This window comes from Rhamphochromis sp. 'chilingali', assembly GCF_963969265.1.
Source record: "Rhamphochromis sp. 'chilingali' genome assembly, chromosome: 14".
NCBI classification, from domain to species: Eukaryota; Metazoa; Chordata; class Actinopteri; order Cichliformes; family Cichlidae; genus Rhamphochromis; species Rhamphochromis sp. 'chilingali'.
Window position 1 is genome coordinate 35,587,547 of NC_137941.1, and position 143,017 is coordinate 35,730,563.

Consider the following 143,017-nt stretch of genomic DNA (forward strand, 5'->3'; position numbering starts at 1 on the left):
ATCCTAGATAACACGGTGAGGAAGTCCTGCAGTTCATCTAAACAAAGAGCACTTAGACTAGAACAGACGCAACTACGTTAATCCTACCATAAAATAATAAGACACGGTATGACCTCTCATGCTCCCAAAGTGCTGTCTAATACACACAAAGTTTGCAGACTATCAAGGATCAAAACCTCTACCAATCTACAACTAATTACAAAACTCTAAGCATATATAAGTAAATATTTCTAAGCATAAATGACAATCAACAATACAAATCTAACATTTCCCCCCTTTTTGACCTTTATGCCTGAAAAGTTCCCAGGTATGAATACGTCATGTCTGACAGTTTCAATGCAAACCTTTTTATACTCAGCATATGTCAAATCACCCTAAATTACTGAAAGGTACACAGTTTAATAAATGTATTAGCAGTTACCCCATTCATTGAGCTCATCTCATGGCAAACTGCATCTTACGAGCAAACAAAGAAATTGTTAATTTAATAGTGAAAATAAAAAAGTAACATTTTCAAAAACATCTCAGCTTGGTAATGCTTCCTCCAGGTGTGCACATCACATGTCTCTCTGCAGAGTGGTTTGAGTTCTGCAGGGCGTCATGAATGTCTCTTCCAGTTGTTTCCATCGTTGTCCATTGGACCAGAGTCCAAATGTATGTAGAATAGACATTCAAACATACCAGTTGGTTTTGTTGTTTGTCAACATGGTTCTCAGCTATTTCCAAAGCTGCAGACCTCTCAGCACTCTAGTTTTATGGCCTCCCATTACCTCACTTCAGGCCTTCGTCCTGTGAGGGGGATATTTATGACTCCTTCATTGTCCATACTCTGCAGAAAACACCTCTGTGGAAAGGGTGCAGGGTTGTCTTACTGCTATTATGATCCCAGCAGCCTTCAGAGTGTCATCGTATGCACAGTACAGTGGCACAGCGTTAGGTGATGTTCATAGGAAACTGCTGTTATCACCACCATAGCTTCTGGTTCCTGTGCTTTTCACAGAATCATGATGTCATCCTCGAACTCCTTCTACGCTGTCGATGGAGCTTGGCACGCTCCTCATCCCCTGAGTGTTTATGTTCCAACGCTGCTGAAGGTTTAAGGCAGAGCACGTCGTACACCTTAGTCGTCTTCCTCAGCGTCAATATTGAATCTTTCATTGTATTTAAAATCTTGCTGTGGGAAGTCTCCTCTTGATTTCCTGGAAGCTTAGTAGCACAGCTCTCTGTGTGATGTCTGCTGTGCTGAAGATGATCTCTGATCCTCCTGAAGCCTCTCTCCCATCTTGTGGACGATCCTCTCCTCTATTTTGCAGGCAGTTTCATGGTCCTTGCTGTGGCTCCAAGGTCTGATTTCATGATGGGCCCCAATCAGCTTGATCTTTGACCTCAACCACTGCCTGGTCCTGTCAGCTATGCGCTTCTCACTGGGCCTCTGAAGATTTCTCAGGAGATTACTGCTGCACCTGTATTTCCTTGCTAGGAAGACAAACTATTTGGAGAGTATGTCAACAATCATCAAACCACATTCTTTAGTTCAGTGAACTTCACTTATAGGCCATCAAAGCCTCATCTGAACATGGGTGCACCACTTGCATAGGTTTAATATTTGTAAATAAAACGGCTAATCACACAAATCACTGCAACAATAATAAAAAACATTGTTTAATGTTAATCCTTGGACCCCTCCTCTTGACGCATGGACACACCCATGCGTCAACTCACCAAACCTGGATTCCAGTCTTAAAGAAAAAGATTAGCTAGATCATATCCCAGGCAACATCAGGGCATCTCCTCCCCTGGAGCAGCACCACCCTGGACCTATAATCCTGCAATGAAAATGTTAGTGTGCTTTGCATATTAAGTTTGCTTAACACCTGGCTCTCCCAGGAGCCTGCATACACACCATCATGGCCTGGAAAACAAAATCTGGAAGTAAAATCAAACTCCATACCTGTAAACAATTGTATCATAAGGACAAGAAGCATTCAACATCAGCAAGACAAGTGTCATGTGCAGGTTTTCTCAAATCAGTAAACTACAATTATTTTCATAAGTCGCCTCAGACATGGATCATCCCATGTACTCAGGCAACATTAATGTAATCGGTGACTGCTCTCAAGCAAAGTCACTCCACTTATATATTACTATGGGCTCAAAAGTGGCCAGCTAATGAGCCCATATCAAACTATCCCAGAAACACTGTATCTCTTATTTGTTTTACTCATGTCACTTGTCCGTTTCAGCTGAATCTTCCACAGCATTCTCAAAGAAACTAACATTAGCAATACACATTGACTGTAGTCAGACAGAGGTCAGACACAGGTCAACAGGTCCCAGAGGTGCCATAAAAAGACCATAAAGTTAGCCATCTATAGCTGTGGAAAGAAGTAACACCAGTTCTCAACACAGGAAATTTCACACAGGTTATTCACATTATCAAAGTAACCTTCACATTTTCCCATCAACACAACGCAACAGCATCACCACTCATAACCTGTAAACACAGTTTTCCTCACACATAAACCCAGAAATCCTGTAGTAGGAAAAAACATCAACCAGTTGTCCTGGTATAAATCGCATCATCAATTCACATGAAGAACTGGCATGCTGTAAGAAAAGAAAATGCAAATATTAGCGCTTGCGCAGGCGTATGCATACTTTGTCACAGATATCTCTGTGAACAACTCAAGCCTATGAATAACACACCTGATAAATGCACAGACACAGAAAATGGCATTTAAAAGGTTAAATCATCATGCAACCTCGAGTGTTGCTGTCATCTTTCTGCTCCTGTAAAAGGAAACACATGGGTTCATCTGCACCTTTGTCAGGTGGGGGTTAGCTTCACACAATCATGTTCAGTCAGTCAGTCAGATATTTTAAAATTCTTACTCATTCACTCAGTGGTTCCTTCTTTTGCTAATTGTGGAAATTATCATCGCATTCGTTTCCACGCTCAGCAAAACGACGTTATTTCAAAAAGAAAAATAATTTAGACTGGATTTCCTCGTTGAATCCTTTTTGGGGGGGACTCTCATTTCCTAATTGTCCCAAATAAGTGGCTTTCTCCTGAACCCATTTTAAATGTGGAGAAACTCACTTGCAACAATTTTCTTGACGACGTGTAACGCTTTCAATTCCCGACTTGCAGATCTGCTCAAAGAAAAGAAAATTCACAAGCAAAAATCAGTGCTTGTTCAAAAATGAAAAATAAAAAAATAACAGAGATTATCAAACCAAACTCTCAGTGCACTGTGAAAGTATCAAAATAAAAAGGCCTTGTTAAGTCATGACACAAACTCCTCATCATCTTCACAACAGGAGAAGAATCATCAGCTAGATTCACTCCAAACCAACCATCAACTGCACAACACACAACATAACCCTAATGTCATATTAGCTATGAGTTTAATTACCAGGTCTGTGCTCTTCACTCATTTAGGCCACAGATCTATTTTATTCAATTTCCCTTTTCCCTTCATCATAAAACATGTGACATGCTGTCATGCACTTCACAAAACAGTCTGTTCTGACGTATTCAGAGTTGTGTATCTAAATACAGGATTCACTCGCACATCAAAACAGGAAACTCAGTGTTTTAGAGTCTCCACTCAACACACAACAACTCCAACACATCTCATTCACTCGTACTAGAATTCAGTCACCTTTCATTAATCTAAAACTGATCAACTAATTTGCATATCAGCTATTAACCCACCAAGTTGACAGGACGACAGAAAAGCATGTTCAAAATAGTATCACAAAAGACAATTTCCCTCATACAGTAAATTACATGTGCTGCCTCAATCAAGCAGGAAGCTTCTCCCAATTTACCATTTTAACAACTAAATTTATTGTCTGATCACTGGTTGGTCAAACCAGGATCTTTTTTCCCACAAAAGTTAAACTGTTGTCCTGCAACTTGGAGAGTCAATTTTTTTCTTTAGGATAAATTCAGTATTTAATAACAAGTGTCTGCTAAATTGACACTATTTTAACACTGATGAAAGATAACAAGCTAATTTTCATTGCATGGGTTTGTGTTATTAGGCTGGTCTAATGCATGTCTGTGGAGCTGCATCTCCAGCAGAGCATGTTCTTAAAGCTGCCTTTCCTACACACTTCTCTGCTATTATTTAATCATTTCTTAACTAATGTGCTATGAGTCTTCATGAGTCATTTTGTGTTTGGAATTGTTAGTAGGGTTAATGCATGTTCTGCTTGTGTGTGTGTGATTTTGTATATGTTTCTATTTTCGCAATGTTTCAGACTCCGTCTCAATTTTCCAACTTAAGCAGTCAGTTTTCTTTTCCCCAGGTTTGCTAACCCAAATTTTGATTTCCCACATTAAATAATTCCTATGTGTTCTCACCTAGTCTTCTCACTCTGTTGTCCTCTCACTCTTTTGTCCTCTCCCACTTCAACAGTCCCGGCAGTTCTCCTTCAGCTTTGTCCTGTCTAGTAGCTGAAGTGCTGCTGCTGCCTTCTTGGGCGACTTCTTAGCAGCTGCTGCCGGTTTCTTGGCTTTGGCCGCGGCGGGCTTCTTGGCTTTGCTCTCAGTAGCCTTGTTCATCTTGAAGGATCCGGAGGTCCTGGTGCCCTTCGCCACCAGGCTCTTGATGGCGGTCTTGACACGGGCCTTGTTCTTGTCCACATCGTAGCCTCCGGCAGCCAGAGCCTTCTTGAGAGCGGCCACAGACAGGCCGTTGCGCTCCTTGGAAGCGGCCACGGCTTTCACAATCAGCTCGCCCACGCTGAGGCCGACCTTCTTGGGCTTGGAAGTCATCATCTTCTTCTTCTTGGCCTGAACCTCGGCGCAGGGCGCAGGGCGTGTTTATGATGGAGCCTTTCCCACCACAGCGCTGGCACGTTGAACGCATCATGAAGGGTCCATTTCTTTCATGTCGCTAGCCGCATGTGGCTTGCCCGAGTCACTCAGTCCTTTTTGAGCATTTCAACATGCTGCCGCCGCAGACCCTGGACTCAGATCCAGCAAGTTTAGCGCGCTGATCTCCAAAAAAGTCCCGAAGGCCAGAAAGACGTCAAATAAGTGTCTCGTGCTGAGAACTCAAACAAAAACTCCTCTTCACGCTGCCATCTTGCTCGCCCCTCCGTGAAATTCAACCAATCAGACAGGAAGATGGGTTTGCTTTCTTCTTCTGCTGCTGTTTATCCACATTGCTGCTGCTTTGCTGGGACTTTTTGTGCTCAGGACTTGCTGCTGTCTCTTTATCATGTTATTGCTTTGGAGCTGCATTCCTTATCTTCAGGGAGGAGTGAGCTCGCTTGTGAGGTTGAGAAACACATGGCACTGTAAATAAGTCAGCCAGAAACTTGGCCTGCATGTTTCCAATGATGTTAAACTATAACTTTCTTCCGATCCGCTGCATGTGGAAAATTGATTCAGGTCTGCTTTTCACCTGAAAGTGACAAACTAAGACATTTCATTATTATCATCACTGCTTAATCAACACACATCTCTCTCTCTCTGTTTTTGTGAACAGTCTTTTCTTAAAAGCAGAAAATGAAATTGTAGTTGTTTTTGGCTGATCAACACAAAACCTTTTTCCTATGATTTTTCTTTTTCACTCTTTTTTTTTTTTTTCCGTTACAATAGCTGGTGACCTGCAGAATCACCGCTCTCACTCACAATCAAAGGCAATTACTTTTACACAGCGCACAAAAACACTGTGATGTCAGACACATTCACACTCACTTTTTCATCTGCATAAATAAACCATATGGCTGGAGATATGTGCCATGGTGATCCATAAGCATGATCACCAGTTTATTTAATTATTTTTAATCCAACAAAACAAATAAACAAAAACATGATGCTGATGCTACACACACACACACGAGTCAAGGTGCAGAAAAACTGCTCATGGAAACGCTGCACACTCTCTGTTTCCCTCTCTTTGAGTAGTTCTCAGACAGCTCTTGATCTGATAATGTGTAGCTTGCTCATCAGCTCAAAAAACAAAAACAAAACTGCAACGCGACATCACACAGTAGTTGCATGCTCTGCCCACAGTGGCAAAGTCTTACACTTACATATTCAACACAGCTTCTCCATCATGTATTTTTAGATGTTTCATACAGGGTTGAGCACATTAGTTGTTTTCACAGATGTGCTCTATATCTCAACAATGGCTCATAACAAGACGACCGTCTTCCACACAGGTCAAGTGCCTCTATGCACTTCATTAGTTTAAATATTTACCTATATCACTTCACCTCACATGTCATTGTACTGAATTTAAGCAACCACAAGTTTAATGTAGGTTACTTTTAACAACTATCCACCTCAATGGTTTGGCACACAGGCTGTTAACATTTTGTGTCAGGAAGGGGTGGGGGGAAAGCCACCCACCAGAGCACAGCTGCTGATGTGGGCTGGCCTTTTCCACACACTCTTCAAGGCTGGTGTGTTTTCTGAAAACTTCTAACATTTGAATCTCTTCCATTTATAAGCCTGCGATTAACCGCACGGCTCAGGTCCGCGTGAAACCCGCGCGACCGCATTCGCGTGCACCCGCGCAGCTGTGGAGCCTTCGCTCTCTCTCTTTTATACATAAATACTTTGTGCTGCCAGGAGCAAAGTCCAGCACAAACGTCTTTCTCCCTCTAACTCACTCTTGGTTGCTTAGAAACCCATGATAACAACAACAGTCGGTGTTACAGACCACGTGTTCTGCTCCGCACACACTCACACAACAACAACAACAAAAACGACGACGACGACAACAATGACAACAACACAAAATAGGCCTACTCCGGACTCACACCGGACCGCTCGGGACCCTGACCCAGTTGTGGGACGCTCACCCACTCGCGCGACAAAACCCAATGAAGGGACGCTCGGGACACACACCCAGGGCGATTTCAAAACCGGACACTCACCGGACGCTTGGGACCCTTGGGCGATTTAACCAAAACTTCTTTTTCGGGACACTAACCCAGTTATCGCTCCACAAAGCAGCGAACTTCTCAACGCCTCACAAAATGGCGGAGACTGCACAACGACACGGTTATAGAGTCGGCCTCTTTAAACTTACTTGGCGTTGCTTAGCGTGTAATATCAGCCTGAATCCCGCCGATCGCCATTCATCGAGGAGAAAGACAGACAGCGAATCCACAGGAACTTCCTGGCTGACGTCAGTCTTTCAGCGTGCCTCCCCCCCCTCGGTGAATGCGATCCCAGGGAGCCGGCATCGAAGGACCAATTAATGTTAGGTTTGTAGCTTGAACCTATTCGCTGGAACGTTAAGACAATATAATTACACTGCTAAGCAAGACACAAGTAGGCAAACTTCTTCATGTTACTCGTGCACGGGAGAGAACCGGACAACCGCTTGACTCCAGTTGGTCTCGTCCGTTCTCCCGTATCACTGTCCTTTTATTGAGGTTACATGAATATGCATAGGTTCATTAACATACGACGTCTACATACAAACAAAGAGTACCTTGCCTGTGTGTGTGTGTGTGTGTGTGTGTGTGTGTGTGTGTGTGTGTGTGTGTGTGTGTGTGTGGGGACTGCTGATCAAAGGGTCAAACATTCTTGGTCAGGAAGAGGGTAGCCTCCCCCTCACCCTAGATGGTTCATCCTAGATAACACGGTGAGGAAGTCCTGCAGTTCATCTAAACAAAGAGCACTTAGACTAGAACAGACGCAACTACGTTAATCCTACCATAAAATAATAAGACACGGTATGACCTCTCATGCTCCCAAAGTGCTGTCTAATACACACAAAGTTTGCAGACTATCAAGGATCAAAACCTCTACCAATCTACAACTAATTACAAAACTCTAAGCATATATAAGTAAATATTTCTAAGCATAAATGACAATCAACAATACAAATCTAACACTAACTAAAAAGTAAGTGAGATTGTGAGTGGTGTACAGGTGAAAAGAAGGTGTAATCCCAGAGAGTGGGGGGATGTGAACGCCAAGCATCACAAAGACCAAAATCACTCATGTATTGTTTAAGACTGTGTGTTGAATACCAGTTCCTTTGACTCACTGCTGTACTGATCCTGTCAATTTTTGGATTAAATACAAATTTGAAATCTGCTCCTACTACCAGCGTGGTATCAAAGAGATCGAAATGTGAAGAAAAGAAGGTATTAATGCAAGTATAATTCCTGTAAAATGAAATAAAGTAATAAATAAAGTAAAATAAATAAAGTCACCTCTTCATCTGAGCCACCAGTCTGTTCAGAGGACACTGTGTGAATCAGGTGAAGGATGGTCTCTACATGCATGGTTCCACCACCACTGTGAAGCATCGAGGAGGAGGTGTGATGGTGTGGGGGGGCTTTGATGGTGACACTGTTGGGGAATTATTCAAAACTGAAGGGACACTGAACCAGCATGGCTACCACAGCCTCCTGCAGCGACATGCCATCCCATCCAGATTGCATTTAGTTGGATTCATTTGTTTTTCAACAGCACAATGACCCCAAACACCTCCAGGCTGTGTGAGGGCTCTGTGACCAAGAAGGAGAGTGATGGAGTGCTGCGCCAGATGGCGCAAATACAGTTGGAAAGTTAATTGACATCCTCTCTGTAAAATTTCTCACCACTCCTCCCCTGCAGCCGAGCCAGAGACCACACCTCTGCCACACACCCCCACCGCCCGACTGAGGTTGGGGAGCCATCCGGCCGAACCTACTCCCCCCCGCCCAGAGCGAGAGAGGAAATCGGCCACAGCTATCTGCGCCCCCAGCCTATGGACCACCTTGAATTTAAAGGGCTGCAAAGCCAGATAACACCAGGTGATCCTGGCATTGGTATCCTTCATGCGGTGGAGCCACTGTAGCGGGGCATGGTCCGAGCAGAGGGTGAAGGAGCACCCCAGGAGGTAATGGCGAAGGGAGTCGACCGCCTACCGGATAGCCAGGCATTCCTTCTCTATGGTGCTGTACCACCTTTCACACTCCGTCGGCTTCCGGCTGATGTAAAGAATGGGCCGGTCGACCCCCCTTACCAGCTGCGACAAAACGGCCCTCTGTTCAAGGCGTCAGTCTGCAGAACAAAAGGGAGGGCAAAGTTAGGAGTCTGGAGCAGCGGCTCCGCACAGAGAGCTTTTTTTACCTGCACAAACAACATCTGGCACGGCCCCCGTCCACTGGACCAGATCTGGAGCACCCTTCCGGGTGAGCTTGGTCAAGGGGCTGGTCAGCTCCGCAAACCCGGGCACAAAACGGCGGTAGTAACCTGCCAACCCCATGAACCATCTCACCTCCTTTTTAGTCTTGGGGCGGGCGGGGGCAGGATGCGATAGCTGCCATCTTCTCCACCTGTGGATGCACCTGCCCGAACAAACAGGCCATGCCCAACCGGTCCAGGAGCTCGTCGACCCGGGCCATGGGATAAGCATCAAAGCGTGACACTTCATTCACCTTGCGATAGTCGACACAGTCACCACAAGAACTACGGGGCTACACTAGACGCTGTGCGACTCTTCTATCACTCCCATTTTCAGCATTTTGGCCAATTTACTGAAATGCTGAGCACAAACAATTTGCGGTTTTTGCTCAGGAAGCCTGTAGGGCCGTGAACGCACCGTCATGCCAGGCTGCATTTCAAAATGATGCTCAATGAGAGACGTTCGGCCTGGAGCAAATTCTCCCGTGACAACCTCCTCAAACTGTGGAGTTTTGCTCTCAGGTCCAACACGTACTGAATCTCATTCTTTTTTTTTTAAACAACGTCTTTTTTATTAAGAGGTTTCCTTTTGTACACATAAGCATCAACATATATATTATACATATAGACAGAAAGAAAAGAGAAGGATTACAGATGATCTGTACATTGAGGTTAAGTAGTACATTTAAGCTGTGAAATGAGTCCAAAAATGTATCTTCGGCTGTGAAATAAAAGAAAGAAAAAAAAAAAGGAAAAAGGGAAAGAAAGAGAAAAAAAAATAATATAAACAAATGTATAATATATCCCAAAGTAACATAATCCCTGCAAAACAATCCCATTCATTCCCACCCAGGTCACTGCCTGCACCCGCACACTGTATTTCCACACCTGACTTAAGAGTTCGCTGAAAAATTCTTATAGATTTTGAAAAGCATCAAGAAAGGGTCCCCACATGTCTTGAAATTTCCCAGTGGAGTTCTGAAGTGAGTGTCTTATCTTTTCCAGTTTTAGACAGGCCATGAGGTCATATAACCACTGTTTGTGAGTGGGAGGGGCAGCGTCCCGCCACCTCAGTAGGATTGCCCTTCTGGCCAACAGGGAACAGAATGATAATGCCTGTTTTTTAGAGGCCGGTAGAAGCACCTCATTCCCACTGATGCCAAACAGAGCAAGAAGGGGGCCGGGGGCCAGCGTCACACTGAGAATTCCGGACAGGGTACGAAAAACCTCTGACCAGAACTGAGTGAGATTGGGACAAGGCCAGTACATGTGGACCAGTGAGGCTTCAGCAGTTTTGCATCTGTCACAGTATGGAGTGATTTCAGGGTAGATACGGGATAATCTGGATTTTGAGAAATGGGCTCTATGCACCACTTTGAACTGGATTAAACAATGGCGGGCACATAGTGATGTAGTGTTGACATGTTTGAGTATAGAGGCCCATGTTTCATCAGAGATTGTCATGTTTAAGTCCTCTTCCCACAGTGTCTTGAGCTTGGATGAAGAGGTATGTGTCAAATTTAACATTTTATTGTAAAGCAAGGAAATCAGCCCTCTATTGGTTGGATTGAGTTGTAGAATAGTTTCTAGTAGTGTAGGCTCTGGTGGAGGGCTTGAGCCTGAAATCTGGGAACAAATAAAGTGCCTGACTTGCAAGTATCTGAAAAAGTGTGATGGTGGAAGAATATATTTATTAGCAAGTTGTTCAAATGATGCTAGTTTGTTGGCTATGAATAGGTCCTTAAAGCAAGTTATTCCACTTCTGTGCCATTCCGCAAACCCACTGTCCTGGGTAGAAGGTTTAAAGAAATGGTTAGATGCAATGGGGCTGAGGAGGGAGAAGTCACAAAGTTTAAAATATTTCCTAAACTGGCCCCATATTTTTAATGAGTGCACCACTACAGGGTTGGGAATGAAGTTGAATGAAGAGGATGGGAGTGGAGAACAAAGTGCAGCTGGTAAGGATATACTGTTGTCACTATGCAATTCCATAGTGACCCAGTCAGGACAACCACTTCGATTATGGTAAAAATACCAAAACACCAAACATCGTATGTTAGCAGCCCAATAATAAAAACGAAAGTTGGGAAGTGCAAACCCACCCTCAATTTTAGATTTTTGAAGATGCATCTTATTGAGCCTTGGGCGTTTACCCTGCCATAGATAAGATGAGATGACAGAGTCCAGCTTATTGAAAAAAGTGTTGGGAATGAAAATGGGTATGGCCTGGAAAAGGTATAGAAATTTGGGTAGAATGGTCATTTTAATTGAATTGATACGTCCTACCAGAGACATAGAGAGTGGTGTCCAGTGGGTAAGGGACCGCTTCACTTGGTTCAGCAAAGCACTCACATTTTCTGTGAAAAGGTTTTTATGTTTTTTTGTCACTGTGATTCCCAAATATGTAATTTTTGTCATTTCAACTCTGAAGGGCAAGCAGGTGAAGTCTAACATACTGGCTTTGCTACTCAGCGGGAAGAGCTCACTTTTATTAAGGTTCAGTTTATACCCTGAAATCTGACCAAATTGACTAAGCAGATTCAATGCAGATGGTAGTGAGGCTAAGGGCTTAGAAATAAAGAGCAGGAGATCATCTGCATAGAGCGAGACCTTATGTTCTGTATTGTTTCTCCAAATGCCGTGTACCTCTTTGCAACTGCGGAACGCAATGGCAAGGGGTTCTATGGCCAGATCAAAAAGCAGGGGGCTGAGAGGACATCCCTGGCGTGTGCCTCTGTGAAGTTTGAAGGGTTTTGACAATTGGAGGTTAGTTCGTATTGTAGCAGATGGTTGAGAATAGAGTAATTTGATCCATGAAGTAAATTTCGCTCCAAAGCCAAATCTATCAAGGACTGCAAAGAGATAATCAAACTCAACTCGATCAAAGGCCTTTTCAGCGTCAAGCGAGACCACACATTCATCAGAGTCTGTAGAGCTGGAGTAGACTATGTTAAATAGCCTCCTTATGTTAAAATATGAATGACGACCTTTAATGAAGCCTGTCTGGTCTTTCGAAATAATTTTTGGAAGAACTATTTCTAGTCTACGGGCAAGTATCTTGGCTAATATTTTAGCGTCTGTGTTCAGTAGAGAAATGGGTCTATAGGAGGCACATTCCAACGGATCTTTTCCTTTCTTTTTAATAAGTGTAATACAGGCTTCATAGAATGATCGAGGAAGAGATCCTTGTTCCTTGCAGTCCGTGAGGGTTGCACTAAGCTGCGTGGACAGTAATGAAGAGAAGTGTTTGAAAAATTCTGGCGGAAAGCCATCTGGACCTGGACACTTACCAGAAGGAAACTTCTAACTGGGAGATGGGTTCATCCAGCCTTGTTTTAAGTTCTGGTGGAATTTCAGGACTGTCAAGTTTAGCTAAAAACTCATTAATTGCATTACAGTCAGTTTGGGACTCTGAGGTGTAAAGCTGTGAGTAAAAATCCCTGAACACTTCATTGATTTTTTCATGATCTGTGACTATGTTGCCATCTTGTTGTCGAATTTTAAGAATACTTTGCCTTGCCCGAGAACCTTTTAGAAGGCTCGCCAGTAATTTATCAGGTTTGTCACCATGCATATAAAATTTGGATTTGTCATGTAAGAGTAAACGTTCAGTCGAGTACGTTGTGAGTAGGTCAAGTCTTGTTTTAAGTTCTACACGCTTTTTAAATATTTCATGACTCTGTTTGAGAGCATACTGTTCATCAGTCTCCTTAATTTGTTGCATTAACTTGTTCCTTTCAAGGGTGGACTGTTTTTTGATTCTTGCCGAATAAGCAATAATCTGGCCTCTGATATACGCCTTAAAGGCATCCCATACGACAAGGCTGGAAGTCTCTGGGGAAGAGTTGGTGGCAAAGTAAAAGCGTATCTCATCCTGGATAAACTTTACAAAATTTTCATCCGACAAGAGGGTCGAGTTGAAACGCCATTGTGCAGCTTTAACAGGAGGATGTGGAAGAGACAGAGACAAAGTAAGAGGGGCGTGATCTGAAATAACTATGCTATGGTAGGCACAGGAGTGGACCTGCTGCAGACAATTAGTGTCAATGATAAAGTAATCAATTCTTGAATATGTATGGTGCACATGTGAAAAATAGGAGTAATCTCTTTTATGAGGATTTAGAGTACGCCAAACATCACACACTCCATATTCTGATAGAAAGGCATGAATGACAGATGCAGATTTGCTTAAAACATTGCTCTTAGTGGATGAGCGATCCAGGGCTGGGTCTAACCAGCAGTTAAAGTCACCCCCCAGAAAAAGAGAGTAGACATTTAAGTCAGGCAAAGAGGAGAATAGTTGTTTAAAGAAATTCTCGTCATCTGTATTAGGAGCATACACATTTACTAGAGCAACAAGACTGTTATACAGTTTCCCACTGACTATGACATATCTACCATATTTGTCTGCTATGACATTGTGGGCCTCAAAGGGAATGTTCTGCCTGACCAATATAGAGACCCCACGTGCCCTAGCTTGGAAAAGTGAGTGAAAACACTGGCCCCTCCAACGGGAGAAGAGACGGACATTATCAGAGGCCCTGACGTGGGTCTCCTGCAGGAAAGCCACGTCAGTGTTATGGTGTTTAACATGTGACCAAACCCTCCTTCTCTTGACTGGATGATTTAGACCTTTAACATTCCAGCTTAGAAAGTTCAATTGCAGACTCATCTGATTTGTAGAGCAAAGAAACTATGCACACTGGCCTTAGATGATAAGAACAGAATAACTTTACAGTGGGTGGAAATTAGTTCAGAACAGGTTAAAAAAAAGAACAGTGTATGAGGTTCAAAGCAGTGACTCTTACCCTCCCCAAGCCCTCCCCACAACAGAAAATGGCTGCTAAAAAAAAGAACAAGAACAAGCAGCGAGCTCTTCAAACTTAACATATTTAGAGTGTTACTCCTCCTGTCTATGATACCAATAACCTAGGTATTGAAGCAGTTGAACCACTGCTCCGGTGGCCATAGCATAGTAAGCTGAAACCCCGTATAATACTGTTAAGTTTCGAAACTGTATCAGCCACCAAGTCCAAATGTAATTGCTGGAGTGTTTCAAAGCAGAGTCCAAGTATGTAAACAAACAACCAAACACAAAAAGATGATGTAGTTCAATAAGTACTACCGGTATAACTGAATTATTGAATAAGAACAGACAGAAGGCTACGAGTAGATAACAAAACTCCCCGTCTCCGTGCAACAGGTATTACGTCATTAGCCAACGGGTAGAAGTCAATGAGGTTGTCTCCTTATTTAACAAAGAAAACAAAATAAGATTATCGAGTTAAATTAAAGTAATAATCAGCATTTCAGTGCTATAGCACTCAGACTACATCGCTACACTCGGAGGGGAGAAGCAACGTCTTACGTGGATCCCGACTGCGCCTCCATACCTATATGGAATGTTTGGTACCTGCATTTGGTGCCATTGTTTTATCAGTAATAATTCTTCACGGGGCTTCCGGAGCCTTTGGGAGCCTCTCAATGTACTGTTGAGCCTGGTCCACGGAGCTGAAAAACTTTCTGGCGCCGCTGGCCTGCGTTATGCGAAGCCGTGCTGGGAAGAGGAGAGCTGGCCTCAGGCCTCGCCCGTAGAGCTCCGACATAATGTCCTTGTACTGCGCCCGCTGATTGAGGACCTCGGGGCTGTAGTCTTCCACAATTCGGATAGGCACGCCTCGGTAGTCGAATTTCCCTCTCCTCCTAGCTTCTCGGATGATGAGGTCCTTGATCTGGTATCGGTGCAGGCGGATGATCACCGGGCGAGGTGGGCGTCCCACGGGCGGCTTCGCTGCGAGGGAGCGGTGCGCTCTATCGAGCTCCGGTGGAGACTGAAGTATTTCTTTGCCCAATAACTCACAGAGAAGGTTGGAAAAGAAGTGAGTGGGGCGCCCACTTTCAGTGTCTTCAGGCAGTCCAAGGACGCGGATGTTCTGACGCCTGCTACGGCTCTCCAGGTCAGTGACTTTGTTCTTTAGCTGGTTGTTGTCTTCGCGAAGAGCGGCACACGTGTTTTCAAGGTCAGCGACACGTTGGCTCAGGTCTTCAGTTGCAAGCTCCAAGGATGAAACTCTCTCGGCCTGTTCCTCTTGGGCTTGTCGTACCTGGTCCAGTTTCGAATCGAGGGCGTTAAATGAGGTCTTAAATTCAGATGCCAACTCATCTCGGTGCTGCTGGAGCAGCGTGGTGATAGCCTCCAGTGTTAAGCTAGCGTCCTCCTTTTTGTTCGCTTTTGCACTCTTAGCAGCCATTGGAAAGGGTCAAAAGTGTTCAAAACACTAGAAAAGCAGTTACGAGTGTAAGCGACTTAAAGGTGGCAGTTGAAGGGGTGAAACTGGTCAAAGCGGAGTTAAGTTCACCGGAGCAGCTTGTTCCTGCGTCTATTCGGGTCACATGCTGACCGGAAGACCCTGAATCTCATTCTTGGCGGGGCTCGGACCTTCCTCCCAGCTTTCTTTAATCAGGTCGAGCACCCCACGCGGCTTCCTGCCGAACAGTAGTTCAAAGGAAGAAATTCCCGTGGAGGCCTGGGGCACCTCCCGCACTGCAAATAACAGAGGGTCTAACCAGCAATCCCAATTGCGTTCATCCTTGTGAATTAACTTACGAATCATGGACTTTAAAGTCTTGTTCAGACGCTCCACTAGAGGGCGCTGGTCCAAATAGATTTAATGCCCAGTAATTCGTACAGTTCCTGCAGTGTGCGAGACATGAATGAAGTGCCCTGGTCAGTCAGTATCTCTTTCGGGATTCTAACTCAGGAGATGACCTGAAACAGTGCCTGCGCCACACTCTTAGCAGAGATGGTGCGCAGCGGGACTGCTTCCGTGTATCGCGTTGCATAATCCACCAGAACTAATACAAAGTGATAGCCACGTGCACTCCGGTGAAACGGCCCGATGAGGTCCATGCCAATGTGCTCAAACGGGATCTCCATGAGTGGGAGCGGGTGCAAAGGCGCTCTAAGTATGGCCGGCTGATTAACAAGTTGGCAGTCAGGGCAGGACGCACACCAGCGGTGCACATCTGCTTGGATGCTCAGCCAATAAAATCTGGCCGTTATTCCCTTCAGAGTTTTTTCATATCTCATATGCTCTGCCATGGGGTTATAATGAGCCGCCTGAAAAATCATTTCCCGGTGGCTCTGCGGCACCAACAACTGGGTGTGTGTCTCCTCTGTGCAAGTGTCATGACTCACTCGATATAACCTATCTTTCAATAACATGAAGCGCGGCTTCAGGGATCACCATGTGACCATCAATCTCAATCACCTGGTCGAAGGCTGAGCGTAGGGTGTCATCACGAGACTGCTCCAGTGGGAAATCTCCCGTGGGGGGAATTTCCGGAGCCGGCAGGGCCTCCCATGAAGGACCAGCAGTGCCCCAGGACGAACCAAGCTTCGGTGCACGAGGGTCTGCGCACAGCCCCTGCCCACCAAAGCATGGCGTATACCCCCTCGAGTCCTTATGCTATATGTCCCTCCTGGACTGGGAAAGGGTGCTGGGGCACGGGTGACGCGGAACACCTGCCTTACTTCCATCCGAGGACAGTTCCTCTTCAGGCGTCCCGGTTGGCTGCACTTCCAGCATTCCTGCCCCGGCGTCTGTGCCACTCTCCGTGGCTCAGGGGCAGCACTGGTTACCTCCAATCCCTGGGAAGGCACAAAGGAAGTGAATGGGTTAGTGGGGCTCAACACCGGTGCCCACTCTCCCTGTGCAGGCGGAGGTGCCTTGGTGCCGGCACTGGGGCTTGTTTGCTCGGTGTCTGGCTGCCTCCTCCGGGCTCCTCTGCTTTGGCGACGAGATGGTCCTCCACCAGTGTGACCGCGATCTCCAGACTCGCGGGTCGGTGGCACCGGACCCATCTTGTCTTCTCCGCTGGCAGCCACTCCATGAACTGCTCCAGCACCACCTTGTCCACCAGCCGGGGGTCCCTGTCGCCCATCCGGTGCATTGCCACAAATAGTGAAGGGGCCTTCAGCGGCACAGTGGCCCCGAACAGCCGCTCCAGAACCTGAGTCTGCCGGTCCGCTTGCTCCTGCAGCTTTGCCAGGTAGACCCGCTGGGCAGCCGCCTGGTCTTGGCTCATCTTTGCCATCTCCGCCAGGAACGGCAAAGGCTGGGTAGGTGGCGCAGCATGTGGGTCTGACATCCCCACGTTTCCTGGGTTTCGGCACCACTTGTAGAATGCAGTCAACACACACACAGTTTGATGCACAGAGATGTGACGTTTATTTGTGACTTTTTGTGCGACAGTTCACAGTCTGGTCAGCGCCAGTCTCAGCTTTTTCAAGCACCCTTCGCTTGTCTTCTGCCTCAATAAAAAATGGAAAATAAAACTGTCATCAGTCCAAACGCCACCAGCTGTGTTCTCATCTGCCTCCCCTGCACCGCCCCGTTGAGCTCACTGCACCACTCCTCCCCTGCAGCCAAGCCAGGGACCACACCACCACAACATGTCATCTCCATTCATATAAATTATATGATTGCCTGGAATAAAGACCTATCCAACCAATTCTTCAGCCAGACACAGGTGGGAATAGTACAACATTGGAATTCACAATGTCATCGCATCACTAATATTAATGACCAAGTATACTTCTTTATCTGAAGTCATGTAAGAGCTATGTAACGTCAGCGCCAGTTAAAAGTTCAGACACAAATACTGATTTAAGAATTGTTATTTATTTTCAACAGTGTACAACAAAACTAAAGACATCAGAAATATGAAATAAGACATATTAAATTATATGATTAATACAAAAGTATGAAACATTATTTCACAGTAGCCTGGAACTTTTCCAACAGTATTTAAGGCATTCTTAGAAAAATTAGGGAAGCCTCATAAAATGAATAGATGCAAGTTTCTGACTGATACTGTAGCCTTAGACAGCACATTCTTTTGCATTGTTCATGGAAACAATACAAAACAGATCTGAATTACATCTTAATCGTAAGATGTCCAAACTCCTTTAAAAAAAGTATAACTTTTGATAAATTAACAGAAGAATCACAACAGCGTGTACTCACATGTGCTAAGTTTAGGCTTATGGCATGCTGATGCTGATGGCATAGTGGATTCAGAGGAAGAATTACACAGTGAAGCTGCTTGTGGAGTATTAATGTCAGATTTGTCAAACTAAGAGTTTGAAGAAGAGCTAATAAGTGAATAGAGTTCAGAAGATTTGCTTGACTGTTTGGTGAAATAACAACAAATTGGCAGAGATACAGAATTTGTCAGTATTTGACAGCTGAAGCAAAAGATTTAAGGAGACCATTCAAATCATGTAACTGTTTTAGAATAAATTGTTCTTGAAGAAAGTAGTTCCCAATGAGACAGTTAAGTGAATAAGCACAATTATTCTTGTTAGGAGTCAGAAAAGGAAAACTGAAAGAATTAGGAGGAGATATTATGAAGGAGGACTATAGCAGGGTTAGAACACTGATGCCAGAAAGAAAAAATCTCCATTGCCTTCAGAAGGAAGGCAAGAACACCAGAAAGAGCAGGAAACCTTTAAGGATTTCAAGGCAAATAGGTCGATGGGTGGCTCCTCAAAGGAGAGCATGGGTTGGACTTAGGAGCCATGTTCCCTCTAAGCTGCGTGTGCAATCGCACACTGCTGGCATGGTCTCCAATCTGTGTTGCACACACAAAAAAAAATCTAACCTGAATTGAAATTAAAATAAATACGTTAACAATTCTGTTTTGCAGTGTGCGTCAGTAAGTGACCCGTGACTGGCTGCTCCAGCCAATGATGCGATTCACATTCGTATATACGCAGCTAATCAACGTGGTTGACAGGCTCTAACAGCGTCCTTATGTCCCGACGCCGGTGTTTTAGCGAGCAAAGTGGCGTGGCTGATGTGGAGTGAAGCCACGTTAATGACAACGTGTACAACCATTGGAGATGTGAGCAGGACAGACGGAACAACTGACGGACAAAGTGTGGACTTTGTACCAGTTTTTAAATTGTGTTGATCGGCCACGTAAAACCAGAGTTATGATAAAATATCTGCAATGTTTGGTTTTCTTCCTGAATACTGTCGTTGTTTATACTTTATATAGAAACTGCGTTTTATAAGGAAAACACTCAAAAGCCTGTGAGCTAAAACAACACCAAAAAAAATAGCCTTTCCTATTGGTGGAAAAATGTACCTCGTGGACCAATCAAAAAATGATATGGCAACATGGCATTTAGATGTTTAGGGAGGGGGAAGTTTTAGGAGTGACGGCGTGTTTGAGATGTGACAGATTTGCCACGTTTAGCCTGTTTGGAGTCTAAAGTTAGTGTGTTGTCTTGTGTAGTTAGTGTGTAGTTAGTGTGTAGTTAGTGTGTAGTTAGTGTGTAGTGTAGTCAACAGTTTTGTTGTGTGTCAGAACAATGAGGCGACTGCTGAGTGTTACAGGTGTTACAGCAGTGATACATCTGCTGCTGTCAGGCCTGCAGGTATCAGGCTGTTGTTCTCCTTCATCTCATAGTGGACAGAAATTATTTTTGGAGCGGCACAAATAATTTGTGTGGCATCAGATTTGATGCAGAACAGCTGATTGTTCTGTAAATAGTTTGAAATGTTTGTTTAAAAACGCCTTGGCTGCATTTTTAGGTAAACAGCTGCAAAAAACTTTGTTGTTTGCATAACTCAGTTACTTTTTTGAAGAAGTAACTATATAATTAATTACCCAACACTGGTCATTATATATTATATTTTGCAGACAGAGTTACAGACTCTCTCCCAGACCACAGACTCAGACTCATAATACAAGCCAGAGCTTTTAAAAAATAAAAAAAAAAGTTGTGTTTTCAAAATTGGAGTTCAAGTTATTTTTACTTCCAATAGTGTTAACATGCTACACAGGTGATGAACAAGATTTTTTAAATTTTCATTGTAAGTGGGCTAAAGCAGTTAATTAAAAGTAGTCTAACATAAATGCTGTAATTTGATTATTTTAATAAACATGTAACTTGGATGATTCGATGCTGGCGTGACTACAGTGCACACGTCTGCTGTTGCTCAGGGAGTTTGTGTGTTCGCTCAGACACATGAAACATTACAGGGAACATTGCTTAGGAGTACAGTGCATCAATGCCTGCAGGAGAGAGAACGAGGGCTTGGAGAAGGTCAGATAAAGACACAATCCCTCTGACCACATCATCACTGTCAACCAACACCAACCGATGTACCTGGTGAAACAAAAGATAACATTTTTCAGCTCCACTCTGCTGGATACATCAGTACACCCTGACACATTAAGTATCGAAGCTGTATTTTAAGTACTTATGTTGTGCATCTACCTAATGTACCTGAGCCTAATGGACTAACTTTGATTACACAGTCAAGAGCTCTCACGTCTGACTCATATTGCCACCAAAAGTATCCCAGCAGTTTGTGTATAAGTATTATTTTTGCAGCACTGCAGGCTGCACTGTATTACCTCAGCCTGTGCAATGCGATCGATGATGGTCTCCAGTGTTTCATGAGGGTAGCACTTAAGGACCCCCTCAACACAGCAGAATCTGGATGCAATGACTTCCCGCATTGTCATATTTAAGTTGTTATAGTTTTTCTGGGCTGCAAGGTTCTTAGGGACAGAAGAAAACCCAACAATGTTGTTAGCAGCTACTGATTTTACTTTCATAAGATAATAACATTTCTGGATTAACTGCTTATATATAAAGTATTTAACTGTTTCTATTTTTTCTTTAATAAATTTATGGTATTTTAATCAGAAATTGTGTGTGAAGATATACAGTGTAACACATGTGGGTCCTATGTACCATACATAATACATGGGGGAAAAAAACAGCAACTTACAATAACATCAAATCTGGAGTACAGCGCCACCACTTTACCTACAGAGGATATACACAGAAAGGCCATGAGGTAAGTTTTTGTTGTTTTACCTTTTTCCAAAGTATGCATCCAAACTGAAGAAGAACAATAAAAAAATTTTAATTAAATTATGTAGCAAACAAACCAAAAACCTTCATATTATGACTCTTCGTAATATGAAGGTTTTTGGTCTAATGTGGCTATTGTTTGTCTTGATAACAGCTTTACAAACTGTTGTCATTATTGTCAGCCTTGTCAAAAATCAATTGGTAGAATTTTATTCTTAACTCCTTTGCATCCACCAGGTCTCTGATTAGGGTTAGTGGCAGGGCTAGGCTCACCTCTGCTGCTTTGTATGGAATTTACATCTATATAGCATATGCACATGAAAATGTTATAACAGAAGGCCTTGAAGCGTTGAAGCCTTTAATTGTCAAATAGCAAAAAAAAAAAAGCTGATCGTCTTTAGTAATCTGTATTATGACAAGACCAAGGACTGAAAGCTTTACATGCTGGTAAGAGAATAAAGACTACCATGAGCGGTAATGTAAACGTATCAAGCTTTTTCATATATTACAAAATTCAGTTAGTTGCATGTGATTACCTGCTGATGACTCATGATCATGCAAACTTCAAATTTTCCAGGTGAATAACAACATTAACTTAGCATGACAATTCAGAGCACCCAGCCTTCTTGGAGTCCCTGGGTGGTGTGCTGTAGGCTGCTCAACCTGGGGACTTTGTTGTCCTACTGTGAGACTTTCAATTCAATTCAATTCAATTTTATTTATGTAGCGCCAAATCACAACAAAAGTCGCCTCAAGGCGCTTCATAGGTACAGAGAAAACCCCAACAATCATATGACCCCTTATGAGCAAGCACTTTGGCGACAGTGGGAAAGAAAAACTCCCTTTTAACAGGAAGAAACCTCCGGCAGAACCAGGCTCAGGGAGGGGCGGGGCCATCTGCTGTGACTGGCTGGGGTGAGAGAAGGAAGACAGGATAAAGACATGCTGTGGGCAACAACAGTGATACCTGGAGGGACGTGATTGGGAGGAACGGCCTCCCAGATCTGAACCTAAGTGGTGTTTTGTTCTTGGACTTCTGTGCCAACCACAGTTTGTCCATAACAAACACTAAGTTCAAACATAAGAGTGTCCGTAAGTGCGCGTAGCACCAGGACGCTCTAGGCCACAGGTTGATAATCGATTTTGTAATCGTATCACCAGACCTGCCGCCATATGTTCTAGACACTCGGGTAAAGAGAGGGGCTGGTGGTGAGTTGGATCAGGTAGTGGGGGAGGATGCTGGACAGACCTGGCGCTGGGAGTGCCTGGCAGAGGCCCCAGTCTACGAGATCTTCAACGCATACCTCCCACAGAGCTTCAGTAACATTCTGAGGGAGATGGTCAATTCACTGAGTCTGAATTCACCGTGTTCAGGACCTCCATTGCCGAGGCTGCACTGAGCTGCAGCCACAAGGTGGCCACAACCCCTGAACCAAATGGTGGACACAGAGGTGAAGGGAGCCACCAGGCTGAAGGAGGAGTCCTCTCTGGCTTGGTTAGCCTGTGGAACTTTGAAGGCAGCTGAAAGGTACCAACAGGCCAAGAGGAACGTGGCTCAGGCAGTGGCTGAAGCTCAAACTCAAGTGTGGGAGGAGTTGTCCGGTGGTGGAAGGAATACTTTGAGGATCTCCTTAATCCCACTGACACATTTTCCGTGGAGGAAGCAGAGTCTGATACTGATGCGGGGGACAACTCACCTATCTTCAGGAGCAAGGTCATTGAGGCAGTTAAACAACTCCTGGGGTGGATGAGGTTCGCCCTGAGTTCCTGAAGTGGAGATCAGGGGCGGTACCTCTGGACTGGCAGACTGGGGTGGTGGTTCCCATTTTTAAGAAGGGAGACTGGAGGGTGTGTTCCAACTATTGAAGGATCACACTCCATAGCCTCCCTGGGAAAGTCTATGTTAGGGTGCTGGAAAGGGGAGTCTGTCCATTAGTAGAACCTCAGATACAGGAGGAAGAATGCAGTTTTCAGCTTAAGTCTATCAATAGGAACAGTTAGCATGATATCAAACTACCTCGTTCATTGACCACAGGCAGAGCTGACACTCTTCTCTCCACAAAAAGGCTCAGAGCATCATAGACGGAAGCCGATTCCTGGATTGTTGCAATATGTTTAAAGGTACCAATCGGCACTTCACGGATTTGCCTTTGAAGAAACCTGGGTCTGGGAATCATAGATCCCTTAAGGGAAAAGACATAATAAAAGATAATATATTGTGATTTTGAGATTTTGCATTTCACTATTATTATTCTTAATATATAAAGTCTCAATATCATGAAAAAATATAATGCATCAATTAAAATGGAAAAGTAGACATCTTCAAACAGTGATGACAGCCCTTTTTGTGAGCATATAGAGGGCATGCAGATGTATCCAGGCTCCGATTTGTATCATACGTTACACAAAGGAGCTACATGTTTCTACCTCTGTCTACTATGTGCCATGAGAAATCACTGCATCTCAAGACCAATGCTGTTCAAGAAAAACAAACATTATCAAGCACAGCAGTGGTCCAGAGTAATTTACCATGATTTTTTTTTAACCATATCTGATGTATTTCTGGGCACCTGTAGCCCCTCAAAATTACAATTCATTTGGGAAAAAAAGATAATGAAAAGAAGTCTTTCAAATACCAACATACAGGAGAATAAAGATTTCTTTTCTTTGAGCCAGGTCTTTTAACTGCAATTAAATTATGGGATTAAGTTAACGGTGTGCTGCACAAGAAGTGTCTCCTTACAAAAATGTGGAGAAACTTGAGTATGCGTTTGTGAGTGAGGATGTGGAGGACGTTTCCTGATGCTGGGTCAATAACTGGCAGGCGGTGGATCTTATTCTTTAACAGGGAGTATATGGCATCAAACAAACTGAAAAGACAAACACGATTTGTGATTAGGATTTTAAGAATTTCAGAATAAACAGGCTATCCATGGTAAATTTCCTACATCTGCTTATTATTTTATATGGCTTTCAAACAGCCCAGTTAAGCTCTTTTAACAAGCAGACCACAGCTCAGATTAGTTAGCTCCAGCAATGAACACTGGTCGGAAGTCAATAGATACCAAATTCCCTAAATGTTGATATTTTGTACTTTGTTTGAAATTGTAGTTGTAAATCTGGTGTAATTTAAGCAAAAGAACTGTAGCCTTTAAAATGATAAAGTGTGACTACATTATGACTAAATTAAATAAATCTATTTTAGGGCTGGCCTTACCTGGACTCTGGTGTAATGCTGATTAGTCTGTTAAATGAGTACTGGAGATAGATTTCTGCAAACAGAAAAAAAACAAACAAACCACAAACTACTTGGAAACACAGCCTAAAGCTCATTTAAATGTTTAAAAAACAGCCATTCCCAAACTAAAGACCATTGTAGCCTATGAACATCATTTGTGGTGCAGCCAAACCTTTGATCAGAACCTGATCATTACACACGCCGAAGATCAAGTGTTTGCTTCTTGTGCTTCAGTTTTTTTATGCAACTAATTATTGTAAATAATGTCTCACTGCTCTTCCACACTACCTTCAGATCCCACCAGTGGGCCACAATGCAAGTTTTGGGAATAGTTGGTTTAAAAGAATTAGAATCCCATTTCCAAAAATGTTGGGATGCTGTCAGTAATGTGAATAAAAACAGAATGTAGTGATTAGCAAGTTATTTGAACTGTATATTTAACTTAAAATATAACAACTCAGAAACTGAACAGCAGGCTTACTTGTAGTTCCTAGGATTTAAAAGTAGAACGGGAGGCAAAGCCTTCAGGTTTAGAATAGAATAGAATAGCCCTTTATTGTCATTCTACATGTACAATGGAGTTATGGCTGCTCCATGCACAGTGTTTGTAACACTGTGCATGGAGCAGCAACATTATGAGGGACAGTGCTTGTTAACAGTAGAATGGCCGAGGGGAAAAGGCTGTTTGTGAGACTGACCACAGGCGCAGAACAGAGGGCAGTGCATCAAACAGGTGGTGGGCCGGATGAAAGGGATCACCTGTGATGGCCGTGGTTTTTCTGAGACAGGATGATCTGTCGATGGCCTACGGGTGGCAGAGTTCAGCCAGTGATTTTCTGCGCTGTTTTAATTACCCTCTGTGCAGCCTTCCTGTTCTCAGTAGTGGCCCCCATGTGCTGAACACCCAGGCAGTAGGAGAGCACGCTCTCCACTGAGGAGCGGTAGAAGGCCAGCACCAGCTTCCAGTCCAGGTTATTCTTCCTCAGGACACAGAGGAAGTGCAGCCATTGGTGAGCCTTCTTTAAAAGGGCAGAGACGCCCAGAAACCTGAATGTGGAGACTGATTCCACCCATTGCAATGAACTGGTCTGCATTGGTGCATCATATCTTTATTCTCTTCCCCCTCCTGCCCCCCCCCCCCCCCCCCCCTCTTTCTTAAATAGATAACTATCATATCTGATATCATATCTCACAGTACAATAATATTGAATGGGTTGCATTGTTGTATTTCTGTCATGTTTCTCAGGTCTTTGTCTGAATTTCTACGAACATTATTGCTAAGGATTGTCTTATTGCATTGGAGTCACACTGGGTTAAATATGTACACTTGGGTTTTAAGGGGTATTTATTATTTTCTTCTTTTTTTGGGTTGTATGGAAGCCCCAAACGCAATTTCATTGTTCTTGACAATGACAATAAATAAATACTACTACACAGTGGCGGCTGGCCCATAGGGGGCGCTCGGGCTCCGCCCCCCCAAATGTGGAGGAGTAAAAATATATATTTTTAAAAAATTCATCAATGATAGTTTTACTATGTGTGTGCCCATATACAGCCAGGCGTATTTTAACATTTTCACCAGCTGACTCATTAAAGTTCAACCAACAAACGGTGTTTTTCTTCTTCTGGGGCGCTCGTCAAAGCGCCCTTGATATGCAGCGAAATAGCCTATCATTAAATGGTTGCCAGGGGAAAATAATAAATATTTGACCTATCAGCGTCGCTGAATTAAATGGTTTGGGGGCGCTTAAAATTGCGCCCCTGCAGAAAACGCGCGAAGATTTGCTGTTCTAGAATTTTACCTCAGTCAGTAGCCTAAGTGAGCTATAAGGTCAGAGAGAGACGATGGCAGCGGTATTGTTAACGGTTGAGGCACAGCCTCCCCCAAATTCGGTTAGATCGCTTCTAACCTACCCTTTTGCCAGAAGGACAATGGCAGAAAAACTGCAAGTTAAAGAGTTGGGACCTGACAAGCCCGAAATTCAACTAACCCAGGCAACGAAGGAGAAGTCAAAAGCATACAACAGGACTTTTTGTCGGAGTTGGTTCCAGCGCAAGTCGTGGCTGACAGGCTGTGGAACAGCTAATGCACTTTTTTGTTTCCCGTGCATACTGTTCAAAAGTGACAAGTGTGATTTGACGTGGACACAATCTGGACAAACCGACTTAAAGCACCTCTCCGAACGAATCAAGAAACATGAAAGCTCACGAGTTCATATGGACAACAGTGTAAAGCTAGCTGTGCTAGGGAAAACTAGCATAGCGGCGCAGCTAGATGATGGACATCGGATTGCTTTAAGAAGGCACAACGAAGAGGTAGATAAAAACCGTCATATTTTATCTAAAATCATCGATTGTATTAAGTTTTGTGGTGCTTTTGAGCTAGCAATGCGGGGACATGATGAAAGTGATTCCTCAGACAATCCAGGGATTTTTAGAGGTTTAGTCGACTTGATGGCATCAATTGATCACGACTTGAGGCAACACCTTGAAAATGCTACTGTATTTAAAGGCACCTCGAAAACAGTCCAGAACGAGATCCTGGATTGCATGTTGGCAGTTCTGAGAGAAAGGATCGTGGAAGAAGTAAAGGCAGCGAAGTTTTTAGCCATTCAAGCTGATGAAACCACTGACATTTCTACACACTGTCAGTTAGTCATGGTGCTAAGATACATTGACCAACGAAACCGTATTCAAGAGCGTTTTTTTGAATTCATCAAGCTACCCAATGCTTGTGCAGATGCAATAGCCAGTGCCTTATCGGAGAGGCTGCGCTTCATCCTCCCCCAGGGACAAGAGAGAAAGTTGATCGCCCAGGCCTACGATGGGGCCGCTGTAATGAGGGGTACCACTGGAGGAGTGCAGCGTAAGATACAGGACATTTATGCTAACGCTCACTACGTACATTGTTATGCCCATCAGTTAAACCTGGTAATGCAACAAGCAACCTCCCACATCCCTCAAATCAGTCACTTTTTTTCCGACATAGCAGGATTCGCTTCTTTTTTTACTAAATCGAGCAAGAGGACTGCAGTGCTTGACGAGGTGGTGGCGCACCGACTTCCAAGTGCATCGGCAACCCGTTGGAACTTCAACAGTCGTGCTGTGAATACAGTGTATGAACATAAAGACGATCTGGTGAGGTGTTTTCAGACCATCCGTAACAGTGAAGGATTTGATGCCCCTACAAAGAGAGATGCCGGTGGTTTCGTGAGAATGCTGGAAGACGAAGCTTTCTGTTTTTTCCTGGCCTTGTTTCACAAGATAATGCCACATGTAGACATGCTGTATAACCACCTACAGAAGAGAAACATCGATTCTGTCACCATCGCAGGGATCACCCAGACATTCATCAGCCGCATGCAGGCTATCAGGTAGGCATAAAAGCATAAATATGTAACCTAGAATAAATGTTAATTATCTATGCATAGATTCTATCAAATTCTCTGCATATATTCTGTGTTCTGTGACTTAAATGTTTAATGGAATTCAGATAATTTTGATTTATATCAGCCTTTGAAGTAATTTTATGAAAAATATTTGATTAAGTATATTTGATGAAGTATATTCCCAGTAATGATTTGATGTAGCCTATACCATAGGCTATTTCCTGAAATTATGGCCAGGGCCTTTATTTACTTGCACTGGTTTTCCCCCAGCCATTAAACCAGGTCCGGTTATTAATTAAATCCGGTAATTCCCGGTAATTAGAACACAACCTTTGTTTGGTTTGTGTTTGGTTAATATATCCCTATTCAGTTTTCAGAAGCCATTAATGAAACTTATGTATTGGATCAGGGAGGCACTTCCTAATCTGGTTGTGGATGAGGAGTACAGGGGACCTGTTCAAGACCCACCCACAAAGAGACGGAGAACATTGGGGGAAGACAGGCAACACCATTTGGCACTGGAGGTAAGCACTAGCTGCTTGGTCTGATTTAAATCGGATCATCAGATAAAATCTAATGACGATGCTGTCAGATGTCATTTGATATAGTGGTCATGACTGTTTTGTTTTGTTATGGACAGATTTTTTTTTCAGAATAATGATTAACATGAGACATGTGCCAAAGTCTTACCACTGAATCTAACTCTTACCAATTATATATTATTGGATAGGTGTGCGACACCATTATGAGCCATGCCAAGGAGAGGTTTTCTTTCACCAAGCACCTTGTCAGCGCCACTCTGTTGCAAGGAGACTTGTTCCAACAACACAGCAAAAATTTTCCAGATGCAGCACTACAAACCACAGTGGAAGCCTATCCCTCATTGGACAAAGCCAGACTTAAAACAGAACTGTCCCTGATCTACGACAACGAGGAGTTTCAGAGTTGTAGTGGTGCGCTGGCGCTCTATCAGGTTCTGATGGAAAACAACCTTCAAGACACATTCACCGAAACTGTAAGTCTTCTTAACATCCTCATCACCACACCAATGACAACATCAGAATCGGAGAGGTGTTTCTCTACTTTAAAGAGGATAAAAACTTTCCTGAGAAACAATATGGCTCAGGATCGGCTCAACGCTCTGGCTATGCTGTCCATAGAGAAAAAACTCACACAAGAACTTCCTGATTTCAACACCAGGGTCATCGAGAAATTTGCCACTCAGAAAGACAGACGAGCAAAGTTCTTGTACAAATAAGAACCCTTAACCATATTTACTCTCTTTCTCCATCCCTCTCTCTTTCTCTCTTTAGCCCACCCCCCCAATCAGTTTACAGTTGTTGTTTTCAATAGTTATTTTTCATTCATTCAAAAAAAAAAAAAAAATCTGTTCATGTTCATTTTTACAAATCTATACAAATGGCCAGAATATGGTTGTTCATTTTAAATTTAAATTAAAATTGTGTTGTTTGATGTACTCATTAAATGGGTCATTTTAGTCGATATCATAAAAATTGCCCCCCCTGAGATTTTTTTCAGGAGCCGCCACTGCTACTACATTCTCCATTTATAATGAGAAGAGAGTGGACCTGTCTGTGCCCCCTGAAGTGCATTATGAGTTCTTTTGTTTTAAGGATGCCTGTGGACAAGGCTGGCACTGGTGGTCAGGAAAAGCTGCAGACAGCTCAAGCTGTGCCGGGTGGGGGGCACTCCTACAGGAAAAACCAAAGTCTGTCAGCCCGGTGGTAGGCGGACAGCTGCAGAAGAGGGCCTGGGCCGGCACCACTTGATCATGCAGGACATGTGCAGGCTTAAGTCTATCAATAGGAACAACCTCCTGCCGACTTCCAAAGTCCAAAAAGGAAAGGCTTTCGGCCTGGTTGAATAACCCTGAACGGGCCGTCAAACAGAACAATAGGGTCGGGCAGGCAGTGGTGCACCAGGAATGGAAAACGAGTCTCTGGTGGAACGGAGAGACAGCATAGAGGTATTGAAACACGAAGGGGGGGGGGCTCGCAGGCATGAATTCCCCAGGATCCCGGAGCGGCTGGCCAAGGACCAGTTCAGCTGGAGAATCCCAGAGGTCTTCCCTAACCGCGCAGCGCAAACCTGTAAGAGAACCCCAGAGAGCGGCCTTGAGTGACTCGTGAAGCTGCTTGCACATCCCGTTGGTTTGCGGGTGGTATGCTGTGGTTTGGTGGACCTTGACCCCCAGGCTGTCAGCCATGGCAGACCAAAGCTCCAAAACGAACTGGGGGGGGGGAATGAAACGCGAAATCAACAAAAATTCCCTGGCCACCACCGCCGCTGTCATGGATGCCATCCCTGTAAGGTCTATGTCAGGGCGTTTGAAAGGAGAGTTCATACATTAGTCAAACTTCAGATCCAGGAGGAACAATGCTGTTTTGTCCTGTTCACAGAACACTAGACCAGCAGGAATCCTCTTGAGGATATTCGAGTGTGTGTGTGAGCTTATCAATCCAGTCTACATCCAGGCAGGAGCACCCAAACTCCTACTTCAGTGCTATGCTGTTGGAATACTATGTAATGAGGTTACTGTCTTGTTAAAATAAGCAAGAACATCTAAGGGGGAGGAAAAACCAAAAACATCATCTGGATGGCAACATGAGCATGTTGCTCCATGAGCTGTACTGTTGAGGATCAATCAATAATGTCTCTAATACGCATAGATGACCTCTAAATGTTTGTGGAAGCAGTGATAAACAGTATAATGGGCACATTTCCAAGCCAATAAGAAAAGATTGATTCATTTAAAAAAAAAAAACATATTTAAAATATTTATAAACCACAGCATTCTGTTTTTATTTACATCCTGTTGAATGTCACAACTTTTTTGGAAAGCTGTTCTAAATTCTTATTCTTTCATGCTTGCGGACAGCATCGTTGAACAGACCTCTCCATGTCTCTATCTTGTGATCCTCAAGCTCATATATCTGAACCTGCAGACAAACCAAACATTTCAGATCCAATGATTATGGCAACATCCGACATGATGGAGGATTTTTACTTATTTTTTTAATCAGTATGGTTTTTGTATTATAACATGATTTGAAAGCACAGTGTGAATGCATTTGACAAAAGCATCCATCCATTTTCTTCTGCTAAAACACAAAGCAGCTAAATATATACAATAAATTTATAGTACTCAGAAACTCAGCTCACCAGAGGAGACTTATAGTATCGATGTAGTATGTTAATGAAGTCAGTGATGGTCAGCATACCTGGACAGAAACATATAGATCATGTTTAGCCTGAGTGACACTGGACGTACTGAACATGGATTCATCATGTTATGATGCTAACTGACACATATCTGGAAGTTTCTTATTTAGGACAAGTGAGCATGAAATGCTGTCTACTTTCCTTACTAACTAAATCAACACCATCAGAGCTTAATAACTATTGACCGCACCTCACGTCTCATGTAGTCAAGGTACTGGAAGACTAGTCTTGGATCTACTTGGATCTGACCTTTGATTTCAAGTGAATTTAATACCATCCAGCTGATGTTACTGATGCTGATGGAAGTGTCAGTAAGCCATCATGGATGACTGACTATGTGACTAGATATAAGACAGCGAGATGGTCTCTCTGGTCTTACACATAAAATAGAAGGGAAAAGCTACATAACCTGTGTCTCTTATGGAATAGGATGTAGATGTAATAGTGGTATACAGGCACTACAGTGACCAGGTCAACAACGGGCTGAATGGGAAGACCAATAGAGAGGCTTTATAGAAGACGGAGGTGAGCAGGCTCTATTTTCTTGGAAAGCTGTGGTCCTTAAATCCTAAAATGTTGAATATCTTTAATCACCCATTTGTGGCCAACACAGTGTACCTCACGATGGTCTTCTGGAGGAGCAGCATCCGAGCTGGTGACACCAACCATAAAATGATCATGGAGGCTGGCTCTGTGGCTAGAAACTGGACACTTTTAAAGATATGTATTATATACAGTGGGGCAAAAAAGTATTTAGTCAGCCACCGATTGTGCAAGTTCCCCCACTTAAAATGATGACAGAGGTCAGTAATTTGCACCAGAGGTACACTTCAACTGTGAGAGACAGAATGTGAAAAAAAAATCCATGAATCCACATGGTAGGATTTGTAAAGAAGTTATTCGTAAATCAGGGTGGAAAATAAGTATTTGGTCACCTCAAACAAGGAAAATCTCTGGCTCTCACAGACCTGTAACGTCTTCTGTAAGAAGCTTTTCTGTCCCCCACTCGTTACCTGTATGAATGGCACCTGTTTGAACTCATCATCTGTATAAAAGACACCTGTCCACAGCCTCAAACAGTCAGACTCCAAACTCCGCCATGGCCAAGACCAAAGAGCTTTCGAAGGACACCAGGAAAAGTATTGTAGACCTGCACCAGACTGGGAAGAGTGAATCTACAATAGGCAAGCAGCTTGGTGTGAAAAAATCAACTGTGGGAGCAATCATCAGAAAATGGAAGACATACAAGACCACTGATAATCTCCCTCGATCTGGGGCTCCACGCAAGATCTCATCCCGTGGGGTCAAAATGATCATGAGAACGGTGAGCAAAGATCCCAGAACCACACGGGGGGACCTGGTGAATGACCTGCAGAGAGCTGGGACCAAAGTAACAAAGGTCACCATCAGTAACACACTACAACGGCAGGGAATCAAATCCCGCAGTGCCAGACGTGTTCCGCTGCTGAAGCCAGTGCATGTCCAGGCCCGTCTGAAGTTTGCCAGAGAGCACATGGATGATACAGCAGAGGATTGGGAGAATGTCATGTGGTCAGATGAAACCAAAGTAGAACTTTTTGGTATAAACTCAACTCGTCGTGTTTGGAGGAAGAAGAATACTGAGTTGCATCCCAAGAACACCATACCTACTGTGAAGCATGGGGGTGGAAACATCATGCTATGGGGCTGTTTTTCTGCCAAGGGGACAGGACGACTGATCCGTGTTAAGGACAGAATGAATGGGGCCATGTATCGTGAGATTTTGAGCCAAAACCTCCTTCCATCAGTGAGAACTTTGAAGATGAAACGAGGCTGGGTCTTCCAACATGACAATGATCCAAAACACACCGCCCGGGCAACAAAGGAGTGGCTCCGTAAGAAGCATTTGAAAGTCCTGGAGTGGCCTAGCCAGTCTCCAGACCTCAACCCCATAGAAAATCTGTGGCGGGAGTTGAAAGTCCGTGTTGCTCGGCGACAGCCCCAAAACATCACTGCTCTCGAGAAGATCTGCATGGAGGAATGGGCCAAAATACCAGCTACTGTGTGTGCAAACCTGGTAAAGACCTATAGTAAACGTTTGACCTCTGTTATTGCCAACAAAGGTTATGTTACAAAGTATTGAGTTGTATTTTTGTTATTGACCAAATACTTATTTTCCACCCTGATTTACGAATAAATTCTTTAAAAATCCTACCATGTGGATTCATGGATTTTTTTTTTCACATTCTGTCTCTCACAGTTGAAGTGTACCTCTGGTGCAAATTACTGACCTCTGTCATCAATTTAAGTGGGGGAACTTGCACAATCGGTGGCTGACTAAATACTTTTTTGCCCCACTGTATCCACGTTCCTAGATGCTTTGCATATAATCTGCACCTGGCTGAACTGGCATAGTAACATACAATTATGAAATTATTTTTCTGTCGAGTCGTGTGCAAGGAAAACATAATCCAAGCAGATAATTTCATTTCACGACCGCAAGTATTCAGTGCCGCTCAATACAATTTGTTAAACAAAGTTTGCCAAATTAATTATCAACAGTTATTGTTTACTGTGTAGCTGTGGAAACCCTGACACCTGTCACTGGTTATGCTGAAGAAACCAGTAAAAAGGCTTTTGACTCAAGCCAGCAGGATTTCACTGCGAGCACAAAGAGCTACCTGTGGGAGTGACACTGTAGCAGCGTGTGCAACGCAAACGCTCAGTGTGCGCGATGGTTTCTTTGTGCGCTAAGTTCTACCCCTGCAGGCTCTTGAATTTATGCCTGAGGAATTTAAATGAGTGGGTGGCACCTGTGCCCGGGAAATGAAATTATTTAGTGATGTTTTTTCCCATGAAACGTATAACAGAAAAAGTTTTTAGTCCTTGTCCTTGATTGTTGCAGCGGTCCACTTGTTATTAGCATTTCTTGGTTTCCCTGATGCAGACCTTGTTCAGTCCAATGGCAAGGTGTTCTGATCTGAGCAATCATTTACTTTACTGGTGCTCTGCATGGGCTTCAACCCCTTAACCCAGCTCATCATTAATAATAGATATTGATATAGAGTTAGGAGTGGAGTGACCATCAGCCGCCTCCTGCACACAGAAACAGGTCCTAAGCACCATATTCATAAAGGGGGGACCACAGCCAACAGCACTCAAGTAGCAGATTGTGCACAGCTACCCCAGACACCATCTAACACACAGGGGCAGAATGTAAGATGCAAGCTGGAAAAGCATTTGCAGAGCGGCTTGGATTATAAAGAATTAATAAACCACTGAAGGTTGTATCGGGGGAGCTCAAGCTTCAATCGAGATTCATGTTACTCATGCTCAGTGCTACAGACAGATGATGTACAGGGAGTGCAGAATTATTAGACAAATGAGTATTTTGTCCACATCATCCTCTTCATGCATGTTGTCTTACTCCAAGCTGTATAGGCTCGAAAGCCTACTACCAATTAAGCATATTAGGTGATGTGCATCTCTGTAATGAGAAGGGGTGTGGTCTAATGACATCAACACCCTATATCAGGTGTGCATAATTATTAGGTAACGTCCTTTCCTTTAGCAAAATGGGTCAAAAGAAGGAGTTGACAGGCTCAGAAAAGTCAAAAATAGTGAGATATCTTGCAGAGGGATGCAGCAGTCTCAAAATTGCAAAGCTTCTGAAGCGTGATCATCGAACAATCAAGCGTTTCATTCAAAATAGTCAACAGGGTCGCAAGAAGCGTGTGGAAAAACCAAGGCGCAAAATAACTGCCCATGAACTGAGAAAAGTCAAGCGTGCAGCTGCCAAGATGCCACTTGCCACCAGTTTGGCCATATTTCAGAGCTGCAACATCACTGGAGTGCCCAAAAGCACAAGGTGTGCAATACTCAGAGACATGGCCAAGGTAAGAAAGGCTGAAAGACGACCACCACTGAATAAGACACACAAGCTGAAACGTCAAGACTGGGCCAAGAAATATCTCAAGACTGGTTTTTCTAAGGTTCTATGGACTGATGCCCGGGCGGTGTGTTTTGGATCATTGTCATGTTGGGAGACCCAGCCTCGTTTCATCTTCAAAGTTCTCACTGATGGAAGGAGGTTTTGGCTCAAAATCTCACGATACATGGCCGCATTCATTCTGTCCTTAACACGGATCAGTCGTCCTGTCCCCTTGGCAGAAAAACAGCCCCATAGCATGATGTTTCCACCCCCATGCTTCACAGTAGGTATGGTGTTCTTGGGATGCAACTCAGTATTCTTCTTCCTCCAAACACGACGAGTTGAGTTTATACCAAAAAGTTCTACTTTGGTTTCATCTGACCACATGACATTCTCCCAATCCTCTGCTGTATCATCCATGTGCTCTCTGGCAAACTTCAGACGGGCCTGGACATGCACTGGCTTCAGCAGCGGAACACGTCTGGCACTGCGGGATTTGATTCCCTGCCGTTGTAGTGTGTTACTGATGGTGACCTTTGTTACTTTGGTCCCAGCTCTCTGCAGGTCATTCACCAGGTCCCCCCGTGTGGTTCTGGGATCTTTGCTCACCGTTCTCATGATCATTTTGACCCCACGGGATGAGATCTTGCGTGGAGCCCCAGATCGAGGGAGATTATCAGTGGTCTTGTATGTCTTCCATTTTCTGATGATTGCTCCCACAGTTGATTTTTTCACACCAAGCTGCTTGCCTATTGTAGATTCACTCTTCCCAGTCTGGTGCAGGTCTACAATACTTTTCCTGGTGTCCTTCGAAAGCTCTTTGGTCTTGGCCATGGCGGAGTTTGGAGTCTGACTGTTTGAGGCTGTGGACAGGTGTCTTTTATACAGATGATGAGTTCAAACAGGTGCCATTCATACAGGTAACGAGTGGGGGACAGAAAAGCTTCTTACAGAAGACGTTACAGGTCTGTGAGAGCCAGAGATTTTCCTTGTTTGAGGTGACCAAATACTTATTTTCCACCCTGATTTACGAATAAATTCTTTACAAATCCTACCATGTGGATTCATGGATTTTTTTTTCACATTCTGTCTCTCACAGTTGAAGTGTACCTTTGGTGCAAATTACTGACCTCTGTCATCATTTTAAGTGGGGGAACTTGCACAATCGGTGGCTGACTAAATACTTTTTTGCCCCACTGTAGTTGCCTAATAATTATGCACAGTAATAGTCACCTGCACACACAGATATCCCCCTAAAATAGCTCAAACTAAAAACAAACTAAAAACTACTTCCAAAAACATTCAGCTTTGATATTAATGAGTTTTTTGGGTTCATTGAGAACATGGTTGTTGATCAATAATAAAATTATTCCTCAAAAATACAACTTGCCTAATAATTCTGCACTCCCTGTATGGCTCACCTACAAAACACTGAAGCTTGCTGTCCCACAGCGGCGCTGCCCTCACACCATTAGCCACCAGAGCAAAGAAAGCCTTCTTCACCTGCCAAACAGACACCCAGTCACTGAAACCATGAACATGTTTTGTAACTGTGGCTTGTTTTACTGGCAGAATAAGAGGATGTGTTGTGAACATTCGACCTGCAGTGTTGTGTCAAAGATGACCAGTTTGGAGCTGGTTGGGATGGCATCGTAGCAGGAGTGACTCTTCATGAAGTTCATGTAAATGAATGTGTCAGTCTGGACCTGTGGAGAAGAGCAGGTGTTGCTTATGCCACAGACAAATAAGAAATATAATATACACTGCTGTTAAAAATGTTGGTTTCATGTTGGGTATTTATATGAGGGTTTTTATTTTTTTATAAGGGCATCATAATGTTTTCACAAAAAAAGATTATATGTTCTTCAAGCTTGGGTCTAACAGTGTTTTGAGAGTTTGAGGATGCTGACAGCATCTGCAGTCTCCTGGACAGAGACGTCTGATGTGATGATGTGATGTTTGGACCACCTTTTACATTTACTCTGGTTATTTCTTTGGCCCCTGGTAAGTTTTGATTTGCTCGTGCTCCATCTTTCCTTGATCTTACCGGTAGCTGGGACAGCTCCATCTACAATCCCAATTTAAAAAAAAAAATACAAAAAAAAATAAAAATACAAAAGAAAAAAAAAAGGGCAACAGGGCAAATTTACCACCGTGTAGCAATATTTGAAAATAGCAACTGCAGTTTCAATACTTCTAAAGTGACCAGAAACAGTGGATCAAGTATGCAGCAGAATAAATATTATGGGGAATTCAGCAAACACAAGCCACATCTCCCGTCGGATTTCTTTCCCGTTTTCAGGACATATGTGTGTTACAGTTACCAGGCAACCTGGTGAACCCTAAAGCTTCAAGTCATCGCTATTTCAGTTAGGTGTCTGTACCCGACTGTCCACTGCTTCAGATTACACCTGGAATTTAGTTGGGTAAACAAGGTTGCACATTATTTTATAAAGTAATTATCAGAATCAGAATACGTTATTAATCCCTAAGGAAACTGTGTGGTTACAGTAACAATCTGAACTAATTAAATAATACAGTACGTTACAAAGTTACAAAACATAAGAAATAGCTCTAATATATACAAATGGCTATCCAGAATACTACAGAGGTTCAATATATTGACATTTGACTCTAAACCTCAAACTGTAAAACTCACTGTAAAGGACAGCCACAGGCAGGAATGATTTCCTGTGTCGTTCAGTGGTGCATTATGGGTAGTATGTCAGTGAAGGCGCTCCTGTGACTGGCTGGCACATCGTGGAGTGGGTGGGAGGTATTGTCCAGCATTGTCCTTATCACCGTATCCTTAACATCTGCCTCTCAGACACCACCTTAAGGAAGTCCAGCTCCATCCCCACATTGCTGGCCTTACGGTGTGTTAACACCGAACGCGATGGACGCGAATAGAGCGTCAGGTTTACATGTAAAGTCAATGGAAAGGCGCGATGACGCGCGATTGCGGGTCCCGCGAAAATTCGGAAGCAGATTTGCGTCGCGAAAACGCCAAAACGCGTGAAACGCGCGTCAGTGCAGCGCGTCTGGCGCGTTTGACTCGCGAATAAAACCACGCGCGTGAGTTTTTGTGTTGCATTTTGTGCATACGCGTCTACCGCTCGAGTTGGAAAAATCTGAACTCCAGCGTCAAATCGCGCCGCGACAACCAATCAGGAGCCTGGTGACGTGGCTGTTACCTAGGTCAAAGGGGCAGATCCAGCCAAAGCCCTTCATACTTCAATGGAGGGGAAGGCTAATCAATGCGGTAGCAAACAACTCGGAGCTGTACAACACCAGCTGCTTTCAGTACCGAGACAGGAATAAAAAGGACCGAGCTTGGAGGAAGATATGTGAAGAGATCGGGCAACCTGGTAAGTTCATTCATTTCTCTTTTGAAAGTTTTCACTGACCCGGGGAAGCCGCACAAAAGCTAGCAAGCCACCGCTATTTTCCCACTGACGTACAAATACCGTTCTGCTTTTATGCATGTTATCATTTAGGAATATATTTTATTGTTTATTAATAAACAGCACACAGTGGTCCCGCTGTTCATCCGTCACTGCTTTGCTTTTTCGCTGATTTTTTATTGCACAGTACAGCATTGCATTCTGCAGCCTGATTGACAAATCTCCTGCGCTTGCCAAATTTATCACGTTTGGTTTTGATAACCATCGCGTCCAATAGAAAAAACAGCACAAAAACACCCATAACTATGAGCCTCATTCGGAAATAGACACCTGCACCGCGAGGGAAAAAGGCGCACGAAAGTGGCGGGCAGATGAAGACAAACCGCGGCATAATAATACTTTTACGTTTTGCAATCTACAAAGGTTTGCACTTTGAGAATCAATTGTGAGAACTGTGACCAGGGGCTAGTTATTCTGAGAACCCCTGCAATAAATGAGGGACCACTGTCTACTCTACGATTATTATATCCAACCTGTTAACATTTAATACTGTATTGATAGAACCAACTGATTCTGCAGCAGAGCATCCCCAGTCCCTGAGCTCCTGCTGCTGCACCCACAGATATGTACAGCAAGCACTGATACCTTTTTAGTCGGTGGGATTCCCTTGTGATCACCTTTACTAAATATCTACAACCAATCTGATTATATCCTGTTATTGTTTTTTTTTTTTTCAATGTTGAAATTAAAATCTAGTAGCAGCCTTCTCATTTCTTTGTGTTTTGTGCTGTGTTTTACAGGCCCACAGAGGAGGACGGCTCCGAGGCAGATGAGGGACGGGTCCCAGGACGGTCCATCGGCGGTGGAGCTGGCCATCCTGGAGTCCCTGAAGAGTCCACACCAGTCTCCAATGGAGCATTTCCTCCTCAGCCTTGTTCCTGCTCTGGAGAGCAGCTGGTCCTTTTTATTCCTGTCTCTCTGTAAATTCTTATATTTTATATATTTATGTTTAATGTTTTTCTGTTTGAGACTTTTAATATTATTTTAAATAAATGTTTATAATGACTAATGTCTCAGTTCTACTACACAGCAAATGTTGGCACACGACTTGACACATGTAGAATTTATTTCATATTATACTAATGACAAAATATACTGATACAGTGGGATGCAGAAGTTTGGGCAACCTTGTTAATAGACATTATTTTCCTGTATAAATCGTTGGTTGTTACAATAAAAAATGTCAGTTAAATATCATACAGGAGACACACACAGTGATATTTGAGAAGTGAAAAGAAGTTCACTGGATTTACAGAAAGTGTGCAATAATTGTTTAAACAAAATCAAGCAGGTGCATCAATTTGGGCACCACAAAAAAGAAATGAAATGAATATTTAGTGTATATCAATGTGTGTGTCTCCTATATGATATATGGGGTGCCTTTGTCTGGATGTGCTTCCCATCCAGAGCTGCACAGCACAGAGGAAAGTTCCAGCGCTCCTGGAATCCCTCTGTGATGGAGCGCCAGTCTCCAGGTGAAGGCACAGCCATGAAGTCGTCCACTAGACAGTCCCAGATGGACGTCGCTGCCTGGGGGGTGATCTGACACACCGTGGACACACCGACTCTGAAACTGAACGCGATGGTCCTGAAGGAGTCCCCGGTGACAAGGAACCTGGACAAAATTGTTCAAAATCAGTATTATGTGTGCTGCAGTTACAAAATACATTATTCAAATTCCAAAATACTTTTGTGATGTCAGATATAAATCACAAAACTTAAATCTTACATAAAACCTTTTGTAATTATAAGGATAATTACAAAATGTATATTAGATAATATCTAAAACAGTTGTTTTGTTTTAACTTTAACATATCATAATTTGATTGGTAGCAACTTTCACAACTACAGTGAGCCAATCACTCATAATTCCTAAACATGTCAATCAGGTAGGAATGAAGTAAGACATTAATAGAAATAAAGAGTTGTGTGTTGACATGTAGCCCTTTCCTTGCTTAAATCATTAATATTTTTGAAAAATTAATCTGTGATAAGACATAGCTTATCAAGATAGAACCATGTAACTAGAGATGAACCAAACTGTTCAGTTTTATCTAACTCTGTTTTAATAAAGGCTGTGACCCCTGCTATAGAGTCTGACAGCTGCAGGGATTATATACAAATATTCAACTATCCCAGAATTAAACCAGGTCTAAATAAAAAGGAGTGAGTATCACTACAAAGGTTAACTCAGTGGTGCTAATGCTACAGTTTGATATCAGCAAACACCGAGCGCATACATTGATGTGACACCACAGCCATGCTATCATTCAAACACTGATAACAGCATAAATCGAATTAAATCGGGACTTGATGAGACCTTCTGAGTATCACTAGAAATATTATAAAGAGTCGTCTCTGTACCACAGTTTGCTTTCAGTAAACACCGACAGCATTCACTGTTAGCATAGCACATCCATGTTAGCAGTGTATAACTGGATGGATTAGCATATTAGCACAGATATCAATAAAGGACTACCGTATTAAATAGTTTTACTAACCTCAGGCAGACGGACAGGCGCTCTGCAGGTGGGATTGAGCGTCTGTAGTTGGTGTCTAGGCGGGCGATGCTGGGACCGACGAGGGAAAGCAGGTCCTCAAACTGGCCGACGGTGATAGCGCTGGAATCGGCCGTCATCCAGGCGCAGCTCCTGGAGCAAGTGGTGAAACTCACCAAACTGCTCATGCCTCTGGAGGACCTGATGGACCCAGGTACGGCGAGGATGTCCTTTACGCCGCTACTCTGCTCTCCACAGTACATAGAGAAGGGAGACTCTCTCTTCAAGTGCTAGCTCGATAGCTGCCATCTTGCAAAGATACCGGTCTGGCACAACTCCCTCCCACATTCCTCCCACATTTCCGGTTCACGCGCGTCAAAATATCATATTTTGACGCGCGATGGATTTTTCTTGGACACGCGTTGAGACGCGAATGTACACGCGTCAAATTAGGGGCGTTTGGGGCGTTTTATTCGCGTCCATCGCGTTCGGTGTGAACACAGTTTTATTGAGTCTGCTGGCATCTGCGGCCCTCAACCTGCTGCCCCAGCATGCAACAGCAGAGGATCGCACTGGCCACAACAGACAGACAATCCTGAGTGTTGTCTGACAGATGTTAAAAGACCTCAGTTGACGACTCTGACCCTTCCTGTAGACTGCAGTAGTGTTTTTAACCCAGTCCAGTTCATTATCTATGTGTAATCTGAGGTAATATAAAAGTAGGTCCAGTGTTTTTTCTTAGCAACTTTTCAAAGTCACGTAGAACAAACAGCAGCACACGAGGTGCGAGGTGGAGGGTGAGGACAGTGTCTTACCTCTGCCAGAGGTTCCATAGCCTGCAGACAACAGCAATAAGAGGTCTGCACACGTAGAATCACACTGACCCACAAAACCCTGGGCATCAAAATGACAGACAGCAGCACTGTGACGGACTGTCTACCTGGAGGAGCTGTGAGACTTTGCTGCCAAGTCAGATAAAGAGGTGTTGAAAGAGTCCAGACATGGTGAGAAGGACGGAAAACTGGACAAATTGAGAGGGAGACAAATTGCTCTGTGAAGCTTGAGACAGCTGGGACAGAATGTCTGGGAAAGACTGAAGTCTAAATCTGGACTGAAGTGTGAGAGTGGCATTTAGAGGGACAGAGGAAGAGTGGGTGGAGACGGGGGGGGTATTGCCTTATTAACATTTGTAGCAGAGCAGAGGACGCTCATCCCGGTCACTTCATCTTCTGAAAGTGGAAACTAAACACAGATTTAATAAGCAGTTTGTATGTACGAGATGTCTGCATATCCAATAATCCATCCTCTCCTCCACCTCTGGCTCCATGAAAACAGCCAAAGTGCCAACATTTATACTGGTTCTTGAGTGCAGACTCGAGAACCAGTGGGTGATACAGCAATGACAACATCCAGCTACGGTAGCAACCAGCGCACTTCAGCACATTCGTTAGCTTCAATGTCATGAACTATTTGTGTGTTTTTAAGATTAGCTATCAGATCATCAGACATGTTTTAACAGTAGACATAACTTCTCTGTCCAAAGTGTCATTTTTACTCTTAAAGAATTTTACATTACTTTTAGTTTTGTTTCCAATTCTTGTGAAACAGCTGCTAGTGATATTAGCTAATATGTGTCTTGATGCTCAATCATCCAGGTAAGTAAATCCCAGAGGCTGATTCTGCTAATCTTGACTTGGATGAGCAGAATCAACCTTCATTAGCTAATATTACTTTGATTTTAAGTGTGGAAATGTTCATATTTTAGCTTACATTTTTAATAACCAACTTTGATGTAGGGCTTTTAATGAGGTGCATTTAACTTCTCCCAGGATAGCTGAACTTTATACTTCTGTGTTACAGGAAGAAAGAAGTGCTCAGTACAGCTTTAAGACTTTGCTGGTACTACTGTGGGAGACATTCAAAGTTTACTGGGCCAGTAACTATTTATAAATCTAGTAAACCATCTCCTACTTTGCACCGTAGTCAGTTTACATGCAGCCTCTAACATCACTAAACACATAGTCAACATTCACATTTTTACAGAAAAGATTTAAACTTTGCCAAAAAACCCTTTGAAACCTGAAACCATGTGTTCTCTCTTAATTTCCAACAAAACATAACAAAATAAACTCTGCAGTTTGTTGACTAAAAATGAAGAAACTGTTGGCAAACGCACACAGATTCAGCACTTCTTCTCAGGTGTTAACACAGCTCAAACATGTAGATCATTCTCTGAATCCAGTTTACATTGTAATTCAGATTCACAGCCAGCTTGTACAACGTCGTGCTAATAATAACTGCAGGTGTCCAAACAGGCTGTGCTGCTGGTTACAGGAGACCTCACATATTAATAGTTTACAGCTATTTACAGAGTCCTTTTAAAATGTTGTTGGAGTATCACAGTTGCAAAGAAAAGTTGTCAGCGCCCTGAAAACGCATAGAAGCTGCAGTGATTGGACAGAAGAACAAACACAATGTGATTAAACTAAAAAACAGCAAATCTGTAAAATCTATGTCTGCAAAAAGTGAATAAAGGTGAGCATCAGAACACATCTGTGGAGAGATGCTCAAACTTAACCACGTTAAATGAGATGAGCCATTTCTTTTTAAATGCCAGAATCCCACTGTTGGTAATTTATGTTTGAATAGAGTTGATCTGAAGTGGGTCAAAACTCGTGACAACCCAGAAGGTGAGCTGCAATAATTTCACTGGGTGGTGGCATAATCCATTCTCATAAACCACTTAGAAAAATACATAGCATAGCATTGGAGTGCTATGACTTCTTAGAGCAGAACGAACGAAAAAATTTATATATAATATAAAAATCATCATTGCAGATCAGTCAATGCCAGTAACAGTAACACTGATTCTTATTCATATTTATGTAGTTTTCCTTGTTTTTTCATTATTAGTTCTTTTACGCAGTGACTAAAAAAGACACTTCCACTTGATGTGCTAGTATAATATAGTGAAGTCAGGGCACTTGCAGTGCAGTAGTTCTCCTGTAGAAGGGCGCAGTCCGAGGAACAGCAAAGATACTGCACAGGCCTCTGGTAGAGAGGCCTGAAGGATAAAGATCACCCCAGGGTGAGAAGGGAATTATATACATGTCTATGTTTGATCCTGAAATCCTGACAGATTTTTTTATTACGAATGTCTCAGTGCATTTTCCTATTCACCTTTTCTTGAGTTACATGAAGCGTGACAGTTCCATATGCTGAACGACAGCCCACAAGCATTGACTGACTGATTGTCACTAGTAATGAAACACGTACATGCATCTACTGTTCACTACAAAGCGTCTTAAGGCGACTGCTGTTGTGATTTGGCGCTATATAAATAAAATTGAATTGAATGCAGTGAAACAGGCCCCCTTCCGACCGTAAATACAGGCACAAACATGACGTTGGTAAGACAGGTCGGAGAGGTAGGAGGGTAAGAAAAACAATGAAATACACAATACATGAGGGGAGAGGAGGGAAAAAAACTCCACCCAGACTGAGCTCCTCAGGGGAGAGCAGTTTGGGAACAAAACCCTCAATGAAGCACATGAGTCTTCACACCTTACAACATAAAAAACACGGGACTTGCGATGGGTGGGGTTTGGGAGAGAGGCGACGTAGACAACAGCCATCCGGTCCTGCAGCCGGACCCTGGCCCTGGACACAGACTCGCCTGACTGCATTGGGTGGAAGTTCGAAGCCGTTGGAGGGGGGAGGTTATTGTATATCTGTCTGAGTACATGTGTATGCGTGCGTGTATCCTGTATCCAACTCGAGAGAGTTCCCTTTCACCTAGTTTTAAGCAAAAGTCAACAATCCCCCAGCCAACACAGGTGACCTTGAGGAAGTAGGAGGATAGGGCAGAGTCACACACCGTCTTTAATCTGGAAGGATTTGTTGTTCCAGCTTCGGCTCTGGAGCTTCCAGCTGGTGAGGGGAGGCCGTGTGAAGATGCATCCCAATTTTGCAGTTGATCTACTGTCCATCACTGGTCCCAGGTCTATTGATTTCCCATTGCAGAGTCGTGAGCTTCTCCATGATTTTATCTATAGTGCGTTCAATAAGCACAGTCTGAGTACTCACTGCATCAGTCATGCCGGTCAACCTTTTTGGGCAGCTGTAACCGCTTTCATTAGTCGTAGATAAGCCAGGGCTATGCCAGCTCCAATCAGCAGGAACCCCGTTATCATGGTTCCAAATAGGTAGATGTCTTCAACGTCCTCCATCGAGTGTTGCCAGGCACAAGACCCGCCAACCCCCAGCCGTCCATTGTGTATGCAGCAGCCAACATTCCTGCAGGACATTCAGGCTCCCCCGGTCTTCTCGGTGAGAAGAAGATGTCAGTCGCGTTAAGAGACTAGTTGATCAAATCCAGAATTTCTTGATTTTAGAGAACAAGACGGAGCGAGTCGCTGAGTTAGAGCAGACGAGACAAAAGAAGCCAAACAGGAAAGATAAGGGAGGGAGAGAGGAAGATGTGACCGCCTCCGTCGAGAGCCAAGCCTTTATTGTTAGTATGGTATATTGAGATGATATGCAGTGCCCTTTGACCTCCAAACATGGTGTGTATAATGGCTTCCAGAGTTCAGTTTTGGTCTCAGGCTATATTCTCCCAGTATTTCACAGGCGTCTATTGTTATTCAGCAAACTTTTAATGCTCAACATACTTTTTCTTTAGCAATGGAGTCTTGCATGGCGAGCGTGCATACAGGCCATGGTGTGCATCTCTTATTGTTTTCTTTGAAACCATTGCACCTGATGATTCCAGCTCCTTTTGTAGTTTTGGTCCTCAGCACTTGGACAACTCTTCTGAGAATTTTCACTTCTCTGTCTGAAATCTTGTGGGGAGCAACTGGTCATGGCTGGTTTATGGTGAAATTATGTTCTTTCTTGTTCCAGATTATGGCTCCCATAGTACTCACAGGAACCTTATTTGATCCACTGTATAGTGACTGGAACATGTAGTTAATCTGTATAAATTCATATCTAAAACTACGTTTTTTCCCACCCCCACTAATGGAGGCGCCCTCACTCATTTCCTCCAATAAAAGAGTAGCACCACAAAACTGCTAGTTCCAAACTACCGAAATTATGTCCCCGTTAATTTCCATGGAGAAACAAACACCAGAAAACATTTGTTTGTTAGATCTGCTGAATGCAGGCTGCTTCTCAAAAGGCACCAAGTGAAAAAGAAGCTACTATTTATAAGCAGCCCAACTCTCTTTAATTTAATATTCATCAAATCAGAGTAAGTGACAAAAAAAAGGGAAAGACCCAAACCAACACCTCTTACCTGTACTGACCGATTTTACACAAAGCCTGGTTGGGGCAAAGAAAAACCCCAAACTTCATGACTTTTCTTTCAGATTTGTTGCTATTGTCATTGTCACACTGTGCTCAGGAGTTAGAGCATGTCGTATACTAATCTGGAAGGTCGATGGTTCGATCCTTCCAGTATGCACACCATCCTTGGACAGGATACCGAACCACAAGTTGCTCCTGATGTGTCCAGAGTGTCAGTCTTAGAAAGCCCTTAGGAATAGAAACAACTATTTGCATGAATGTAGGTGTAAGTGCTTTGAGTGTTCAAGCAGAGTAGAAAAGCACTATATAGGAACCAGTCAGTTCATTCTGTGTTTGTCAGACATTCATATTGTGGTTTCAAATAATGCAGTAAAGTGCTCCCTTTGAGCCAAAACTCTTTAAACTGCTTCAAAGGCTAGATTCATTGTTACCTGTAAGACGGATTTGTCATAATTAGCATCACATATTTGTGTTTTGTCTTTTACTGCCCACACTGTACCGTGGAGAAGGTTTATCACACATAATAAAAAACATGAACCGTCTGGCTGTGGGGCTTTTGTTCGTTTGGATCTCCCGAGGCAGCAAAGAGACACGGCAGCCGTTTTTGGACTTGAACCTTCAACTGCTTCTTAAATGTAAGAAAATGCACTTTGGGCATATTCGTCTTCTCTCTCCTGCCAACATCAATTTGTTCATCTGCCACCCAGCAGAGGATGTCTCCCAAGTACAGTTCAAGAATCAAACACGTCTCCTTTAAAGTTCCTGCTATGACGAAGAGAACTGAAAATAATTATGCAGTAGTGACAAACATCTGGCAGCTACAACACTGTTGCAATAGCGTTGCTTGTGATATTTTTCAGTTTTAACAGAAGATGTACCAAAACATTTTTATCAGTTTATTCTTGAATCAAAATCACCTTAAAAGAACATCAGCAGCTTTTTTTTCTCCTGAAAATGAGGAACTTCCTACCAACAACAACTCAGCTCTGTCCAGTTTACCCCATTCATGTTTACTGTGGCTCTTTGGCTCAGTCTAACACTGCACTCGCCGTGTTTGGGGGAACAAACAGTCTTTGAATCTAACAGAGAGCAATGCAAGTGTAACTCATAGAAACACAAAGTATTGGGAGATGCACTGTGTTCAAAGAAGCTATGGTTACCTATTACTACGGATGGGTACCGGTGGTTCTGACATAAACGGTAGTAACCAGACCGAAAAGCAGCGCACATTTCGGTGCTTTTTTTCCCTGAGATGTCACACACTTTGGATTCCAGCCAATCATTTTACCTTTCCGAGGATAGTAGGCGGGCCCAGGTACGTACGTTGTTTTAGAGCAGAGCTACAGAGTAAAAATGCCCAAGGCGAAGCGGTCAAAGTCTGGCTGTACTTCACAGCAAAAGATGCAAACTCAGCAGCCTGCAACAAGTGCTTTAAGCTGATACTGTGATACTGTCAAAGGAGGTAACACCTCGAATCCGATGAAACACCTGGTGACGCATAGCGTTTTGTTAAAAGCCGAGAAATGCACCATATTTGACAGCTTGCTGCGAGACCTCACACCGAGCACATCTACTGCGGGTGTGGTAAATCTCCATTAGTGAGTTAGCGCGGATCGCCCCGTGTGTGGGGCTGGACGGTCCTTATCATTTTGCAGAAAAAAAGAGACTGCTAAAAATGAAAACATGAGAGGTTTTTAGACAAAGTTTGTGTTCTCCATTGTTTAAGCACCGGTTCGAGCACCGTTTAAGCACCGGCACCATTTCAAAAGTACCGATTTGGCACCGGTATCGGATAAAACCTAAACAATACCCATCTCTACCTGTTACCTAGATTCTGGTGCTTTACTTGCACTTGGCAGCCTCCATGAAACACTGTGTGTAAAGGACAGTCCGTTTTGCAAGTTCAAGTCAAACTGCTCAAATTTTAATACCATCAATTTGCACATCATAGGCCATTTAGTAAATATTTGATCATCAAGCACCCTGTAAGTCACTATCATCAGAACAAGATTCTGTCAAACACCAAGTAACACCTTCACCCAGAGAAACCCCCAAAGTTAGCAGTGACACACAAACAGCTCCCACACAGATGTTTGTGACTCTTTTTAAAAACCAACAGTCATTTTTAAAGACACAAGAATTACAGTGCTGTGCCATTACTCATCACCTCACCTTCGAGATGCTTAACAAATGATATATTATTAATCTTTAGTTTAAAACGAGACAAAATAGGGGGTTAAACCCTAAAAATCCACTCCCTCCCTCCAACAGTTTGTTTGCTGTTTCTGGTGATTGGTGAGGGCTAAATGACAGCACTGGTTAGAGGATGGGAAGAAACAGACCCTGAGCTTTCAGTGTATTCTGGGTTAGGAAATCAGATCATCAGAGTTAGGCCGACTGCTGGGACAGCAGGCTGTGGGTGAGGCCGGGCCGAGGCACTGCTGGTGATCCAGGCACTGCTGGTGATCCTCGTCAATACTGCTGTTGCGTTGAGACCAGAGCTGATGGCTGACCACCACCCTGAAGGACAACACAGGAGAGGGCAGCAGAGTTCACTTAGAGACCGGTGTGCAATAAACCCACATCCTTTATTACTCTAACTTCCATATGATAGGTGTATTACTGGAATAAACCCTGTACCTGGCTCTGGAAGGGCTAACCACGTCCTGTCTGTTGTGTTCAAACCTGGAGCTGTAGCTGTACTTACACCACTACAAAGACAGACTGATTTCAGCATTTTAAAGGAGCCACTTTCTCTTCTAGTTTTATGTTTTCCTTTCATTGTTCTGCAGTTTCTCACCATGTGAGCAGGGTCACTGGTTCCCAGATGGACTCCTTGCTGGCAGAGAGGTCTCAGTAGGCTGATACCTGCACGTAAGACAAAGCAAACCTGAGCTGCAGTTTCACTGTTTTCCCTTCCCTCTGTGGCTACACGCCAAAGTCACAGCAGTCCAGCTGAATACATAACAGTGAAGTTGCACATGGACCAGCAGGAGATGAACAAACCATACTACAAGGTTAGTGCCCCCCAGCCCACTGGAGTACCGACAGCTTAAAATAAATAAATCAGAAATAACAGATAACAATCATGAGTCGCATGAGCTGCAATACTTTTTCTATGTTTGTTTGATGTTATTATTAGTTCATTTTGCCAGAATGGTTTTTACCACCATACACACGAGGGATGGGTGATATGTAAAAATTCATCAGTCCAATAACCGACGATAGGCGATATATGCACAGACCATTTGATGGGCGGAGCAATGCAATCATGCACGGACTGATTTGCGTGTTTAGGTCCAGCAGGACAAGCACAGAGGTGAGTCCACTGTCAGAGGCCATAAGAAGATCATCTGTAACCTTCACTAAAGCTGTTTCTGTGCTGTGATGGTACAGCGCATTGAAGAGGATAACAGTGGGTGAATTATATCCTTAAACTTAGTTACAGCACTTTAGAAAGACAAATACTGTGGGATATAGATTCATGTAATCCGACATAATCATCCTGCTATCACCAGGTTTCTGTGAGGTTCATCAATTATTAGCTCATGACCTGATGTTTAACAATCCACATTTCACTGATTTACTCTTTGGTGCAGATGTGGAAGATGCTGAAATAGTTACTGATTTATGGTTGTTTCTTCGGTGGTCTGGAAGCAGACGCAGGCTCTAAGGGGGTGGGCGTTTTCTCCCAAATATCTATACTGCCTGCTTCATTTTTGGACATCACTCAGACAGACAGCTAAACATATCAATCCTGTTCCAAATGGGGAAAGGGATCAGAGAAAACTACAGAATCTGACAGTGTTTTGATAAAGTTACAGTTATCAAGAACTGCAAAACCTAAAAGAAAAGTTAACATCAGTCAGGTGACCGTTATCTTATTTCAAAGCAGCAGTGCACATACATTTCGCCCTGTTGTTCCAGTACTTCTGCTCCCACTCATCCAGTAAGATGTTGAGGTATCTTGGACACTCAAAGAAGCGAAGGTAGCGAGATGATGATGGTGATGGGAAAACGCGCTCGAACTCTCCTCGACGGTTCAGCTCATCTTCACTCTCTGCCAGAACCCGGATTTCCTCTGGAGTCAAAACATCCAACACCGTGTGCATCAAGTCCTGAGAGAGAGAAAATGAAGGGCACAAGGTCATAACTGCTTCTTTGTGTTATTGCTAACAATGAAATCAGTGCTTGTTTCCACCACAAGCAACCAATTAATAAATAATAATAACCAAAAAACCTGTAGCTGTATGCACTTACGCTTCCTGTTAAACTATTAAAGTCACTGTGTAAACCTGTGTGTGTGTGTGTGTGTGTGTACCCGGTTAGCTTCACCCTGTTTCAGATAAAAGGCTCTTTTGACCTTCTCATCAGCAGACAGATCCACTTTGGGCCTCTCTCCATTCCCTGCGCACAAACTACAAACAAACAAGTGCACGCATGTTCATGACGAGGTCATTTCTGAGGCTGCAGCTAAAAACCCAGAGGGGTAGTGTCTTATTGTTACCTGCTGGTGGAGCTGGATGCACTGCTGCAGGGGGTAACCACATCTTCTCTTGAAGGAATACGAAAGCCAGCCAAGTTCAGGAGATCTTTGATCATCTGACCCTTTATGGAAACATCGAGCCCCGTGTTGGAGTGAAGGCTGGATCAGAGTTACAGATGTAGTTAAAGGTAACTTTTTTTTTTTAAAGAAATGTGTTATTTTAATGTGGGCATTTGTTACCTAGGCGATATGTTCACTTCTAGAATCCAGGGTTTGAGATTCTCGTCCAGCAGGATGTCGAAGCCAAACAGCTCGTGGCAGCTGTAAGGTGTCCGAACGTGCAGCTTCATCAGGCTGTTAACATACGGCTCTGACCTGGCCACGACACGGGAGGGAGGAAGCTGATTTCAGCATCTTAATCCTTGTCCTAATGCACAGTTTAATCTTCAGAAATACATACAGGGGTCTTTTCTTTTAACAACCTTTTTAGCTTTAAAGGTGCAGCATGTTTGTGAGGTTAGCACCTTTTAGAGCATTTTTAAGGACATGTTCCTCAGTGGAAAGATATCACAATTTCTGCATTGAAATACACATCTAAAGAAATATCACAGGCTATAAAAATAAAAACAAAGATTCAAATCAAATACCAATATTTACTCTAGATAGGGACTCAGCTGTGAAGCAATCAAAACTGGGAAAAGAACCTTTGAGCTCGAACAGTTAAACAATGGGTGGGAATCTGTCTGCGAGTCTGTCTGTTGCACGAGTAGTTTACGGATGCAGATGGTTTTAGCTAAAAGATATAATACAAACAAACTGATCTCTGCAGCCAGTCACTGAGCAGGCAAACTTACGCTATGATAGTTTTGATCACGATGTCTTTAATCTTCTCCCATATCAGGGTGGTATTGACTCCCTTTGACCCGAGGTACTGCCACAAGGCCTTCAGAGCCCTGAAAACACAAAGTAATATCCTCCCAAGTCATACATACAGAAACAGCAAAGACATTCTACACTACACTGTTGCATTTCCTTATCAGGTTATACTAAAAGCCCCTTGATAAGCTGTCCACTGGTCCAAAACGCTACAGCCAGAGAACGGACGAGGAGTAGAAACGGGCTCATTCAAAAAAGCTTAACAACACGGCGTATGCTGTGCAGCGAGGAGAGCTCAGACAAAAAAGCCTGGCACAGCATTGAAAAGCCGCCTACATCTGTGTCCAAAGGTCAAAAGGTCACATTCTCTACAATTCACACTTCAGCTCGATTCTCTGTGTTACCATTTGTGCCCCTGGCAGGCCTTGTAATCACTGTTGGTCTGGTACTCAGAGTTCTTCTTGTTGACACTGTAGTTGGTCAGGTGCATGAACTTATTACTCAGAGTCTTCATGGAAGACGAATACCTAGAGGCATGGAGGGGTGATAACTGAATCTCATTCATATGCATCCCATGTGAAATTAAGTGGCACGATCAACGTGGTGGAAAACTCACTTGCAGCTAGCAAATCGAACCAGTCCGTCTGAGAACATGTAGACTCTGAGTGGGTTGTAAGATGTCACATAGACGTAGAGCCGCAAGTCAAACTTGTTCCCACTGATGAGGTAGGGCTTATCTAGATACCTGCAAACATCCAGTTAGAGCATGTTAATGCAGCAACACTGAGTTACTTAGGCTGCTGAGCTCTAAACTATTAAAGGATTACTCACTTCTGAACAAGTAGAGGTCTTTTACGAGGCATCTGACTCCACTTGTGAATAACCTGAATGCCTATTCCTCTGGCTGATGCGGGCTATGGAAGAAAAAAAAGAGAGGAAACAAGTAATAACAATAAACTAAAACATAAATAAAACACATTTTACTCGATTCATATACAAATCATGTGTAATATGTGCAGGTGGATCCACACAGTGGTTTTACTCAGACTACAGGAAGCCTCTGTGTGTTAACAGTGCCAACACACAGAGCTGTACAATGACACTTTGTTTTTTCCATAGTTCAACCTGTCTCTAGTTTCTAATCTATAACATAACATATTTAATTATCTTAAGGAAATAAAGCTAATGTGCGTCAGACAGTTGTATTGTTGCACATGTTTGTTGCCCCGTAGGTGTTTGTGACTTTAATAAACCAGCTGCTTCCACCTCCACAACAACAAACCATCTCAGCTGTAATGGGAAGTTCATCTGAACTGTTGTTTCCACAAAGACAGTGAAATTTCTGTTATTAGATTACTCGCTCCATCTGAGCAGCTAGTTTCCTTTAGTCGATGAAATGAACTGGAAGCTCCTGCATGAATGTGTGCTGTGTATGTTTTTTATGCTACTATCCCTGCTAAGTAAATCTGGCAGATAGTGTGCTGTCTATTACAATCACAGACGTGCCTGCAGATTTTCAGTACATAAAATTCAAAGGTGGAAAGTAAAGAATTACATTTACTTGCGTTACTGTAATTGAGTAGTTTTTTTGTGTATTTGTACTTTTTAAAGTCATTTTTCAAGTCGGTAATTTTACTTTTACTTAAGTATATTTTTTAAAAAGTATTGTACTTCGCTACATTTTCAATCACACCCGTTACTGAGTAAATTAAAAGAACAAACAAAAAAAACAACAACATTGCGCTTCGGAAATACTGCAGGGAATGATGGGTAGTAGAACAAATTAGCGTTGGGTCAGGATAAAGATGGAGTCTGACATCGGCAGTATGGATCCAGCGAAAAAAGAAACCCCGTCGAATTCTGCTGACCCTGAACTCGAAGAAACGGATGTGAACCCCTGGCCGTATTTAAGGGACCATTTTGGCTTCAAGTGCAAGAAAGGCAGCAGCTTTATTATGCAGTGTAAGCTGTGTTTGCCCAGAGAGACCGACTTAGCAGCTTTTAAAAATTTCACATCAAACCTGCGCAAGCATGTAGAGGTAAGTTTACTTACATTTTTCCTGTTTGTTAATAATAATAATTTCTTTTTAAAAAAAATAGTTAAATTAGACAGAAGACAGAAGCGGCTACTTTCTTACTTAACCCACATTTGTTCACACATGTGCAGAGGTGATTTTTTTGTTCTCAAACTGATCTCCCTGTTGGAGCTCAGTCTGGGGGGAGTTATTTTTTTCTCCTTATCTTTCCTCGTGTGGTGCATTTTCCATTGTTATACCTCTCTGACTCGTCTTCCCCATGTGATGTTTGTGTAATGTATGTATGGTCGGAGGGTAAGTCGGCGCTGGCAAAGGTCGGCATCCTTAACCCAATTTCCTTCGGGGTCAACCTTCAGGATCAATAAAGTTTTATTGAATTGAATTGCTCCTCAAAATTAACAGAGCAGGGCCAAGTATAAAAAATGAAAACACATTTTTATAGCAGCTGCCGTACAGCTCAATTCAGTACTTGTTCTCTTATTTGACATTAGAACACATTCTCATGTAAAAGAATTGGTTGGTTTGGTGACCATTATCCATTTTGATGTGTAGACTTGCAGTTTAACTGCCACTGCGCTTTAATTTGTAAAGTTTTTCTTTTAATTAAAAAACAACTACTTTGAGATTTATCCCATTGTCTGTTTCGCACTACTCAGAAGAGGCTGTCCTCCTGCTGACAAAAAAGTAACTATGTAACTTTTACTCTGAGTAAATTTTAAATGAGCTACTTTTTACTTTTACTTGAGTACATTTTTAGACAGGTAATTTTACTTGTACTTGAGTAAAATTTCAGCAAAGTAATAGTACTTTTACTTGAGTAAAATATTTTAGTACTCTTTCCACCTCTGATAAAGTTACACTCTATGACCTGAACGTACAGGTTTGATGATCCATTTTTGTTTGGTGCCCCCTTCCTCCCAGGCTTTGCGGAGCAGCTTGATGTCTTGAGGAAGAACAAAGGTCTGGGGGAAAAAACTGAACTCTTGTTTGCCGAAGCGGACTTGCATCTTGGATAGGTTCCTCCACAGCCGGTCCTTTCTCCCAATCTGAAATGTTCCTGGAAAATGGTTCAGCTGGGACACACAAATACACAAAAGTACAGTCAAAATCTGGACTTTCTCAGCGTACTATCAAGAGTAGTCCATGTGCAGGTGCTGACCTTCTGGTGTTCTCCAAGAGCTTTGAAGCCAGGTGACTTCATGTGGTGTCCCCAGCAGCCCAGCCAGTCATGGCTTTCTATGTGACAACACGTGTTTATCAGCCAGGGTCAGGAGTTACCTTTTTATCTTAGCCTTTAAATATTAGACTGAAATTCTTCACCATCTAATGTTTTTGTTGCCCCCATAGATATACACTAACCTCAACAATCATATGACCCCTATGAGCAAGCACTCAGCGACAGTGGGAAGGAAAAACTGCTTTTTAACTGTACACAAATCGTTTTAGAAAAAAGCAATCTTGTCACAGCTAATCCCAGAGACTTTCAAAGAACCAGTTTCAGCAATATCTGTGTGTGACATGTAGCGACATGTAACAACTTACTCTTTGTGACTCTGAAGTGTGATCTGCCGATGGTTTGCTTGACAATATTAGGAGTTACGGTGCTCATCTTCCATTTTAACAGTCGCCTTTGCTCTGCAGGAAGCAGTTCCACTGCAAAGAACACCGATTCATTCTTTTAACAGGTAACACATGCTGTAAAATACAGTATCCAGAGGTGTATACAGTGAAGAAGTGAAAATATTAACATAATAATCAACACGTTCAGGCAGCTGCTCTGCTCTGTGTTGGTACAGGGCATTGAAGATAATAACAGTGGGTGGATTATATTCTTAAACTTAGTTACAGCGCTTTCAGAAAGACATCTACTGTGATAAAGTCCACTCCCCACTGCTGTGTAATCAATTATTGTAAATGTTATCAGGAAATGATCAGACAGGAAATAGTTTTCTCTGTTAAGAGGGTACAGAGGCAGGAGAGTGTGCTCTGTTTGTTCTGAGAGGAACAGGAAGTGCTACTCTACTGCAGAGAGAGCTCAAACTAAGTGAGAGCGCCCCCCAGAGGATTGTTCTCTGCCTGGGTTATCCTCATTATCTGAGGGTGGGCTCTACAGATGTATGCTGGAGTTTTCTGGGCACATACAATGGTCTACATACTGTGATAGACCAGAAATCTACAGATCACTGAATATTACTCTTGTAACAATGCACCACGTTTGATTGATGAGTAAACCTCTGTCATGGGTTTTATCTTACCCAGCAGCATTAATGTAGGCTCTGAAGTAGCCACGACTATTTTAACAGTCGACGCGTCGTTTGAAGCTTTGTAAGATCCTGCAGTAGGATTTAAGAGTGTAGTAAGGGACTGAAACAGAAGGTGGCAGCACTGCATCTAAGAAGGATGCCAGCTGCCGTTAAACGCCTTCTGTCCAAATTCAGGGGCCGCATCGTCCTGAGGCCGCATTTGAAGGCCGATTACAGTGACGCGACGAAGCCTGTCCAAATTCGGCTGTCAAATGCGTCCTCCTTTTCCCCAGATCTGGAGGATGGGTCGGGTGTATCCTTCGTGACCCACCATATCCCAGAATTCATAGCGCGGCCCTGCCAATTCCAGTTTCCAACAATGGCAGCAGCTGCTTAGTTTTAATATCACTCTTATTAATCTTTCTGGGTCACAAAATAAACGTTTAAGATATTTTCAGGTGAGACTGTAGCTGTGTAAACTTCAAATATCTGCTCGGTTCATCAAGTAATCACATTTTTCCAAAAGTGCTCCAACGTTTTCAGAGACATCCGTTACCCACCAGCTCGATAGCAGACAGGGAGGTCAAGGGTCACTAGAGCCGGCGAGAGCAGCGAACTCCTGGAACATCATTTTCAAACCCCTGTGGTCTTTGGCTACTCAGGTTAAACATGATACATAAGTCACTCAGATAACTTAAACATTTGATTGTTTGGCTTTTTCCAGTGTTTTATTTGTTCCTGAGTAAATCTGTTTGGCTGAGATTAAAGTTCTAGTTTTTACACAGCTGAATAAACGTCAAGCAGACAGCTGATCATCAGAAGTGTGAGATGGTTGGGAGTTTACTCCAGTGTCCTGTTATATTTTACATATGAAGGAGCAGACGGCCGAGTTTATTAAACTCCACCGAGACAATCTGCAAATCTGCAAACTATCATCTTGTCTTTATTGTTAGTTAGCACATACCTTAAACACATCGAGCTGTAAGCTAATGATCGTTATATAAGAGCAGATGCTGCTGGTGCAAGCAGCTGTACGTTTTACGTCCAATGGATGATGATCTGATTAGTCGACTATCAAAATAATCGTTTGTGGCAGCCCTACTTTGGAGACTGCTGGTATTATGCACTTGTCTGGAGTGCTCTGTTACAACCACACCATAAAGACTTGTGGTATCGGTCACACTAACCAGCAACCTACAAGTATGGAGAAACTAATGCAGATCTTTCAAAGTTTCTTTCTTGGCAATACTGGTTGGTTTCTGGTGGTGTTGCATGGCTGTAGGTATGAATGACAGACAGCATAGTTCAGGTGGTGTGTGGATTTGGGTGGCTTGTCTGTGTCCCTCTTACTGAAGTTGTAAAAAAGCTTGATGGACTGTAAAGGCTGGAGCATGGTTGGTCCTCCAGCACACAGCCAGCTTTGCAGACCGATCTTCACGTGTTGTAGCAGTTTACGGTCACCAGGGGACAGAGTCACTAACAACATGTCTGTGGGCTTCTCCTGCTCGTGCTGATGTTGGGACTTCAGACACGTGTTATGACAAACAAAGCGCTGAACAGTGCAGCCACTCTTTCCTTCTCATCCTGTTTTCTAAGCTCCTTTTCTGTTCCAGGCCTGAATTCACCCATCAGCATCTGACCTATGCACAGTGCCATCCAAAGCTATGTGCTGCTGGTTTTTATGAGAGCTGCATGCAAGTACGACTGCGTAGGTGTCCCTCACTCTGTGCTGGAAAATAGTTATGCAAATGGACACAAACCTAGTAACATAACTAACAGGTGACAGCTGCTCAAACCACTGATGTTCCCGGTTTGTCAGCTGACACAGAAGGTCAGCATCTGTCGAGCGGTCAGGTGTGCATTCTGTACAGGTGTGTGGATGTTAACATGACAGAAAAGCTCTCACTGCTAACATGACTTCAGAGGCTGATCTGATGTTGTGTGTATATCATGTTAAACACAGCATAAAGTGCCACAAATTTGATTATTGAAAAAAAAATGTGATTACAGTCTTCAAATAGGTCTTTAAAAAAAAAAAAAAAAAAAAAAAAAAAAAAAAAAAAAAAAAAAAAAAAATTATATATATATATATATATATATATATATATATATATATATATATATATATATATATATATATATATATATATATATATATATATATATATAAATAAATAAATATTCATCTGGGTTAAACTTTTTCGACTACTTTTTGATTAGCTAACAAGTCACAAATTAGACCGATTCAGTGCAAATTCAGTGGTAAATTAACCAGAAGTGCAATCTTCCAGCTAAGAGCAAACATTTTTTAGACAAACAAGCATTGTAAATATCTGCAACGCAGTAACAGTGGAGTCTAAAAATACTTCTTAAACATATCTAAACGATTCAGCTATTTTCCATGCTGTTTTAGCCCCGGCAGCGACTGAGGCTGTGGAACCAAACGTTTGGTGACCCCAAAATGAAAAAAGCCATAAATGAGATCATGTGGACGTGTTGTAAAGATATAAATCAAGAAGTTACAGGGTGTTGCAGAGACACATAAATAACTGAAGATCATTGATCTGTGATAGTAAACTTCTTATATTACAGTTACAACTCTGACCTTTCTCATTGGCGGTGCTGAAGTAGAGGGTCGGAGGGATACGGGGAAACAGACTGGGAACTAGTGCTGGTTGCTCCTCTTGACTGTCTCCTGGTTCCAACGACATTGGCTCCTCGATGCTGACAGAAAGACAAAGTAATGAACATCATCCCTATGCCCACATCTCATGGTTAGAGTTACGTTTGCCAACTTCTAACTACGAGACGCTGGCATCTGGTTCACAGTTGTAATGTCAAGTCTCCTCTGCTCATAGAGAGCAAGCAAATACACCATCTCATAGGACAGTATTTCAAAGGCGGTTCAAAATAGGGCTGTGCGATATGACCAAAATCTCATATCCCGATATAAGACATCTATCGTCCGATAACGATATAAATCACACAAATGTAACATTTTCTGTAAAGTCTGTGAATCTCGGGCAGGTGAAGTGTTTCCTGCTGGGCGTCGTGTAGGTGAGTCGAGTGTTTTAACGATGCATGAAACGATAGATTTTTAGACATAAGTTGTAACGGCGCCGTTTCCTTTGTGAGTATTTCTTACACGGCGTGCTGCGGGGAGAAGCCTGTTCTAACGTTTTAGTCTAAGGTTTATTTTTTAGCACCTGGCGGCTCTTTTTTGCTTCTCATCCGTAAATAATCTGCATCTTTCACGTGATTCAGTTTATTTTGAAAAGTCTCAACAGGATCTTGAGCTTTATTGTGAAAGGTTTATGTGAAAAATAAACAAGCGGACACGCCGTGGTGTTACCGCCGTTGTTGCTAACGACAACGCATAAAAACAGGCGCTTGTCCGTCCGTAGTGTGGTTATATTAAATATAAGAGAAAGAGAGAACTTTAAGAAATTAATAATAACTACAGTGACATCAGAACATGAAAAATATTGCTGTAAACAGTTTATTTTGCGACACCACGAAACAAACGATAGCGTAAAATGAAACGATGTTTTTATATCGTCATCCGATATATATCGTTGTATCGAACAGCCCTACTTCAAAATGACAAGTTAAATGATAAACAGTCAACCTGATCAGACAAACATGCCAGAACACTCACATGACAGTCATAGGAAGCAGAGATCTTCTTCCAGTGATGACAGGTAAGCTTGACGGGAGCTTTAGCTTTCAGGGAGGGGTGTTATTTTATTTAGAGTGCCAGTCTATTTAGATCAACACAAACCAATCAGCTGGATGGGTTAAAAGGAACAAATGTGACAATAGCAGTCCTGATCCAGAGTGGTTTTACAGAGAATCAGTTCCTAGTCTTTGGTAGGCAGTTCTACTGTTCACGCCATAACAGAGGATAACAATATGATGCACAATGCTGCAGACCTTTCCACCACTCTCCAGCTGTCTGCCCCTTTGAACTGAAAGAGTTCACAAGCTCTGATGGACAGAGGGACATTTGACACTACTTTAGGAGAACAATCAGAAAGCACCAGGCCCTGAAAGGAACGTTCAAATCTTTAAAGGTTTCTGATGGAAATTAAAGTGGGTAAAGTGCTTTATAAATAAAGCTGGTATGGTATGGAAAATGGTAAAAAAGCTAGCTGAAGGTCAGAGTAAAAGCACAGGTTACTGAAGTACTGGAACTGCTGTAATTGTGGTGGTATACAGTCTCATATGTGTCCCAAATAACTGCTGTGGCGGAGCAGCATAACATGGGAAGCAGGTGCTGGAGCTACAGCCACTAATGTTGCGACTCTTAATAAATCAGTAACAGCCAGCTGCAGGAAAAAGTTGAAATACTTCGGAATTAACAGGATTTCTGCAACAACCCGTCTGGAATCTGCTCTCGTCTCCTCTACTTCAGGTATTCCAGTTAGGAGAGGAGGCTGGAGTTTGGACAGTTTCTTTAGACTAGGTGGTGAAGGACGGCTTTAAGCAGAAGAGGAATCATTTCTACCGGGGATTCTTCTAATTCAGTTTCATTTTATAAATGACAAAATTGTGTCAGCAGATGAGATAAAAGCAATCATTACTGTTGATAAACTAGTATTAAATAAATTATTACTTAAAGTTTCTCAGGAAAAACTTGCATAGACTGTTTTGGTGCTTACATTTTATTTATGTCATCAGTTTTCCTTTTATTTTTTTGCATCCTTGTCACACTTGCATGTTTCAGATCATCAAACAAATTGTAATATTAGACAAAGATAACCCAAGTAAATAAAAAGTGCTAATTGGATTTAAGAACACACTTTGACTGCAAAACCATTATTGTGATGCATTTATTTATTTTCTTCAGTGATTCAGAGAGCTGGTGTTTTGGATCTTTATCCTCCTACGTAACTACACTGGATGCCAGTGTCACGGCTGGCTCACAAGGAGGATTACAACACCTGTTTACTCTGATAAATGCTGATAAACACGCTACCAAAAAGTGCAGAGATCAAGCACAAAGGCTGGCTAGCAAAAGTGGGCAGAATTCATGGTTTCATCAGTTACTGCAAGACCTCCAGGTCCTGAAGCAGCAGAGCAGCAACACACCATCACATGACCACCACTATATCTGACTGTTGGTATGATGGTGTTCTTATGAGATGGGTGTAATGAGGAATGCAAACTTGTCAGTTCACAGAATATTTTCCCAAAACTCAAGATGTGCTTTGGCAAACATGAGACGAGCCTTCGTTCTGACACCACTGCTACGTCTACAGTGTTGTACCACAATGCTGCTGCCACGCTTGTGGCAACAGGTTCACATTTTAAGTGAGCGCACTGATAAAAAGGATGTGCTGAAGAATGTGTTTATGTTAGGTTTTAAATATCGCTTAAGTAAATGTGCCTGTGCAGCATGTTTGCGTGTTTTTTGTTGTTTTTTTACTTTTACTTCCCTTTCAATTGACAAAGAACCATATTTGGAATTGGAAGAATTTTTGTTCTATGAAGGTCACAGTAAATAAACCAGTGATGGTGTGTGTATGGTTACTGCATGTCTTACCAGGAGGGGAGAGTGATGCACCCTCCGGATGAAGTGCCAGTGATGGAGGAGCTGTCTGACTCAACAACAAATAACAATGTTCTCATCAGTACTATATTATTACATAATTATACAACATGTCATAATATCATCAACAAAAAACTGACCAGCTGATTAACTACAGCACAAGTATGATAGAGTTTACTTAAACGTCTCACCGTCATCACTGCAGGCAAGCTCATCAGCCAGCTCCTCTTCTTCTACATCCGCCTGTGCAGCATGCTCTGGGCTGAGCAAAATCAAGTGTAATCACTAAAGGAAAGATGTGAAGGAGGGAAACCTGAAATGTGATGTAGCTGATTCTCACCCAGGCGGAGGGGGAGTCTCTTCAAGCAGGGATTCCTGTGTCGGTGAAGGAGAGGAAAGGGATGGAAAGAAATCTGATGTGGAGGCTGGCTGTCCCTGTCTTGTGAGGCGAATGGCTGAAATCTGATTGGTCATTGAGCCCACCATGGCTCCTGCAGGACAGGAGGAAACATCTGCATGTGAACTACAGGATTGTGCTACATAACTACACAGTACTGTAAATACAAAACTGGGGCCCATTAAAAATCTTTAAATTAAAAGAAAAACATACAAACAAATGAATAAATAAATAAAAAGGCCTCCTTTGTTTCAATAAGGATATTCAATTATTGAGAATGAAAATATATCTAAAGACTCATAATGCTGGGTACGGTTGACCGAGTATGTGTTTTTAAAAATTTGTGACTTTTTTTTTTGCAACATTTGAAACAAAGAACAGTGGGTGGAAACATATTAACCCAGTGGTTCCCAAACTTTTTTTGCTAGGCCCCCCTTTGTTTTAGAAGAAAACCCCCCCCCCAAACATCTCCAACATGTCAGGAGTAGTTAGTCTTTATAAGAAGTGTTTGTGAACTAAAAATCAAGAATGTGGGATTCTGTTTGCCCGTGATTTGAACAGCCCAGCGCTGCTCCCGACGCAGGGAAACCCAATCCTGCAGGGAGACCTACCTCCACACTTGTGCAGGTGAAGCCAAAGGGAAGGTCTGCCTCACCATATTTTCTAGTGTTTGGCTCAAAATGAAGTTGGTTTGGAAACATATTCAGTGATGCTTCATCTCCTGCTTTGCGTTTGTGTGGGAGCTCCGTCAAAAGCCTGTCCGTTATGCTAGCAGTGTCAACCCTAACCCTTTGTATTAACCAAAGACAGCCTGTGTAAAACACGACCTATGCTGCTGTGTTGACTTGTATAAGGATCCCAGACACAGAGTTAAAAGTCCAACATTTTGCTTGGGCTTCCCAAAGGTTGATTCTGTTCATCTGGGCGTAGCATCAGTGGGAGAAACGAGTTGTCATCATCCAGGTGACTGTCTCAGCTGACTGCAGGTTTCCAACCTTATAAACAGGACATCTGCACAATGACTAAAACTAGCCCACTGATGAACAATGGGCTGGGAGGTCAGCTCCTTGGCTTGTCTGTATTGAGCAGCAACTCAAACCAGTTTAGAATTATAAATGCTTATTTAGACACTGAGCCATGGCTCTGTACTATACGCACACATTTCTGCATCTTTGCCATTCAAAGACACTTTGTTTCGCAGCTTTGTTTGCTAGTTTAACTTTTCCATTACGGGAGAAAAGATGTTCCTACAGCCTATTGCATGGCCGGCTCAGACTGCTTCCATCTTTTTTGCCCGGCCTCCAGACCTTTAGTTTATTTTACTTGCTCTTTCTGCCAGAATAAAACCATTTTAACAAACAAACTCACAACAACCTTTGATGGAAAAATGTCCTTTCAAGGAAACTTTCAGAATCAGCTTCTCGACAACCATAGCTAGCTGATTTAACTGCACTTCACTGCCAGGCCCATCTGCACTGCTGTGCTGCAATATGTGCACTGAAATCCTAACATACGGAGAAACATTATGTTCAGATTGGGTCTAGTGCAGTTAGATCATAGAGTTCATTGTGCAGAGAAGACGTGGAGAACGCTAAGCTGATTGCTGCATCAACAGGGTAACAACAGCCTTAGCAGCGTGACGGTGTGGAGTGACATCTACCTCACTGGAAAAAATAAGGCTTGTCACCACTGGGGAAAAATCTCAATGCACAGAGATTTTGCAACCAATGCCAACTCCATATCTCCACAGTCTGAGGTCCAAACCATCCTCCATCTCCCACAAACCGGTGCCTGCTCATATGAGTGTTCAATGGATTAATTAAAGTTTATGAAAATCAGTCAATTAGCTGGAAGATGCAGTTGATCTTACCATTTATGAGTACAATAGTCTTTGCTGTTCTATTAATAAAACTCAAAAAACAACTGTACCTTTAAATTAGTTTGTTATCTCATATTCATATCTATACCCAGACAATCTCCACGTCCTGGGTTCCATTAATATGGGTGTAGCACAAGCAAACAAAAAGTTCTGATTACCTGCAGCAGCGTCTGGTGGAGGTGGCTTTTCTGAGTCACTGGCACATTTCAAAGGTGGCGTGGGACTGTTTGGAAAGGAACTGATACGTTTGCATGTGGGCTGGGTTCTTCCCAGCACACTACATGGGATCTGCTTGGTTAGATCTAGTGATGCTCTTTTTTGGGACTTGGTGATTGCAGTTGCTCCTAAAACTGTGAGAGGAACACCTTTCACAAGGAGCTGACAGTCAAAAGAAATGTCAAACAAAGTTGTGCTGCTGTTGTGTGTCTGACCGTATTTTGCTGCTGGTGGGATTGAATAACTCCTCTGTGTAGGTTTTGCTTCTCCTCCTGTGCTTCTCATCTCAGCGTTTGTGCTGTCGAGGCTGGAAGCATCCTTCTCCACAGCTGGCCCCTGATGTTGACAAAGACTAAGGCACATGTCAGGCACGGGTGGCAAAGAGAAACAGTCTGCAGCCTCACACTGCGGAGAAAACAAAACAATATCAGACAGACTTGCATAAACCTAAAATTATAGGTATATTTCTGAAGGTGGCTAAATTACGGTTTTGCCTATAATGAACTATTTGCTTTTACTGATCCCTAATACAGCCCTACACAATGATTGGTTTAAATCACTAGACTTGAACATGTCAAACATATTTATGGAAAAACAAACCATGATGGTTGTTGTGGCTGCACCTACAACAAGCACTGTGTGGAAAAGTAGAAATAAAAGTTGGCTTTCGTGAGTTCGAGCATTAAGCATCATAACAACTTTAAACGTCTAAAATCTGGAACATATTATTCACAACAGGAATCTTGTTTTAGTGCAAGAACATATCAAATAATGGAATTATTGATTCCTTGAATTACATTAGTTGAAGTGTGCCACATATTAAATCCCAGTCAAGTGAGCTTAGACGTGGCTAAAATGATTTTTAAATCATGGTAATTATTATTACACCTGCATTTAATTATTATCTACAGTGTACAAGTTATTGCTCACTACTGATAACTCAACTTCACTTCCAGCTGCAAAATGAGTTCTTTCCATCAGCCCACTCAAAAATACTTTTGTATACAAAATATATTTAAATACCTTCAAAATTATTAAAAGACCCAACATACAACTTGTACAACACACAACTCTCCACAGAATACAATGTACAGGACAAAGCGTGTTCCAAATGGGCTTTACCCACAAACATGCAGCCATTGCACAGGAAACTCTGCTGATAACCATATCCATGTTTTACAGTGCTATACAGCTGTTCAGAGGTTCTGTCAGAGGACATGCTAAAATATAAAGGCAGCTGTAGACTACACAGTCGTTTAAACAATGGCCTGAGCAATTGGTTGCAACCCAAAACATTCCTAGAAATGATCAGTGCTGGAAAAGCACTCACCGTCAGCTTCTTGGTGTGCTGGGAAGCCTGCTTCCCTATAATCAGCAGATCTTGATGAGACACTGCCCCCAGTCCCATAAGTGCATCGCCTGTGGCAGCCTGATGACTCTCCACTGCTGAAATGTTTGCAGACTGAGAGCTCTCAGACGATGTAGATTTTGGCATGGTATCTGGCAGCTGGACATTAAGGCCAACCTGGTTTTCCATCTTGTTACTGGCCTGTGTTAGGCTGCAGCCAGTCTGCTTCAGCCCTGGTACCAGCAGTTTGTTTGGGGTTAGAATTCCATCTGACACAGCGGTGAAGGTGCCATCGCCTTTTTCACAAACAGCAACCACCGGTGACTTGGCTTGGTCATTCTTCCTGGATAGCTCAAAGGAGACATAACTATAAGGCACTTTTGTGACTCTAACTGTCTTGGCTTGTGCACTTACAGGGGTTGTGGTGTTGGGATGATCTGCACTAGAACAAGCCACAAGCTTCCCTCCACCCCAGGGGGAGGACTGGTTGGTTGGCATGGTAAAAACCAGCGATGTCGTCCTTATTTCTAAAGGCTGGTTTTGTGGCAGAGTTTTGGGTGATCACAGTAAACAATTTGACAGTTGAGAAAACTAATAAATGAATGGCTGAAAGCTCCTCCTCCTCTTGCTGACCCAAAGTTGGTGATTTTCAAGGTCAACTCCAACTAAACAGATAACCAGTTCTTGATAAAGCCAGACCAACAGTAACCACTACTTCCATGGCAAATGTCTGGGCCTCTCATCTGGGCTGGAGGTAAGCAGGAAAACATTGACTTGTGGTTGTGCTGCAGGTTTAGATGTTTTCAGGTGTGAAGTATACGTAATTCAAGATGAATCTTAAGTCTCTGGTTCATCAGGAGGTGTTTTTCCGTCATTTTCTCATATACTGCTGCAGGAAGAAATGTGGCTGCACCAGATTATTCACACTAAGGTATCAGGACTTGACAGGAGAATGGGATCCCCCACAGCCATCATATCATCCTCAGTCACGTTACAGGAAATGAAACTGTCCACTCTCAGCCCTAATACTGTAAGCACAAGAGAAAAAAGCACAGTCAGTTATTATTAATTATTATGAAAATCCTTTCATATTATCATCACTTAGTATTTGCACATATTCAAGCCATTTTACTGCAGTAGGCACATACAATGTCACAGGTAATCCAAATTTTTGTATCACTGAAAAACTGGGTTGTGAACATTTTAGGTTGCTTAAATTACAGAACAAGTTTTAGATTGAGATTAAACTACTTAGAAATATTGCATCTTTATGGTTTAATCTTTGAAGAATAGCATTGGGTGACTGGAAGAATATATCTGTGTTGGTGGTTAACTCACTTAATTGCAGTTGTTTTGGGTTTTCCCCCATATTTTCTGTCAGATTGTGTTCCAATTATATGTTATATTTGAGATGACGGCCGTTGAACACATAGCCCAGCCATAATGGGGGCAGATTGTTGTATTCCGTATGCATTTTTAATTTTGGGTGCCTTTACGTAACGTGTACTACGGCTAACATGCTTCAGGTAATATTAAGGGCATATAGAACACTGTGGCGATGTCCTATAGATCAGCAAGACCGAACGTGGGGAGTTGGCTAGCTTGAAGTAAACTATAACGTCCCATATTCACGGCTGTCGCTGCTGACTTTTGTCATAGTGACGACTGTCAGAGAAAGCGTGGAGAATTCACGTGTGAGCTGACATGCCGCTTCAGTTTAGCTTCACATTAGCCTACTTATAAGTCTAGTTTGATTACGTTAAGTGATAAAATGGTGTTAGCTGACGCGAAACTGAGTTTCCATAGAAACAATGCACCCACCCTGTGGGGTAGCCATACATAAAGCCAGTTTAACTAACCTACCTTCAGTTTACCGCTACAATGTTCACTTCGTGTTAGCTTAGCAACCCAGACCGATTCAATTAAACTGCTAAACTGTCGTCATGTGCTCTAAGAACTGCCCGGAGGATAAAATACTTTTATGAACTCATAGGAATCTTGTTATTCTATGTTCGTACCTACTTTGTCTCATGTAATGACTAAAGCTGGTGTTCCTAGTCGAACGATAGGATGCATGTTGCACCGCTGAGCTTAAAAATCCAAATGATACATCAGCGTGACCGAAGATCGTCTATTGAACCAATAAGAGAGCAGGACTTCTTCTTCTTCTCTTTATCAGTATTTATTGGCGGTTGGCAAACAGCGAAATGTTTTGCTTACCGCCACCAATTGGTGTTGAGTGTGGGCCGTACAAACAAACCCTAGAGCAGGACTTCTTCTTCGTAGAGGTTTTTGGCGGAGCGTTACTGCCACCACCTGGTAAAGATACGTCACTTCATAGTGCGGATCCCGCGCTACAGTCCCTAGTAACTGTTGCCAAGGGAATCTGGTTCAGATCTTAGTGGGCACAGGGAACGAAAGAAACGTTTATTTGCTTCGACACCAAACAGATTACATGAATCTGATGAAATCCTTTGCGTAACAATTCCTAGATTAAACTTTATTTTAATCTCTCCCAGTTTCCTTTTAGGTGTTTTCTTTCAAATAAATAAATAAATAAATAAAATAAATTCACCATATATTGTGTTCTAACATGATACTAACACAGCAAAGTAACGAGAGGTAGAGTGTCAAACGAAGGTACTATCTCCCCGACTCTCCAAACTTTCACTATCACTTTATTGTTTTTAAAAATATTTTGAATGCATTCCTAAAGCACGTATATCTCCTCATTATAAGGTTTCAGTATCTGCTGCAGTCCGAATGAACGCCGCTAAAATAATGTTAACAAACACGTCAAATCTCAGTGGGAAAACAAATCCTCTGGCCTGGGTGTGTATTAGGACCAGTGTTGGGTAAGTTACTTTAAATTAGTAACTTAGTTACATTACTAGTTACTTTCATCAAAAGTAACTCAGTTACTTCAAGTTACTCGTTACTTTCAAAGTAACTAGTTACTAGGTAAAGTAACTTTGGTTTTACTCAGACTTCTCTTGTTAATGTGTTGCTAACTGGATACCCAGCAAGAGTGCCAGTCTTCTAGCTTGCTTACTTGCCACAAGTGCACTGTGCCACCTACCAAAGGAAAAAATAATGTGCATATTTCCACGAGAGAAATCCCACGCCTGGACCGTCGTTGACCACCGCCATGATTCTAGCCTAACGAAAATGAACTCCACCTAAACTTGGTTTATATCTGACCCAGATAGACTGCAGGTCATAACTTCTTACCTGAAGTTCAGTTCACCTGACACTCGGACGGGCGGCCGCTTCGGGTTTCTCCTCCTGCCTCCCCTTTCTCTCATCCACCTGCTGGCCTCCACCACTTGCTAATGTTACTGAATCTGTGGAAGCTCCGCGATAGCCACCACACGAAGTAACGAGTAACGAGCCTATCTAAATCCCAGTAACGAGTAACGCGTCCCTGATTTTGGCATAATAACTAGTTACCGTGCTCGTTACCACAATAATATCCCAACACTGATTAGGGCTCGGGTGTCTGAATTCAAAGACAAAATGCTACTCAATAATTTGTATGCATTAAAATTACATCTCCAAAAGTTGAATCTGTTCATCTGGACGTAGCGTTTTGTGGGAGAAACGTTTCGTCATCATCAGGTGACGTCTTCAGTCTCAACTGACTGCAGGTTTCAATCTTATAAACAGGACATCTGCATAATGACTGAAACCAGCCCACTGAGGAACAATGGGCTGGGAGGTCAGGTCCTTAATCTTAATTATGCAAATTCTCATGACCATTGATCAGCAATCACTGATCAAAACCCACTGATCAGTGTCCATGAGTCCCATTCACTGTCACGGTTCTGGGTCCGTTGGACCCAGTATTTTGAGTTTATTATGTTTTGGTTTATTTTTGCATTATGGATTGTTTTCTGATGTTCTGGTGCTTTGTTTATTATTATCATTATAGATCTGTTTCTGTTATTCTTGGTGAGGGATCAGTTCTTAGGTTTTGGGTTCTCATGTGTATTACAGTTTCTGTTCAGTGTCTAGTCTGTCTCTCAGTCTCATGTCTGCATCTGGTTTAGTAATTCTTGTTTCCTGTCTTATTGTGAAAGTCTTTGTCTTATGTTAGTGTGTGCAGCTTAGCTCCCCCGTCTCGTTAGCCCTGATCTCCCCCAGCTGTGTCTCCCTTCTGTTGCCCATTCCCTCATTACTACCCTGTGTATTTAAGCCCTGTGTTTTCCAATGCTTGGTGTCGCATCGTACCCTCAGATTATGCCTGTGTGTTTCTTTGGTTTCTGTATTCACGGCTGGTTTTCATGTCAGCAATAAAAGCTGAGGTTCTGATTTATAATTCTGTGTTCGAGTCCTGCGCTTGGATCCTCCTCTCCGCCTGCCCGCACACAGAGCCCTGACATTCACAGAGAGTTGGGGAATGTCTGCAATCACAGCATTGTAAGATGGTGACAGATGTACCCTTAGGCCCCCTCCTCGATTCCGAGATGGTCTTTCCCTTTTCACGTAAATGGCTGCATTCAAACCAGCGTTCCTCCCTGTCCAGGATGTGAACATCCTCATCCTTGAAAGAGTGTCCACTGGCCTGTAGGTGTGAATAGACTGCAGAGTCCTGGCCTGACGAGGTGGCTCTTCTGTGTTGTGCCATCCTCTTAGTCAGAGGTTGTTTGGTTTCCCCGATGTATAAATCCTGGCAATCCTCCTGGCACTTAACAGCGTACACTATGTTACTCTGTTTGTGTCGGGGGACCCGATCCTTGGGTGGACCAAGGGAAAGACCATCTCTGAATCAAGGAGGGGGCCTAAGGGTACATCTGTCCCCATCTTACAATGCTGTGATTGCAGCCATTCCCCAACTCTCTGTGAATGGGACTCATGGACATTGATCAGTGGTTGTTGATCATTGGTCATGAGAATTTGCATAATTAAGATTAAGGAACTGCCCTCCCAGCCCATTGTTGCTTCAGTGGGCTGGTTTCAGTCATTATGCAAATGTCCTGTTTATAAGATTGAAACCTGCAGTCAGCTGAGACTGAAGACGTCACCTGATGATGACGAAACGTTTCTCCCACAAAACGCTACGTCCAGACGAACAGAATCAACTTTTGGAGATTTACTTACCTGGATGATTGAGCATTAAAATGACATGCCCAAAATGAATGAAGTATTTCTCTGCGATTACAAACTCTGTGTAAACAATCTTGGCATCAAAATAAAGCTAACACTTGTGAGATTTCATCAGAGGTGTAGATATTGCAGCAGATGTTAAAGTTACTGAGGCTGGAAAAATAAAATAATTTTTTCCTCGCCTAATTTATTTATTTATTTATTTTCGCATGTAACCCTTTTAAAATATGCGTTGGTTCACATTTTAATCCAGAAAATCAGTAATCAGCAAATAAACATCGCCTGTGCAAAGATGGATGCTTCTAAATCAGTAAAAAAAAAAACTGCCCTTTTAATAAATCAATATCGAGCTGATGTGCAGTTTGTCCAATTTTGGCTACACCTTTGAGCTGAATTTTTTAAAGTACTGAACAACATACATGATTTAATTTCACTAACTTGCCTAAAAATGCTTGTTTTTGGAATATTTCTGTAGAATTAACCACACATGGTGAGTTTAAATGGACCCAGCGCTTTAAACTCTGAGGGGCTGGGACTTCTCCTAGTTAAAAAAAAACAAATTGTAGTCTAAACAGAAGCATAATAAGCTGTTCTTATTATGGGGATTGTCTCATTGCGTTGTTGAACAATGCCCTCTTCAACTCCATCGACCAGATCAACATCCCAGAAAGTGTTCCTGTATTTGTTAACACTTTATTTTGGCAGATGTGTGCTGTCCAAGAACCACCGGGTGGCGACTGCCACAGTGCCGTCTTGCTTGCTTGCAGTTCAGAATTATAATCAACATTGATTTGATTTTATTGATTAGCATTCAAATATCTCAGTGAAGACAGAGCAAAGATCTACCACAAAGCAAGAAAGCATGAGACAAGGCTAATCAAAAGGTATTGGCTGAAGCATTTGCTTATTACGCCAACCCTTTTAAAAAAGATCTTTTTGCATGCAGCTCCTGTACACAGGGCTCGAAGCAAATAATAAAACAAAGCAAAAACAAAACAAACAAGAAAAAAAACTTTTCTTTTCCACCTTAGATAAGTAACTACATCAAATGCTTTTTTTTTAAACCATAAACCAGTTGAAAAGTTAACAGATAAGGAAAGAAAGCATCATGTAGCCTTGGGTCTTTATAGCTTTCGCCAGCAGAGGGATGACTAGAGTCCCTGTAGATTCTGCCTCTTCCAGTTCTTACTCCTCTCACTTCTTTAACTCCCTCAAGTACAAATCTTTGCTTTTTTCATTATCTTTCGCTTCTTCTCAGTCTTTTCCTCCTTTTCCCTTCTTTATTCCTTCCTCTGTCCCTTTTCTTTTCCCTCTCTCCTTACCTCCTTGTCCCTTGTATTCTTCTTCTTGACTGTCCATCACGTTCCCTCTCCTCTCTCTCATTTCCTCTGTTTCCTGTTCTCTCTCTCTTCTTCCTCTACTCCTTCTCTCCTTATATATTCTTTTTAACCTTTCATATTTACCTTTGTTTTTTCACTTCTTTGACGTTTTCACTCTCTGTTTCATTCTCCATTCATTCTTTTCTTTTCCCTGGACTGTCCCTTTCCTTGTTCTCCGTGTTCTTTTCACGTCCTCCCTCTTTTCCTTTTCCTTCCTCTCCCCAGACTCCCTTCACCATCCCTTCTGTTTCCTCTGTTTTCTCACTTTCCTCCTTTATTTTCCTGTTTCACCATCGATCCTTTCACCTTTGTCTTGCATGTCACAGCTTGGAGACCGTGTGTGTGCGTGTGTGCGTGTGTGCGTGCGTGTGTGCGTGTGTGCGTGTGTGCGTGCGTGTGTGCGTGCGTGTGTGTGTGTGTGTGTGTGCGTGCGTGTGTGCGTGTGTGCGTGTGTGCGTGCGTGTGTGTGTGCGTGTGTGTGTGTGTGTGTGCGTGCGTGTGTGCGTGTGTGCGTGTGTGTGTGCGTGTGTGCGTGTGTGTGTGTGTGAGTGTGTGTGTGTGTGTGCGTGTGTGTGTGTGTGAGTGTGAGAGAGAGAGAGAGAGAGTGTGTGTGTGTGTGTGTGTGTGTGTGTGTGTGTGTGTGTGTGTGTGTGTGTGTGTGTGTGTGTGTGAGAGAGAGAGAGAGAGAGAGAGAGAGAGAGAGTGTGTGTGTGTGTGTGTGTGTGAGTGTGTGTGAGAGAGAGAGATAAAAGGAGCAGGAGACCACAAGCTGACTGAAGCTGAGAAGCCAAGCAGTGAGTTTAGCAGCAGCAGGAATGCTTCTGTGAACAATGTGCAGGCAGACGGGACAGGAAGGAGAAATGAGAACTAAGAACTGATGATGATCTCTCACCTACTAAACTATTTCTGAACCTGAGACTAATCTGGACCAGAGATGAATAAAGAAGAAAAAGACCCAAGAAAGAACAAGACTTTGGAGACTTTTGGATATTTTGGGATTTTTTCCTGCTGATATCAAGAAGAAAATAGGATTAAAAAAGTGAAGAAGGTGTTTGATTGGAAGATCAGTCAGAAGATGTTGATGTCCACTTTATCCCCTCAGATGCAAAGAAAAGCAGAATGAAAGGAAGTCAGTCCACCTGTTAATGGATACGATGCTGTAGAGTAATATTTGTGTCTTAGTTTAAATAAAGTAAGAAGAAAAAGGCACAACTGAAGATATACAGAATTTGGTTTGTTTAAAAAACCTGTAGCTGAGATTTTAAACAGAGGTTCTGATCTTGCATAGAGGAACAGAAAAGTTCAATAACATAAAGTGGTCAGAGGAAAGATATGTGGATAGAAGAGAACAAAGACTAACAGGTTTGGAAAACCAAGAAAAAGAGATTTACACACAAAAAAACAGGAGGAAGGTAAACACTTGAAAAAACTGCAGTGTAACAATGGTTTCTCTCAGAGCTTTCCTCCTCGTCCTCATTTTGCACACTACAGTTGTGGTCCCAGCAGCCAGCGTAACCCTGAGCAGGCTGGAGCGCTGGGTCCGCTCAGCCCTCCAGTCACTGCAGTGGAACCAGCTGGAGCGCTGCCGTCGCCTGTCCTCCCTCTCTGAGGCTGAATGCAGGCAGCACGCCCACCTGCCGCTGTCCTCGGTGGCTGTGTACGTGGCGGAGCCTCACAGTGTCGCAGGTAGCAGTACTCTCTTATTCTGTTATTCACAGTGTTCAGTGTGCTTCCTCTGAGCACACAGGTCTGGTGGATGTACACATATTTATTCCTAAGATGTCTTTAAACATCCATGACCATCAGGAGAATGTGCTTTCAAACAATTTTTCAGAACATACCTAATTTTACTCACAAGTTAACAAAGATTTGACCAGATGCTTACAGAGGTATCTTACTAAGCTATTACATATTATTAAGTATGCATGAAATAGCTGCATTGTAAAATCCGTTTTCCTGTTTCGCATCCCGGTAGGTCACTCTGACAAAGTTTTGGCCATCCTACCAGACTCCTCCGTCGGGATGTTGAGCTCCAAGCTACGGAGACGCTTCAGCGGCAGCCAGGTGCTGAACGGGATGCAGGGTCCCCACAGACACCAGCAGTCTCTCCCTCGCTCCATGGCCCACGATGCTGTGTTAGTGCTAGATCCAAGCCCTGGGGAGAACTTTGGACACCCAGTGGTCCTCTTCTATGTGGATGTGAATGTGACAAAGAAAAGATGCTCCCACCTAGATGGCATTTACCTGGGTGAGTCTCAAGACACCGACAGTTATCCAGTCCATGAACTTTAAGAGCTCACAGAGTGCCAATTTAAAAAAAATGTCACTGCTAGATGATTTGATGACAAAACTCGTGTTGTGGATAAATCACACAGTTTATAGAAAACATAGCCCAGCCTTGGAAGTCAAGATTACGTGGATCTGTTTGCCAGCAGGAGGTAACTCCTCTGGATGCAAAAAGAAATCAAATTCTATAAGTTTTATTTGTTAGGATTAATTTTAACTTTGGTACAGGTCAGCTGGGAGAAGTGGTGGATGTAGGAAATGTTGCTGCAGTCACAGAACAGGGAGGAGTAAAGGAGTTTCCCTGGATCACAAAATAAGATGTTTGGGACAGATTCACTGGGTGAGGCGAGTTACTGTAATGCTGCAGTTGTCAGATGATCGACTAACAATGTGCTTTAATTTATGTACAAAGATGCATTTGATTTAAGGGAAAACTCTTCTGATAGAAATCGCTGTGCACTGTGCAAAGGATTGTGAGGATTAGGACTCAGGTACAGCAAAAGATTTATCCAGTGGAGCGCCTCATTATTAAAAACTCTCCCACCCCACAAACCAGAAACCTGTGTGCAGCTACTGACCTGTACGATGTGTGGACCACGAGCTGTCCCAGTTGCTATGTTACTGCGCCACATGCATGTATGCATGCACTGCTTTTTAGTTTTGACTCATGGAAGTCCAACCACACATCTCTGTAAGTATGGTACTGGTACCAGTCTATGTCTATGGTTTCTTAGTTGCAGATGTTGATTGTTTTACTGTCTGGTGTTGGTTCCCATTCGGTTTTGAATCTTGATTCCAGTTTGTTTTCTATGAGCTCTTGTTCCTCCTCCTACACTACATTGCCAAAAGCATTCACTTGTTCACATGTACATGAGTAAGATAACATTTTTAATCCATAGGATTAATATGTTGTCAGCACACCTTCAACTCTTCAGGGAAAGCTTTGCATAAGGCTTAGAAGTATTTTTGTTTTTATGAGACACTGATGTTGGATAAGAGGACCGGGCTCACAGTTTTCTGGCAACCACCAAACCAATGCATTGGCAGTGATTGAAACACCTGAATTTAGTGATTTGGATGGGTGGGTGAATGCTGTTAGCAATATAGTGTATGTCAAGTCAATAATCAGTAAATGCAGGGTCTGCTTTATTTGATAGTGGTTTGATCTTGTATTGAGTTTTACTTCCTTGTCTTGTTGCTTTGATTAGTTTCAGCTGTGTTTCCTCATGCCTCAGTTTTCCTCAGGTTTTTCACAGGCCTGAAAAGGACAAATCAATCAATGATTGAAAAACTCCCCTAAAAAGGCTTCTTTGAACATGTGGTTCACCTGTACCATGCAGCCCAGCATGCAGGCTGCAACTAAGAAACATAGCTGGGAAAGGGGGGGGGGGGGACTGAAGGGTTTTTCCCCCAAAACCTCTTATTTGTGTTATTCTTCTGCCATAATGACATTTGACTTATAGCTCCATCACTTCTCCGTTCACCTTGAGAAGTGTGCAAAATTCTTTTTTTTGTGCCTCTTCTGCAGGTACAGGTTGCAGGTAAGTTTAATACCTGGCCTTATCATTCACAAGGAGACAGACCAATGTGAGGCGAACTTAAGAATTAGTTTCCATGCATCTGAAAAGCTCCACTTTCAGTGGCAACAACAGCTTTAATGAACAGCAGGTCAAAAGGCAGAGTAGGAGAGTTTTTTAAAAGTGCGTTATTGCTGCACTACTGCTCCAAAGGGACGGCAAATAAAAGCTTTCTGTGATGTATGTGTTCCTGCATCTCTGATAAAAGCAGAGTATGTTCAAGTGCAGGTTTATGACCTCCCACTGTGAGAGGGGTTAAGGCCAAATGCTGAGCTATTCATGCATGCACACGCAGCACTGTGCCCCCTGCTGGGTCCCACAGGTAGATTTACATGAGCATTTTCTTTAGAGAGAAACTTTCTTTTGACCTAATTTAACCAAATCAGGGCAGAAAGGAGAAAAGAGAGAAATGACAAAAAGAAAAGAAAATGGTAAAAGTAGAAGACAAAAAAGGAAGTAGAGAAGATAAACAGATGTGGAAGAAAAGCTATATATAGTTCACTTTTTTACCGGTTCCATAAAGATCTCTAAACCAATAGGGTCCAAGGTAATTCATGTCTCTCCCAGTTAGTGGTTTGGTGTGCATTAAAGATTAAGGGCTGTATTAAACATTTGCAGAACCTTACTCTACTTATAAAGCTAAGAAAAGGAGGCCGGGCTAACAAACTTTATCATTTATTTTTACTTTCACAGTGCTCAAATTTCCCTTTCACTCATCTACCCACTACAGGAAACTGACCCTAAACCTTCTCCTGCTGTCGTCTGCCTTTGTGTCTTCAGGTGATGAATGTTTGACGCTAGCTTTAAAGGGTCGCTGTGAGAACCAGCTGAAGCATCGTCACACCGGGACAGAAAGGGTGATTGGTAATGGTCACATGACAGTTGGCACCATTAGCACCAGCGGTGGTAACCGTCTGCTCGAGCATGCCATTGGAGGGCTCTGTGAGGTCCACTTCCTCCCACTGGTCGTTGGAGTCAGAGACAGTAACCGAACACAAAGACTCAGATGTGTTGGTAGGTACAGCAGGTCTGAAAAAAGCCCAGCTCAGTCCTTGCAACCAGCCTACACTAACCACTTAGAGGGCATACTTTTCCCTTTTTTTTTTTTTACAGACAACTAATTAACAGCACTGTATTCAGAGTATTTGGAGTATTCGGAGTATATGTAATGATTCTGTGCTGAACTGAAATACATAATAACCACAGAAAGCACAACAACTGACATAAATACACAAGTGTCTTAAATGGGAGTCTACTGTGTTTTGCACACTCCTGCAGCCAATCCGGTCGTTAAGTCTGACGTCACTAGCCGTGTCTGGGCCTAAACTCCGCTGCAGGTCCATAAATCAAACGATCACTGTGGCATTACTGAGAGTTGAAAAACTGTCTAAAGTCTTTCATCTTTAATAAAATGATCAGCGTTCTGCTCTACCAGGTGTAACAATTGAGTTTAACATCCAGGCATCCATGAAAACGGAATTTATGACATTTAACGGAGTTAGAAGTTAGCAGGGAGTTAGCTCGCTAGCTTCTATCTAAATACAATATAGCATGTCCTGACTGCGGGGTTTTGGAAACAAATTCAAACGTACAGCTCTGTTATCACTTCCAGCATAAATGAAGACAGAAAACTAAACAGCAGTGACGTTTGTAGGGTTACTGAAGTTGGGCTAGCTGCTATATAATGATGTGCTACGTGACCGCTAGCGACACAGCTATGTTAGCATAATATAAACAAGCTAACTTTTTTTCCACTGGATAAAAGTTAACGTGAGTGTTCTCGGTGGTCAGGAACAAATGTAATCGCATGGCAGGATGCTGTAAAAGGACCAAACTTCAGCCAGGAGAACAACTGAGATAATCCATCCACAATACGAGGTTAGTCATTCATATACTGCTGCATGGGCTGGGCTGTAGCTACATCCTAAGGTTTTAAAAACTGAGCTTAAATAAATGATTAGCGGTAATAAAAGCCGAGGGAGGTCAGCAGTGATCACTGACTGTTTTAGGAGCTTTTTGAGATAAAATAGAAGAAAATACAAAACATTAAACATGTTCACAACACAAAAGCCATATTAAACACAGACTACTTTAGGCCCGGAAGTAGGATTCGTCACGTCATCACTTAACGACCGGATTAGACGATCGCCCACATTTAAACAAAACATTGAAAAAAAATATGGTTAAGTGACTACAGCTACTTCTTCTTCTGGCTGTCCTCTTTATGAGTTACCACACAGAGGATCATCTGCTTCCATCCCACCCTATCCTTAGCATCCTCCAGCTCTGCATATTCTCCTTCGCCATGTCATTGAACCTCGTGAGGTGGTTAGGCAGGAGCACAAAGTGGGTATTCTAAAAAATGGTGGTTTTTACTTACCCCAGAAAAATAGACAAAATGAATCAACAATATACATACTAAACAAGGCCAAAGGAACAGAACTAAACTCAAGACAAAATAACAATTCAACATAACTCCAGACTAATTGCTCAACAAAATAAAACTGAACTAACACACAAGAAACACAAAGGACTTAAATACTGGCTGATCAGACCAGGTTGATGCATAAGGGGAACACAAATACCAACAAATTTAACATCAACAAAAGCCCCCAAAAGCAGCATTTAGTTTAATACTTACTTCAAATTAATGATACTCAGCAAATAAGCAACTTATAAGTAAAAGCAATTATGCAACATTTAAGATAATTGTTCTTCCTCATGATAGAACTACACTTACTATCACCCAGTCAGCACTTCCTGTGTATAACAGTGCTCAACAGAGCATATCTTTTGCCCTTCATGACGCCAGCAGCCCTGAGCAGCGACATAAACCCCTGCCAGCACCGGTAAAACAGAGAAAAAGAATTTAATAAAGATGATTGTATCAAAGCTAACTAAATGTGTGCACTACAAATAGAACTCATTTATTTCAACAAAATCGAATAAACATAAATAAAGTGTCGAAAAAAGAACGGTGTCACAATATTTGTGTATATGAAATTAAGTTTACTCCTAAGGGTAAGGATCCCTCACAATGCAGCTCCTACAGACCGGTGAGCCTCGAAGCAAAACAAAACCGGAGCACCAGAAGGCCAAAAGACAAAAACAAAAAACGAGCCCAAAACCAAAAGAAACGAAGCACACCAGAACACAGGAAAAAACAGAGCCCAAAACAGAAGAGTTCAGGGGGCCGACAGCACAGGAGTCCAAAACAGTTCAGGGGGCCGGCCAGGGGGCCGACAGCACAGGAGTCCAAACAGTTCAGGGGGCCGACCGTGCGGACGGCAACGGCGGCGACGTGGACACAGTTCGGGGGGCCGACCGTGCGGACGGCAACAGCGGCGACGTGGACACAGTTCGGGGGGCCGGCCGTGCGGAAGGCAACGGCGGCCACTCAGGCGATGGCGGTCCGGGGACCGGCCGTGCGGAAGGCAACGGCGGCCACTCAGGCGATGGTGATCCGGACCAGGCGAGGCTGCAGAGGCTGGACCAGGCGAGGATGAAGACTCGGATGAGGCTGGACCAGGCGAGGATGAAGACTCGGATGAAGCTGGACCAGGCGAGGATGAAGGCTCGGATGAAGCTGGACCAGACGAGGCTGAAGGCTCGGATGAAGCTGGACCAGACGAGGCTGAAGGCTCGGATGAAGCTGGACCAGACGAGGCTGATGATGATGCTGCAGCCGGCGAGGATGATGATGATGCTGCAGCCGGCGAGGATGATGATGAAGCTGCAGCCGGCGAGGATGATGATGAAGCTGCAGCCGGCGAGGATGATGATGAAACTGCAGCAGGTGGCTGGACGGGCTCCTCGGGCCCTCCAGCTGAGACAGGTGGCTGAACGGGCTCCTCGGGCCCCCCAGCGGAGACTGGAGACAACGGCCGGAGCGGTCCCTCGGACCCTCCAGCGGAAACAGGAAACAAAGGCCGGAGCGGTCCCTCGGACCCTCCAGCGGAAACAGGAAACAAAGACCGGAGCGGTCCCTCGGACCCTCCAGCAGAGACACGGGACGAAGGCCGGAGCGGTCCCTCGGACCCTCCAGCGGAGACACGAAACGAAGGCTGGACGGGCCCCTTGGACCCTCCAGCAGAAGCCATCGCAAAGCCAGCAGGCATGGAGTCCTCTGGCAGACATGAAGGCAATGGGTGCTGTGCTGAGCACTGGCCCTGCTCAGACAGCACTGACACGGAGTTGTTCTCTGAGGGCTGCTTAATCTTCAGGGGTCCAGAATCAGCTGGGGACTGAGACCTAGCCTCTGGGGAAGCCCTGGAGTGCAGAACGGTGCCTGAAGCAGCTAAAGCGCGAGAAACTCCCTGACTGGACCTTAAATTTTCTCCCTGCATGGAGTGAATGAGTGGAACCGGTACTGCTGGAGCCAGAGCTACGGGTAGCGGGGGCACTGGAGCTACTGGGGCCTGCGCTACAGGCGGCACTGGAGCTACTGGGGCCTGCGCTACAGGCGGCACTGGAGACTGAACTGAGGGTGGCACTGGAGACTGAGCAGAGGGTGGCACTGGAGACTGAGCAGAGGGTGGCACTGGAGACTGAGCAGAGGGTGGCACTGGAGACTGAGCAGAGGGGGACACTGGAGACTGAGCAGAGGGGGACACTGGAGACTGAGCAGAGGGGGACACTGGAGACTGAGCAGAGGGGGGCACTGGAGACTGAACTGAAGGGGGCACTGGAGACTGAACTGAAGGGGGCACTGGAGACTGAACTGAAGGGGACACTGGAGACTGAGCTGAAGGAGGCACAAGAGACTGAGCTGAAGGAGGCACAAGAGACTGAGCTGAAGGAGGCACAGGAGACTGAGCTGAGAGGAGCACTGGCTGCGGGGGAGCTAACCGAGCTGAGAGTGGCTGCGGGGGAGCTAACCGAGCTGAGAGTGGCTGCGGGGGAGCTAACTGAGCTGAGAGTGGCTGCGGGGGAGCTAACTGAGCTGCCGGTAGCTGCACAGGCGATAAGCAGCTCGCCATCCGCCACACAAAACGCAGCCCCTGAATGAACAGTCATGCAGTCTGAAAATGAAAAAGAGTCCTCACTCACCACAGCCGGCGATTTAGAAGCCCGAACGTCCGGCTGTGGGGTGGCGCGCTTGCGGCGCGATCTGCGTTTCCTCCCCGCAGACGGCTCTGACGGGCCGGGCAGCGAGGCAGGAGTGGCTGAGAGAAGGTGAGGTGTGTGCCGGAGAAAAGCCTGTATGGTCGGAGGAAGTGAATTCAGTAGCCATGGCAGGCCGGAAAAGAGACGTTGTAGCCGACCTTCCACGGCGCGGCGAAGCTCGTACGGAGGATTCTCCAGCCACAGCCCGAGGAGGATCTCCACATTGTAGCCGATGTCGTCCTGGAGCTCCTCGGACGGATTGACTGCCGCTGGGTCCATGGTGGCTGGTTCGTTCTGTCACGGTTTGCGGGGCAAGCCGTGTGGATTTGTAGTAAGGACCCAAAAGGCGGCAGCTCTGGTGCAGGTGAGTGTTTATTTACAGGGGTGTAAGTACAAACAGCGGTGGCGACAAAACATGAAACCGGAAACCTAAACTGGGTAAACTAATAAGACAAACCAGAATGAGGATGCAGGGAGGTCCGGAGAAATACATACGGGGAGACGCAGGGAGACCGAGGGGAAACAACACAGACGAACCAGCGATTACTAAGACAGAAAATACAACTTAAATACACTCAGAACACAGGGAGATTACACACAGGTGGGAGACACAGCTGGGAGTGATTAACATGACGAGACCAGGGAGGCAAACTGAAAACACTCACATAAGACACAGACCTTCACAATAAAACAGGAACACACAGGGGGAACAGGGTAAACTCCAATTAGAGAACAGAACCAAAATCGCGAAGAGAAAACACAAAACGCTGGGTCAAAAGGACCCAGGATCATGACACATGCGGTCCTAAATGAATTTGAATTTGGCCCATTGTTTCAAAAATGGATTAAAATACTGTATTCCTCTCTGGTTGCGGCAGTGAGGACAAACAATGTAACTTCTGACTTCTTTCAGCTTAGTAGAGGCTGCTGGCAAGGCTGTAGTTTATCTCCCTATCTTTTCAACTTAGTAATCGAACCTTTAGCTATCGCTCTTAGGGAGGACAATCAGGTTGCTGGAATCTCTAGGAGCGGGACAATGCACAAAGTATCATTGTGTGCAGATGACTTATCGCTGTATATATCTAATCCAACGGCATTAGATATAAAACTGCTCAAGGTATTAGATCACTTCAGACGCATATCTGGATGCAAATTGAATTGGAAAAGTAAGTAAGTAAAGTAAGTAAAATTTTATTTATATAGCACATTTCTAGATAAGGGATCACAAAGTGCTTTACAAGGTATAGACACAGATTAAAAAGACGAAGTACAATCAAAAGTTAACAAAATGCAATTTTAAAAAGATGTGTTTTTAGCTGTTTTTTAAAAGTAATCAGTGAATCAGCAGATCTTAAGTTCTGAGGAAGAGAATTCCACAGTCTGGCGGCCACAGTAGCAAAAGCTCGATCACCCCTAGTTTTCAGTCTCGTATACTTAATAACAAGTAGGCCCTGACCACAAGACCTCAGAGACCTACTAGGGGCATAGGGCTGTAAGAGTTCAATGATGTATGATGGTGCTTGTTCTTGAAGAGCCTTAAATGTGAGAACCAGAATCTTAAAGTGGACTCTGAATTCGACAGGGAGCCAGTGTAACTGTATAAGCAGCGGTGTTATATGTGAGTATTTCGATGTTTTCGTCAGAAGCCTTGCTGCAGCCCACTGTTCCCTATTAATAACAGAGAGCAAGATTTCTCTGCCTTCCCCTTTAAGTTAGAAAAAGAAATGTTTAAATATTTGGGAATAAATATAACCCGCACAATGATGGAGTTGCGGATTCATAATTTTGACACTTTGTTAGAACAAACATCACAAGATTTTTAAAAAATGGGCAACATTTCCAATCTCATTAGCAGGCAGAATAAATCTAGTTAAAATGGCGGTCTTACCAAAACGTCTCTATGTTTTCCAAATGATTCCTGTTTTCATAACCAAATCAAGTTTCAAAGATTTAGACAGATTAATAGCAACATTTATTTGGAAAAATTCAAATCCCAGAATGGAAAAATCATATTTGGAAGTACCAAAAGAGCCTGGTGGGCTAGGGTTGCCACTACTGGGCGGCTAATATCACCAAATTATTGCACTGGAAATATGTTTATGAGAACAGCGAGGGTGAGGCTTGGGTAAAAATGGAACTGATGTCTAATCCACTTCCCCTCCTAACCTCATCCGTAGCTCTAAATCCAAAACAGAAAATAACAAATCCAGTTGTAGGAACATCTATTAGATTATGGCTTCAATTCAGAAGGCGCTTCTGTTTGCAACAGGTTAGTAATTTTTTCATTGTTGCTTTTAACCTTTTTATTGCCATCCATTTCAGATAAAGCATTCCAAATTTGGCACAATAATGGTTTGAAGTTTTTTTACAATTTATTTTCAGGAGAAACTTTTAACACCTTTGATGCTTTGATGAGAGATTACAATATACCAACCTCACATATGTTTAGATATCTGCAAATACGAAATTTTGCAAAAACATTGTTTCCTTCATTCTCCTACTTACCTCCTAAAAATCAAGTGGATACTATTTTGGAAATAGATCCTTTTGGCAAAAGGTGAATCTCCGTCATATACAAACTGATACAGAGCTTAAGGCCTGTTACTTGGGAAAAAACTAAAAATAATTGGGAAAAAGACGTTGGGGTGGATTTATCTGATGATGAGTGGAGATCTTGCTTGAATCGTATACATACCTCCTCCCTTTGCATTCGCCGTGGTTTAATTCAGTTTAAAATTCTTCATCGTCTTCATTATACAAGAGAGAGGCTTTCAAAGTTTTCCCAGAAGCCGATCCTGCCTGTCCCAGGTGTGGACATAATCCAGCAAATGAGGGTCACATGATGTGGTCTTGTCCTAACCTGGATAATTATGGATAATATATTTAAAGTATTATCTCACATCAGTGCGCAAAATTTAGTGCTTGATTTCCACATTGGCATTTTTGGAGTTATGCCACCTCAATACGAAATTAGCAAATCTCAGGAAAATGCCATAGCATTTGCTGCATTGCTTGCCTGTAGACTCATTCTATTCCACTGGAAGTCTGCAGAGTTGTGCAGCTGCAGGTGCGGCTTCGACACACACTTCAAGGATGCTAGGATAGCGAGAGAGATAGTTGGAAGCTGTGCCGTGTTTTCCAGGGATGTGCTGATCTTTGAACTGGAATGGCTGCATGGCTTGAACCAGTGAATAATTTCCCCATTTGAGTTCTTCAGCCTGTTCAGCCACTGCAATGCTTTATGGTCAGTCTGCAAGATGAACTCCCTCCCCAGCAAGTAGTACTTTAAGGAGTCTAGTGCCACACTTGATAGTGGCATAGTGCTCTTCTGAAGGTACGGCTCTAGCTCTGGCCGGGACACACTTTGCTGGATTGATTGTGAGGACAGCAAGCTGCAAGCGGTCCAGGACCAAATTCAGATGTTCCACGTGTGACTCCAAGGCACCGCTGTACATGACAATTTACATTGCAAGCCAGACATTGTGGTTGTGTTGGTCACTCTGGCACGAACACCACACCCAAGCTGATCGCACAAGTGTTCAGTGGGGTTTAGGTCGGCACTGCAGTTAAGGCATTCCATCCTCTTTTCTCCAAAGTTCGGGAGGCAGTGCCTGATAAACCCCGCTCTGAGGGGGTGCGTTGTCATCTTGGAGGGCAGAGTTTGGTCCCAGACTCTGGAGACACAGGATTGCCACTGGCTGCAGAATCTCAATGTCTCTCAGCATCGAGCTTTCCTCCAGTGATGACAAGCCTTGTTTTCCCATGGAGGGAGATGCTGCCTTATACTAATACATCACACAAGCTCTACCAAAAACTGTTCCCCTATCAGTTCAGCAAACAGCATTATGTTCTCCACATCTTCTCCACACTTTGACCCTGCGATGTCTTCGGCAGAATCTTGACTCGTTGCTGAACGTAACATTTCTCCACATGTTCTGGTTCTACTGCACATGATGTCAAACTGTAATCATGGCAGCCCTGTGAGAGTGGAGTTCTTTACGGTCCAGAGAGCTGTCTGCCATATCATCCTGAAAACCTGGACTGCAAATCTGTACAAGGATCCCTATGGCCTTTGGTTCCCAAGTGCTAGTGGGGTGAGGAAATGGTCTTGTTGTGGTGTATTCTTTTTGGGACACCCTCTTCATGGCCCATCTTTGACATCCCCAATTATTAACTTAGAACTGGCCAATTTGGAGACGGTACTATGACTCGCGCCAAATAATGGTGCAGCTTGGTTTTACAAAAAACCAGCTTGAATTTGCCCTATCGTGTGGGCCCTGTCCAGATCATTAACAATTTTGTGCTAAGTTTATATGAAAATCCAAATAACTGGGATTTATAGTAAATCTAAAAAAAAAAACATATGCTAATAATCACTGTATCTTTGAAGATGTTTGTGCAAAGTTTCATTCACATGCCAAATGTGCAATTAAGTATTTTTGTATTGTTGGTGAGTGTAGAAGGATACCAACACTAATTTGACATGTCTAGCGATATATCAGTCCAAAGTCTTTCATTAAAGTAGTCTTTTAAGACAAACATCTGTGTTTGATGCTTGCTCAGTCATCCAGGTAAGGAAATCCCAGAAGGTTTATTCTGTTCATCTGAACGTAGTGTTTTCAGTGCAAGTGAGGTTCTCCCACTGAAAACGCGACGTCCTTCTGGGACAAGGACCTTTTCTGTGTCTTTTCTGTGATACTTTCCTTTTCCCTGGACAGATCACACAGACTTTGCAGCATGTCCTCTGCTGCTGCCCGTGAACTCGCCTAGTTTGCCCGTCTCAAGCTGTGAGCTGAATAAAAACACGAGACGCTGCCATCAGCAGCCTCTGGGCACTCACCTCTCCTGTCGCCTCTACCAGACCTGTGACCATGCTGTCCTCATTTCAGGTACGCTGTTTTTATGTCTATGTAACGGTCTCATGAAATAAACCTTGACAGCAAATTTTAGTAGTATGCAAGTAAATTAGTATTAGTATATTGCTACAGTCACATGCCAATTACATCGACAAGGTCCCGGGTTCAAATCCCGTCTATGGCCTTTCTATGAGGAGTTTGCATATTCTCTCCGGGTACTTAAGGTTCCTCCCACACTCCAAAGACATGCATGGGCATTTCCAAACTGACCACAGGTGTGAATTATGTCTCTGTGTTAGCCCTGCTTATTGGCCAGCTGTCCAGGGTGTAACTGTTTGACAGGTAGGATAGGTTTCCCCTATCCTGTGACCTTGGACAAATGGTTAGTAAATGGACTGCTTGTTATACAGCCCTATACAGCATGTCACATTCACCCATTCACACACATTCATACAAGCACTTGTTTCTACCTAACATTTACAGACAACAATAGCATCGTGAGGAGCTCTCTGTTATCGCTTAGTGTTTGCCGGTCTTGTTTATTTCCTTACCTTATACAAATTCCTCTTGGTCTTACTTCATGTGGTTAGTTCTGTAGTCCTGTTCCAAAAATCTGTATAATCAAAAAAATGAAGTTGGGTGATTGTTACATGTACAAGATTCAAACTTGTAGCTTGAACGAAATAATTTCATGTTTCTATGGTGAACATAATTACATCATGTAGCATCTGCATGAAATTCGGCAACGTAATTCGTTCTTGTTGAGATGATGTGATACAGTCTAGTAAGAGTGGTTAGTTGCCTGGACTCACGAAATTCACAAGATCACATGAGATGTCAAACTGCAGGAAAACCACTGGAGTTTTAAGAGGCAGACAAGTACACACACACCACGTGTGTGCTCTCGCTATTTATTGTGGTTTAACCTGTCAAGGACAAAAACGTACAGAAAATTCTGCAGCAAGCCTGGTAATCATAGCTTTCCTAGTTTTGTTAGGCCTGGAGCGACAGCTTGGTGGTGTGATGGTTAGTGCTGTTGCCTCACAGCAAGAAGGGCCTGGGTTCAAATCCACAATCTGGCTGGTTTGCAGTGTGTAATTAGAGTTATTGGTGATTCTTAATTACCCATGAATGTAAGTGCAAATGGTTGCTTGTCTCTATGAAATAATCAACGCCCATATTGGTTCATTAAGCAAGAGAAGCAGTAATAGAGATCGACAGACCACCTGACTTTCACGCATTGCATTGTGGGTACAAGTGGCAACAAAATCAAAACACTGCATCAAGCATTTCCAGCACCGGTAATCATTTCCATCTCGCTGCAGGGCAACCTGCTAGTGACAAATAAAAGCTGTTTCATTCATTAATTCTGCGGTTTTAATCCCTACTTGCATTTTATTTGCCCCAAAGACAGTGATGTACAAAACGACGGAGAACACGGCAGCTCCGTACGAAGACAGACGTGACGAAAAGAGTATGAGGAAAAAATCAAGGAGTGAAAGGGTCAGACCCACACGAGCATAGAGTGGAGTAAGGACGTCAGCCTGCTGCCCGACTTTCATCACGCACATATTTATTATCATATGGTCCTAAGTGTGAGTGCACACACTCACAACATGTTTAGTAACTTCAAATCCCTGCAACAAGCCCAGGTCCAGTTTACTTTGGTGATTTGGACTATTCCATCTCACAACTGTTGTTACAGGCCAACGCATCTATTTGTCGTTTCAGGTTGTAGTGTTACACAACATTTTCAGATCTCAGAAAACAATGAGTGTTTCGTAATTCATTCAATTATTGTCTTTATTTATAACTGGCATTATTGTTTCATTCTATTATAGAATCTTACAGGAAAGAGGCAAAATTGTAAAAATCCATCGTGCTTTATTCGCTGCTTCGGTGAAAAACAAATCAACAATGCAACAACAACAACAAAAACCATTGCAAAACAACATACTGAAACAGTTATTCATCACTTGATTGCTTCAGTACAACACTTGGGCACATATATGCGGACGTTTCGTGGCTGTTTTGATCTCGCTCTCTCTCTTAACTGATCAGATCTGGTAGCAGCTTTAAACTCGGTGTGACCCAGGCTGACAGAGGGGCCCAGTCTGGATCACATTCCTACATTTTGTAGGCTGGTTTTCCTACAAAACACAACAAACATTAGCCCGCAAAGCCACAGTGAACAAAGCAGCATAGCAACGAATTCAATTCAAATCAATATAAGACTTACTTGTAACCTACATCAACAATTGTGTTATGATAAATTACGTAATAACTACAACAGAAGACTGACCTTTGTGGAAATGCTTGGAGCAGACTAACCTGGAGTGTTCTGGGATGTTATATTTGGTCTTTGAATGGCTGCAATCCAGGCCATCCGTCGCCTCGTTGTTACTTCGGAAACATGGCTTGAACAATTTTTCTTCCACAACGTAATCCCGTCGGCTTCCCGTGGCTGTCATGCGACCGGCTATTGCAGTTAATAATACAACTGTCATGAACCGAAGTTCCGCGCACAAGCTGGACCCAGAAGCAGAGCACACACACACCGGGGTATGAGAAAAAAAATAAACTTTATCATAACTGAAGGTGTCCCGGGAGGGTAGAAGGGGAAAACGCGTGGAACCAGAGAAACCGAAGGACCGGGAGGTGAGTCGCGCAGGAACGCCGAGAGCGGGACTGTGGGAGGCTGCAACAGAAAAAGGAAAAGGATTATTGGGGTGCGGGGAAATGGCAGCATACGAGGGGAGGTAGAGTATGCGTCTTACGATGATAGCGGGGCTGAGGGAGCCGGAGGGAGGGGTGAGGGTCCGCGGGGGAGCTCCAGAAAAGTCGAGGCGGCGAGTGCTGATCGTGATCCAAATTCCAGACGGGTAGGTGGACAGGCAGGTGGCTCAAAACACGCCGAGTTGTGATCTGAGTACACAGGGCAGAGTTAGTGCTAGTTCAGACGAATAAGTTTTCATAAGGGCTTTCCCGCAGGTGTACGTTACCACTGAGAGACGACTACGGACTGGCGTGGAGCAGCAGGCTGGGCAGGATTAAATAGTCCACCTGGTGATCGCCTGGGATGGGATGCAGGTGTGGAGTTAGCAGCCACGCCCGTGGGCATGGGCATCCCATCAGCACCTCGGACGCCAGGCCGCGGACCATGACAACAACAGCTTCTTGCCTTTCTTTGTGTTTCTTTTTATCGCTGTGTGACTGTTTTCATGTGAAAGCCTGCGTGCACTAGTACCACTGGCCACTCGTACCCACAATCCTGTGTGGTTTTACCCCAGAATGATGTCACATTTTCAGTCCATATTGCCTTGATTAACAAAGTAGTTGTTTAAACAACAAGATTTCATTGTGTTTTCCTGAAGTTTTTAACTTGTGTAGAATGAATTAAAACAAATTTCACTTTACATACTTCAATAACTCACTTCAAGTCAATGTAAGTATACTACGTTGATCCAACATAATCTGATTGCATTAAACCACCAAATGCCAAATGTGTTGGTTTGACATGGTCAAAAAGAGTTATTGTACTTGGTTAAATCACGTGGAAAAAGGTGCCAAGATTAAATTGTGTTCATCCAACAGCAGATTTTTTTGAGTGTAGGTTCATCCTGGGTTCAAATGGGATTAATGTTCAAGCTCCTTCTGCTTATGATGGTAGTTTTACTTTCCTTCTGTTTATGAATTTCTTATGTGTGCTTGAAGTTCCATGTTGGTTTTAGTTGATGATAAGTTTGTTATTCATCTTTGGTATTCCCATTCAGTTCCTCCCATCTGGTGTAATTCCCACCTAGTGGGAGGAGTCTCTTCTTGGTAAACGTGAGTTCTTCCTTCTCACTGCTGCCAAGTGTTCGTAGATGACACTGTGATCACTGGGATTCTCTCTGTAATGCTGTAGGCTCTTTACTTCACAATATGAAACTCTTTCCAGTAAAATGCAAACTGTTCCTTATTGCTAACTAGGGATGGGTATCGTTTAGGTTTTATCCGATACCGGTGCCAAATCGGTACTTTTGAAATGGTGCCGGTGCTCAAACGGTGCTCAAACCAGTGCTTAAAGAATGGAGAACACAAAATTGGTCCAAAAACCTCTCATGTTCAGCTGTTTTTTTTTTTTTTTGTTTTTTTTTTTGACACTGTAATTTTTATTGATAGTTTTGTCACAGTTTAAACATAGACATGTATTGCATTACAGGAGAAATAACCATGCAAGCACACAGTCAAAACAAACAGAACTAAAGTGAACAAAAGGTGTGGGTGCCAATTCTAATCAACTACCGTATGCATGCCTGCCTTTACTCCGCAGCATACATACTCCAGCTTATATACGTACTTTTATACGGGCATGCATCAATAGATATACAGAGTTTTATAGACCTTAAATGTTTTGTTCGTTCATTAATTTTCCTTGGTGCCATATAATGTCCACTTCTCCCACTTAGCAAGTTCAGCTGGTTTTTTGTAAAAAGATAGCAATGTTAGCCTTTTCTGCAGCTATGGGGCATATATGGCATCACTCTTGGCTGGAAGCAGTGCTTAAACAATGGAAAAAACACAAACTTTATCCAAAAACCTCTCATGTTTAACTGTTTTCCACTTTTTCTTTGGTCATTTTAGCCTTTTTGGCCAGGGTGAAGGGAGTATCTGCCATCAAACAAGAAGACAGCTGCATGTAACTACGACGGTGTTTGCTAGTTCACCTTACATGCATTAATGTAATAACGTGGTTAGCCTACTCAACGTAAATTACACAGAACAACATTAAGCTACTCACGCAGAGAAGAACGGCTGCTGCTGCATCATCATCCTCATCATTTCTGCTACACTGGCAGGGCTAGGGGCCAGGACTCTCCTCTTCCTGTTTTTGGGGATGTTGCTAACTCCGGGTCCGATAACAGGCACCACACCCGCAGTAGATGTGCACGGTGTGAGGTCTCGCAGCAAGCTATCAAATACGGCGCATTTCTCGGCTTTTAAAAAAAACGCTATGCGTCGCCAGCTGTTTAATCGGATTCTTGGTGTTACCTCCTTTGACAGTATCACAGTATCAGCTTAAAGCACTTGTTGCTGCTGAGTTTGCATCTTTTGCTGTGAAGTACAGCCAGATTTTTGACCGCTTCGCCTTGGGCATTTTTAATCTGTAGCTCTGCTCTAAAAGAACGTACGTACCTGGGCCCGCCTACTATCCTCGGAAACGTAAAATGATTGGCTAGAAGTGTATCACAGCTCAGGGAAAAAAAGCACCGAAATAAAGCACCGAAATGTGCGCTGCTTTTCGGTCTGGTTACTACCGTTTATGTTAGAACCGGTGCCATCATGGCACCGGACACCGGTACCCATCCCTATTGCTAACCATAGCTGTCAGTAAAGTTTAGTAGTAAATAAATAAGTTAGTATGGTGACATGTCAGCTCTATATAGCCATATAGTTGTTTAGTACACCTCCTTATGTGATGGAGAATAATTTAGCTTTTGGTCAAAAATGCAGCTCCCATAATGTTTTAGTATTAATGATTGGTCTACGGTTCGAGTCTTTAAGAACTGAATGCAAGTCAGAGTACAGTGATGGAAACGTGTGTGTGTGTGTGTGTAGGTGGCTGGCAGCAACTAGTGATGTTCCAGCATCATGTTCAGAATCTTCAGCGGTTCTACAAAATGCTGCAGAACAACGGCTTCCATAAGGATCACATTAAGACCTTCTTCGGCAGCAGTGGACAGCTTCCTGGTAGGAACACTGGTGGAGTTTTTACTCTTTACTTTCAAAATGTCCACTACATTTATTTGATATCTTTATTTGCCAAGTATAGAAACTAATTAAAAATCGGTGCTTGTTCACTGGCTGCAGAACTGTTTTGATATGTTGCTCTGATAAATTCTGAATAATCACACAAATTTTTATTATTTAATTACAAACACTTCCTCCTTTAAATTTTTATAAAGTTATATATATACTTTCACTGTAGTTTATTCTGTTCTTTCAACATCATGTCTGTTGAGTTTTGTTAACAACAATCTTTCTAAAATTCAGCAACGTAGGCTGATGATAAAAGCCGAATATTATAGGACGTTGACGCACCGACTGTTTGTTAAAATGTGTGTCTGTACCTGACCCCTCTCTGCGGTCTCCTCCCTTTGCAGAGGATGTAGAGGGCGCATACTCTGCAACAGAGAAATCGGTGATCCGTAACCACGTGTCGTACGTCTGCAGGAAGCAGCACTGTGCCGACATGTTGGTTCTGTACCTGAACTCACCAACGTGCAAGGATGGCACCATGCTACTGTGGGATGCCAACCTTAATGGCATTGTAAGAGGCTACACCACCACACACACGCACACGCGTGCACACACACACACACAAAGAAAACTACACTAGAATAAATTAAGTAAACATAAAGGTAAAACTTGGTAGTGGCACTCAATCAAACATGAAAAAAACAAAACAAATGTGCATGGCCACAGATTATATTATATATTATAACAATTCACTGTGACGTCACAGGTTTGAAGTCTTTTGCTGTCTACAATGACCACACTAGAGTGGCAGTTATCAGGTAACACCTGCTAGCTTGGGTAGTACGCTACATCCAAGTTTAAGGGTATAATGTACAAACACACAAATCAGCTAATTAGTGCTACATAAAAGACTTGTCTAATACCAAAGTGTCACTCACTGACATCAAATACAATCTGGATAAATTGGCCTATTTTCTATTTTAATGACTATATTAAAAATGTTTTAAAAGGCAACAACAGCACCAGCACAATCCAGGGATCAATTCAATGTAATTTATATAGCAGCAAAGCACAGCAAGCCACCTCAAGGTGCTTAATATTGTAAGGTAAAAGGGGACGAGAGAACACTGGGTGCATCATGGGAAGCCCCGAGCACGCTGTTTATTTATCCTGTAAAGCTGGACAACATTGGAGTTTGTAGCGATTTACTTTTAGAGCCAAACTCAAGTGTCAACAGAGAAACTACACCGGATGGTCCTTTTCACACACTGAGGTCAATTATGGAGTTCCACAGGGTTCAGTGCTAGGACCAATTCTGTTTACATTATACATGCTTCCCTTAGGCAGCATCATTAGAAGACATAGCATACATTTACACTGCTATGCAGATGACAACCAGCTCTATCTGTCCATGAAGCCAGATAACACACACCAATGAGTTAAACTGCAGGAATGTCTTAAAGACATAAAGACCTGGATGGCCGCTAACTTTCTGCTTCTTAATTCAGATAAAACTGAGGCTTAGAAATATGGTATCTAACCAGATTCTTACTCTGGATGGCATTACCTTGGCCTCCAGTAACACTGTGAGGAACCTTGGAGTCATTTTTGACCAGGATATGTCCTTCAATGCACATATTAAACAAATATGTAAGACTGCTTTCTTCCATTTGTGCAACATCTCTAAAGTTAGAAATATCCTGTCTCAGAGTGACGCTGAAAAACTAGTTCATGCATTTATTACTTCCAGGCTGGACGACTGTAATTCATTATTATCAGGATGTCCTAAAAACTCACTGAAAAGCCTTCAGCTGATCCAAAATGCTGCAGCAAGAGTCCTGACAGGGACTAGAAAGAGAGAGCAGATTTCTCCTGTTTTGGCTTCCTGTTAAATCCAGAATTCAAAATCCTGCTCCTCACATACAAGGTCTTAAATAATCAGGCCCCATAACGACTGTGTTGAGTCTGTTCCTTCCCATTCCCTGCAAGGCCACCTGGGTTGGCTGGAAGACTGTTTACTTAGCCTGGCAGGGTGAAGGACACTGTCTCAGCTGAACTATGGACACGCACACACATACATATACTGATACTGATAAGCACTCACTGACGCATCACCCTCCCTACCCCGGATCCAACGCCTCCTCCAACGCTTACCTCCCCTCTGATGTGGACATCGGGTCAGCTGGAGGCGCAGTCGAAAGATTGCAGCGGTCCCAGATCAGATGTACACACTAGAACTCTTTCCCATGTTGCTGTCTGTGTTTATTGTGTTATGGTGTGTTGATACCTGTGCATTCCTGTATTATCCTTTTGTGTTGCACATTTCAATGTTTTTTTTTCCTCGCTACCTAGCCTGACCTGTCTCCCCAATGTGATGTTTGTATTGTATGTACGGTCGGCAAGGTCTGTCATCTCGGTTGTGGACAAAAGACCTGCAACTGACAAATAAACGCTATCTCATCTCATCTCATCATCTTATCTTAATGACCTTGTAGTACCATATCACCCTATTAGAGCACTTCGCTCTCGCTCTGCAGGCCTACTTGTTGTTCCTAGAGTATTTAAAAGTAGAATGGGAGGCAGAGCCTTCAGTTTTCAGGCCCCTCTTCTGTGGAACCAGCTTCCAGTTTGGATTCAGGAGACAGACACTATCTCTACTTTCAAGATTAGGCTTAAAACTTTCCTTTTTGCTAAAGCATATAGTTAGGGCTGGACCAGGTGACCCTGAATCCTCCCTTAGTGATGCTGCAATAGACGTAGGCTGCCGGGGGATTCCCATGATGCATTGAGTTTTCCCTTTCCAGTCACCTTTCTCACTCACTATGTGTTAACAGACCTCTCTGCATTGAATCATATCTGTTATTAACCTCTGTCTCTCTTCCACAGCATGTCTTTATCCTGTCTTCCTTCTCTCACCCCAACCAATCACAGCAGATGGCCCCGCCCCTCCCTGAACCTGGTTCTGCCGGAGGTTTCTTCCTGTTAAAAGGGAGTTTTTCCTTCCCACTGTCGCCAAAGTGCTCATAGGGGGTCATATGATTGTTGGGTTTTTCTCTGTATCTATGAAGCGCCTTGAGGCGACTTTTGTTGTGATTTGGCGCTATATAAATAAAATTGAATTGAATTGAATTGAATTGAATTGAATTGATGGACTGGAGAAAGTTAAACCTATGGTGCAAGAGGCCAGCCAAAAAGTGAACATGGTACATGGTAAACAGTAGATGCTGATGTGGTCCTTTCTTCTTTCCTACTGCTGGCACTTGACTGCTTTTCTTTCCTGATTGTCTCACATCTGTTTCCTTGTAATCCATCTGTCCCTGTGTGCCTTCACACACTTCCATTTCTGATTCTCTCTGCCTCCCTTTCTTTTTCCAGGCAGATCTAAAAGAGCGCTACTCAGTCAATGAGCTGTTGGCCGACCTGGCCGGCTGCAGGGCAACTCGTGTCCTGCTGTTTGTGGATCAGAGCTACAGCGGTGTCCTATCCAAGCGGCTGCAAGGCTCTCAGAAACACCTCAATGTGGTTCTAATCCAGAACCCGGCCAGGCAGACTTATGCCCACCTGAACCACAAGTTGAGTCCAGGCTGGGAGGACAGCAGCTGGTCCTTAATCAGTCCTGCCACCTGCTTGCTGGACCACCTGGGAAAGGTGACCTTTTAGATGAATCTTTGTTTCAGTGTTTACTCCTCTGAATACTTTTCTAATCTCCTCTCATGATGTGTCAGGATGCTGGGATGTTTCGCCTTCTGGAGCCATGGGCGGGCCTTTTAAACGTGACCTTGGCTGGTGCCCCGTGCAATGCCACACCACCTCTAACAGATAGCGAGATGCAGCGAGAGTACCAGGGCTGCCAGAATCTGCCGACTGCACTTTGGCACCAGAAACTCAGAAGGGCAAACTAAAAGCAGAGCATGGAGACGCACTGGGAGACTTTGAGAGAGGATGAATTATGGACACACACATACACAGAAGTTTGCAATCCAAAACTACAATTTTGTTGCTGTGTGTGTGTGTGTGTGTGTGTGTGTGTGTGAGTGTGTGTGCATTGACCAACGAACATGGTGGACACTGCTGTGTGTGTGTGCCATCTATGTCCTAGCTCTGAACTTGGACTGTAACCATGAAGATGACAGCTCATCCCAACGGGATGTCCTGAACTCTGTGTTACCAGTGTGTGTGCTTGTTTGTATGCGTGTGTGTGTTTGTGAGTTCAGCAAGAGGACAGACGCTCTCAGAGACCAGCTGATGCTCTGGCCATTGTTGGAGTGTGGGACGGTGTGTACACCGTATCTCCTGGGCACTTAAATGTTTTAGATCCAATCATCCCTCTCTATTTTTGTCTGTCCTTTATTTATTCTCATTTGCCTTCTGTTTGCATTTTCCACTCGCCATGGACTTCTTTCTGCTAGTGTATCGATCGCTCTTAGTCTCCTTCATTCCTCTGCAGCACTTTTCTTCTTGCTTTCACTCTATAAGGAGGATTCTCATGTAAAGTCAGCAAACCTGTTAACCTGTTTTGACCATATTTGTATATCACTGTGTTCGCTTCTATACATGCATTGTTTGTGTTTCAGTGACAAGTGATATTAGATTAATAGAGGATGCTGAACAGTGAGTCTTTCTCCGGTCAAGGAAATTCATTCAGCACCCTTTTAATTGTCTGTAAGTCAGCAGCAACTGCAGCATGGAGCTACAGCAGATGTTTAATGTTCATAAAACATCTAATTATACGTCTTTATTGAAACAAAGCAACTTTGATCATTTAGGTATTTTTCTTCAGAGAGGACACAGTTTTAGCATTATATTCCTTTGATGGCGCTCATTTCCAAATGATAACTACACATTAGGAGTGTAAAACAACAACACAAGTACAAGATTTTAGCCGACTGTCAAGATGTTGCTGCTCACTTCAGGCAAAATTCCTAATGATTATTTTACATCTTAAAGTGTATCTGTTTTCACAATAGATGTCAGTATTGTCTCTATAACAAGAAAATGTGTCAGGAAAAAAAATTACCTCATGAAAAGTCCTGGGCTACAGCGTCACAGGACGTCCATGTTCTTCAGTCCCCCTTTGAAGCTGGTAGACAGCGCTCCACATTTTACAGTGACAGCAGGTGACAGCAGGTGACAGCAGGTGATAGCTATCACTGTGGGTGAAAAAGCAGATGTTATATATGACTGAGCCCATGAACTCAGCAGCAGAGCATTCAGAGATATCAGGTCAGAAACTGTTTCCTCGTAGACTTTTGTAGAATCAGATTTTTATTTTTCAGCAATAGCGATCAACATCTCAACATCTGGGTTTTTAGGCATCACATTTCATTTTTCAGACCCAATTAATCTTTTTTACTGTCTATGGCCTAAATGTCTCCCTAATGGCTGAAAAAAAGATGCATTCATTGCTTCCACCTTTACCACGAAGGGGGGCTAGATGGCAACTCTTAAATGTACACCTATTAACAGCTAGAGCACATCTTTGAGGTTCTTCTTGTACACTTTGTGTTTGAACGCAGTCATGCACTCATGCACTAGATAGGAATGCACCATTCCACGTTTCTTCCCAGTTCCGATACATTGCTGGTGTCTCGTCTTTAGGTATTTGCTGTGTAAAATTAATAAACTGTATTCTTTGCTCTGAGTGACTGAGAATCGATCTTTTTTTGTGTAAGGCAGCATTTGCCTGGCATGAAAAATATTTCTTTCCTAAGTCTGGAAATTAAACTGTAAGAACACTAACATTAACTGGTATTTATTAGAAATAAAATGAAAGCTTTGATTTGGGTCCTACGTTCTCCTCTCACAGTGAATACACCTCCTCATCGTGCGGCCAAAAAATATTTTTTTGAGCACTAAGGATCAGGAGATTCGCTGACAGTCAAGAAATAGAGATCTGTTCGCAGCAATCATGATTAAGAGATGAAGCACTGAGACTGCCCTTCCTGCTACACAGACTGGCTATGGCATTTTAATAAGGGTGTGTGAGTGTGTCACAGAAAAACATGCATTGAACTGACAGACCATGTTCTGAATTCCACTTTTCTGTGAGATTCGTGTCTGTGGGTGACCTGTCTCACTCGTTTCCGGTGAGTTCCTTCCTGTCTTGCTGTCTTTTATTGATTTTATTGAAATCTATTCATTGTTAATCTTTATCAAGTTGATGAGACAAATGGTTTTCCAAATGTGTGGGATATTTTTGCAGCCGAGTTGCTTCTGAGAAGTGCATATTCACTATCTGTGTAATGATTTGTTTCTAGTTGTGTGCAGGAAATCACAACATGTAGTCAACAAAGAGTTTTTAAGGGCCAGTCAAATACCTGAGATGTATATCTCTACCTGATGACCATTGCCTGGGTACTTGGGAGCTAATTTATGCAGAACACAAAACTGCAATACTACAAAACAAAAAAGAAAACCTTATTGAATTTCTAAAATGAAGAAATAATCAGGACAGTGAGGCCAAACTCAGAGTATGATGCTCTTGGTGGACCTGAGCTCAGTGTTCAACACCATTATCCCAGACATCCCTACCATCAAACTGGACTCTCCCTACCACCGGCTCCTGGATCAAAGATTTCAACTTCAATCGGTCAATAGACTCACTACACCACTTCTCTGGTAAAGAAGGCCCAGCAGCGGCTGCATGTCCTACATGTCCCGGGGAGGAATAACTCGGAGGAGATCTTGCTGCTGGACCTTCTGCTGCTTCCCAGTGAAGAGCATGCTCTGTTGCCAGGCTGTTTGGTACACAGGGACCACTAATGAGAACAGAACAGAAATCATTGGCTCTGCCACGCTGACAGGTGTTAAGAACATTTCAATTCAATTTTATTTATATAGCGCCAAATCACAACAAAAGTTGCCTCAAGGCGCTTCATATTGTATGTATTTCCAGTTTCTCACCAGCTGTTATTCTCCTGCTCCACACCTCTGGTGTTAACCAGGAGTCCAGGAAAAACTGCTCGAGGCAAAGCCTGTTGGTCTTAACTGGCTCGGAAGTGCCGATGTTCTCAGAGGTGGTTGTTGAGTCTAATACACATAGAAACAAGCTAAGAATATCAAGAATACCAACAAGAATGTCAAGCTGTTTGCAAAGCTGTTTGGGTGGTTTAGGCCCTGGAGGAAAGTCCCAGCCCCCCTTTCACTGTCCTAAAATACATTGCTCTGCTTTCCCTGCTGCATACATGGAATCAGCAGCTGCATCAGAGATAGTGCCTTCATCAAATACACACTTGAACTATTGACACATATGACAATGCATCATTTGAGTTACTGGGCCTGTGCCCATAGTAGCGCTCTGCCTCTCATAAGATTAGTCATAGATTATTTTACCAAAATCTTAGGTATAGGATCTGTGGACTGCTTGAAAATTAACATTTACTGGGTTAGGAAACTCTTTGTCTAACTCATTGGCAGTGATGGGAATAACGGTGTTACAAGTAACGGCGTTACTAACGGCGTTACTTTTTCCAGTAACGAGTAATCTAACTAATTACTAGCCAGGAGGGAAGGGGTGAGTGAGTGATTCGTTCGCTCTACGATTCAGCACAGGAGGGAGGGGGTGAGTAGCTCAAATGTGTTGTTAGCATGTTAGCAGAGCGATGCTACTGTGAACCGAGGAGCTATTGTCTTGATGTGAGCTTCTACTCAGGGTTTTTTCTTCCAGTTCAGAGCAGAAATGTTTTTGTTAAGATACTGGATGTTGTGTTTTTCTCCACCATTTTAATTATAAGCTAGATATATTGCTGCTAACAGCAACTGGGATGAGTCAGTGAGTCAGTTGGGCTTGTGAATCATGATTCATGAGTCAGTAAAGTGATTCTCGAGTATTGAACGATTCGTTCATGATTTGCGCATCACTAGTAATTAATTACTTTTAGAATATTGTAACTCAGTTACTAACTCAGTTACTTTTTTGAAGAAGTAACTAGTAACTGACCACAAATGAATTGCATCATTTCTCCAAGTTCAGTTACTTTGACAGCACTAGGTCTTGATTGATGGCGAGGGGAAGAAGGACATACTCGTGTTCCCGTCCTCAGTGGCCACATAATCCTTTCACAGCAGTACTATACACAGCTTACACTGACCCCTGTTTAAACCCAGTTATGACATGAACCATAGCCTGCAATGAACATCTTGCTTCAGTGTTTGCCAAATATTGCTGCGTAGCAAAATGTGAATATGCAAAAAAGTTCACAACTGTGTAACTTACGTTACATTATAGGTTTGTTTCTGTGTGTTAAGACTTTGTTTTTTCCATATTTCTGCATCAGCAGCTCTCCATGTCCTAAAAGCAGTGACATCCTGTCAGGAAAGCAAGGACAGCAGTGCTTGCCCAGTAAAATCTAAAATTTAAACGTCAGTTAAAACGCACCAGAGTGAAAGCCGTCACTCTTCTTTCATCGCAAAGTGTTGAGTCATAAAGCCTCTCACATGCTTGCAGGCATTCTTTACATTATTCCCATTCTGTGTGCCCAGTTGGCCTCCGTCACTGGAAGCTCCCCTTGCCTTGGATTCCACTGGAAACTATTGTGTGTAGGGATGGGTATCGAAACCCGGTTCTTGTTGAGAACCGGTTCCCACTGTTTCAAATCCTTGGAATTGTTTGCCATTTTTGCAAACGATTCCCTTATCGATTCCAGTCGCCCTGAATTACGTCACCATATTGCAGAGCGTCATTTACTGGCAGGAAACCCGTGTTTCCTGCCAGGTAAATGACCTGGCAGGAAGCGTTTGAGCCGCTTAGGCTCAAACGCTTCAAACGTGTAGTCATACTTTACGAGAACGGATGACAACAGGGCAACTTGCAATACTTGCAAAGTAGATATTTCATTTAAGGGAGGAAACACTACGAATATGCAAAAGCATTTGCTCACAAAACACGCGATGACCTTAAATGAATGTCGTGTTTTTAATTCCACTCCGGACTCGTGAATCTCAGCCCAGCAGCTGCGGTAACGTTTGCACGTCCACGTCCTAACGCGGCAGGTAAATAATCAACTAACAGTGCATATTATGTTAGCGTGATCTGCCTTATTACAAACCTGCCATTACTGTGCATTTAGGTGATCATGATGAGAGAGACAGAGTCTGGCTCAGATGCTGGCAGTTCTCGCTGCAGTCTACCGGTAGCGTCTCCTTTCAGGCCAGGATAGACGAATGTCACCGAGCAGTGACTCAGTTTGTGGTCAAAGGCTTGCACCCATTTGCCACAGCAGATGATTTTCAGTAAGTGAATGTGTTTAATTGTAGGCAGGGACATTACTGGATATTCTTGTGTAATTGTTACAGAATAATTTATGTTATACTTTGTTATTGCTACAGAAGAATATTTATTTTATTATTTTACATTTACAATTTTTTTTCCTGGGGACCCTGTGACACCCATTGAAGAGCCGTAGGCTGTGGATCTCTTAAGATCTCACTGTTGGGTTTGTAAGGCCATGTTACTCCTAAATTTCTATCTTGTTCAAAGAAAAGATATAAAACAAAGTTCTAAGCTAATCGACCTTAGTGTTCTCCTTTTTTAAAAAGAATCGATAAGAGAATCGAATCGTTAAACAGAATCGAAAATGGAATCGGAATCGTTAAAATCTTATCAATACCCATCCGTAATTGTGTGTGTCTGTTTCATGGGTGTATCTACTCCCACTTATCATTGACTTAATCTCATCAAGCTAAGAGCCCAGCAGCTTTTTCTGGTTTGCACAAGCACATTGTTTACACAGGTTATCCACAAAGTCTTTGACAAGAGACTGATGGGAGATTAGTGTGCTGGACAAGCTGCCACAGTTGGAAGATGCACAAACACACTAAGATTAGCAAATAGACAAGCCTCTATGATTTATATCACAACAGATACGTTTAGTGCAGGGCAATATGGCCAAATATATTTATCACGATATATATTTGAAAATTTGCAATAACGATATAACTGACAATATAATTACAAAATACAACTCCACAACTTTACTAGCGCAAAAAACCCCATCCATTTATTTTCACTTAAACAAGCAGCTGTTTTTTTATGTGCATTAAAGATATAAAAATATAACAGTGCAAATGCAAATTCCTTGCTGAGAGTTTAACCAAAGGGCATTTCCAGCAGAAATGGGCTGACATATCCTGAGCATAACCATGTATGATATCCACTGAAGTTAAAAAGAGGTGCTTTGCAACATTAAACTGCAGTGTGCCAAATAAAAAAGTCAAATACGTATTTTTCGTACCATAAGGTGCACGGGATTATAAGGCACATTAAGCGAAACAAAGCAGTCAGATAAATCAAACTTTATTCAACTCATTATTCTTGCTTCCTCCACTTCTGTACCATTGATTCATTAATGCTGTATTCTGTTGGGCAACCGTGGCTCAGGGGGTTGGGAATCGCATCTGTAACCGGAAGGTCGCCGGTTCGATCCCTGGGCCCTCTGTCCTGGTCGTTGTGTCCTTGGGCAAGACACTTTACCCTACTTGCCTACTGGTGTTGGCCAGAGGGGCCGATGGCGCGATATGGCAGCCTCGCTTCTGTCAGTCTGCCCCAGGGCAGCTGTGGCTACAACTGTAGCTGCCTCCACCAGTGTGTGAATGTGAGAGTGAATGAATAGTGGTATTGTAAAGCGCTTTGGGTTCCTTGAAAAGCGCTATATAAATCCACTCCATTATTATTATTCTATCACAGCTGCTCTATTCCCATGTTGTTGCAGTACATTAATGACTAACCTCGTGTTGTGGATGGATTTTCTCAGTTGTTCTCCTGACTGAAGTTTGGTCCGTTTACAGCATCCTGCCATGCGATTGCATTTGTCTCTAACCATCAGGAACCTTCACGTTAACTTTTATAGAGTGGGAAAGTGTTAGCGTTCATCCTCCAGCTTCACTGTGTATGTTATGCTAACATAGCTGTGTAGCTAGTGATCACGTAGCACATCATTATATACCAGCTAGCCCAACTTCAGTAATCCTACAAACGTCACTGCTGTTTATTTTTCTGTCTTCATTTATGTTGGAGATGATAGCAGAGCTGTACGTTTGAATTTTTTCAGAAATCTCTCAGTCAGAACATGCTATATCATGCTTATGTAACTAGCGAAACTAGCGAGCTGACTTCCGCTAACTTCCTGCTAACTTCTAACTCCGTTAAATGTAATAAATCCTGTTTTCATGGATGCCTGGAAGTTAAACTTCATAGTTACACCTGGTAAAGCAGCAACCCTGATCGTTTTATTAAAGATGAAAGAATTTAGACAGTTTTTAACTCTCAGTGATGCTGCAGTGCTCGTTTCAAGCTGAAGAGGACAGAGTTTAGGACCCAGATTACTCCCACATTTACGAGCGCCTTAGTCCGACAAATATGGCAATAACGACGGCTGCTTGCATGTTCTGCAAAAAAATGTGCTTTGTTGTGTATCTGATGGACAAACACCAAACCAGTTCCACATCACTGAAGTTGCACCATTTTTACAAACCAATTCTGGTGAAGAAGAAGAAGAAACACTCAATGCTGTATACCAGCACTGAATCCAGACTACAGGCTATGGTGAATCTAACCAATCCCTTTAAATACATCCTCTTGATGATCAGGATGAGTGCACCAAGTGCCCTCTGAATGCCAGCATCACCCCCAGGCTCTTCCAGCAGCCACCAGGCCCAGGATCCTCCAGCAGCCACCAGGCCCAGGCTCTTCCAGCAGCCACCAGGCCCAGGCTCTTCCAGCAGCCACTAGGCCCAGGATCCTCCTGCTCCACCAGGCCCAGGATCCTGCAGCAGCCACCAGGCCCAGGCTCTTCCAGCAGCCACCAGGCCCAGGCTCTTCCAGCAGCCACCAGGCCCAGGATCCTCCAGCAGCCACCAGGCCCAGGATCCTGCAACAGCCACCAGGCCCAGGCTCTTCCAGCAGCCACTAGGCCCAGGATCCTCCTGCTCCACCAGGCCCAGGATCCTGCAGCAGCCACCAGGCCCAGGCTCTTCCAGCAGCCACCAGGCCCAGGCTCTTCCAGCAGCCACTAGGCCCAGGATCCTCCTGCTCCACCAGGCCCAGGATCCTCCAGCAGCCACCAGGCCCAGGCTCTTCCAGCAGCCACTAGGCCCAGGATCCTCCTGCTCCACCAGGCCCAGGATCCTCCAGCAGCCACCAGGCCCAGGCTCTTCCAGCAGCCACTAGGCCCAGGATCCTCCTGCTCCACTAGGCCCAGGATCCTCCTGCTCCACCAGGCCCAGGAGCGTTAAGATGCCGCCTAAGAGGAGCAACGTTAATGAGGAGGAACTGGAGGACATAAAGAAATCCCTAAACTTTATGTCTGAAGAAATAACAACAATTTCAAAACAACAAAAACTGATACTCAATTTAATGGATGATATTAAAGAACTAAGAAGGCAGAGCGAGGAAAAGGACAAGAAGATTGCTATGCTGGAAGGACGGGTGTCAGATCTGGAACAATATTCAAGAGTAAATGATGTGATAGTGACAGGACTGGAAACCAAGCATCAGACATACGCACGGGTAGCAGCAGCAGAGAGAGGGGAGCCACCCGAGCAAGAGCTACGCTCTTTGGAAGAGCAGGTAATGGCCTTCTTTAAAAGCAAAGGTATAGAAATGGACAGTAAAAATATTGAGGGATGCCATCCTCTTCCGAGAAAAAATCAAATACCTGCCATTATCATTCGTTTTGTTAATAGAAAACAGAAAAAAGAACTGCTCAAGCAAGGAAGAAAGCTAAAAGGTACAAATGTTTATTTAAATGAACACCTAATCAAGAAAAATGCAGACATTGCAAGACAAGCAAGAATATTAAGAAAACAGAAGAAAATACAGTCAACTTGGACGTCAGACTGTAAAATATTCATTAAGTTAAATGGAACACCAGAGCAGGCTAAGGTTCTAGTCATCAAAGAGATGACTGAACTAGAAAAATATAACCGATAAATGCAAAGCAGTGCTAAATATGATGGGACCGTCCAAGTGCACAACCAACGCAGATGTCTGACAATTTTCAACTAACAACTCATATAGATATTGAAAATAAGACATTGATGTATGACAGCAACATAGATCCTGATTGTAATTTCTTTAACAATAAGACAAATGAATGCAATTATTATACAAATGAGCAACTTAAAAAGGAATTCAAGGTAGAACAGGGTATAACAATGGTTCACTTTAATAGTCGAAGCTTATATGCAAACTTTCAATCCATCAAAGACTACATAACACAGTTTGAACAGCCATTCAATGTGATAGCCATATCGGAGACCTGGATAACTCCTGGAAAAGAAGAAGACTTTAAAATAAATGGATATGAATTCCTTCATGTAGACAGGATCAACAAGAAAGGAGGTGGGGTGGCACTTTACATTGATAAAAACCTAAAGTACAAAAGAATGGGAAGAATGACGACTGTTATTGATGGAGTGATGGAATGTTTATCAGTGGAAATAATTATAGAAAAAAGGAAAAACCTAATTGTCAGTTGTATATATAGAACACCAGGATCTAAGATTGAGATATTTAAGGATAATATGGAGGACTTATTTACAAATATAAATCAGAAAAGAATGTTTATTTGTGGGGACTTTAATATTGACTTATTGAATCCAAATCATAATAAGAGTACAGAAGAATTTATTGATTCCATGTACAGCATCGGTTTATTTCCACTGATAACAAGACCGACCAGAATAACATCTCATTGTGCAACTCTATTAGATAATATATTTACAAATATAATAGAAGGAAAGATAAAAAGTGGGCTGTTAATCAATGATATAAGTGACCATTTACCAGTCTTTGCATCGTATAATTGCCATTATAAAGTGAACAACGATGGACATAAGATTATTTACAAAAGAATAAGAACAGAGAAGACCTTAAATTGTCTTAGAAATGAACTTTTAAAGCAAGATTGGAATATTGTATATGAACAAACAGAAGTTAATAAAGCTTACGAAGGATTTTTAAGAACATTTAACACATTACTTGATAAAAACTGCCCAGTAATTGAAATCAATAGGAAACACAACTATGCAGGAAGACCATGGATGACAAAAGGACTACAAAATGCCAGCAAAAAAAAGAATACCTTATATCGAGAATTCATAAAAAAGAGAACAATAGAAACTGAAATGAAGTATAAAACTTACAAAAATAAATTAACTAATATAATGAGATCCTGTAAAAGAGAGTATTACATTAAAAGGTTAGAACACAATAAAGATAACACAAGAGATATATGGAATGTATTAAACAGAATAATCAAAAATGAATCAAGGAATAATGATTACCCTGGGTACTTTATAGAAGGGACAAGAAGTATTAATAACATGGAGGAGATAGTAAATGGCTTTAATGAATTCTTCGTAAACATAGGGCCAAAACTGGCAGAAGAAATAAAGGTTGATGGAATAGAAAGGGACACTGGTGAAAATATTGAAAGGAATAGTAGCTCAATGTTTTTAAGAGCAGTGGAAGAGAAAGAGATTTATGACATGGTTAGAGGACTTAAGAACAAAACCAGTACAGACTGGAATGATATTGATATGGTAACGGTAAAGACAGTTATTGATGGTATCGTAAAACCATTAAAATATATATTCAACTTGTCGTTTCAAAAAGGAGTTTTTCCACAAAAAATGAAAGTTGCTAAAGTTATTCCCATTTACAAAACCGGTGAAAGACATAATTTTACAAACTATAGACCAGTGTCAATACTCTCCCAGTTCTCTAAGATACTGGAAAAACTCTTCATAAAAAGATTTGACAGTTTTGTGGAAAAATATGAATTAATGACAGATAGTCAGTATGGGTTCAGAAACAACAGATCAACAGCTTTGGCACTGATAGATTTAATGGAAAAGATAACGGAATGTATGGATAATAAGAGGTGTGCGCTCGGAGTTTTCTTAGATCTAAAGAAGGCGTTTGATACTGTTAATCATGAAATTCTATTAAAAAAACTGGAAAAGTACGGGTTTAGGGGAGTGGTTTTGGAATGGGTAAAAAGCTATGTAGGGAATAGGCAACAATATGTACAAATAAATGAATATAAATCTAATTTGATGGCTATAGCTTGTGGAGTACCTCAAGGTTCAGTACTGGGTCCAAAAATGTTTATTATGTACTTAAATGATATCTGCAGAGTATCTGAGATTTTAAAGTTTGTAATATTTGCAGATGACACAAATATACTGTGTGCAGGTGGGGAATTGCCACAGGTTTTGGAAATGATCACACAGGAATTAACGATATTAAAGAAGTGGTTTGATATAAATAAATTATCATTGAATCTCGATAAAACCAAATTTATGTTGTTTGGAAACCAAAAGAAAAACATCGAAGTAGAAATATGTGTTGACAATGTATATTTAGAAAGAGTAAATGAAATAAAATTTCTTGGGGTGATCATTGACCACAAGCTCTGTTGGAAGCCACACATTACTTATGTTCGGGGGAAATTGGCACGGGGCATTGCCGTCCTGGGAAAAGCAAAGCATATGTTGGATCAGAAAGCACTGCACATTTTATACTGTGCTTTACTACTGCCATATATGAGCTACTGTGTAGAGGTCTGGGGAAACACATACAAAAGTAACACACAAACAATAACTATAATACAGAAAAGGGCCATTAGATTAATAAATAATGTAGGGTACAGGGACCATACAAATGCACTCTTTGTCAAAATGCAAGCTATTAAATTCCAAGACTTGGTGAAGCTTAAAACAGCGCAAATAATGTATAAAGTCAGAAATAAATTGCTTCCCAAAGAAATCTGTAAATTGTTCATAGAAAGAGAAGGTGGGTATAACTTAAGAGGGAAATGGAATTTAAAAATACAAAGTGCTAGAACAACTTTAAGAACTATGTCAATCTCAATTGCAGGAGTTAAATTATGGAACAGTCTAACAGAAGAAATAAAAGACAGTCAAAACATAAAACAGTTTAAAGTAAAATATAAAAACCTAATTTTAAATAAGTATAAGAATGAAGAAAATGGGGTTAACCCAGGACGGTAATGTTGCTGGTAATGGTGTTGCGGTTCTTTTTTGGTTGTTTTTTTGTTTTTTTGTTTTGTTTTGGTTTGTTGTTTTTCCATAACTTGTGTATCTGCAAATATACACATTCTGTATTTTTCATATGAAAGAAACTATACTGTGGTGGGGCTTGCTAATTTCTTGTTTTTGATTTATGTATGTTATGTTTTGTTTTACTTCATATGTTTATATGTTTCATATGTTGTTTGTTTAATTTAAGACAAAAAAAAATTAAATGAATGAGAGGTAAAACTTGAGGGGGTAGGGACAAATAAGTAAATACTTCAGCCTACTCCTTTTCAAACAAATAATGGAATGATATTTTGTAATGATTGTGAAGGCACATGTTTGAAATGTTTGAAATAAAAATGAACTGAACTGAACTGAACTGAACTGGTTCATCCGTTTCACTCAACGATCGGCCATGTGCGTATGAAAACAAAGGCACTGCGCATGCGTGTTTTACCCATATTCTATTGCGATATTTCATTTTCTTATCGTTGCCTAACATTATACCGGTATTACCGAGAACGGTATAATGCGGCCCAGCCCTAGATATGTTCTCCCTGTCTTGGTAAACATATGTGACATATAGAAGATGGAATGCAGTGTGTTTCTGCTTGAGCCCATTAGCAAGGACAGCCTTGATGATGGAGACATGAAATCTGGAATACAAAATAAGAAAGTGGAACAAGTGCTCAGCCAGTACTTTCTGATTCGTGTCTCTGAGAAATCAGCTGGTTGACCAAATGGGCAAAGTTTAGCCAGCTATTCTCAAAACACACCACCTTCATTTTTCATTAATATTTTTAATCCCACTGTAGATAAACGATGTCCCACAGTGCTCGAGCTCTGTAGTTCTGCTGATTTCTCATTTATTTTATTATACTCTCATGAAAGATGTAGACTTGCTTTTCTGAGCTATTCAAAAGATAACAACAACAAAAACAATGATATGTGGTCCTTGCAGGAAAGCCACTACAAACATATTACTGTAGATGAATTATTATTTAATGAAATAGTTAACTATTTAAAACGAGTCCTAAAAGTCTTTAATATAACACAGAGAGGATTTTTCTGCACAATTATTTTCATATTTGATTATTAATCCAATTTGCCAGTAATATAGTTTTATGTGGAAAGAAGTGTTTTCATAGTGTTTCATTGCTTCTTTTGCTAAAGTTATGATTCTAAAATAAACAAGGGATAAAATATTACGAGGTAGGAATGCAGAAAAGTGACGACGTCGACTTCAGCAAGCTCTGTGCTGAGGAGGCTGCCATCAAATATAAAAGACTGAAAGACCAGTAGCACAAACTGCAGAGTATGAACATGGTCCAATGTTTTCACACGTGTGATGGAGGTGGGGCATTTTACCACACGCCACTGCTGGAAAGAACAGGAAGCCAAGAGAAAAGACAAATGATAAAGACTTGTAAATTTATTTTCTCATGACTTTGCACTGTGTGACTGTTCACTTCACTTAGACACAGTCATTCTTCAATAGATGTTCAAACTTCACAATGGCGTCTCAATGGGAATACACAAATATTAAAATAGAAAAACAAAGATTAGCAGCAGCCAATTAATTTTGTGTTAAAGGAGCAAAAAGCTCAATTCTGCAGCATGAGCCACAAACAACCTGAACATTTTTGCTGGTGCTATCCAAAACATCAGCACAAATCTTTTGGATGACTTAAGACATAAGTGACAAAAAAGGAAAAGAGCAGGAGACAGCGGGTCACTCATAATGTCTTATGACACCAGCGCTACTTTTAGAACTAAGTTTAGCTGTATGAAATCCTCTGGCAGACTTTAAACAACTTTACTATAAATTAATAAAGGCACAAGTCTGTTACTGTCTGGACTGCCGGGGGTGGGGGTGGGGGGGTAGAAATAGGGGATATAGGGAGAGAGAACAGGTTGGTGCAATAGAGACGAAAAAAGGGAAAACTATGTATCTCTAAATGATCTGTAATCATTGTACTTTCATATTATGGCAGCCACAAAACGGCTGATGAGTGATATTGTTGTGAATGTATATTTATGTCATGAACAGGTTTACAGTTTCTGGAGGATTACATGTTTATAGTGTTGCTTCAGTAGAGTACTCTGTCATGCTGAAGCAACACGACAAAAGCAAAATGACTCAAAATGACAAAATGACTTGTTACGATCCAATGTTGTCAGTGTTTTGTGTTAGGCGTGACTGTTATGAGTTTCCTGTTTTACTTTGAAGGTCTGTCTTATCTCAGTGTGTTCAGTTTACGCTTCCTTGTCTTGTCAGTTCTGATTTGCCCCAGATGTGTTTCCCTCCTGTTGTCCATTCCCTGATTGCTCCCTCTATGTATTTACGCCCTGTGTTTCAGTTTGTCATGGGTCGTGATCACTGTGGTGTTGGAATCTTAGTTTTGTAAATAGATTTGTAAAGTAGCAATTGAGTATTTTTTCCACCTTGTATATATTGTTCACTGCAGCAGCCTAGTAGGCGTGAGAAGCCATTTTTGTTGATTACGTTTTCTCCTGTTTTTGTTTAGGAAGTTAGGTAAGTGAATTGTCTTTTGTTTGGTTTTCATTTTGGGTAGGAAAGCGTAGGGACCATTAGGGAGTTTTGTTTGTTAGTTTTGGCACTGCTCACTGCTGAAGCAAATAAATGGCTGCTTAGCATTTTAAAAGATACTATTGTTTGGGTTCTTGTTTTGGGTGGAGTGTGGTGGGCCAATGATTTGTTGCGTTCAGGACACGCCTAGACTTAGAACGTAACATAAAATGGGGGCTCGTCTGGGATTTGAACCCGGGACCTCTCGCACCCCAAAGTGAGAATCATACGGCTAGATCCCGGACGAGCCCCCAGTAGTGTGGTGGGCCAATGATTTGTTGCATTCAGGACACGCCTAGACTTAGAACGTAACATAAATGGGGGCTCGTCCATTCGCTGGAGGGTCCGGGGGACCGCTTCAGCCTTCGTCTGTCTCCGCTGGAGGGTCCGGGGGACCGCTTCAGCATTCCGTCTGTCTCCGCTGGAGGGTCCGAGGGACCGCTTCAGCCTTCGTCCGTCTTCGCTGGAGGGTCCGAGGGGCCGTCTGGCCCTCCGTCCGTCTTCGCTGGAGGGTCCGGGGGACCGCTTCAGCCTTCCGTCTGTCTTCGCTGGAGGGTCCGAGGGGCCGACAAAAGCAAAATGACTCAAAATGACAAAATGACTCCTGCTGTACAGGTGAAAATAGAGCAACAGGACCGCTAGTCTTTGATTTTATTTATTTTCTGCTGTTTTACTTGCATCTATTTGAAAGACTGAGTGTAAACACAAAAACTATTTCATTATATGTGCTGGAATGTGCAGAAAATAGGTTTAAATGTTAAACAAATTTCTTCCAGTCAGAGAATGCTGCATATAATTTAATTTATGTTTTCATAGAGTTAAATTATTAAAACTAATAAAACAAGTTTTAAAAAGACTTTTCCATTTGATTACATTTTGTATGATGGATTATGCAGAAAAAGTAGAATTGGGCTGAAAGATCTATCGCTTTATCACCTCTTCAGGTTGTAAATCATGTTTTTAAAAAGTAACTAAGTAATTAATTACTTTTGAAAATAAGTAATCAGTAAAGTAACAGGATTACTTTTTTGGGGAAGTAACAGTAATTACTTACTGCTTACTTTTTCAGTAACTTTACCAACACTGCACACAACGTTAATCAAACTCTAGATCTTGTTCTGACAGATGGCACAGAGACACTTTTGTCTAATCATTATTTAATAATATTCAAAGTTACAATAATGGACTGCACAGCAGTGGGATAGTAAGGTAGCACTTTTATGAAAGTGCTGTTAAGTAGGGATACCTCTATAGGTAGAATGGTGGCCCCATGATCGGAAGGTCGGTGGTTTGATTTCCCTGAACAGTTAGCTTGAGATACCTACGAGCAAGGTACTGTCCCTACACACAGCTGTCCACTGAGTGAATGGGTTAAATGGAGAGCAAGAGAAGATTCCCCAATAAAGTATACATTATTATGATTATTATTAAGTACTGTAAGTTTAAGGGTCTAATTCCTCTATTGTTGTCTTCTTTAGTGCCAACACAGTGCAGAACAGCACCCTAAAGTGTACTCCCACAGAGGCTACACCCACGATACAGCTACTGTGGCTCCTCCTAATAAGAACTCTCAAATTAGAAGTACTTGACTTCCTGTAACTCTCAAATGCACACCTTAAAGCAGATTACCTGTAAGATGGAGAGGAAATGGCAACTCACAGATTTAGAAGTTCTGTGTTTAGCCAGGAAAAAGAAAAAAGATCAAATCTGTGTGAAAACATCTTACTATTGATCACTGATTGAATAAAATAAGAACAACTCCAGTTTTCTCTTCAGTGCTGTAGCCAGGCTGACAAAAAGCCAGAGCTCTTTTGAACCAAGCATTGCTCTAATCATAACTAGTAATGACTTCATAACTTTCTACAAAAATAACATTTTAAACATTAGAGAAAAGATTATTGATGACTATCTCACAGATGTGATCTTATGTACTGCTAACTTTAGATCTACTTTCAGTAAAATCGATGATTATCAATACTGTTATTCTCCAGTTTATTTTTCTGAGTTAACTTTAATAATCACTCAACTTTGAAATAGTAACAAGAACGAAGCCAGCATTCTGAGAGCAAAGCACTCCTTTGGGGTGATATGGTACTATGAGGTCTTAAAGATTATATGATTATGGCTGGCCTCTCCAAACTGCTGAGTGTCTCTTTAGGCTTTTGCAGAACCACCACTCTGCTTTAATGCCATTCACTGCTATCTTTGGAGGGCTAACTTCAATATTTCATAGAAACCTCGGTCACAGGTAGAAATATCTCTCCTCAGAGACTGCAGACGTCACAGAGTTTATTTCTCGCCTCATTTAGATTTTTTTCAGCAGAAAAAAGCAGACTGTGTATGAGTTCTGTCCTCTTTTTAAGGTTAGACTTGGACAAACCTGTAAATGCAGTGCAGGATAATAGAACAAAGAAAAGTGGGCGGTTGTTACAGTTACAAAAGTCTAACTTGTAATTTGTACAAAATAATTTGATGTTTCTATGGTGAACGTAATTACATCACGTAGGATCTGCAGGAAATTTGTTCTTGTTGAGATGACATCATACAATCTAGTAAGAGTGCTTAGTTTCCTGGACTCACAAAATTCACAAGACCACACGAGATTTCAAACCACAGGAAAACCACTGGAGTTATAACTACACACACCACGTGTACGCTGTTGCTCTTTATTGTGGTTTAACCTGTCAAGGACAAAAAAGTAAAGATAAATCTGCGTCAAGCCTGGTAATCGTAGCTTTCCTACTTTCGTGAATTCTGTGGTGGTGCTCAGTGGTGCAGTGGTTAGCACTGTTGCCTCACAGCAAGAAGGTACTGGTTTAATTCCTTTCAGGGCACTCTGGTTTCCTCCCACAGTTTATGGGTTTTTCTAGGTTAATTGGTGATTCTAAATGACCTGTTAATGTAAATGGTTGTTTGTTTCTTTGTGTTACCCTAACCCTGTGATAGACTGGTGATCTGTCCATGGTCTACCCTGTCTCTGACCCTATCACATCTGGCCCCAGCAACCCTGATAAAGATTAGAGGATGGATGAAGTGGAAGTTGTTGTAAATCCGTTAAACTCCACTGTTAACCAAACTCTAGACTTCGTTGAACATCATGTAGTATTTAAAGTGACCTACTATAACAAATATCAGCTTTAATAAATACCTGCCGCCCAGTGTGTGTTATTATGTAACAATGCAGGTCTCCTCTGCATAAATATAGTGCCCCACTTGAGTCTCAGTCCTCAAGACCACATCAATTTTCTTCTTTGTGTGTGTGTGTTCCTGTCTAGCTATCTTTGTGAGGACCGGAATCTGCATTCTACTAGACTTGTGAGAACCAACAGTCACTTGTGAGGACACACTCACGGTCCTCAAGTTTGAAGCCTTTTTGAGGCTCAAAATGTGGTTTTAGTGTCAGGGTTACTTATGGTTAGGTTTAGGGTCAGGGTCAGGGAAACCATTATGTCAGTGAAGGCCCTCACTAAGATAGCTGAACGGAGTTGTGTGTGCACGCTCGTGTGTGTGTGTGTGGGGGGGTCAGCTGCCTCTCATTTGTCTGAACTGCCCACAGTGCTCTGACAAAACTTACCCTGTATTATAAAATATTGCTTACAGAACAAAGGCTGTCTAGCTCTACGATAGAAATCACAATTTAATAATGAAAGTCATGAAAGGCTGACTTATAGTTTTGCTCCTTCTCTAATGATGTGTTTTAATGTCTGTGAGTGTCAGCCTTTCTAATCTTTTGAACAGACACACTCCATCTGATGGAAAACTGGATATCTGTTTCTTTACTTGTGACGAGCTGTCATCATGTGTCACTGCATATCCTTTAATCAGCTTTCCATGTTAATCTCTCCATCCCTCTCTTTCTGTCAGCTCTAATCCTGTTTTACTTTCATTGCCATTTCACTCACATTTGTTCTTGACTTTATAGTTTTGTCTTCAAATCATCACTGCTACTGAAACTGCATTGTTAGAGACCATAATGGATTTTGTACACATCACAGATTATTGCTCAGAATGGATTTTTCTGCTATGATTCTGCTTTCCTCCTGCAAATATGCTCAGCTGTATAACAGGAAGCTAACGTTCAGTTTCAGTCCAAAACGATAATATATATATACAGTATATATTGCATTTATATAGCGCTTTTCGAGGCTCTTAAAGCGATTTACAATTCCACTATTCATTCACACGCTGGTGGAGGCAGCTACAGACTGACAGAAGCGAGGCTGCCATATCGCGCCATCAGCCCCTCTGGCGGTAGGTGGTAGGTGAAGTGTCTTGCCCAAGGACACAACGACCGAGACTGTCCGAGCCAGGGCTCGAACCAGCAACCTTCCGATTACAAGACGAACTCCAATACAGCTTGTTTTCATTAAGCTGGTATGATGCAGAACTGTACTGTGCAGTTCTTTAACCTCCTAAGAGCTGAACTCTTTCATGGCATTTTTAATTTCTCTTTGATATTTGGCCTGATTGGAACCTGATGAATGTAAAAACAAAGAATTACGTGATTTTTTTTTTTTTTTTTTTTTAAACCTGATTTTTGCTTCTGAGAAAAATGAGATCCACATATGAGGACATTCGTTTTAAATTTCGATTGAACAGTGGCAGTGTAACATCCTTGTAAGTGGATATCAGGTCCTTGCAGAGCAAAATTTAGTATTTTGGTCTAGACAACCCAAAATGTGATGTCCACATATGTGGACGCCAGGTCCTAGGAGGTTGAAGACCCAAACCCTGATCTTTGGCAAGGTTTGTCTGGCTGGACTCAGGAATGAAAGTTCAGTGAGTTTATTTATATTGTTGTACGACCCTGGAGTCTGAATTATCCACTTCAACCATGACCTGTTGGGCAGTGTCGGGCTGAATGAGGACCGGTGCAGTGTCAAACTGCACCGAGCAGCATTGTTCCACATGAATGGCAGCTTGGGAGGAGTCAGAGCACTGAGAGGTAGAACAGTTTTACAGACATTTTGATTAAACTGGCAGTAATAACTGGTAAACCCCAAGAAGGGCTGATGTGTCCTTTCTCCACTACGTGACTGAGGAAGGAGATGGTATCGGTGTGGAATTCACGTTTCTTGGACTTAACAAAACTGTTATTTTCAAGGACATGTTGGAGAACCAATGTTGGAGAACCAGGAGTTAATTAAATGTCCTTTGTTGCCTCAATAGAGGCACTCATGCCCTTAAAGGCACCTCAGGTGTTCTGCTGGGGAGAGCTTCATTGGTTGTTCTCTGTTGTCAGAGTCAAAGTTCAGGGTCCCAACCTCTTCCAGGGCAGCTCCTTTGGAGCCAGAAGCAGTGCAGCGCAGGGACTACTGGGTTTCAGTCTGGAGGCTGTGCTGGACACTCCACGTTTGCAAGCTCACAATCTTGTTCTTGTTCCTGAGGTAGTTGTGGCACAGCTTGGACTGATGGTTTGGGTCATTATCTTGCTGCAAGATGAACCCCCGACCAACTAGGTGCATACCAGAGGGTCCCGCATGGTGCTTCATGGTGCTGTGGTAGCTGTGTTGGTTCAGTCACCGACCCTGGATCAGCAAACAGCCCCAGACCATCACCCTTCCTCCTCCATGTTTGGAAGTTTTCTCTTCACAGCTGAAACTTGCTCACTACGACCACTATTAAGCTGCTTGAAGCTGTTGTCCCATGAGCCGCCATCACACAGCTGTTAACTCTCAGAAACTTGTCCTCTGACTCAGTCGTGTCTTTGTCTGCAGACCTCTTCCTGTCACAGTTTGTTTCTGAGCCTTTGGATGCTGAAGGAAACTGGACTCACTGACACTGTGACTTTGTTTGCAGGTTTGTGTAGGACAGACCGACATTTATACGTGTGATGACGGTCTGTATCTCTTGCATTGTTAATTGCCTTTTGCGTGCCATTTTTGTAGCAACACTACTTTCTACAGTATAATACTGTTCAACTGATGCTCTGGGTATGGAACCTGGTGTGTGTGTGTGTGTGTGTGTGCAGGTGTGTTTGTATGAGTATTGTGTATACCTGCAGGGTAAATCCACAACATTCTGTGATGCTTTTATGCTTTTAACCTTCACAGTGGAAACCCAGCAAACACACTCCTCATTCTGGAATCCAGACACGTTCTCATTCATATTCATTCATCACCAAGTGCTACGAATCAAGCTGTTAAAAAACGAGAGAGAGGAAGAAAAAAAAAGGAATGGGTCCAGACAGACACGCTGGGAAAAAAGAAGAGAAGAGATCAAATAAAAGACAGTGATGGATATATCCACATCAACGTGTGTGGAGTCTAGTCCTTAACTTTCTAGTGTGTGTGGCCTAGGGTCCTTTGGGGGGGGCATCCACTGCAGTGGTGTGTTAACTTCATGACAAAGCCCACTAATACCAGCTAAGCACGACTGACGAGAGGAGGGACCTCCTGACAACCCTCCACATACACACCAACAACAAGTAACCCCCTTTGAAAAAAATCCTTCAGTGGCTTCCTCATGGCACAGGGCAGTGTTTCACCAGCTTATCATCCAAGAGCCAAATGTTCAGCTTTTTAAAAGTAAACGTAGCTGAAGACAAACTGGACCTGTGGGATGTTGCCTTGTAGTGGTCAGCTAGAATCCAAAACTAGGGTACAAAAGTCTCGTGCACAGCTGTTGAAAGTGAAACGCTTCTTTCCACCAGCTCAGCTCGCTGTCGTCTGAATTGCTGATTTTTTCTTTTTGATTCACAAGTGAATAAATTGAGTGAAACCAAATGGTAATTCATTATGATTTACTGCTAAACAATAGCAGTAACCCCAAACCAACAATATTAGAAGAATATCATTATTTACAGGTGCTGCTCTGTATCATGCAAGAGGAGGATACATTAATCTTGTATAACTGCTTCTGTAGCTTAAGCTAGTGTGCTATTATAACTTCAGAAATATAGAGTGTCTGGCTGTACAACAATAATCCCAAATACTTATTCACAGAAATCATGCAATTTCCTGTAAAATGTATTCTGCAGATACAGATAAGCAGTCCTACATTTTTCAAGTTCAATATTGTTAACAACGATGAGGCTGAAACTGCTGGACACTTAGAAGAGCTTAAGGATATAACGGGTCAGTGACAGGGAAAGAAAGTAGACCACACTTCAAAATCGTGACCATGCTACCATCTAGAGTTTTAAAAACAAAATTACAACAAGTAAAAGAGCTGCAAGCTGCTGTTAAGTTGTTTTATCTATTGCTTAATAATTCCACTAAAATATTACGCTCAAAAACTGAATACTACTCATGAGTATAGCACCACAGCTAAAAACATCTGGGACATTGATCAGCTGCTGTACTGTTATTGAAATTAACAGGCACGCTAAAGGGTCAACAATGAGACAACCCCCCAAAATAGGAATAGTTTTACAGATTGAGGTCCCACAATTTCACTCCTCATCTTTTCTGACTGTCTTTTTCTCCAGTTTTGCACATGGCTAGAGTCAGTGCCTTTTTTGCCTGTCTCGTTTGGTTCTTTAGCCATCAGAATTATTGTCTGAAGGCCAAGAAAGATGCCCAACAGATTTAAGTTGGGTTTGGGTCATTATCTGTATCCCCATGTAATGTTTATGCTATATGTGTAAGGTCGGGGGGGGTCCCATTTCACTGCAGGGAAACCATCATGTGACGAATAAAGCTTTGATTGATTGATTGATTGATTGATTATCTTGCTGTAGGATGAACCTCTGTCCAACTAGGTGCATACCAGAGGGTACTGCAAGTTGCTAAATAGCCCAATTCTTTGATCTTTGGGCTGAAGGAAGAACAACACTTGCTGTATAAATGCTCAATCAACAATCACTTTAATCAGCACAATCCTCTTTATTCCATACAACACTTTGAGCATTACAGACGTCCGGACGGGAGATTTGCACAGGTGGGTGACCAGCAAAATCTCGAAGTGTCTGACCATGCCTAGAGGCCCAAGCCCCCCACCCCCCAGAAGGGGCCTGACCGAGCCACCGGCACCAGGTTCCACCAAGCAGCCACTGGGAGTGAGCCAGTACATGCCTGAGCGCCCAGCCCCGGACACCAAGAACCACCAACGCCTGAGGGCATCAGCCAGTGTGGTGGGGGGAGATAGGCCTCCACACTTTGGAGGGCCTGAGATGTTCCCAGAGAGGTGGAGTCTAAGACCCGACCTGACATACAGACGAACAGGCGCACGCAGACACAAACATGCCTTCCCACCCTCATGCACACATATACAAACACTCAGCACTCACCCGACGTAAGGATAGACATACATGGACACTGTACACACAAGCACACTCCCCAAACATTCTCTATATCCCAGGTCCAGGACTTTTAAGCATATAGTTAGGGATGTATCAGGTGACCCTGAATCCTCGCTCAGTTATGCTGCAGTAGGTGTCGGCTGCTGGGGGCTGTTTCTTCTTTCAGCTTTTCCCCCTCTGTGTGTTCATGCAGCACTCTGCATTTAATCATTAGTTATCAATAACCTCTCTTCCACAGCGTGCCTGCTTTCCTCCTCTCATGTCCAACCAGTGGCAGCAGATGGTACCGCTCCCTAATGCTGGTTCTGTCTTCTTTTTCCTTCCCACTGTCACCAAAGCGCTTGCTTACAGGGGGTCATCTGATTCTTGGCGTTTTCTCTGTGTTATTGCAGAGTCTTTACCTTACAATATAAAGCACATTGAGGCGACTGTTATTTTGATTTGGTGCTACATAAATAAATGTTTATTGAACAAAATGATCATTGCTTTATGCCCAGTTTGGGGTATAGAAGTCAATTAAAGACATGTATTTTATTTATCGGGCTGCACCTGAAATGCAAAATGAAGTTACAGAAGAAAATTGGGTCCACAAATATTTATAACTCCATATTTTCCTTTTCTGTTTACCATGCCATTGATTTACCTGCAGTATAAAATTAATTTCTTCAGCAGCAAGATGATAAATGGTAAAAAATGGCCTGTATTTATATAGCGCTTTACTAGTCCCTAAGGACCCCAAAGCGCTTTACATATCCAGTCATCCACCCATTCACACACACATTCACACACTGGCGATAGCAAGCTACATTGTAGCCACAGCCACCCTGGGGCGCACTGACAGAGGCGAGGCTGCCGGACACTGGCACCACCGGGATGATAAGTTACACAGAGGTCCAGCTCATTCAGCATTCTGCTTTAACCTGTGACATTGTGGGTGTGTATGTGTGTGTGAAGTCTCTCTGAGCGCTAACAAACTCACTCTTGGGATCTTTCCGTACTTCTGTTGTCCTGTTTCTTTTTTTTTCTAATTGCATTTGTCGTGAAAACTGTGACAATCTGACTGCTGTTGGAGGTTACAGAGCATACAAAGTTAGGCCAACATTTGTGCCAACAGCAGGTGCTTCTGGGTACTGCGAGGCGCTTCCTCCCACTGCTCAAAGAGATGTTTGATAATTGGTGAAGAATGGATGGTTGTCTGTCTCTATGCACGAACTGTCCACTGTGTGTCCAGACCTCCATCCATCCATCCATTCGCTTCCACTTATCCTTTTCAGGGTCGCGGGGGGCGCTGGAGCCTATCCCAGCTGTCATAGGGCGAGAGGCGGGGTACACCCTGGACAGGTCGCCAGTCTGTCGCAGGGCCAACACACAGGGACAGACAACCATTCACACCTAGTGGCAATTTGGATTATCCAATTAACCTATCCCCACAAGCTGCATGTCTTTGGACGGTGGGAGGAAGCCGGAGTACCCGGAGAGAACCCACGCAAACACGGGGAGAACATGCAAACTCCACACAGAAAGACCCCGGCCTGATGGTGGAATTGAACTCAGGACCTTCTTGCTGTGCGGCAACAGTGCTAACCACCGTGCCAACATGCTGCCTGACCTTTAATATTGAATTATGAGGCACTGTACAATGTAAAGCAGATATCATTCAAAATAATGGAAATAGTCTTGGTCTTACAAAGCATTATCGCAGCTGGACTGACAAGTATATGATATATACTATATATAACCATAAATTGAAACTTTTATTATATACAATTTATCAGTGGCCAACATACAAATAAGCAGGTTGTTTCTTTGTAAAGAGTAACAAACCAGCAGGCAGGATGAAGTAAGAAGAGGCACTTTATACTCAGATATGCTGCTTCCCACAGTGAAAGCATCAGCACTGATTCTGATGAACACTCTCAGGATACAGCACGGACCGGTCAGTTATAACAGAGGCTTCATAGGACTGCATGAGCCCCAGAGTTTGGCTCTGGGGCTCATTGTTAGTGCAGCTGTCCACACATAATTCCCTTTTCCATTATCCCAGTGGTGCTGGGATGGATCTGATTAATGATTCACAGCAGTCTGGAAACATTTTGATTCACTGGCAGCGTTTCAGTTCAAATTTGGTTTATTTTTCTCCTCATCAAGAGAGAGCACTGATGTCAACAAACCACCGAGCTACTGTACACATCAGGTACAGTTGGAAAGGTTGAAGAACCCGTTGACTGTTGGTGCACTTCCAGATCAGTGACTTTTCAATCACCCCTTTGGTTAAAGAATTATATGTGTGTGTTTTTTACTTTGATTCAATTTTATTTTACTTATAAAGAGTTAAATCTCAACAGTAGTCACATCAAGGTGCTCTCCACAGTAACAGAGAGAAACCCCAACAATCAGACGACCCCATATGAGCGAGCTATTTGGCGACAGTGGAGAGGCTGTGGGTGAGAGGCGAGAGACAAGACCAAAGGCTTGCTGTGGAAGCTAGCCAGAACTCATAACTCAATACAATCATTAGCAATAACTATGCTAAGCCAGCTAATTATTGTCTAGTTAGTGATAAATTCAGTCATGTTTTCAATATATGTCTCATTTATATATTTACATATGTTTATATTATAAAGTTTACAGGCTGTGAACTGAGTATCAATTTGAGTCCACACAGATGATGAAATACTGGGTTTGTGGTTTTTACTTCAAACCGTCCAGGCACGGCAGAGAATGGTCGTCTTTACAGGAATCACTGAACACGTGGAACACGAAACAAACACCTCACTGAGCTCAAATATAGAATTTCTAACATATCACGTTTTTAAGGCCAGGTTTGGCTTCAGAACACCCTGAGTGCTCGACTACATGAAGACTAAGTAAATTTAATGTTCCTCAGTGTAAATTTAAAAAGAATAACTCATCATTTACAATACATTATTGTTTTTAGATTATTCTCAGAGTCTGGACCCTCAGACACACGATTCACTGCATGGGCTCAGGAATACTTCCAGAAACGTGTGAACATAGCTTCCTCTGTCACCCACAAACACAGGTTAAATCCACAAACACCAGTCATTCCTGGACCAAAGCCATTTAAAATCTGATTTTATTGTTTTCAGAAAAAATATGGACACCATGTTCTCCAAAACAATGAGGTGCTGGAGCTTCGCTGCCTGTTACCAGCACTCAGTTTTAGAGCTTGTCTCTCTGATGACATAGAGGTGCAAACGTACCTGGAACTGGCTGCTTGCACATCTGGAAAGCCACCATCAGTGCTGAAAGGTATGTGCAGGTTTAAGGCCAGCATAAGCTCCCATACAGGCAATATCTTTTCCAGTGAATCTTTAACCAAGATCATGCTGAACTGCATGCTGCATTTGTTACAACAGCATGGATTTGTTGTAGAAGGGGCCTTTAACCAAATGAAGACTAATTTGCCACATCGTGAATTTAAAAGTAAGAGAGAGAAGATCCAGGACTGTTACGCAACTAGAATCCTATATTAGCCAGGAGTGAGACAGCATTGCTCTTCCACTAGTCCAGCAGCTCGTCTCCTCAGGTCCCTGACGTTTATGGATCGTTGTTAAAAGAAGAGGGGACGCCATACAGCGGTAAACATGAACCTGTCTGAACTTTTCTGACACATGTTGGTGCCACCAAATTAAAAATGACCTAAGTTTTTCCTTAAACTGCTACAGTTTCTCAGTTTAATCATTGGATATCATTTTTATTCTCCATTTTGAAGGAGACGTTGGATCATGAGATTTACAGATCATTGCATTCAGTTCAGATTCCATATTTTGCACAGTGTTCCAACATTTGCACATTGCACTTATAACCCCAACGAGTTCCTGATCTGTCCTTTTGCCTTCTGGCTATTTTATTCTCCCAATGATCCGTTTATAAATGTGCAAGACCTAAACCCAGATTCTGGTCAATCAAAACACACACCTATCCATCCATCTTGGGCCAAATCATGGGTGCAGTAGCCTGTGTAGCTCAGACCTCCCTCTGCTCAGGTCACAGATATGATCTCTCCAGCACGGGTCTACCCCGGGGCTTCCTTAGGTTGAAACACGCCTCACCCAGGTTTAATGCTCAGCTCTATCTGGACCCGCCTCGCATCACTACAGACACGGTCCCAACATCCCACTTCTCCTCTCCTCACTCATGAAAAAGACCAGGAAATACTTAAACTCAGTTTAAGTAACTCAGTTTAGCAACTGTGACCCAGTATGGACACTTCACCAGCTGAGAGTCATGGCCTCAGGCTTGAAGGTGAAATTCATTCTCACTGCTTCACACTCGGTTGTGAACCATTCCAGTGCAAGCTGGACGCCACCGCCTAATGAAGCCAGCAGAATCACATCCTCTGCAAAAACTAGAGATAATTTTGAGGTCAGAAGTGTGCGTAGAGCACGGCTTTCTCTCCCGAGTCGCCTGACAGTTTGGCAGAATCAGTTTGAAGCAGACCTGAAGCAGTCTCGGTCAAAAGCCTGACAAAACTACTCCCACATGCATGGGCTGAGGTCCAGTCCCTCCTCATGCCTGCCTTCAGGGTGGGGCCACAGTGAACCTGGGCATTTGGCCCCTGACTTTTTGCCCTCCGTATGGGTGTCTGGCCTCTCACCATGGACCAGTTTGCCTGCTAGAGTCTATCAAGGACCCAAACAACACACACACCCCTCCACCACGGTTAGGTGAGTTTACATTTCTTTTTTTAATTAATTAAACTGTATTATTTATCAAACTTAGTTAATAACTTTGTAAGTACTAACAGACAGTATGGGTAAATGTGAGTTGGTTTAAAAAGAGCCAGTAAGTCACCGAGACTAGAACAGCAGTACATACATGTCAGTGCAGCCACGAGTTATTTTACACCATCATCTCATCTTTGCAATTATTGCACACAACGCTGTTCTGAGGGTACAGCACTGGACATATGTTAACAACAACGCTGGGATACGTAGAGCAGGCATGAAACAGGTGAGCAACATCAGCTAGTTTATTCTTACCTTCACCATCACCGGCTCAGTCATGAAGTCAACTGAATCCAGTTTTATTTATGCAGCACCTCAGCACAACAGCAGTTGCCTCAAAGTGCTTTAAACTTGTTTGTATTTCTGCGGCCACCTGTCTTCTATCCAAAGGTTTTTAGGTGGGATTCATTTATTTTGGTTACGGAATTGTTGCCTGCTGTATTTGGAATACCTGGAATACCTGGGAAACCTGGAATACCTGGAATACCTGGTGACTGTGGCGACCAACTTTAATAACTGCCAGCCATCTCTAACAGCCGCTCGGGAAAATGAGTGTCGGCGACACTCATTTTCCCGAGTGACCAGTCGGTCTGTGTGACCTCATCGAGCACCTTTCCTAAAGACACAGCTTGAAACGGTTTTCTTTATTGATTGATTTATTTAGCATGAGAGGTCGAAAAAACTGGGGAAGTCTGCTATTTTTAGTTCAAATAATGAACAAGACCAACAAGTCCACAATAAGACAGCAAGAATCTCTACTAGAAAGAGAGAGTGGTAAAAAAAGAAAAACAGCACTCGGACACACCTGAATCGATTGCAGCTGCAGTGACAGACACTTGGTAATATTTTACCAGACGTCCGATATGAAAGTTGCTTCTAAAGACGAATTCCCTTCCTGTGGACCATTTAGTATCCAAGCATGAACATGAGCTTTGCTGTTGTTTGACACTAAATGCTTAGAGGAAGATTGAGGATGAAAAACGGGGAGTGTGGCGAGTGGGTGAAAGCAGACGACAGAGCACATTCCACAAGAAAGTACATTCATCAGTAAACGTCTGCCTCCCAGGAACAGCGGCCACTTCATCCAAAGGGTCTGCAGCCGCACGAGCACATTTACAAGCTGAATGAATGAGATCCAACCACTACAGTTATTCACCACAGTGACTGGTAAACAAACATACAACAAAACAGACTTCAGGGTGGAGTTTCCCACCTTCACACCAAATGTCACAGGCTTTACTTACAGAAACAGACAGTTTTGTAACCTGATTTCTAAACCATTACTGGTGATTTACATGCAGGTCTTTCCTGATTTGTATTTACTAGTCTGTAAACTACCTACTTTTTGGACAAAGAATCTGTAAACACTGATGCAAACTGTGTCCATGGTGCATCCTGCTAACGTCTGGTAGTCGTCCATATGTACCACAGAAGGCGGCGATCCAGACGCTGTTTGATCTTCCTTGAAGTAATGCCAACATGTTTGCATTTTAACTCCGTTTATTGTGGTTCAGGACAGTCCAGCACATTCACTACAGTTCAGTCAGAGTCTGCTGCTACACGGCTGTACAGTCACACTCGTTTAGTTCAGTAGGTTTAGGCATCCTCTGAACTCCATGTGTCGAGTAAACGGACTGCTCTAGGTCCCCAGAGCAAATATTACACCACCCTTAGTTCAGTCCTGAAATAAATAAACATTTAATAAATTAAAGGTAGATCATAGAAAAGTGCAGTCCTTATTCATGTGGCCTATACGACAGCTACAGGTAACAGTTTCTCCATAAATTATAATTCTACGCATCGTTTTTCTTTGCGGAGAGACTTTTCCATGTAAGTAACAGCATCACACAACATACTGATGCATGTGTGATGAAGTCATGTTAGAAAAACAAAGAAACATCGTCCATACTTAAAGTTTTAGATCCTTACAGATGCTTCGGTAACACTTTATCAGTTTCTAGCTTGAGTGAGTCACAAATACTGTGTCATCAAATATGCAGAGGTGGCAAAACCACAGACAGTCGTCACTTTAGGAGAACGATGGACACTCGTGTTGAAAACTGCTGATTAAACTTCTTAACTCAAGTAAAAGTGAAAATGCACAGAAATGTAAACTGAGCCTCGTGACTGCTGAAACACCTAAATAGTACAAGAACATAGTCGGGGATTAAAGTGGGATTTGGCAGGTGTGAAACTCTCAGATCAGTTGTACGGCTGGAGTGTGGGGAAACCAACATCAGCTCCATTCATTTTGATTGTGTACATTTTGTCTACAGGCTGTGATCGACTGACTTGTGTTGCTGCTGCTCTAAAATGTACCGCTCTTTGTGAATTTAACCAACTGAATTAACAAGATGTAAGCAGAGATTACACAGACTCACAAGGCTGTTTTACACTCCCTCTGTAGCACAAAGATGGAAGTCAGTGAGGGAGTCCAACCAGCATCAGCCGATGTAACAGTGAGCATGAACGCAACAGGTTCTCTGCAGCAGGCAAACATCGTGCACTACTTTAAACTTAAGCACAGTGCTGTAGATGAACCGACTCAGCACTAAGCTGCTCTTTCATGCACACAAAGTCAGAATCCTTTGATTTGTTTTGCAGATGTGTGAGAAAACAAACGGCTGGATCCAAAAACTCAAAACTACATTTAAATGTAATTTCCAATCTAGTTTTTTCACATTTCTCCATCTCTCAGTGAACGCATTCATTTCTCTCCCTGGGAAACAAAGCAGCTGTACTTGCTGTCCACACTGCACACAAACACTTTGTGTGTTTATATTTGTTGAGTTGTTTAAAGGTACATTTAAAATGATCTGCCAGTTAAAACATCGTTACTTCCTCTTCTGTAGTGCTAGCTACATGCTGAAGTGCATCGCAGCTCATGGTATCTACACCAAAAATGTTTTTTGTTGCGGTCCACTTTACCCCCCGAGTAGAGCTATTAATGTATGTGTGATGTATAACTGATATGTTTTTGCCTCTTGTCGTAACAGGATTGTCGTCGATGTTACTGTCCTCAACATTTAGGTTCAAATCTGTTCCAGAGGGCCTGCAGTGATGTGAAATGATAATAATATTACCCCTTAAATGTGTCAAAGCTAAAGTAATGAGCCTTTTATGAAAATGTAGGGAGTAAATACAGATACCTGAAAATCCTACTTAAGTACTGTAACAGAGTAGTTGTTATTTCCCACCTCTGTAGTAATCTGTAATCTGTTGCCTGAAAGGAGTAAAAACAGGGGAAAGAAAAGTGACAAAGAAACTGGAGAAGAGGAAGAAGATATTTTGAATACCAGCATATTCGAGTAAACTGTGGGGAAATATATTTCCCTTCAAAAGTGTAGCTGAAGTTTATCGATATGCAAATATAATTTTTAGGACACTGTGCTGACACTGTCCTTGAAAGGAAATGATTACAAATATACTAGAAACAGGCTCATCACGGTGTTCCTGCAACTGTCCAACTACCTGCAGTTCAAACAGCACTTTGTGCAGGACCCTCTATTAAGCGACAGGCAGCACTGCCCCAGAGCCTGAGATCAACTGCACGAGTCCTCAGCTCAGCGAGAGGCCTCTGCAAAGTCCCAACAGTTAGTTACATGACGGTAAACTGGAGCCAACACATCCAGTTCCACCTTAGTCCAGCTGACTTCTTTGGGTTCTTGTGGTGTTTTGGCAGTTTACCTGACCCGCTTCATGTGTCATTGCTGAAATCGGTAAATGAACAAATAACAAGGTAATAGAATAAATAAATATTCTGGGGTTAAGGTTTTGGTCTACAGGGGACTGATCGTGGTCCTGCAGTAGCAAGAGTTTCCATTTTGCACCACAGGAAGGATTCAGCACCAAACATCTGTCCCACGCACACACTGACAGACAGACAATCAAACGCTCCTGTGGGAGTTCAGATCCCGTCACAGTGTGTTTCCCATGCCGCTGCTCACCAGCCCTTTCACGTTCATAATGGGCCGAACGTCGTGCAGTTGTCTCCTTCGATCGATAAATGTGGCCAACCGTGCCGTGTCCAGTGGTGTCTTGGAGTACTCCCCACCTCCACGACCCACCCACAGATGTTGGAGACAGGAAGTAGCACTCGGCCGTTTCCTGGGATCCTGCTGCAGTAATGATGACACAAAATCCCTCGCCACCTGGCTCACATTGCAGAAGTATTCATCTGGGAAGCAGAAGTCTAGGCGGCAGATGTTGATGCAGGTTTCCTCCGGTGACTCATCCAGAAACGGAGAAACGCCACTAAGCATGACATAAGCCAGAACACCCAAGCTCCACATGTCTGTGGCCACGGAGACTGGAGCGCCACGGATCAGCTCAGGCGCAGCGAACTCTGGATTCCCGAGCAAGAGGTGGACGTATCGGCGGTGGGCAGACAACTGGACAGCATCGCCAAAATCGATTAACTTAATACTGGGCATGGGAGAATGGAGGTTGACCATGATGTTCTCGGGCTACAGCAAAAACAGAGTTATGACTTAGACACAGGTGAGCAAACAACAATTGTCAATATTTTTCTTTTCATATGTGACAAAAACCTGCAGTCACCTTCAGGTCTTGGTGTGCCACTCTACAGGTATGAAGGTGCTCCAGGGCCTCCAGTGTTTCTCTGATGAAGAAGGCCACCTTCTCCTCCATCAGCTCATCGTGGGCAACCAGATAATCAAGCAAGCGGCCATCCTCCAGTCTAACATGGAAACACAGACAAGTTTCGATTTCTGCACTGTGTGGTTGAATGAATCGCTCAGTAGACCCGCTATTACACACAGCTGTGAATATGCACTGCAGGCTTTGTAACTCATTCACTGTGAATGGGTGATGTCACACGTTCACATTATGGAGCAGCTGTTCTGCTTTGCTCGTCCTGGTTGTGCTGACAAAGTGTAAACATTATGAAAACATTCAAAGAGAGCAAAGTTGAAAAGAAAACTATTAAAAAGTAACAGCCATCTAGTTTGGTTCATACCAAACCACGCGGGCTCTAAAAGCAGCTGAAAACTCTACTTGTTGTGAAAAACAAGCAAAAACACAACGATAAAAAAACCGTGCAGCAGCCAAACACTGGACTTACAGCTCCAGGACGAGCATCAGACAGGAGGGAGACTCGTAGGTGTCCAACAATGACACCAGCTGGTGATTCTGGACATATTGCAGAATGTCTGCCTCATGAGCCACTTGCTCCTTCTTCTGCATCTTCTTGCTCACAAACTTCACTGCCACCTAGTGGAGAACAAAGGCAAAACACTTAAACGTGCAATATAGTTTTTTCTATGCCGAGGTGCATCCATTTGACTAGTTCCATCCAACTTGAGGTTCAGTATCTTGCCCAACATACAAGCGATTAGTTGATGAGCTGCTCTACCTCCTGAGCTGCAGCCACCCCGCCTGAAGTTAAAGTTTTGAGACAAAACCACTCTGCACGATGACATATTGTGGATTTTTCATCAAGGTGGCGCAGAGCTGATTATAAGGATTTACAGCCAGATAATAAAATGCTTGTTTGTGCAAACACAGACAGATTATCAAGTTTATCTATACGATCATTAAAACAGGTTACATCTTGAATGTGTCTGCATCTCACAGTAGCTGATAAAATATCAAGTTTAATTTTTAAGAAGTTAAACAAAAGGAACAAGTACCTCTTTCTTAGTGGACCTGTTGACACACTTCCGTACCACTGAGAACCGTCCCCTGGTCAAAGCAAGTGAGACTGCATTAAAAACCGGCTGCTTTGGCTCGATAGAGACGTTATTTGTGACTGAAATCGTTTTACCTTCCAATCTCACAGATCTCAGTAAAGGTTGACTCAAAGTTTTCCTTCCAATGAATGCCCGTCCCATCACAGCCAGAGTCTGGACAAAGAACAAATACATAAGTAAGATAATTCCCCCTGAACATGTCAGCATTAGTGGAGAAATTGTTTTCATTTCCTCTTTCTTTACTCTTAGGTGGAGAGGTGGTTCGCCTTGATCTACCGGTGTTTATGCCCATGGGCAGAGGTGCCCGGTCAGCTCATTGCCTCATCAGTGCTGTGTAATAAGGACAAGCTGTAGCAGTTATTTTCCACATGGTGGTGAATCGGCTTCAGCGTGCCTCGCCTGTTCTCCCCTACTTCCCTTTCTGGACTGAAAAGCTCACAGCCAGATCAGCGCTCAGGCTTTATGAGTCTGTGGAATCAGGACTTACCCGAGGCTCACCTGCCTGCCCACTCTCCAGCAAACAACCTTCTTCATTTACTCCTCTCTACTGTGATATATTTCCAGGGGTGGAGTGTGTCATACTCTCACCAGCTGATGGCAAATTCAATTTCAAATCTTTGAGATTTTAAAACTGTTCACCTTCAGGTCTAGGATGCATTCAAGGATACCTTTTGGTATCCTTGAATGCATCCTCATGCATTTACTTTTCTTTGTTAAGAGCACGTGCGACTTACTGCTGCTGGCTAGTGTGACCATATTTGAGGGCTCCGATGGTGGGCCGACACCCCAGCGGTTGGAGGCCCGAACTCTGAACTGATAGTGACCTCCGGGGATCAGAGAGTCGATCTGCACACATTCCTCCCTGCTGCTGGCCACCTGCTGCCACAGGAACGAGTCTGTGAGTGAAAGAGGAGGAAAGGTCAGTCTGTTTGAACATCACTACAGAACAATTCCAGTGGCTAGTACACAGACCTTCCTGTCTATACTCCACAGTGTAGCTGCTGACAGTACAGTGGGCAGATGAAGGTGGGGGCAGCCAGTGGATCATCACCGCTGTGCTGCTGGCCTCCTGAGCCACAGGTCTCACTGGGGCTGCTGGGATACCTGCAAGCCAAGACAAAAATAGTCAACCCCAAATCAACAGTAACCGTCTCAAATGGTCCTCAGTGTTAATCAAAGTGCGACACCTTGGACTTTGATGGAGGCAGAGGAGGATGCAGTGCCGTGGTCATTAACAGCAACACAGGTGTAGATTCCTGTATCCTGAGGCATCAGATTACAGACTTTCAACAAGATGTCACCTGTATCCCTGCACAGTGCGTAGGAGTATGGAGAGAGGAGGAAAGATCAAAAGGCTGCACTCATAGAGGGTACTACTTATAGTGGTGTGAAGACGTGTTTGCCCCCTTCCTGATTTCCTGTGTGAAAAAATAATTGGCATCCGATCACATCTGGCGTAAAAGTAACACAGCATTTCTGAAAAGGAACATCGTACCAACAGTAAACCATGGTAGTGGGAGTGTAATTGTCTGTGGCTGTTTTGCTGCTGTGGAAAATGGAACCATGACTTCTGCTGTCTGAAGGAGAACATCTGGCCACCTCTTTGTGACCTCTAGGTGAAGTGCCCTTGAGTTCTGCAGCAGGACGGTGATCCAAAGCAGCAAGTCCACCTCTGAATGGCTTAAGAAAAGCAAAATGAAGACTTTGGAGTGGCCTAGCCAAAGTCCTGATCTGAATCTGACTGAGGAGCTGTGGCATGAGGCTGTTCGTGCTTGAAAACCCTCCGATGGCTCAATTACAATTATTCTACAAGCATCAGTGGGCCAAAATTCCTCCAACACGATGCAAAAGACTCACTGCCAAACGTTCAGTTGATTGTAGTTGTTGCTGCTTAGTTACTAGGTTTTTCACACATGGCCATGAGGGTTTAGTCTTTTTCCCTTAATAAACACCTTCATTTAGAAACTGCATTTTGTTTTTACTTGTGTGAGTTTTGTCTGATATTTAAATCTGGTTGATGATCGGAAACGCATAGAAATCAGGAAGGGGGTGAACACTTTTACACCACTGTATGTTTAAAAGTCAAAACACTGAAGGAGAAGCAGGTGAGGAAAAACAAGAATCTGAATGCAGCATTGAAATGGTCCTCTGGAAAGCCTTCATGGACACATCTGGTGTTCCTCGTGGTCTCTTTGTTACCTGATGTCTATGGTGAAGCGGCTGTTGTTGGTCACTGGATTCTGGTCGGGGCCCTTCAGAGTGACTGAAGGTTTAGGCCGTCCTGAGACTTTACAGCAGAGGACTACGGTCTCTCCGAATGCACATACCACATCTGACAGTGGGACCAAGAACTCTGGAGCCACTGCACACAGAAAACGCATCACAAACCACGTTCCCCTCAGCTCTTAGTTAAAATGTCCACAGTTTATCACGTTGTTGTTTCTGAGCGAAGGCATGTGTGACCTCAAGCATTCTCAGCTCAGTTCTGTAGTTTTTGGGAACAGTTCAAACCTCTCTCATGTATTCAGAAGGAATTGTTGCATTGCTGTTATACTGCATTAGCATAAATAATGACCAGTTTTGCCAAATCACTCGATTCAGATCAGAATAATCAGGCTGATTCTAGCACATCATTTATTACCAGGTTTGCTGCTGTTCCAGACTGACATAGGAGTTGGGGCTTCTTGTACTCCCGTGGTAGTGAAAAGCATTTGGAAGCCTCTTGGCTTTGTCACACAACTTATTCAATGAATAAATAAATGTAATTTGCATTAACTGCCTTATGTATGTCTCACCTTCCTGGATGAAGTTTGGGTTCAGAAGCTGGAAAATAATTAGATGTGGATTAGTTTTCAGCATATATGAAGCAGTATTATATAAAATGAATTTATACATAATAGTTCCAGATTTTAAACTTCTTAAATTCTCTCACATTTGTCTCCAACACAGTGTTTGTCTAATGCTGATATAATAATTCAATAGAAAAGTATTCAACACCGAGTCAGAGATCTTTTCAATGAAAATGAACAGCTGGTACCTCCATGCCCGTCTTTGGGTCAATGTCATCACCACAATCTGAATCATCTGAAGTTTGGACCTCCTGGTGGAGGAAGAAACAAGGGAAAAGAATAAAAGGGGAATGGAGGCACATAAAAGTCAAAGGTAAGAGAATGGAGATGGGACATAAAAAAGGTGAAACATGTACAAAAACAAGGAAAACGGGAACGACAGGAGGAAAGAGTACGAGAGGGGACAGATGCAGACGAAGTTGAGCAGAACCAAAACAGAAAAAATGATGTCAAATATGAAAAGAGATGAAAGAGAACAAAGGAAAGATTCTGAGAATATGAGAAAAAATGAGAGCAAAACAGTGGCTACAGTGGACACTTCAGATCCTACTCACCTGAGAGTCCTTTTGGATTTTTCTGACACACTGTAAAACTGCCACCATTTGTCTTTCCATTAAGTGATAATTAGAAGTTTTGAGGCTACTAATCAGTCCTTTAAGACTGTAAATCTAACCTTATCACCAGAAAATGTTCAAACTGTTAAACCTGCGATAAGCCAAAATCTTTGGTTGGGGAGTGCAGTACGACTCTTAGAATGATTCGCTACCTTATCGTGGTGGAGGGGTGTGCGTGTCCCAGGGATTCTAGAGGCTATGTTCTCGGGAGGCTTTGCCTCCTATTAGGGTCTCCAATGGCAAACTGGCAAACTGGGTCATGCATTAGTACATGGGGCCCGACTGGCCACAGCCTGAGAGGGACACGGGCCCATCCTCCTGTAGGCCCACCACCCACAGGAAGGTCAGGTTCAATAAGTGGAGGCCCTGGCGGACCGATCCCTGGCTACCAAGACTAGCAATTAGGAGAATGTCACTGGCGGGGAAGGAGCCTGAGTTAGTGCGTAAGGTTGAGCGGTACTGGCTAGGTATAGTCAGGCTCACCTCAACGCACGGCTTGGAACTAGTCTCCTGGAGAAGGGCTGGACTCTGTCTCAGTCATGAGTTGCCCTTGGTGAAAGATGCTGGGTGAGTATCCTAGTATCCCCTTCGGCTTGCTGCCTGTACTATGGTGTTTCTCTTGGTGGACGAGAGGGTTTGTTCCCTGCACCTTTGGGTCGGAGAATGTGTCCTGACTGTCGTCTGTGCTTATGCGCTGGACGACGGTTCAGAGCACCCAGCCTTCTTGGAGTCCCTGGGCAGCGTGCTCAAGGATGCTCCACCTGTGGACTTTGCTGTACTACTGGGAAACTTCAACGTTCATGTGGGCAACAACAGTGAGATCTGAACCCGAGCAGCATTTTGTTGTTGTTTGTCAATAATGAACACCATGTCTGAACTTAAGGGTGTCTATAAGTATATATGGCACTAGGACGTCCTATCGGGCTTGGTTAGCCCGTGGGACTTCGGAGGCAGCTGATAGGTACCAACAGGCCAAGCGGAACATGGCTTGGGCAGTAGCTGAAGCAAAAATTTGGGTGTGGGAGGAGTTCGGAGATGCCGTGGAAAAAGACATGCGGATGGCCTCAAAGAGATTATGGCAAATGGCCAGGCGACTCAGGAGGGGAAAGTGGTGCTCTACCTGCACTGTGTATAGTGCGGGTGGAGCGCTGCTGACTTCAACTGAGAACATTGTCGGGCGGCTGGAATACTTCGAGGATCTTCTTTATCCCACTGGCATGTCTTCCGTGGAGGAAGCAGACTCTGGGGACAAGGCTTCTTTCTCCGCAGGTGAGGTCACTGAGGCTCCTTGGTGGCAGGGCCCCTGAGGGATGAGGTTCGCCCTGAATTCCTGAAGGCTCTGAATGTTATAGGGCTGTCTTGATTGACAATCCTCTACAATGCTGCGTGAAAATCAGGGGCAGTACCTCTGGATTTGCAGACCAGGGTGGTGGTTCCCATCTTTAAGAAGGTTGTGTTTCAACTATAGGAGGATCACACACACTCAGCTTTGCTGGGAAAGTCTATGCCAGGGTGTTGGAAAAGAAAGTTCATCCATTAGTCAAACCTCGGATACAGGAGGAACAATGCAGTTTTCGTCTTGGTTGTGGAACACTGGACCAGCTCTTTACCCACTCAATGATATTTGAGGGTGCATGGGAGTTTGCCCAACCAGTCTAAATGTGCTTTGTGGACTTGGAGAAGGAACTCGACCGTGTCCCTCAGAGTGTGCTATGGGAGGTGCTACGGGAGTATGGGGTGTCTGACCCATTGCTACAGGCCATTTGATCCTTAAACAGCCGTTGCAAGAGCTTGGTCCGCATAGCCATAAGCAATAAGTAATCGTTTCCGGTGAGTGATAGACTCTGCCCATTGTCACAGATTCTGTTCGTAATCTTTATGGACAGAATTTCTAGGTGGAGCCAAGTGGCGGAGGGCTTTCATTTGGGTCGTCTGAGAATCTCATTTCTGCTTTTCACAGATGATGTGGTTCTGTTGGCTTCATTGGGTGATGGCCTCCAACTTGCACTTGAATGGTTCACAGGCGAATCTGAAGCGGTGGGAATGAGAACCAGCACCTCCAAGTGTGAGGCCATGGTCCTAAGCTGGAAAAGGGTGGAGTGCCCACTCCTGGTCAGGGAAGAGCTCCTACCCTGAGTGGAGGAGTTTAAGTATCTCGGGGTCTTGCTTATGAGTGACGGGAGAAGGGAGATCAACAGGGTGGTGATTAGTGCTGTGGCTACAGTGATGCAGAAAAAAGCGAAGCTCTCAATTTACCGGTCGATCTATGTCCCTACCCTCACCCTATGGTCACGAGCTGTGCGTAGTGACCAAAAGAATATGATCGCGGAGAAAAGTGGCAGTAATGAGCTTCCTCCGTAGGGTGGATGGCCTCTCCCTTACTGATAGGGTGAGGAGTTCGGCCATCCAGGAGGTGTTCAACATTGAAAGGAGCCAGCTGAGGTGGTTCGGGCATCTGACATGGATGCCTCCTGGGCGCCTCCTGGGCGAGGTGTTCTGGGCATGCCCCACCAGCAGGCGGCCCCCCCAGGGCAGAACCAGGACACGCTGGAGAGATTATATCTCTCGGCTGGCCGGGAAGGCCTTGGTGTTCCCCTGGACAAGCTAGAGGAGGTGGATGGGGAGGAGGAGTCCTGGGCTTCTCTGCTTAGGCTGCTGCCTCCACGACCCAGCTTCAGATAAGCGGAAGAAGGTCGATGGATGGATCCTAGAGTATCTGTCTTCATAAGATTATTATAACGCTAGATATATATACAAAAGGACAATGTATATCTGATATGTTAAGTCTCTCAAAAAGAGATTGCATCTGTGATTATGACTGCAGCCTGTGGCTGATGATTACTCAAGACTTTGGCTGTGCTATTATTCTTATTGCTGCAGCATAAGTTGCATGGTTGTAATACATATACATGCAACAGCTCCGTTTTGATTATACTATGTTAATAAGAAAAATTCTTTCATAAAATCACTGCATCTTCCAACAGTCTTGCATAGACATACAGTATTCACAGCACCACACACTGAACCACAGCTGAAGTCTATATCCAGCCACAGCCTACATCACTGCCAACAAGATCAACTGCAGCTGTTCACTGATTGGAGACGCAGTTTTTTCACTGTTCACTGGAGATCAGCTTTTTAAAATGAATGAGGAGCATTAAATGCAACACAAAGTGTCACATGACGTATCCAATTGTGCTAAAACCAGGAATTAAAAAAATAGAAGCTTAAAATTAAGTTGCCAAATGAATCATATAAGAATTGTTTTTGGACATCACCAAACACTGTTTCCTCTCTTGAGATGCTCTGCTATGTGTTTAGTGCAGTTGCTGTTTGATTGTGGATTTCTCTGTCTTCAGTTTCGCCTTCAGTAAAATGAAAAACATCTGGTTGGGTTGGCGATTAAAGGTAATTTAAGGTAACAAAAAATAATTTCCCCCAGGGATCAATAAAGTATTCTGATTCTGATTCTGAATTTCAGTGCAATTAGAAACTTGGTTTGCTTTTGCAGTATGCTTTGAGTCAGTCACACTGTGTGAGTATTGCCCTGTACACTTCAGATTTCATCATGCCACTTCAATGAGCAAGCACATCATTATTTAACAGTGGTAACCTGGTTTCACTTGTCCATGCCATAAGATTGCCCGTACCATGGCAGAGGATGTGATATACTTCAAATCATGAGCTATTCCTCATCTTCCCAAAGGTGGTGACCTTGGCACACTATGTGCCTCAGCATTTCACGACTGGACTTCTTGCACAGGTGGTGTCCTATCACTGTAGCACACTGAAACTTACAGAGCGGATCATTCTTTTACAAAGTCTACATTCCTAGGTGCTTGATTTCATACACCTGTAGCCATGGCAGTGATTGGAACACCTGGAATTCATGATTTGGATGAGTGAGTGAATACTTCTGGCAGTATGTGCATATGGGTTAAAGTGGGATTTGATAGGCATAGAGACTGTAAGAGCAGCTGTAGTGGTTGCATGTGCGGAAAACAAATAAGTCAGACTAATTTCTAATGTGAGCACAAGTATATTTTGTATAAAGGCTGTGACCAGCTAAAATTCACTGCTCTTTTTGGATTTAGCCAACTGACTTCAACAAGGTCTAAGTAGATATTACAAAGGGGAAAATAATGATGCTGAATTTCTTTGCAAGATTGCTCCCAAAGAAACGGATGGTTTCTAATTTAAATGGTAGTTTCATTTTAATGGAGAGAGAATATCAACCAAAATTCCAGAAAAACACATGAAAGTCATAAATTGATCTGTAACTGACTGAAATAAGTAATTGATCCCCTACAACTCAGAATTTTCAATGAAGAGAAATCCTTAATATGAACCAAGTAACAACATCCCCACGGTCGAGTACGGAGGTGGACACACTGCTCTGGGCAGTGGAGTGCAGATGGAAACGAGCCACACACACAAGCAAAGACATCGTCCTCCGCTTGTTAGCAAGATAAACTGGATCTGTACTCCACATGGGCAGTCTTACCTTTCTGCACTCCTTCCTGACAGGAGATTTGTGAAATATCATTACGTTTATTGTTAAAGAAATAAATATATAACCAGAAAAATATTTATTATTAGCTGAAAAAATAAGTCGTGGAAGTATTTTTCTGCTTAACACCGAGAAGACCAAGGAGCTCATCGTGGACTACAGGAGGAATGCTGACCCACATCCACCCATCCACATTAAGGGGACGGCTGTGGAGCGTGTGAGCAGCTTCAAGTTCCTGGGAGTCCACATCTCCGAGGATCTCACCTGGACGACCAACTGCTCCAAGCTGGTCAAGAAGGCTCACCAGCGCCTCTTCTTCTTGAGGACTCTGAGGAAGAACCACCTGTCCTCAGACATCCTGGTGAACTTCTATCGCTGCACCATCGAGAGCATCCTGACCAACTGTATAACAGTCTGGTACGGGAACTGCTCTGCCTCGGACCGGAAGGCGTTGCAGAGGGTCGTGAAAACTGCCCAGCGCATCGCCGGAGCACCACTTCCTGCCATAAAAGACATCTACAGGAAGCGGTGTCTGAAAAGGGCTGGGAAAATCATCAAAGACCCCAGTCACCCATCACATGGACTCTTCACCCTCCTGCCCTCTGGGAGGCGCCACAGGAGCCTCCGGACTAAGACCACCAGGTACCGGAACAGCTTCTTCCCCACAGCTGTCAGACTCCTGAACTCTGCCTCCTGACATCTGACCCACGTTAAACTCATGGACTGAACATACACACACCCACAATGGACAACTGTACCCTCAAACACACAATAATAACATGGACTGAACCACCACTCACAACCACTAGCACTTTATATAGCCTCTGTAGAAACTATCTACACCCTCACTTATCTTAACTGCACTACTGTATAGCTCTGTGTAAATAATCATTCTGTACATTCGATAATTTTTAACCTACAACTGTTTACAACTTGCATAGTTCCCATTTCTGTATAGCTGTATATCTCAGATTCTGTAAAGTTATTTATTTCATATTCTGTATAGTTTTTCATATTTATATCCTGTTCATATCCTGTACATAGCTTGTACTCACTACAGCCTGTACATACTTATAGTTATAGAATATTCACAACATACTTCATACCGTGTACATTATAACATACCATAATAGACCCATTTCTGTAATATACTTACATATCTATATTATTGCTAATATATATTGTAATATATCTATATCACTAAAGCACTTCTGGATGGATGCAAACTGCATTTCGTTGCCCTGTACCTGTGCATGTGCAATGACAATAAAGTTGAATTCTATTCTATTCTATTTTTCAAACCATTCCTTTAGGAAACAAGCACCTTACAACACATCAGTGTTTAAAAGATTAACATTACTGCTACACATGTTTGAGCTCATTCTGAATACTTTATGTCTATATTATATTTAAAATGTCTAGTTTTTCAGCCTAATGATAACTTCCTCTTTCACAGTGAAAAGCTCAAGTTTCATTTGTTACAAAATAAAGAGGCTGCAGACCTCAAAAGGCCATGAAACTGCTGGCAGTTCAAACTAACCAACGAGTTTTGAGCCTCTGAATGGATGATTATGTATAACACCTGCTGCCATTCCTCAACAGTTAATACAAAATTTGGGGGAAAAATCTTTGAATTAAAGCAACTTTTAGAAGCTAATACTGGGTAATGTAGCATAAATGAACATGCTAATGTGCAGAGCAGAATATGCTAAAGCTCTAAATATCTATATAGTTATATATATTATATATAGAGCTCTTTATAACTCTTCAATACTGCAAATGACTGACAGTTTACCTGTGATGTATGTTTGGCTTCCTGCATATCCAGTTACCACTCCAAGAAAATCTTTAACAGTATGTCACTCCTGGTCTTTTGACTGAATTCTGAGTCAATCATTTGTTCCAAAGATTCCACAAAATATCCCAGTCAGTCTCTCCCACAATGCAATGCTCGAGATTTTGTCGATGGCAGTAATTGTGCTACTCTGTAACGCCATCAGCTGCAGCCAGTAAGGGTTTTTAATAGAGAAATCGTGGTCCCGTAGGACAGACGTGATCCAAGAAATAAAACCGATCAGTCTGAATTCATGCGTCATGCAGGTTGAGAACCACTCCTGGAGTCCCACTGAGACACATCCACCTGTGTGTGTGTCTACAGGTGTCTGCACACACGCACACATACTGAGGTTAGGACAAAGAACATAAACCGAGTGGGGCGGTGGAGGCGAGGGGTTTTGGCACACACATAACATCACCAGTGCGCACCGTCGGCCTGCTTTACTCACTTTGCCTTTCACCACAGGGTCGGACGAGGCGAACGGGGTAGGAGGAGTGATTTCTTTGGGCTTACGGAGAAGGCCATTCTCCTGACCTTTGACCCCTACTGAGAAGGCATCCTTGTCTTCAGCGCGCTTCCTGGCACGCAGTGTGTTCCACGACAGAGACTTCCTGTACAGTATGGGAACAACAAACATCAACCAGCCAATCAAAGTGAAGCTCAGAGGTGTCCAGCTGAGTCTGGCTGCAGCAGCAACGTACCTGTCAGGTTGCTATGGTGACAGCTTATGACATGACGTAATGCTTCATAAGGTGAATAGATACAGACAAGACCACAATAGTATCGATAAATTATCTATTGGGGTTTGAACTTTTGTCATCTTGGACTTGTTGTTTTCAGTTTATGAGTTATTGTAAGACTGAAAGATGTTTACATACATTTGGAAATCTTTTAGGAAGTACCCGAAGCATCCCAAAACTGCTCTTCTGGATGTTAGCCTCCAACAAAGCAAAAATACATTCTCTACAAACAAGACAATGTAGGCTACTGCAATAACCAAAACAAACAAAAAACACTTTTCAACAGAAAGAATGGCTGTACACCTCGAGTCTGAGAAAATCCAGACAGGACCAGTGCCTGAATCTGCAGCCAGACTCTTCTGGTTCATGAAGACGAACATTAGAGCAGATGACAGAGAGTTCGGACTTTATTGACACAGCTGGACTTCTATGTACAAGAATTAGTGCAATGATGTTTTTAATTTGTTAAATTCAATCTTTTATAGTTCCTGTAAACTTTAAATACATAGTTATGATTAGTAGGACTTCCCGTCCACGTCGATGCGATGCAGCTTAAAAAGGAAAGTTACATAAATCTCTTTTGTTCACCTCTAACCTTGTGTTAGTCATTTTGATTTATTCCAGTGCAAAGTTAGCTCAACTCCTAAAAACACATCAAGGCGAAAAAGCAGCTGAGAATAAACCACAGTTATTCTCTGAGAAGATTTTAAAGGCTTTACAGTTTGTTCAGTTACCAAATGCTGCTACATTTATTCAAAGCTCTGAAGTTTAAACCACTTAAGTTTAGAGTTTGTAGCTTCTGTGGAGTGTCAAACCGTGAGGTTAGTGAAAACTGAAACGAAACAAATCAAATGTAACAACATACACAAAAAGCTGAAATTAACCAAACAGGAACAAAACGCTGTAAAGGGTTTATATACCTGAATCTACAGTGTGGCTGTGGGGATTTTTGGTTCTTGGCATTAAAACCTTGACAGAAATCTTTCATCTAGAAACTTCCCAATAAGCAGAGCTGGAATCAGCACAAAGTCTGCTTGGATGACAACTTTGAACTAGTCTGATATTTCTGTGTCCATGAACTTCTTTCTCTCCTGTACACCAACCTAAACAATGCTGACACGTCTCAGGTTGGACTCAAAGTGGTATTCTGTACAGTAGTATTTCTATGTATGTATTTCAGCTTCAGGTGTGGATATGAGATCGCCGTCGTTACTTCTTCACGTTCTGCTAATATCTGTTGATAGTTACATTTATTTTTGTCACAAAAACGTGTCTCTGTGATGATGTTTGGCTCATTTTAAGAGAGCTTTACTTCTAAAATGGTATAACAGTGCAACACACATGCAGGCAGACACTCGGGTTCACATTTGCTGTTGTGGTTTATTTACAAATATTAAAAACTACTACAAACCGTCACCCATCATCAGCCAAATGTCAAATAAAACATCTTCACCTTGACACCGCTTTGTTAACTCGTGCTCAAGTCCAAAAGGTTTATTTAACAAATTTAAAATCAGTATTATTAATAGACTACCAAGAGTACAACGCTGACCTTGCCACCAAACATATTGCACAGCCTGACTTCATTCATATTTTTCTTGTCATAAATAGTGCAAAAGGTTTTTTTTAGATAAAAAACAAAACAAAAACAAACAAACAAAACAAAAACAGGAATGTTGTAGAGCCTCAGTCAATGTTTTTACTCTGTACAGTGAACTGCCAACATAAATTCAACACAAAAAAAGAATTAAATACAACTTTGTCCGTGGAATAAAATAATTATTAGTAGGGCAGCAACAATAAGAGGAATAAACAAACATCTGTGAGGAGAACAGGACTGAGGCCACCGCAATGACCCAGGTGAGGTGAGGGTTTTGTTTTTTTTTGTTTTTTTTACAGAAAGCAGGAAAAATTAAAAAAAAGTACAAAAACAGAAGAAAATGCAGAGTGTTAGGAACTGAAGTAAAAAGTCGGTTTTAGCTCCACACGAGTACTTTTCACTTTCTGGTTTCCAGTTAGGAACAAGGTACAAGTTTTTTCTATCCTGTCTATTTCTGTGGGAATCACCTCGAAGTTTTCAGCTGTTTTTCTTTCTTTTGTTAGTTTCAAGCCTCAAAACCTTTTTTTATTTTGCTTTTTTGTTTAAACGTCATCGCCACAGAGCCGATAAGTGACCGGCTCAAGAAATCAAAGTCATTGCAGCAGCTTGATGGACAGTTAGAGAACAACTCTGTACCTTCAAAACAAGAAAAAACAAAGTCCAACATTTTTTTGTGTTTGCTTTTTAAACACAGGACGCAGACAGCTGAGGAGCTGGTGATGGAAACAGAGTCAGAACAAAAACATTTAGACAGACCTTTGTCAGCTTAGTCCTCTCATTCAATCCGAATACTTGGTTTCAAGCCCAACCAGAAGTGCTTCAGTCTGCAGGGAAAGATGTGCGGGGTGGGTGGGGACTTACTTGATGTTGTTGGCATCTGTTACGGCTGCTGAGAAGGAGCAAGTAGAAGAAGAGTCTTTAATGGGCTTTGTGAGCGGGCCTAAGACGTGTCCTGGCACCCAGCCCTCCGCGGCAGGCGACTGGCTGTTGGCTGGCCGGTAAACGAGGTACATGTTCTGCTGATTGGTGGCCATGACCTGAATGGTCTCTCCTTGACTGACACAGATCTCATTCTCTTTGAGCGCCGAGTAGTCCTGAGTGACCAGCATGGTGGAAGTGATGTCGTTGTTGTCCTGCAGACAGGAGGGAAGGAAAGAATGGCCGACAGGACGAGGGAAAGGAAAGGCAGAAGAAAAAGAGGAGCAGGATGGAGGAGACACAATGTGGACAATTGAGGATGAGGTTAAGGAGCGACTGTGGGCTGGATAACAGAAATGCTGTGATACAGCTGGTGTCAACCTGAGGAGGAGCAGAGGGAGTTCAGGGCTGAGGAGCAGGAGTGGAGGGAGAACAGCAGTGAACACAGGTTTCATTACTTGAATCAGCAGCACACGCTCATTTTATTAAAATCAAATTATTATTATTACGAACAATAATAATAATTAACAAAGAGGCATAACTGATCCAATACTGTGACGAGGAGATGAGGAGTGGGGAGCCGAGTCAAAACAACGAGAAGAAAAATGAACAAAAGCAGTTTAGTTGTAGTTATACTTGGTTTCAAGCCCAAACTAAGGTGCTTCATCTGTGGCTGCATTGAGCATCGTTGACACACCTGATGGTATATTAGAAACTTTATTAGATCAGCTGTTTGCAGAGAGTGCTAAACACGATCTGCAACAGCACTTAGGAGGGTGATACGTAGCCAAGGTTCTGCCCAAAGCAACGGTCTCGGCTTGCCTTCCTCCCACAGTGCCAAGTGTTCCCTATCAGTGATGCACATGCACCTGGACACGTGCATCACTGATGTTGTGTCAATGAAAACGTGATTCATCAGACTGATGTGCTGATGCTCACGTGCCCATTGTTGCCCCTATCATGGTGGAGCTATGGATCAGACCCCACGGGCCGGCCTTCATAACCAAAGCCATACCAGCTTTTACTGGTTTAACAAAGTCTGTGTCAGGTATGGAGGAACCAGGACGTATGGATGAAAACTGGGCTATTAGAACAAATCATACATGGACAAGCCGACATACACACAAACTGAACTGCTGCTACACCTGCAGTAGCCTACATTTTGACTTACAAAAGTCTGTTTAGTGCCCCAGTTTAGCGAGTGCCTGGTGCAGTCTGCAGGCTGTGCTTACATGACACCAACACAAAATTCTAAAACTAAATAACCAAAAACAAAACAATAAAATCCTCAAATTGAAAGTAAACAAATTTTAAAAAATAAAGGTAAGCTGATAATCATATAACCTGCACACACTCACCATGGAGTCAAAACACGATGAACCTCCATTAGAGGTGGAGACTTTGACTTGGCTCTTCCCCTTCTCCGTA

General features: G+C 42.9%; 7 protein-coding genes across 19 annotated transcripts in view; 2 read left to right on the top strand and 5 right to left on the bottom strand.

Annotated features, from left to right (window-relative positions):
* Window positions 1-272: 272 nt before the first annotated feature.
* Window positions 273-7,372, bottom strand: LOC308410582 (histone H1-like). The gene is made up of 2 exons (XM_080904001.1): window positions 2,707-7,372; window positions 273-2,607 (listed from the first exon to the last, which is right to left on the bottom strand). The coding sequence occupies exon 1, from the start codon at window positions 4,787-4,789 to the stop codon at window positions 4,421-4,423; it is 369 nt and encodes a 122-aa protein (XP_080760127.1). The 5' UTR covers window positions 4,790-7,372; the 3' UTR covers window positions 273-2,607; window positions 2,707-4,420.
* Window positions 7,373-17,854: 10,482 nt separating this feature from the next.
* On the bottom strand, window positions 17,855-41,881 carry prkag3b (protein kinase, AMP-activated, gamma 3b non-catalytic subunit). 3 transcript variants are annotated; one of them, XM_080902629.1, is made up of 11 exons: window positions 41,611-41,881; window positions 36,435-36,539; window positions 36,255-36,336; window positions 30,864-30,922; window positions 30,595-30,640; window positions 24,271-24,325; window positions 23,797-23,923; window positions 23,071-23,236; window positions 20,968-21,005; window positions 20,588-20,734; window positions 17,855-20,336 (listed from the first exon to the last, which is right to left on the bottom strand). In XM_080902629.1, exons 1-11 carry the CDS (start codon window positions 41,695-41,697, stop codon window positions 20,220-20,222), a joined length of 1,029 nt encoding a protein of 342 aa, XP_080758755.1. In that variant the 5' UTR covers window positions 41,698-41,881; the 3' UTR covers window positions 17,855-20,219. The 3 variants fall into 3 exon arrangements, with proteins under 3 accessions (XP_080758755.1, XP_080758757.1, XP_080758756.1); XM_080902631.1 differs by lacking the exon at window positions 41,611-41,881 and adding an exon at window positions 37,493-37,876; XM_080902630.1 differs by lacking the exon at window positions 41,611-41,881 and adding an exon at window positions 37,493-37,876 and having other exon boundaries at window positions 36,255-36,539.
* LOC308409698 (zinc finger MYM-type protein 1-like) lies at window positions 25,512-30,513 on the top strand. The gene is made up of 3 exons (XM_080902628.1): window positions 25,512-27,665; window positions 28,090-28,204; window positions 28,411-30,513. Exons 1-3 carry the CDS (start codon window positions 26,137-26,139, stop codon window positions 28,936-28,938), a joined length of 2,172 nt encoding a protein of 723 aa, XP_080758754.1. The 5' UTR covers window positions 25,512-26,136; the 3' UTR covers window positions 28,939-30,513.
* Window positions 39,443-41,111, bottom strand: LOC308409700 (uncharacterized protein). Its single transcript, XM_080902632.1, has 2 exons — window positions 40,799-41,111; window positions 39,443-39,912 (listed from the first exon to the last, which is right to left on the bottom strand). The coding sequence occupies exons 1-2, from the start codon at window positions 41,056-41,058 to the stop codon at window positions 39,642-39,644; spliced, it is 531 nt and encodes a 176-aa protein (XP_080758758.1). The 5' UTR covers window positions 41,059-41,111; the 3' UTR covers window positions 39,443-39,641.
* A 6,123-nt stretch (window positions 41,882-48,004) lies between the features above and the next one.
* Window positions 48,005-67,316, bottom strand: ttll4 (tubulin tyrosine ligase-like family, member 4). 7 transcript variants are annotated; one of them, XM_080903123.1, is made up of 22 exons: window positions 66,998-67,308; window positions 65,117-66,162; window positions 64,002-64,191; window positions 63,729-63,920; window positions 61,635-61,785; window positions 61,486-61,556; window positions 61,289-61,343; window positions 58,349-58,467; window positions 55,043-55,153; window positions 54,660-54,736; window positions 54,379-54,573; window positions 52,296-52,378; window positions 52,081-52,209; window positions 51,869-51,991; window positions 51,443-51,541; window positions 50,829-50,963; window positions 50,610-50,747; window positions 50,424-50,520; window positions 50,010-50,220; window positions 48,903-48,970; window positions 48,743-48,813; window positions 48,005-48,622 (listed from the first exon to the last, which is right to left on the bottom strand). In XM_080903123.1, exons 2-22 carry the CDS (start codon window positions 65,630-65,632, stop codon window positions 48,469-48,471), a joined length of 2,985 nt encoding a protein of 994 aa, XP_080759249.1. In that variant the 5' UTR covers window positions 65,633-66,162; window positions 66,998-67,308; the 3' UTR covers window positions 48,005-48,468. The 7 variants fall into 7 exon arrangements, with proteins under 7 accessions (XP_080759249.1, XP_080759246.1, XP_080759247.1 ...); XM_080903120.1 differs by having other exon boundaries at window positions 63,729-64,191; window positions 67,157-67,310; XM_080903121.1 differs by having other exon boundaries at window positions 63,729-64,191; window positions 67,153-67,309.
* A 5,095-nt stretch (window positions 67,317-72,411) lies between these two features.
* On the top strand, window positions 72,412-96,786 carry LOC308409827 (uncharacterized protein). Its single transcript, XM_080902826.1, has 8 exons — window positions 72,412-73,305; window positions 73,595-73,867; window positions 76,263-76,496; window positions 85,307-85,477; window positions 91,046-91,177; window positions 91,591-91,757; window positions 94,562-94,834; window positions 94,912-96,786. Exons 1-8 carry the CDS (start codon window positions 73,062-73,064, stop codon window positions 95,086-95,088), a joined length of 1,671 nt encoding a protein of 556 aa, XP_080758952.1. The 5' UTR covers window positions 72,412-73,061; the 3' UTR covers window positions 95,089-96,786.
* Window positions 96,787-123,410: 26,624 nt separating this feature from the next.
* kalrna (kalirin RhoGEF kinase a) overlaps window positions 123,411-143,017 on the bottom strand; it is a 153,687-nt gene continuing 134,080 nt past the window's right edge. Inside the window, exons 56-69 of one of the 5 annotated variants that reach the window (XM_080903834.1) lie at window positions 142,948-143,017; window positions 141,533-141,804; window positions 138,780-138,942; window positions 131,559-131,621; window positions 131,317-131,344; window positions 130,721-130,883; window positions 129,709-129,830; window positions 129,494-129,625; window positions 129,256-129,417; window positions 128,596-128,674; window positions 128,462-128,513; window positions 127,894-128,042; window positions 127,371-127,509; window positions 123,411-127,276 (exon numbers count right to left, since the gene is read on the bottom strand). The exon at window positions 142,948-143,017 is cut by the window's right edge and continues 142 nt beyond it. In XM_080903834.1, coding sequence (XP_080759960.1) covers window positions 126,728-127,276; window positions 127,371-127,509; window positions 127,894-128,042; window positions 128,462-128,513; window positions 128,596-128,674; window positions 129,256-129,417; window positions 129,494-129,625; window positions 129,709-129,830; window positions 130,721-130,883; window positions 131,317-131,344; window positions 131,559-131,621; window positions 138,780-138,942; window positions 141,533-141,804; window positions 142,948-143,017 — 2,143 coding nt within the window. In that variant the 3' untranslated portion in view covers window positions 123,411-126,727. Of the gene's footprint in view, window positions 127,277-127,370; window positions 127,510-127,893; window positions 128,043-128,461; window positions 128,514-128,595; window positions 128,675-129,255; window positions 129,418-129,493; window positions 129,626-129,708; window positions 129,831-130,720; window positions 130,884-131,316; window positions 131,345-131,558; window positions 131,622-138,779; window positions 138,943-140,431; window positions 141,805-142,947 lie in introns of those variants that run through there. The other 4 variants (XM_080903836.1, XM_080903835.1, XM_080903837.1 and 1 more) reach the window with 4 other exon arrangements.

Excerpts from the sequence above, each read along its gene's own strand:
- LOC308410582 (XM_080904001.1), bottom strand. The coding sequence starts at position 4,789 with ATGATGACTTCCAAGCCCAAGAAGGTCGGCCTCAGCGTGGGCGAGCTG.
- LOC308409698 (XM_080902628.1), top strand. The coding sequence starts at position 26,137 with ATGGCAGCGGTATTGTTAACGGTTGAGGCACAGCCTCCCCCAAATTCG. Across the intron at positions 27,666-28,089 it reads AGCCGCATGCAGGCTATCAG|GGAGGCACTTCCTAATCTGG; the intron begins GTAGGCATAAAA and ends GTATTGGATCAG. Across the intron at positions 28,205-28,410 it reads AACACCATTTGGCACTGGAG|GTGTGCGACACCATTATGAG; the intron begins GTAAGCACTAGC and ends ATTATTGGATAG.
- LOC308409700 (XM_080902632.1), bottom strand. The coding sequence starts at position 41,058 with ATGTACTGTGGAGAGCAGAGTAGCGGCGTAAAGGACATCCTCGCCGTA. Across the intron at positions 39,913-40,798 it reads CGCCTGTCCGTCTGCCTGAG|GTTCCTTGTCACCGGGGACT; the intron begins GTTAGTAAAACT and ends AATTTTGTCCAG.
- prkag3b (XM_080902629.1), bottom strand. The coding sequence starts at position 41,697 with ATGCCCAGGGTTTTGTGGGTCAGTGTGATTCTACGTGTGCAGACCTCT. Across the intron at positions 24,326-30,594 it reads CAAGATAGAGACATGGAGAG|AAATCTATCTCCAGTACTCA; the intron begins GTCTGTTCAACG and ends TTCTGTTTGCAG. Across the intron at positions 20,337-20,587 it reads ATCGCATTGCACAGGCTGAG|GTACATCGGTTGGTGTTGGT; the intron begins GTAATACAGTGC and ends TTGTTTCACCAG.
- ttll4 (XM_080903120.1), bottom strand. The coding sequence starts at position 65,632 with ATGCCAACCAACCAGTCCTCCCCCTGGGGTGGAGGGAAGCTTGTGGCT. Across the intron at positions 50,964-51,442 it reads GTGATCAAAACTATCATAGC|GTCAGAGCCGTATGTTAACA; the intron begins GTAAGTTTGCCT and ends TGTCGTGGCCAG. Across the intron at positions 50,221-50,423 it reads AACAGGGTGAAGCTAACCGG|GACTTGATGCACACGGTGTT; the intron begins GTACACACACAC and ends TCTCTCTCTCAG.
- LOC308409827 (XM_080902826.1), top strand. The coding sequence starts at position 73,062 with ATGGTTTCTCTCAGAGCTTTCCTCCTCGTCCTCATTTTGCACACTACA. Across the intron at positions 73,868-76,262 it reads CCTAGATGGCATTTACCTGG|GTGATGAATGTTTGACGCTA; the intron begins GTGAGTCTCAAG and ends TTGTGTCTTCAG. Across the intron at positions 94,835-94,911 it reads TGCTGGACCACCTGGGAAAG|GATGCTGGGATGTTTCGCCT; the intron begins GTGACCTTTTAG and ends ATGATGTGTCAG.